Source organism: Vidua macroura, chromosome 16 (assembly GCF_024509145.1).
Source record: "Vidua macroura isolate BioBank_ID:100142 chromosome 16, ASM2450914v1, whole genome shotgun sequence".
Lineage (NCBI taxonomy): Eukaryota > Metazoa > Chordata > Aves > Passeriformes > Viduidae > Vidua > Vidua macroura.
The window spans coordinates 15,484,414-15,589,133 of NC_071586.1; the positions used below are offsets into that span (position 1 = coordinate 15,484,414).

Below are 104,720 nucleotides of genomic sequence, written 5' to 3' on the forward strand. Positions count from 1 at the left end.
TGAGGCAGCAGCAAAGCCTCCCCTGGGGCTGCACGTCCCTCTCGGGGTGCTGCTGGTCCAGCCAGGACACCCAGCAGGGTCTGTCCTGCTGCCCCCACCCTCCCCACAGGTGGCTGCAGCAGCAGCATAGCCCCCACTGCACTCACCATCCCTGCCAGAGGAGAACTCCCATACAAACCCAGGCTATTAATATCTCTGTCTTCCACCGTGCTAATGGTCTCTCAGGAAACAGACTACTTTTTTTTTTTTTCCTTTTTTTTTTTTCCTTTTTTTTTTTTTTTTTTTAGCTTTTAAAACCCACGAGTACGGGAGCACTGGCAACAGAGAGCTGGGCACGGTGGAGTGGAGCACAAGGAGCACCCAGGCCAGTGCTGGGGGGACACTGTCACCCTGACCTGGCAGGGACACGGAGCAGGGACCGGCCAGGACCCTCCAAGGACCAGCCCAGGGGTGTTCTGGTAGGAGCAGCCAGGGGTGGTGGGCAGTACTGGGGATACTGGGGATACTGGGAGTGGCTGTGATGGGGCCACCACTGAGAGCCCTGCATGGTGAGGGGCAGTGTGTCCAGGCTGCAGTGCTGGGTGGGAGGTGGACAGGGCCCTGCGGTGTCAGGGGAGGGATCCCTCAGAACCACGGAACTTGGAATGCTTTGGGTTGGGAGGGACCTTAAAGACCAGCCCTGCCGTGGACAGGGGCACCTTCCCCTGGAGCAGGTCCCCTCTCAGGCCCAGCTCCACTGCTCATTTCCCCCGCTCACGCCTCGTTTGGCTGTTTGAGTGCCTTGCCGGTGGTGCCAGCAGTGCCACGGGCTGGCCAGCACCAGCCAGGCTCTCTGCCGGGGGCTGGGACCACCGGGACAATCACCCGTGGATGATCTGGGGTTAACAAGTGGCTCCTGTGAAGGAGAAGCAAAGCAAGAGCTGAGATTATGTAAAGGGGGCTGGAGGCAGCTGCGGCACAGGCTGTGATTAATTCCTGGCACTGAGGAGCTTTGAAGATCCAGCGCGGTGCGAGCGTGAGGCAGCCCAGGGTCCCTGGGATGCATTCCTGCTGCTGCTGCAGGGCTGCTGCGAAGGGGAAGAGGGCAGGGAGGGGCTGAGCGCTCCAGGGACCCGCTGGGAGCTGACTCAGCACCGCGGTGGCCCTGCAGAGCCCGTCCTGCAGATCCCTTCTCCTTCCCAAAATCACGGAGGGGACACGGCTCGGAGCGGGTCAGCCCATGGCTGGGGCAGGAGTGCAGCAGTGAGGGGTGGTGGTGGGGACAGGACAGCACTTCCTTGAGGCCATGGACCCCCTCAGGACAATGCAAACTTCGTGTCAGAAAAACTTTTGTCCTCTCTGCCACCGGTAAAGCCAGAGATTGCTGATTTGGCACTGGGGCCGCAGCTTGGGCTGGCTCCATTTTGGATTCATGCAGTGCTCGAAGCAGGGGCCAAACCATGAACTTTTAGAGGAGTCAGGGAGTCCTGCCCGCTGGCCTGGCATCCCTGCTGGCAGCCCTGGGCTGGCACTGGGACCACTGGAATATCCTGGTGCAGAAAATCCCCGTTTGGCCGCAGCCCTGGCTGGCGGCTCCGGGCTCTCGCAGCCCCGTGGCTAATTGCCTGGCTGAGGTTTCTCCTCCTTGGACAAGCGGGTTCCCACATTGAGCTCACCCCACAAGCCATCCCAAAACAGGCTGGCAGGCGCCCAGCCCGGAGTGAGGGTCCCGGGGATGCCCCCGGGCGGTGCCGATGGGGGCGGCAGGAGCGGGGCAGGGATGTTCTGTGCCCTGCGGTGGCACGGAGCCCTTCCAGCTCTGACCGCTCCTTCCCTGCCCCTCGGCAGCGCCGTCGGCGATGCGAGCGATGGCAGACCAGGCTGCGGTGGCAGCAGAGGCCTCTCCAGCCCTGGCAGCGTGCCCGGGCTCACCTCGGCGTGGGGACATCGAGGCACCAACGCCCCACGGCGGCGGCAGCCGGGAGGACGGAGGCGGCCGGGATGGCTGCGGGCTCCTTCCCACGGCGGACGGGGACACGAAGCGTCCCGCCTCGCCCCAGCCCGGGGGGATGCTCCTGGCCGACCTCCCGCGGGGCCCCCAGCCCCGGCTGAGCCCGGCCAAGTCGCGCACGGCTCCGTCGTCGCCCAGCGTGTCCCCGTCGGAGAGCCGAGCCGCGCTGCTCCGGCTGCGCGACGCCAGGCTGGAGGACACGAGGAGGCGGCTGTCGGAGGCCGTGCAGGAGCCCCTGAGCCGCCTGAGCCGCCTGATGGCCGAGGAGAGCAGCCCCACGGGCCGGGCCAAGGAGCCGGGGGGCAGCCCCGGGGGCAGCCGCGGGGCCGGGGCCCGCCGGGTGCGGGACTGGACGCCCTGGGAGCCCACCCTGAACTGCCGCTACGAGATCTGCTCCTACGGGGACGTGATCCAGGTGGTGGAGGTGGCGCAGAGAGACACGGACCCCCCGCTCCCACCGGCCGAGGAGCCGCCGCCGGCGCGGTCCGGGGGCTCCGTGCCGGGCAGAGCGCTCGCCACCATCGCCCTGCTCGCCTACGGCTACCTGGTGCTGCCGCTGCCGCCCTACGCCGCCGGGCTCTGCGTGGGGCTGCTCTGCGGGCTGCTGCTGGGCTTCCTCGCCATCCTCCTCCTCGTACCCAGGGCTCCGCCGGCCGCTCGGGGACCGTGGGGCCGCCTGCGCCCCAGGCTGCTCCCGGGGGAGCCGCGGGGAACGCCCCACCTCCAGGTAGGAGAGGGGCGCTCCGGGATGAGGGGCTGGAGGTGCCCGTGGTGAGCGCCAGCAGCCGGTCCCCTGTTCCCCCTTCTCCAGGGCTGGATGAACGAGCTGCACGTGTACGACCCCGAGCTTTTCCACCCGTCGCTCACGCACTCGGTGCTCGCCGTGCTGGACGGGGCCACCCTCAAGCTGTCCTACCCCAAGAGCAACATCCCGCGCCGAGCCACCTTCGAGGAGGAGATCCTGGACGCCGTCTTCGTCGGCCACCGCTGCTACGACCTGACCGACGCCAAGGTGAGCCCGGAGATCCCCTCGGGGACCCCCCCCCCACGCCTGGCCCGGCCTCACCCCGCTCTCGGTGCCGCAGGTCTTCCTGTGCCCCCCCAGCCTGGCCCGAAAGCGGACGTGGAACAAGAAATATCCCATCTGCGTGCTCCTCGCCGAGCCGGCGGAGGGAGAGGGCAGCGAGGAGCACGACACGGAGCTGCAGGGGGAGGAGGGGACCAGGAAGGTGCCGGTGGCCGGGCAGGACATCCCGGGGGACGGCAGGGACAGGTGCCTGTACCTGTTTGGGCGGACGGGGCGGGAGAAGGAGGAGTGGTACCAGCACCTCGTGCAAGCCTCCCGTGGGACGGCCAGCAGCCACGGTGACACCAGGGCAGGTGAGGGGCAGCTAGCACGGCCTCTGCTCTGGGCCAGGACTGATCCAGGAGCACAATGCCTTGGTGGGCAGCAATGAGCACGGAGGGACACGGAGGAGCCTGAAGTGTAGCCAAGAGGGTTCAGCCGGTTGGCACAGGGTGGGTGGCATGTCACTGGCGTCATGGACAGGCATCATGTCACCCCTGATGGCATCCTGACCGAACAGACGGGATATTAGGAACAATTCTTTCACTGAGAGGGCTGTGAGGCCCAGGGCAGGGGTGGAGTGCCCATCCCTGGAGGGAGTTAAAGCCGTGTGGATGTGGCACTTGGGGACACGGGTTAGTGCTGGCCGGGGCAGTGGTTGGATTGATGACATTTTCCAAGCTAAATGAGTCTGTGATTCCACACCCCCAGGCACGGGATGGGCTCCGCAGAGCAGCGGCAGCAGCAGCGGGGGCAGCGCCGAGGACATCCCAGCCACGGATCCCTCCAGGGATGTGTCGGGAAGCACCGAGGAGATCTACCTGGACTACAGCACCTACATGGCCCGATTTGTGCCAGCACAGGGGGCAGCCAGCCCGGAGCGGAGCCCCTCTCACGGAGCTCTGGGCAGCCCCACGCCCACAAAGGTGAGTGGGACAAACCCAGCACTGGGAGCGGGACTGGAGGCTTCGCACGGAGCCACTTCCAGTCTGTGGATTGTTAGAGCAGCCAAGCCCTGGGGCAGGGGAGCCCAGCACAGCAGGTCCCACTGCTCACGGGGCCACCTCGCTGCAGGGGCTGGTGGCTGCTGTCCCCTCCCACGAGGACACGGCGAGCATGGCCTGGATGAACGCCCTGGTGGGACGCATCTTCTGGGACTTCCTCCGGGAGCAGTACTGGGCAGAGCAGGTGTCCAACAAGATCCAGAAGAAGCTGAGCAAGATCAAGGTGAGAGGCGGGAGCACCAGATCACTCGGGGGAGCCCTGTTCCCAAGGCCCCACGGTGAGTGGTGACTGTCCCCCATGGGGCCTTCCCTCCATCAGCTCCCGTATTTCATGAACGAGCTGACGCTGACAGAGCTGGACATGGGCACATCCATCCCCTCGGTGCTCAGTGCCTCCAACCCCACCATCAATGAGCGAGGTAAGAGCCCCACAGAGGCACAGGGACCCCAGTGCTGGGTCTAGGATGGCTTTACAGAGCTGCCAGCCCGGTCCCCAGAGCTGGGAGGGCTTGGCAGTGCACAAGCAGCTCTGACCCCTGTGGTGCTGACCTGCTCTCGCCCTGTCCCTCTCCCTGGCAGGGCTCTGGGTGGACATGGAGGTCACCTACAGCGGCTCCTTGCAGATGACGCTGGAGACGAAGATGAACCTCAGCAAGCTGGGGAAGGAGAGCTCTGCAGAGGAGAGCGGCCCTGCAGAGGCAGGCAGAGAGGGGTAAGGAATCTGTCCATGGGTGGGCTCATCCCGCTCCTCCTGGCCCAGTGAGGCGAGGCCGCTGTCCCCAGAGCAGCCCTGGGGACCGCAGCGATCTCCTGGGGCTCGCAGGGCCAGGCCACGGCTGATCCTGCTGGCAGACAGCGATGCGGAGTCGTCCAGCGCCGGCTCCTCCGACGAGGAAGATGTCACCACTGCAGAGCCCGTGGGAGCCCCCGGGGAGAGGCTGCTCGCCCCGCCTGGCACCGAGGGGTAAGGGGGTGCTGGGGGTCGGTGCCATGGGGGGCACCGGGAGGGGCTGGGGGTGCACGGTGCCACGTCAGCACAGGGGCATGGGCACGGTGTCCCCGGCAGGACATGCACAGCACATCATGGCAGCTTCCAAAGGGGACTCTGTCCCTGTAGGGTGCTGTGGCAGAGGGCTGGGGGACCCCAAAACCCAGCTGGGGCCCCTCTTGCTTTAGGCACGTCAGCGGGAACAGCACGAGCAGGAAGATCCTGCGCTTCGTGGATAAGATCGCCAAGTCCAAGTACTTCCAGAAGGCCACGGAGAACGAGTTCATCAAGAAGAAGATGGAGGAGGTGTCCAACACGCCGCTGCTGCTGACGGTGGAGGTGCAGGAGCTGGCAGGAACCCTGGCCGTGAACATCCCCCCGCCACCGACCGACCGCGTCTGGTACCAGCTCTCCTTCCCCCACAGGCACATCCTGCTGCCAGCGCCCCTTGCTCCCTGCAAGGAGCCAGCTCCAGGGCTTTGGGCTCATCTTGGCCACCAACAGCCCAAGGCTCTTCCCCAAAGGGGCTCACAGACCTCAGGCTCATTCCTCTGGGTCTGCACCCAGGCCCTCACAGATCTGGGGACCCTGAGCTGTCACCTCCTCCCTAGAACCCAGCAGTGGGTTTAGCCCAGCAGTGGGCTGTGCCACGTCTTTGGCAGGTGATGCTTTCTGCCTGTTTCCTTTCCCCTCACAGGTACAGCTTCCGAGTGCCCCCGCAGCTGGAGCTGAAGGTGCGCCCCAAGCTGGGCGAGAGGGAGGTGACATTCCTGCATGTCACCGAGTGGATCGAGAAGAAGCTGAAGCACGAGTTTCAGGTGCCTGGGCTGCTCTTCAGGGGCTCAGCAAACCCTGCTGAGGCTTGGGCGTTGCTGCCACCGGGGAGAGTCAGCCTCATTTCGGGCCAGTTGTTTCTGCAAAAAGCCAACACCTGGTCTGGTCTGGCCAGCTTGGAGCAGTGAAGACACAGAACCCAAATAATGAGCTCAAGGGCTGAGGAAAAGTGATTTCCTCACATCATTTGCAGCCCTGCCCCAAGCAGGGAGGGTTTGGGGTGTCAGGCAGACACCCCCCAGAAGGGCTGAATCCACCTGTCCAATCTGGACTGGGGATGTTTGGGAGATTTGTCTTCCCAAGGGTTTGTGTTCAGCCTTTCACCTCTGCTCAAAGATCAGAAATGTCCCCACAGATATTTAGGCCCCCCACAAAAGCCACCCATTTGGATAGTTTCAAAATGCTGGTCCCTCCCCTCTGCTGTGACCGCCCCTGCAAAGGTGGCCAGGGCAAAGAAAAACTGTCCCTGCGTGTCCCCACCCCGATATCCAGAGCTGGGACCCTCCTGGGGCTGCTGCTGTGGGGGTGGGAGCTCAGAACCTGCAGTTCACAGCCCCTGTCCCTGACCTGGGTGTGGCTCCTGCCAGGCCACCCCCAGGCAGTGTCCCCGTGGTGCTCAAAGCCACTGATTTGTTGTTCCGGATTCCTCTTTGTAGAAAATTTTGGTGATGCCAAACATGGACGACCTCATCATTCCCATCATGCGCTCTGGCCTGGATCCTTGGCCACCCACCTCGGCACTGCCCCGGGACCTGCCAGCCACGGGGGACAGGAGGCTCTGAAGCACAACCCCAGGGGCAGGGACACTGCCCAGAGCTCAGGGACCTCGCTGGGACACGGGGACAGCCGGGGCCTGGCCACTGACTGCATCCAGGGCTGTGCCTGGATTCATCCTCATCCTCTGCTTCTGCAGATGAGCCTCCTCAAATCCTGCAAGCACACGTTCAGGGCACAGCCAGGCTGCTGGAGACCCAGGAATTCCACGGGCACGCTCCAGGACTCCTGGTCAAGCAGGCAGCTCTGGACAGTGGAGGGCTGGGCTTCCCACTGTCTGGTTCCAAAGAGGGTGCAGGACACCTGGATCGTGGCACCGAAGGAGTTGGGATCATCGCTGATCCAAAATTCCAGCTCTGGGGCATCCCCCCCTCCCCACAGGCAGCTGGGCTGCAAGGAAAGCACGGGTGGGAAAGGATCCCAGGTGAATAAATCCATCGCTGCCCAGCCCTGCCTAGCAGCCCTCTTGCTGTGCACAAATTCCCCCCTCTGCCGAGGGTTCCGGCCAGGATCAGGGGGCTTTGAGCAGGGAGGAGCCCCCGGGTTGCACCTTCAGTGCTGGAGGTGTGTGGGAGAGGCACTGAGGGGACAGGCAGGGAGCCAGGGCAGAGGCAGGTCATGGGGAGCCCCAGTGTTCCCAGTGGGCACTGGTGCAGAAGTGCTGGAATGTGCTCTGCTCTCTGCTGGATGAGAGGGAGGGGGAGACTTCGTGGTGATTTGGGTGAGTGGGAAAAACTCACTGGGCAAAGGAAAGGGAGGATCCAGAGGGCAGAGCAGGCACTGTCCATGTGGGCCAGTCCCAAATGCCACTTTTCCCATCCCCACCTGCTGAGGAGCCTGAGAACAGGCAAGAGACCCTTCCAGAAGGAGAGAGGAGCAGGCATGGCTTGGAGCCCCTTTATTGCAAGTGCCCAGCCAGGCAGCCTTGGATCTCTGTCCTTAGGGCTCTTCCTGCACACCTGGCTTCTCCTTCACCAAATGTTTCTTCTGGGGGCCCTGGAAGAGAGCAGAGAGGAGAGTTTGGATTTAGGGACACACAGACCTGGCCTGCATGGCTGTGTCTGGGCTGTGGCGACCAGAAAGGCAGCTCGGGCCAGCAGCTGAAAAATGGGGTTATCCCACAGCAGATCAATCCTATGGGAGCAGGTGGCAGGAATTACTCATGTCCCTCAACTTCCAGACAAATGTGATGTTTTACCACAGAATCCAAGGGGGAAAATGGCAAAGGAAAGAGCTGCACCCAGGTCAAACCTCCTCCTGTCACCGAGCTCCTCGTCACAGCAGCTCAGGGCTGGCAGTGACACAACAGGCTCCTGACACTGAGCTGAAGGAAATCAGCTTAACCTCTAAAGAGCTCTGCAAAGGCAGAGCCTAACCAATCCCCCTGCCAGCACTAAGGAGGCTTAGGCAGCTTCACATGGCATTTCTGGCTGACAGGCCAGATCCAGACCCAGTTTACGTCTGCGTGGGACCCAGGCAGTTCTTTCTTTCCCTACTCCTTCTCCCTCTCCTGGTTTACTCAGTGCTTCCTCCGCTTCAGACTCAGACTTGCACCAGCCTGGTGAAGGCTGCAAAACTATTCAGGAAACTGCCGTGTTTAGATTATTTAATTATACTAATTGTTGCCCTAGATTTAAGAAAAATACACTGCTTGGCCTTCTTGAAATCTTCTGACAAAAGCACCACAAATTTGCATCTGAATTTGACCCAAACTTTCTTTCCTCTGAGAATATTAAAGCTATAAATCATTCCAAACAAATCAAAGCAGTGCACAATTCCAAGTGAAAGGCACCATATGGCCAAGACAGTGCCCGCCAAGTTAACTGCTTGTTTAAAACTTCCCGTGGTGAATGGGAACTGGTTGCCCATATGGTCTTTTATTTGCTGGTTGAGCTGTCTTGGATCCCTCACACAACCATCCTGTTCTTCCTTAGCACCATTTCTGCTGTGTGAACTGAACTCACGGCTGCCTTTAGGCAAGAGAGCCTCAAACATTCACTTGGCTGTTGTTGTATTGAGAAACAGGTCACAGAATTATGGAATCATAGAATCCTGGCATGGCCTGGGTCAGAGGGGACATAAAACTCATCCAGTTCCACCTCCCTGCCCATGGACACCTGGAAGATGCTTGGTTGGAGTCAGTCAGTTGCTGTGGCCCCCCGATGAGCTGGAGGCAGCCCGAGGAACTCACCATGAAAGCTCTCTTTTCCTGAGCTGTCTGGAAGCGGCCGTGGCCGAATTTGGAAGTGGTGTCAATGAATTTGAGCTCGATGGCTTCATGGGCCCGGCAGCTCGTGTGCACCAGGAGGGACTGGGAAAGAACAGCCACAACGTCAGGAGCATCGCCACAGAAAGTCAGGACAGCTGGTGTCATGGAGGCAGGGTTGGAATAGCCTCTAAAGAAATATCTCCTCAAAAATCTGTGTTCTCAGAGCAACACCCCGGTGCTCAGGTGGTGGAGAGCTTGCAGAGCTGCTCTTTGCTCAGCATTGCACAGAATCACAGAATCAACCAGGCTGGAAAAGATCTCTGAGATCACCAGGTCCAACCTATGACCTGACCTTGTCACCCAGACCATGGCACTGAGTGCCACATCCAGTCTGTCCTTAAACACCAGTGACCACCACCACGTCCCTGGGCAGCCATTCCAATGCCCAATCACCTTTCTGTGGCAATCCAAGGTTTCATTTCTGAAATGAACCGCAGCCCTCAGAGCTCTGAAGCTCTCCAGCTCCATCCACCTGCCGACACTGCACCAAGGACCTGCCCAGTGTCCCTGCCCAGCACTTGGAGGGTTCTCCACGTGGGGAATGTGTTCCTGAGGAGCTGCAGCCCATCCCAGCCTGCTGCCCTCACCTTGCGGAGGGTGAGCACGCGCTTCCTGGTGCCCACCACGCAGCCCTTCAGCATGAGGAAGTCGTTGTTGACCTCCCCGTAGTGAGGGAAACCACCCTGTGGGGAGAGCAGAGGGGTTGGTGGCCAGGAGAGCTGGCGGGGAGAGTCACAGCCCTGTCACCCCTCGGCCCTCACCAGAGGCGTGATGGTCTTCTCGGTGATGTCGTAGTGCGTCGAGGCGTTGTTCCTCACCACTTTGCCATCCTCCACGTGGATCCCGTGGCCAATGCGGTAAATCTGGGAACGCACAGGCAGCGGAGATGGAGACTCTCCTGCCCCTTGCTGAGGAGCTTCACAGGCTGGCAGAATCCCCCACACAATCGCGTGGTTTTCACCACGGCGTGCCCTCGAGCAGCGGAAAAGCACCAGGAAAGACAGGGAGATGTCCAGGGAAACATCCAGGAGGATGCGGGGAGCTGAGGGCACCGTGGGAAGGAGGATGGTGACAGGATGGGAGGCCTGAGGGAGCTCCCCTGGGCCATACCTTCTTGTTGATCTCGGTGCGGTGGTGGTAGCCCTTCTGGCCAGCCCGGGCGATGGAGTAGCCCACGCGGGCCGGGTGCCAGGCCCCAATGCAGGCCACCTTCCGCAGGCCCTTGTGTGTCTTCCTGGGCAGCTTCTTGGTGTGCCAGCGGCTGGTCACCCCTGGGAGCGTGGGAACAGCGGGCAGGGTCAGCAGGGAGGGGCTGGGGAAGGACAGTCCCACCACTCTCCTGAGGAACAATCCCATTGCTCTCCTGAGGGACAATCCCATTGCTCTCCTGAGGGACAGTCCCACCACTCTCCTGAGGGACAATCCCATTGCTCTCCTGAGGGACAATCCCATTGTTCTCCTGAGGGACAATCCCATGGCTCTCCTGAGGGACAATCCCATTGTTCTCCTGAGGGACAATCCCATGGTTCTCCTGAAGGACAATCCCATGGCTCTCCTGAAGGACAGTCCCACCACTCTCCTGTGTGACAGTCCCATCATTCTCCTTTAGGACAGTCCCATGGCTCTCCTGCAATTCTCAGAGGAGGCTCTGTTGGGAGGAGACCAGGAGCTGTTCTCACTTCCCAGGGCTCTGATCAGACCGGGAGGTGCTCCATGCACACACCCAGGGACGCCCACCCCCCTGCACGTGTGGGGTTTGGGAGACATTCACACCATCACAGGATGGTTTGGATTGGAAGGGACCATAAAGACCATCCAGTTCCAAGCCCTGCCATGGGCAGGATCACCTCCCATTAGAGCTGGTTGCTTTGTGTACTGACAGTGCCTTTGAGCCTCCTGGGAGGAGGCCTTCACTGGCCTTAATGTCAGGGAAAATCTTTCCACCAGAGGTTACTTTGTCAGCTCCTCTGTATCTACATCAGAGGTGCCCCTGTTGAATTTTTCCCTTGCTGGAATCCCTGAGATTAAGGAAACCGAGCCCTGCCACAACAGAAGTGGATGTCACGCTTAAGATCCCCAGGCTTTTTGCTACTCCCTCTTCAAAAAGTTAGGGGTTCTCAGCGTGGTGAACACTGTCCTACCCCCAAACCACCTGATGGGCAGAGCCAGGTGTGAGAAGGACAGCCCCAAACCCCCGTACCTTTCATGCCGTGCCCCTTGGTGACGCCGATGACATCGATCATCTCGTTCTGGCTGAAGACACTGTGCACAGAGATCTGCTTCTCCAGCCTCTCCCGGACCCAGTCGACCTTCTCAGCCACTGTCCCCCCATTCAGCTGGATCTCCATGATGTGGGCCTTCTTCTGCCTCAGTGGGAGCAGCCTCATCTGCAGCACACAGTGCCTTAGGGTGACACGTGGCCCCTCACCCCACACACAGGAGGGTGCAGCAGGGCTGGGTCACTCACAATTTGTGAGGGGCACAGGGGTGAGCAGAGCCACTGCTTCACCTCTCTGCCACTGTCACCCCCTTTCAAAGCAGCCCTGGGTCAGCAGCTCTTTGTTTCTGGGACTTTATGGAGCCAACTCCTTGTCCTTGAGCCCAGAGACCCTGCCTGGCCTTGAGCCAACTTAGCTCTCCCCCAGACTCCAAAGCAGCCCTTAAATCCAGGGATCAGCATTAAAATGGGCCCCATGTGTATCCAGCAATCAGCATCTGGCAAAACTGTGCCTGCCCATGGGGTTATTTTTGCCCAAAACATTTGACACCAGTTGCTAATTTGAGGTGATCATGAGGTCCCTTGCTGACACGGGACTCAGGACCTGCCCAGGCTCTGCCCTCCTCCTGCTCTCCTCCACGGGGTGTGTGTGGGCTCCCATTGGGATCTGGGGGCTCCCCGGTGTTCCCAAACCATGGCAGCCCTGGAGCAGGAGCTCTGGGAGGGGACTGGGAGGTCCAGGAGGCAGCTGGGAAGGTCAGCCAGCACCTCCCATCACCATCTGAGAGAGCCTCTGCTCTCTCAGCCTCTGTGACCCCACCTAAACACCCCCGATCCCATTTCCAGGCCCTTCAGAGCTGAGGAAGCCCCCGAGCCCCCTGCCCATGCCAGGGGGAGGCTCTGACCTGTGTGTGCATAATGACACGGATGACCTTGCAGTACTTCTTCATGGCTGCAAAATCCTTCTCCAGCTGCTTTTTCCCAGCCTCATCCTGCCATTTTTTGCAGTACTTGGTGAACGCCTTCTTCTTGCTCTTGTGCCTAAGGACAGAAGTGGTTTAACACCCATCAGAGCTGATAAAGGGCTTGTGACAGCGCAGAGAGGGGACAGGTCACCTTGACAGCCACCTCCTCGGAGGCACAAGGAACCTGTGGATACCTGAGCCTCACCTGACTGTCAGGACCTTGAGGTGGGAAGAGGGAGGTGGATAATGAGCCGTGAAAAGGGCTTGTTCAAGGGTAATTCAAACCTTTCTGCATGAGGAATGCAGTTGTCTCCCACTGACTGACTCAGCGCCGTCAAAACAGGCGCAAAATCAGAGGCAGGAGAAAGCAGGGATGGGAGGCTTGGGGTGGGTGGGTCTCCATGGAGCTATTACAGGAGATTCCTGCAGCCAGGAAACCACAAAGGCACTTCCCTGCTACCTGGGGGTACCCGAGCCTCACCTGACTGCCAGGGGCTTCGGGTGGGAAGAGGGATGAGCCGTGAAAAGGGCTGACAGGAGAAAACAGGGATCGGAGGCGTGTGGTGGGTGGGTGTCCATGGTGCTGTTACAGGAGACACAATTCCTACAGCGAGGAAATTCCTGTTCCCACTTCCCTCTCTGCTGAGGGGTGTTGATATTTATGAGGGGCCACATTCTGCATCGATTTTCCCCCTGGCAAATCTGGTTTCAGTCCAGCTCAAGGATTCCACTGAACTGGGGAGCCGAGGAGCCCGAGCTACAGGAAGGAAAAGGAGCCTGCCATACGATATTGTGGAGAGAGCTAACTTGGTTCGGCTATTAGAATAAATTTACATATGCAAACGCCGCTCCCCAGCATCGGGCTGTCTGCAGTGTCCCTGTGCATGACTAAATAGGCAGCAGTTTCACTCCACAGGAGCTGAGCTGTTTGGGCATCCCGGAGAGCCTGTGGAATTCCTGCCAGAGATCCCTCACAGGCAGCGCCCCAGGAAACCCCCACTCTGGGAATCCCAGGATCACTGAGGTTGGAAAAGCCCTCCCAGATCATCGAGTCCAACCTGTGACTGATCCCCACCTTGTCCCCCAGCCCAGGGCACTGAGTGCCACATCCAGGGGTGCCTTGGACACCTCCACTGCTGGCACCAGTGTTGGATGACCCTTTTCGGGAGCACGTACCAGTTCTTGTAGAAGCGCCGCCGGCACTCGTCGCTGATGTGCTCGGCAAAAACAGTCTTGAAATTCCTCAAGCCCTTGGGTGTCTCGATGTAGCCCACGACCCCCACCACCACCATCGGGGGGGTCTCGATGATGGTCACGGCCTCCACCTCCTCCCGCTTGGAGATCTCTGCAAGGCAGCACAGGGAAGTGGTGCCCGGCATCCTCTGGGATCATCCCCTGGAGGATTCCCGCTGTCACAGACAGTGCTGGGGGCACGTTTGGTCTCAGCCTTCCCACCTCCCAAACCACCACTCGGCATCCCAGTGTGCAGAGTTCCACGCTCAGCCCATGCTGAGCTGGCCTTTGACCGTCCATGATCTAACCCAGAAGCGTGGGCTCCAACCACCCCTTTCCATAAACAGCCCTTCCCAAGGAGCCTCTTCCCCCCCTTTCCCTCGTGGACAAGCCTTACTGAGGCCAGGCCGGTGCACCTCCCGCACAGTGTGGGTCATGCCAGCCTTGTAGCCCAGGAAAGCTGTCAGGTGGACTGGTTTGCTGGGGTCGTCCTTGGGCCAGGCCTTCACCTTCCCGCGGTGCCGGCGGCTCCGCTTGTGGGGCAGGAAGCCCAGGTGGCCGTGCCTGGGCGCCGAGAACTTGCGGTGGGACTGCGGAGGGGAGCCACAAAGGGAGGCTTCACTCCCAGCTCCCCAGAAGATGGGGAGAAGGGAAACACGACAAGAACACAACAAAAATACCCCCCCGCCTTTCAGATGGGAATGCCACAGAGATTCCGGAATCTTCCCCGAGTCCTAACAGGGCGGGATTTTGTTCAAACTTTTGTCACGTACATGGAAAAATGGCATAGAATGCTGGAATGGTTTGGGGTGGAAGGGACTTTAAAGCCCATCCAGTGCCACCCCTGCCATGGCAGGGACATCTTTTACCATCCCAGGGTGCTCCAAGCCCCATCCAGCCTGGCCTTGGGCACTGCCAGGGATCCAGAGGCAGCCACAGCTGCTCTGGGCTGTGCCAAGGCCTCACCCTCACAGGGAAAGGATTTCTTCCTAACACCCGTTCTAAATCTACTCTCTGTCAGCGTGAATTTACTAAATTTCTGGACAAATGATGCCACTTCAATAAAAAAACTTCACATGATCTCCCTCCTTCAGCTTCTTCTGAAGGACTTTGAAGGAGAAGTACATTCTTTACTAGGTCTGTCCTTCCGTGCTCTTAATTATAACAATTTATTTTGTATCCTGGCCTGCTTGGAATTCCTGGGCTTCGTGTCATCAAGGCAAATGGCACAAAACAAGCGCAGCCAAGGATCGGGAGAACAGGGGAAAGGATGCCCAAAGGAATGGGCAACAGGAGCATGCAGAGGTTCTGAAGGCACCTTGAAAGCCAGATGAGGAGAGATAAACACATAAACCTCAACCACAAGCAGCGAAGCGTTAGTCCTGCGCCCACTGCAGCTCCTTCCTAGCTCAGATCAGCCCCAGCGCCCGGCCTGCGCTTTCCACCAAGCTCCTTTTCCAGCCCGAGTGGAATTCAGGATTCTGACCCCGCTCCTGGCACCACCAGGGGCATAACCCAGCCCTGCTCGCCGACCCTCGCACACAAGCGGCTCCAGCAGAGCTCTACCGACCATGGGACGTCTTCAGCCCGGGGCAGCAGCAGAGAGAGGCCGTCAGGAAGTGCCTCCCCACATTAATACTTAAGACGGGTATGAAGACACAAATTTAGCCACTCGCTTCACCCGCTGCGATATTCATTTCATTCCTGGCAGGTTGGACACGACAGTTGTGGTGTGATAAAGGTCAGTCGCGGCTGGCTCAGTTTACGCTTCTCCCTCCTGAACAACTCTGGTGCGAATGGCAGGAATTAGGGGCACTTTCCCGAATTAGGGCAGTTTCCAAGAGGGGTAGCACGCACCCAGAGCTGTGAACACCTGCACCAGGTACCCCCAGAGCTGTGAACACCTGTCGTCCTGGTTATCAAGAGTTTTCTAAAGCCTTCTGAGTTTATGTTCTTGTAGAGAACTTTCTCACACAACTTTCTGTAAACAACCTGTTGTTTTGCATTCTTTCATAGAGGCGGAGAAATTTGATGTACAGGTAGTTTGTCCAGTGTCGTTGGAGAGGTGGCACGTTCACCCTCCAATCCACTGGCACCTTTTGAGAACTATAAAAGATTGGAGTCAGAAAAAATAAATGAGTCTCTTCATCGTGACCAAGGCTGTGGTGCATCGTTTTTGCTTGTGTCATTTGGTGACAAACACCTGCACCAGGTACCCCCAGCACGGGCTGAGAATCCCTCTGTCAGCCCAGGGTTGTGATCCTGACTGGAAAAGAGATTGAGACAATTCATCTCAGAATCACAGAGCAGTTTGGATTGGAAGTGTGAAAAACGCCAATCACTTGGTTTTTAAAATTTTTAAAGTTTAATAATAATAAAATGGTTATAAAAATAGTAATACTATTAGAGTAATAAAAATTTAGAGTTAGGACAATTAGAAGACAATAAAAAGCAAAGAGTTACGGACCTCCGGATGCTCTCGGGCACTTAAGCCCTGACAAGCATGCCTTGTGAACAAAGGAATAAATTTAAAAGCAATAGCCTGTTGCATATACAAAACACTTCATGATTATGCATATATTTTATTTAAAACAAGAAATTCATATGGTACTTGTCAAAAAGTTTCTGTTAATTCCCAGGCGCCTTTGAGTCTCAATCAGGCTTGAAGAAGTTCGTTTCTGTTGATAAGGAAAACCATAAATTACTCTTCTCTGGAAAATTTAGGGGTTTCTGTAATTGTTATCCTTGTGCGAAGAATTCCTTGATTATCTCATCTCTTTCTTGAGATAGTTAAAAAGTATCTTACATAGTATAGTTTCTATTTTAACACCGTGTTATAACCTAAAAATACATTCAACACACTACTTGAGAGAATTAATACAGCGTAACTTTCCAACATTTACACATATAATATTCACTGTAACTATTGCGTAAAGCCAATCATAAAATATGCATTTTTCACAGCAGGGACCCAAGGGCACCAGAACCACGGGCAGGAACCGATGCCAGGCAGAGCTTTATCCCCGTGCGGTCACCGAGCACAGATCCCCACAGAGGCTGCGGAGTCTCACTCACCGGGGATATCCCAAAGCCGTCCGCTCCCAGTCCTGCGCCATGTGCTGTGGGACGGCTCTGTGAGCTCTGTGAGCAGGGATGGGGACAGCCGGGACACGCTGTGGGCTTTTCCAACCCGCGCCGTCCCGGGATTCCGGGATCCCCTCACGGAGGAGGGAGCCGCGGACTACAACTCCCGGCGTGCCCCGGGGCCGCCGCCGTATTCCCGCGCCCGGCCCCCTCAGGGGGGGTCGCCGCCATATTGCCGCGCTCCCGCCCCCTCAGGGGTCGCCGCCATCTTTCCGCGCCGCCGCCGCCGCGATGCCGGAGGATCACGACTGGGAGGCGTACAAGGTGCCGCCGACCCGCACCCCCGTCTCCGAGAGGACCACGTCGGTGCCCAACCCCGTCGACTACTTCCAGACCGCCTTCAGCTATGTCTTCGACGCGCCCGTCACCTTCATCCGAGGTAGCGGCGGGACGAGACATCCTCTCCCTGGCCCCCGCCCCGTGGGAGTTGAGCAGCGACGCGGGGACGGGGACACCGGGATGGGCACACCGGGGCACGGGGCACAGGCGTGAGGACACGGGCACCCGGATAGGCAAAGGGCACCCGCAAGGACACAGGGACACCGGTCCTGACAGTAACAGCACGGGCAGAGGGACAGGACACTGGGACATGGCACGTTGACAAGAACACAGCATGGACGTAGGGACATGGGACACAGACAGATACACGGCGTGGACAGAGGGACAGACACAGGGACATGAGACACAACGTGTAGACGAGCATACATGGACAGGGGACACGCAGAACACAGCACGGACACAGGGACATGGGACAGACAAGAACACAGCTTGGGTAGTAGGACAGACACAGGGACATGGTTCACTGCACAAACACGGGACACAGACAACACAATATTGGTAGTGGGACCGGGACATGAGCTAGCACGGACACTGTGACAGATACAGGGACATCGGGACACAGAGCTCACACTGGGAGAGATGCAGGGACACAGTAACACAGCGGGGACAGGACATGGGACACAGCACAGCGGGGCAGACACACAGCTGGGCATGAGCTGGGCACTGTGGACCCGCTGCTGCTGCTGGGGAAGGTGGCACCAGGGCAGTGCCAGCTCCGGGGCTGTGCTGCCCTCGGAGCTGGGCCGGGCTGTGTGACCGGGCTGTCCCTGCAGACTGGATCGAGCGGTGGCAGAACAAGAACAAGTTCTACTACTACCACCAGAAGTTCCGCCGCGTGCCTGACCTGAGCCAGTGCCTGGAGGGTGACTACCTGTGCTACTACGAGGCCGAGGCTCAGTGGAGGAGGGACAGGTAGGGCTGCCCCTGGACTGTCCCCAGGCGAGGCCACAGCAGAGCACACAGCTCTGGGACCCGCAGCATCTTGGTGGATGCTGGGGTGCTGAGGCAGCACCTCCAGCCCACCCCATTAAACATCAGTGTCCTGCTGTCCCTGTCTGGGCATGGTGGCATTAGGGACCAGGGCGCTGAAAATCCCAGGGCTGACATTCCAGAGGGTGTCCTCACCCCTTGGTTCAGCTTTTCTGTCGTCTTGTGGCTGCTGTTGCACTGCTCACCATCTTTCCCGCAGGATGGTCGATCAGGAAATCGTGGAGATAGTCCGGGAAAGGGTGGCTGCGTGCAAGCAGAGGGAAGGGCCCAACCAGTTCCAGAACTGCGCCAAGGAGGTGGCGCTGCTGGCACAGGTCACCAAGGCCTACCAGGACAGATGTGAGTGTGGCAGCAGCACACAGGGCAAGGGCTCTAAACGCAGGGAAGGGGGCTCTGAAACACACAGGGCTCGTGGGAGGCACTGCTCAGGCCTCTCCTCTCCTTTTTCAGACGGTGACCTGGGTTACCATGGCAATGCACGGACGTGCCTGATGAAGCAGAAGCACAGGATGATGGAGGAGAGGAAAGCAGCACAAGAAAATCAGTAGAGCTGCAACAGTTCCTCCCTCCACGGTGCTGGTATCCCAGTGCATGTTGCTTCCTTGGCCTCCACAATAAACAGACATCTGTACAGTTGGGCTCTGTATTCATTCTTTGAAGAGCTCTGCAAGCCCTCAGCTCCAACACCTGGGGCTGCTGCCTCTGTTGGGGTTTGTTCTCTGGACCTTTTCCTCTCCTCCACGAGCCTCCAGAACATTCCGTGTGCTGCTCTGCCCTGGCTCTGAATTCCCTCAGTCCCAGTAAAGATGAAGTGCCCAAGGCCGCGCTGGACAGAGCTCGGAGCAGCGTTGTTTAGTGGAAAGTGTCCCATGGCAGGAGCATGGATGAGCTTCCAGGTCCTTTCCAACCCACCCCATTCCGTGGTTTGACCCAGCTGCCCCGAGCACCAACCCCCATCACACCAAGCACTGACTCCTGGTTCTCTGATACTTTATTCTCCTACAAAACCCGTTAGGTGGTGGCCACAGCGGCTGCCTGGGTCCTCTGCACCGACACTCTCGTGTGGGTCTTGGCCAGATGATCAGTGAACTCCTGCAAGAAACACCAACGGGGTTATTCCCCCAAACCCCTCTCACGGGTTCCTCAGCACCACTCCCACCCCTCGTGTGCACTGGGGCTGGGGTGGCTCAGCTCCATACCTACCAAACTTTGGGTACAGAAATCTAAATTTCAGGGGCAAGGTTTGAGCTGTGAGTTACCAAAATGCTCTTACCTGGTAAGGAGACTTGGTGAAGACAGTCTCTTTCCAGAGGTCAGGAGTCAGGTAGCTGTAGGTTTTGGAGATGGCATCGAAGGTGGCTTTAGCTGCAGAGAGATGTCACACACTGCCCGTCAACAGCTGCAGAACCAGCCCGCTGATCCAACCCACAGCTCCAATACACCCCCGTCACGAAAATGTGGAATTTTGAAAGGACCAGGGAGACAGCGAGGGTCTCTCTGACGAACCCACAAAGCTCAGGTTGCTCTCTCTCTCCAGTTACGACGATTACACTACGGCACACAAGTGCAATCGCGCAGATTGGGAGATCCAGGAGTGTCCAGGGTGCAAACCCCACGTCTGTGTCATTAAGTGTGACACGACCTGCAGCAGGACTGACTGCACTGTCAGCAGAACTCACGGCTTCTCCTTCACCACCACCAAACGGCGGCGCTGTGCCCCATGAGCGGCAGAAGTGGCCCCAGGCCCCGTGCCAGCCCCAGAGCTCACCGAAGTTGCCGAGGGTGGCCGTGCAGCCCCGCGCCGACGTGTAGCAGTCATCGATGCCAGCCATCATCAGCAGCTTCTTGGGGACGGGGGCGGACACGATGCCGGTGCCGCGGGGGGCCGGGATCAGGCGCACCAGCACGGAGCCGCAGCGCCCGGTGACCTGCGGGGACACGAGGGGTCAGCCCCAGAGCACCGCCCCAAAGAGCCCCAGGGCCACGCCAGGGGGACGCTCACCTTGCAGGGCACCGTGTGCGGCTTCCCGATCTTGTTGCCCCAGTAGCCGCGTCGCACGGGCACGATGGACAGCTTGGCCAGGATGATGGCCCCGCGGATGGCCGTGGCCACCTCCTTGGAGCACTTCACCCCCAGCCCCACGTGGCCGTTGTAGTCCCCGATGGCTACAAACGCCTGCAGGCAGAAGAGGAGTTTTCAGTGCTCCACGCAGGGCTAACGCCGTGGTGTGTGCTCAGCTGGGTCTCACAGCTCACCCCCAAACCTTACACACGGCTCTCAAAACCCGTTCTTCCCCTCAGAGTTCGTCCTTCAGCCAGAACCAGCCAAGCACTGGGATTCAATTCCCTGCTGCAGCCTCGCTCTGGTCAGAACTCCCCACAACAGCATTCCCTGCTTATAACCAACAGTTCTCCCTGGAAACCCAACACTGCTGTGCAAGAACAACTGAATTTTGCTGTGTCAGAAAAGTCTTCTTAAAAAGAAGTTTGAAAGTCTTGCAGCCCAGCTTTTGGGCCAGTGCTGGTTTAAAGAACATCTGCACACATTCACTGACATTTTAAGGTTAATACATTTAACAAACTACTAATAGTCCTCACAGCAAAATACTTATTTACTAGATGTGACAGTAGAAGAGATTTGGAGTCATTAAAATGCCACTAAAAATGCAGAAAGGGAAGCTGTGAACAGGAGGATCCAGAAAAACAGGATTACCTTGAACCTGGTGCGCTGCCCAGCACGGGTCTGTTTCTGCACAGGCATAATCTTCAGCACCTCATCCTTCAGTGAGGAGCCCAGGAAGAAATCGATGATCTCCGACTCCTGCAAGAGTCAGGCACTGAGCACACGGAAATCACAGAATCTGGGATGGTTTGGGCTGACAGGGTCCTCAAAGGCCAGCTAATCCAACCCCCTCCCAAGGGCAGGGACATCTTCCACTGTCCCAGGCTGCTCCAAGCCCCAGCCAGCCTGGCCTGGGACACTGCCAGGGACCCAGGGGCAGCCACAGCTTCTGTAGGAATCTGTGCCAGGGCCTCACCAGCTTTACAGGGAACAATTCCTTCCCAATATCCCATCTGATCCTACCCCAAATCCCTCTCCAGCTCTCCTGGAGCCCCTTTAGGCTCTGAGGTGTCCCCGGAGCCTTCCCTTCCCCAGGTGAACAACCCCTGATCTCCCTGCTGGCTCTTGGAGCATCACCCTGACCCTTCGCTTCCACGTCCACAGCACCTCACCTTGATGGGAAGCGAGAAGAGATAGATCTCCTCAAGAGACTTGATCTTCATATCCTTGACCAGGCGACCGAGTTTGGTGACAGGAATCCACTGGCAGAGAAATCCACGGGCAAGAGTCACCAGGCGCCAGCACCAGTGACCCGGCTCTGCTGGCCCACCCTCGGGGCTGGCAGCACCCCCGTCCCGCATCCCCGCTCACCTCCTTATCCTCGGCTTTACCTCCGCGGGCCCCGCGGCCTCTCCCGCGGCCTCTCCCGCGGCCGCGCCCGCGGCCCCGCAGCCCGGTCCCGAATCCACCGCGGAAGCCCCCGCGGGCCGCTCCCGCTCCTCCCGCAGCACCGGCGTCGTCCGCCATTTGCTGGAACAAAGCGGGACGTCAGGCGGGCCGCGGCGGGCGCGGATGGCGCCGGATGCGCCGCGCCGGGCCGGGCCGGGCCGCCATACTTACGTGATCCCTCAGCGTAGAAGGCCGCGCCGTGGCACCGCGCGCTATTTATACCGCGCGGGGCATCTCGCGAGAGCAGCGCCAGCCCCGCAAGCTGAATGAGGAATACACCGCGGGCGGGAATGGACGGTTCGTGCTGAATTATACAGAGCGCGGGGCGGGCGCGGCTCCCGCGCTAAAAGGGGCGCGCAGGGCCGGAGCGCGCAGAGCGCGGCGGGGCGGCGGCAGGTGAGGAGCTGCGGGTGCGCGGCAGGGAGGGCACTGCCGCATCGCCCTCCTTCCCTGCGCCCTCCGCCTCTGGACAACGCTGCTGGGAAATGGTTATGGTGCTGCCCGAGCCGGAGCCCGGCCGGCTGGGCTGCAGGGAGCGTCCCGGCAAGGCGCTCCCGGGGGGCCGCGGTAGCGCCCGGCGCGGTCTGAAAATCATTCGGGGTCTGCCGTGGCCCCGGGTGAGATAACGGCGCCCAGAGCATCGGGAACATTAAGCTTATTGCCCGCTGTGTGTGGGCAATGAAACCCATGTTCCCACAAGCGCCGTGCCCCCGTGCGGGCCCCGCGGGGCTCTCGGGGCCGGCTCTCAGCTTTGTTCCCTGCTCCAGGTGCCGTTCGGGGCTGCGCTGCCGCTCCCACGGCGATCCCTTCCCCGGAGGAGCGGTGAAGAGCACGGGGCTGCCGTGATGGACGGCGACGCGGGAGTTGCGGCTGGCAGCGATTCGTTTTTATATTTTAATGTGCAATAAAAGACGGAATGCTTAAAAGATGGAGCGTCTCTTTTTCTTTTCTAATTATCCAAAGTTCTATTTCACGCTTCCTCGGGGCGGTTTTGCTGGAGAGCGCTCCGGATGGAGGAGGAGATGCAGCGCAGGAGCCGCTCGGGGCCGGGCTGCCGCCGCTTTCCCGGAGGAACGGGAGCTTTGATGCCGTTCCCGGAGCCGCGCCTTGCCCGCGCCCCTCGCTCACGTCACTGGAGGGGCCGGAAGTGCTCCCTCACTTCCCGGAAGTGCCGGCCGGAAGCACGTGGGCCGCGGCCATGGCGGACTCGGAGCCGGCCGCCGCCGCCGTCCCCGTGCGCTTCAAGAGCAAGTGAGGCACCGGCGGGACCGGGCTGGGGCTGCGGGGTCGAGCGAGGGGCCGGGCCGGGCCGGGCCGCCGCCGCTCCGCTTTAACGGGGCCTTGCCGCGCGTCTCTTTCCCTTCCAGCTACGCCGCGACGCGGAAGATCGAGCCGTTCTACAAAGGAGGGCGAATCCAGGTAATCCCGGCTCTGGAGGGACACCGGGGAATGTCGCGCCTCCTGGCTCTAACGTCCCCGATCCCTTTTCTGCAGATCAGCCGCGATGGGAAGTTCATGTTCTGCCCCTGTGGGAGCAAAGTCAACGTCATCGATGTGGAAACGGGAGCGCTCCTGCACAGCCTCCAGCAGGTGACCGGGATCGGCCGCTCCTGAGCGGTTTGCGAGGCTCCCGGAGAGTTTTCTCAGTGTGGATACAAAGCTCGCAGGAGTGAGGAGTGCAGGGAGGCTGGGAACGGACCCCGGCGCGGGTTTTGGGCAGTCCCAGAGCTGTGCTCGGTGTCAGCAGAGCCGCGTGGAGAAGGGAGCTCGGAGATCTCTCCAGGGATGGATTAACCGTGGCATTCCCATTCTGTTTTCCCAGGATGAGGAAGAGGATGTCACAGCATTCGTGCTGAGCCCTGATGACGAGGTGGGTTTGTGCTGGGGGCCGTGAGCAGCCTGGGACAGGCTGAGCCAGGAATGGGGGGAATTTTGGGGAGTCCGTGCAGGGCCAGGGCTTGGACTCGACGATCCTTGTGCATCCCTTCCAGCTGGGGATAGTCCATGGTTCTGTTCCACACCCTGTGGGCTTCCTGAGGTCCCCGGGAGCCTTCTCAGGGGGTCACGCTCGGGGCTGTGGGTCACACTCAGAGCCGTGGGTCACACTCAGAGCCGTGGGTCACACAGATCCGTGGGTCACAGAGCCGTGGGTCACACAGAGCCGTGGGTCACTCAGAGCCGTGGGTCACACAGAGCCGTGGGTCACACTCAGAGCCGTGGGTCACACAGATCCGTGGGTCACTCAGATCCATGGGTCACAGAGCCGTGGGTCACACCCAGAGCCGTGGGTCACACTCAGAGCCGTGGGTCACACTCAGAGCCGTGGGTCACACAGATCCGTGGGTCACTCAGATCCATGGGTCACAGATCCGTGGGTCACTCTCAGATCCGTGGGTCACTCTCAGATCCGTGGGTCACTCACAGAGCCGTGGGTCACACAGATCCGTGGGTCACACTCAGATCCGTGGGTCACACTCAGATCCGTGGGTCACAGATCCCTGGGTCACAGATGCGTGGGTCACTCAGACCCGTGGGTCACTCAGATCCATGGGTCACTCAGATCCGTGGGTCACAGAGCCGTGGGTCACGCCCGGCGCTGCCCAGAGCCTGGGCTGCCCCCGGCGCTCCCCGTGCCGTGTGGGAGCAGCAGGAAGCCCAGGCCCGGCCCTGGCTGAGGCTGTCCCTGCCCCGCTGTCCCCAGGTGCTGGTGACGGGGAGCCGGGCGCTGCTGCTGCGCCGCTGGCGCTGGAGGGAGCCCAGATGTGAGCGCACCTGGCGAGCCGTGCACACCGCGCCCGTGGCCACCACGGCCTTCGACCCCACGGCCACGCTGCTGGCCACAGGTAGGAGCCAGCTTTGGCACAGAGGGGGTTTCCTGCTCCCGGAGCACCTCCCAGGGCAGGGCCAGCAGAGGTTCAGAGCCCGGAGCCGTGTCCTGTCTGGGATCTGCTGGAGTTGCCACGGCTCTCTCCTCCAGAGCTCGGGTGTCCTTCTCTTCCCAGGTGGCTGTGACAGCACCATTAAAATCTGGGATATGACCAAGCACTACTGCACACACAACCTGAAAGGATCCTCTGGAGTGGTACAGTAAGGAGCAGTCCTGTTTGTCAGGCCCTGGCTGTGCTGGGATACTGGGATTGAGGTGCAATCCTTGAGTTAATGCAACACAAAGGTCCATTCCAAGCAGGGTCTGGGCTCTTCCTGCTTTCTGAGAGCAGGGTTACGGCTGATTCTGCCCAGAGAGGAAACAGTTTGGTCAGGAATTTTCATGGAATCACAGAACTGTTGGGCAGGGGACACCTCCAACTAGCCCAGGATGCTCTGAGCCCACCCAAGCTGTCCTGCTGTGGGATGTGCATCATTGCAAGGCTGGGTGGTTCATTCCTGCTGTGGGATGTGCATCATTGAAAGGTCGGGTGGTTCATTCCTGCTGTGGGATGTGCATCACTGAAAGGCTGGGTGGTTCATTCCTGCCCTGTCCCTCTGCTCCTGCCCAGCCTGGTGGAGTTCCACCCCGACATCTCCCGCCTGCAGCTCTTCTCCTCCTCCATCGATTACAAGATCCGCATCTGGGACCTGAGCTCCAGCAAGTGTGTGGCAGTGCTGGAGGGACACTTCAGTGCTGTCACCTCGCTGGCCTTTGCAGATGGGAACAGCCTCCTCAGGTACCTCCTGGCAGGGCTTGGGCCTCCATCCCTTCACCTCCTGCAGCACCCGGGGGTCCTGGAGGGTCTGGGCAGGTTCTGCTGTGAGGGGAAGGGGTGGTGCAAGTGCTCAGTGGGTGTCAGCACCTGTGCATTGGAACCATGGAATGGTTTGGGTTGGAAGGGACCTCAAAGCCCATCCAGTGCCACCCCTGCCGTGGGCAGGGACACCTTCCACTGTGCCAGGGTGCTCCAAGCCCCATCCAACCTGCCTGTGTTCCTGGCAGTGGCCTGTGCTGGCACAGGGAATGCTGCTGCCCTCTCTCCCATGGTCTTTCCAGAAGAGGTTTTGAGCTCCCACAGTACTAAATTTGCACCCAGACCCAAGCTGAACAGGTTTAGCACTAAAACCGAGCTTTTCATCTGCAGCTCTGGCCGTGACAAGATCTGCATGGTCTGGGACCTGGAGACCAGGCAGAGCAAACGAACCATCCCTGTCTACGAGGTGAAACTGCTTTTTGTTTCTTCCTTTGAGGCCCTCTGTAGTTTCTAGGCCATGGTCTCCCTCTTTAGGGTCTGTAGGTTGTGAAATCAGGTTTCTCCCCTTCCCAGGGGTTTTCAGCCCTGGGTCTGTGCCTCTCTGACTCTTGCAGACCGTGGAAGCCGCTGTGTTGTTGCCTGAAGACGGAGATTTCTCTCAGCTGGGTGTGAAGAAACAAGGGCTGCACTTTGTCACAGCTGGCAGCAAAGGTGAGTGTCACTTTTGGAGCCTGAAGGGTGGCACTTCAGTCACTTCACTGCTGTTATTCCCGGGCTGTGTGTTCTCCATGTGGCAGGAGCCTTGGCGGGAGAGCAGAGCCTGCTCCTGAGTTCCTTGGGCAGGAGTGGATGAGCAGGATGGAGCAGGCACAGATCCATGTCGTACTCAGACACATTTATCCCTATTTTCAAACTCGATGAGTTTGATTTGCACCAAAGAAGCAAAACCTTGAGGCTTTTCCAGCCACTGCATCCTGCCCAGTCTTGCCTTGGAGCCGTGTGGCTTTTCCCGCCGTGGTTTGGATGACGTTCCCTGGACATCCACTGTGAAAAGCAGTGGCTGTGCCACGGTTCCTCCTGTTTTCCCAGGCATCCTGAGGGTGTGGGACGTGGCCACAGCTGCCTGTGTGCACACCCAGCCCGTGCCCTTCGCGCTGCGGGAGGAGCCGAGCGAGCGCAGCCTCTCCCAGTGCCAGTTTGTGCCCGCCAGGAACGAGATCCTCACCGTGTCCATGGAGCACAACATCGTCTTCTATGATGCTCAAAGCCTCCAGCTCAGGAAGCAGGTGACAGCCCTCAGCCTCCCTGTCCCTTTGTCCGTGCTCCAGGAGCAGCTCTGCTCCTGGAAGAAGCACCAAGGGCGCCCTTGGCTCCAGCCTGTCCTGGAATTGCTCCTTGGGGCCAGAGAATCCCACTGGTTTGGGGGAAAATGCTGCCCAGAGACCCACAAAGGAAGGAGAAAGCAGAACAGACTTAGGCAGAAATGTCTCCTGTGTGTAGAAATTACACCCAGTATGAGATGAAAACCAGTCCCTCCCACCTTCTCCTTCAGCTGCCTTTTCCCTCTTGGGCTGTTTCCCTTGCAGCTCACAGGATACAACGAGGAGGTGCTGGATGTGAAGTTCCTGGGCCCTGGTGACTCTCACATCGTTGTGGCCACCAACAGCCCCCAGCTGAAAGTGTTTGAGCTGGCAACGTCCCACTGCCAGATCCTGTACGGCCACACAGGTGGGTGACAGCGCTGGCCTGGGGGCACCTGGGCAGCTCTTCCTTTATCCAGCTTCTCCTGGAACTCTGCTGGAGAGGAGTCCCTGAGTTCTGGTGGAGCAGGTTTGGGAGTTGTGTGGAGAGAGGATGTGTCCCATTGTCCCTGTCCCTGTCCCTGAGATCAGTTCAAACTGGAGCTGAAGGTGTGTGACACGCTCAGTCCTTAGGGACCAGTTGTGTCCCAGACCTGTCCCCTGGCTCATTAACTGGGCTCATTAAGCACTGGGCTCATTAACTCCTTGCTGTTGTCCCATCTCAGCATTGCTCTGCACCCACCAGCTTTTATTTCTCCTGTTTAGAAACAATCCTGGCTTTGGATGTCTTCAGGAAAGGCCTGATGTTTGTCACCTGTGCCAAGGTGTGTCACTGTTCTCCACTTAATGAAACTCTTCATTCCTAGTGATCCTTGTGGGCAAAATTATGTTATTTTTGGAACTCCAGAAAGGGCTTTTTGTTCATACAATCCCTGTCTGCTGCGTGCCCCAAATAGGTTCTCCCACTATCCCTTTTTAACATTGTCCCTGGGGAAATGGGTTGTATTTTATTGGCCTGAAGGAGGTACTTCCTTCTCCAAATATCCTGGCCTGGTGTTAGAGTTCAGGAAAGTTGTTTGTGGCACGATCGAAGTGCTGAAAGCTCTCAGGTCAGAGGCTTGTTCTGCCACCCGAAATTAGAATCCTACAATCCTGGAATGGTTTGGGCTGGGAGATTTGTTCAGTTTTACCCTTTGCCATGGGCTAAGACACCTTCCACTAGACCAGGACCTGGCTTTGGGCACTTCCAGGGATGGGGAGTGCCACTGTGTGGGAACTGAACTCTGTGAGATTGAGGAGGGAAAAGGTGCCAAGAGCCCTGACAGACCCACAACCAAAGCTCTGATACAACCTGGAGAGTTGTATTTATTTCTGGAGAAATAAACCTCCATGCAGGAGCCCCGGAGTGGGGGCTGATCTTGCCACCTGCCGAGACAGAGATGAAGGTTCGGGCTGGAGCAGCAGAGACCAGTGGGGCTCAGGGATGTGCTGAAAGCACAGGGAGCTGCTGCCTCCCCAGGCAACTGAGGCATTTGTGTCCTTCCCCCAGGACAGAAGCATGCGGGTGTGGCGCATGGGCAGGGCTGGCAGGGTCACCTGTGTGGCCCAGGGCCTGGGCCATGCCCACGGCGTGGGCGCTGTCGCCTGCTCCAGGTAACACAGACTGGGGGAGGGAGGGAGGGAGGGAAGGGAATGTCCTGGTGGGTGCTGTCCCCCTCCCAGCTGTGCTGCTTCTCATCCCTGCTCCCAGCTTCTCGTGGTGCCCGAGTGTGAAGGGATCATGGGATGGTTTGGGTTGGAAGGGGGTCTTAAATGTCCTCCAGTGCCGCCCCCTGCCACGGGCAGGGACCTTCCACTGTCCAGCCTGGCCTTGGATACTCCCAGGGATGGGGGAGTCCCTCTGAAATGAGAGGGCTTGGAAAGCCATGAAGCCACTCTTCCTCACCCCAGCAGCGGCCGAGTGTGGAGATCCCAGTCAGGGAGGAGAAACCACGGAATTGTTTCCCTGCCCTTGATGGTTTCATTCCTCTCAGGCTGAGGGAAAGCTTTGTAGTGACCAGCAGCCAGGACTGCACCATCAAGATCTGGAACATCCCGGAATCCCTCACTTCCAAAGCAAAAGCAGCCTTGATCTCCAGTCCAGAGCCCCTCCATGCCAGGGTGACTGAGAGGGGCCATGACAAGGTACAGCTCCACCTGAGCTTTCAGTGCTCCAGCCTCCCTCCTGCACTGCAGCCTCCGTTTGTTCCGAGGCCTGACCCTCTCCCTCCTCCTCTTGTGGCTTCCCCAGGACATCAACAGCGTGGCAGTGTCCCCCAATGACAAACTGCTGGCCACGGGCTCGCAGGACCGGCTGGCCAAGCTCTGGTCCTGCTCCGACTGCTCCCTCCTGGGGGTTTTCTCTGGGCACAAACGTGGCATCTGGTGTGTGCAGTTCTCCCCTGTGGATCAGGTCCTGGCCACCTCCTCGGCTGATGGGACCCTGAAGCTTTGGGGACTTCGGGACTTCAGCTGCCTGAAGGTGATGAGAACTTTGCCTCTTGCTCTGGGTGAAACCTTGAGGTTCCTTAAGGATCCTTCCAAAACTTGGAGCTTATTTCTTTGGGCTTCATGAGTAAATGGGACCCTTTGGGGTCTCTCCAAAGGCCTGGCACTGCTGAGCTTCCTTTCTGTTTTGCAGACCTTTGAAGGCCACGATGCCTCAGTGCTGAAGATCATCTTTGTGAGCAGAGGGGCTCAGCTGCTCAGCAGGTTTGTGCCTGCCCAGGGCTCTGGGGAGGTTCCAGAGTTAAGGGAATATCTCAGCTCGTCATCAGCACCAAAAGGAAAGACTCTTGTGTCCAAAGAATCTTTGGGAAGAGTTATAGGAAGATGCCATGCTTAGGCCAGGCTTTCTGTAGAGGTTGTTTTAATCTTCCTCCTCTCCAGGTGTCCCATGTGGCTGCTGTGGCATTGCTGGGTTGGGACAAACTCAGTAGACAAAGCTAAGGGTGCATCTTGCCCTCCACGTTTTTGGTTATTTCTGCTCCTGTTTGGAAGGAATTGGGATGGGACAAATCCATCTGATACTTGAGGTGGGACAGAGCAAGAATGGATCTGTGCAGTGATTCTTTCTGTTGTGTTTCTCTTCCAAAAGTGGATCTGACGGTCTCTTGAAACTGTGGACAATTAAAACAAACGAGTGCGTGAAAACATTAGATGGCCATGAAGATAAAATCTGGGGCCTTCACTCCAACAGGAAAGATGACATGGTCGTGACAGCCTCCAGTGACTCCTGCATCACCCTGTGGCAGGTACAGCACGGGGGCTGCTTCCTCCCTGGGTTAATAATTGGGGTAATTGGAGAGCTCAGGCTCTCAGTGGCTTGTTTCTCGTGTGTTCTCCTTGTCTGCAGTTTGAAATTAGGCCAACAAGGCTGATCTTGGGCTTTGGGGGTATTTTTTGGACATCCTGTATGTCCCCAGAGCAGCAGATGGGCCCCAGCACTGAAGCTTTGGAGGGAAGTTGGAAATTGCTGGATTTATCATTTAAATTACTTGACCCCGGGATTTTGCTGCAGAAACTGGTCTCCACATTGCTCGATGGCTAAATCAAAACCCTTCTGTATTAAAGCAGGATTTGATCAAGTTTCGTCCTGTTTTTTTTAATAGGATGTGACTGAAATTGAGGAGGAAGAAGCACAGGCTAAACAGGAGGAGCAGATTATGAAGTGAGTTGATCTTGTGCCATAAAGAGCTGTGAAAGGCAAACTGTGCAGTGGAACTGTCCACACCTGGAGCCCTCCAGCTCCACCTGATCCCAATATTGGAGTGAGGGAATTGAGGCATTTGTTGACGAGCACCACAAACTTCTTAACTGTTATTGCCAAATCTGCTGCTTTTTGTGTAGTTTTGTTTTTTTTCCAGCACCCAAAGATTGGTCTTACTGCCACCCCTGATTTGTTTTCCAGAGAGCAAGAGCTTTCTAACCTTCTCCATGAGAAGAGGTACCTCAAAGCTCTGGGCCTGGCCATCTCCCTGGACCGGCCGCACACGGTGCTGACCGTGGTCAAGGGTGAGTCCAGAGCGTGCTCTGAAGGCATTTCCTGCCCTCTCTCCTTTCCTGGACACCTCTTCCAGCTAGTTCAAGGCTACAAAGTCCAATAATTCGTCTGAAAGCCTCAGTTTCCCCTGAGTGGCATCACCCAGGGTGTCCCTGCTGTCGTTTGTCTCTCCAGCCATCCTCAGGGAGCCTGAGGGCAGGAGGCACCTGGAAGAGAACATTGTTCGGCTCCGCAAGGATCAGAAAGGTTTGTGGCACGATCGAAGTGCTGAAAGCTCTCAGGTCAGAGGCTTGTTCTGCCACCCGAAATTAGAATCCTACAATCCTGGAATGGTTTGGGCTGGGAGATTTGTTCAGTTTTACCCTCTGCCATGGGCTGAGACACCTTCCACTAGACCAGGACCTGGCTTTGGGCACTTCCAGGGATGGGGAGTGCCGCTGTGTGGGAACTGAACTCTGTGAGAGCCCAGGGATGTTTTGCTCTGCTCTGTGCCAGCCTGGCCAGGCTTCCTTCCCCCACAGAGGCCGTGCTGGCATTCCTGGTGACGTGGAACACCAACTCCCGGCACTGCCACGAGGCCCAGGCCGTCGTGGAGACGCTCCTGAAGCACGAGGCACCCGACACCCTCCTGCAGTTCTCGGGGATTAAATCTGCTGTGGAGTCTCTGCTGCCCTACACGGGTGAGCCCTGTGGGGACAGGCGCGGGCTGGAGGTGCTGACCCGGATCAGGGATCGTGGAATGGTTTGGGGTGGAAGGGGCAGGTCAGTTAATCCACCCCTGCCATGGCAGGGACACCTTCCACCATCCCAGGCTGCTGTGTCCAGCCTGGCTTTGGGCACTGCCAGGGATCAGCCACAGCTGCTCTGGGCACCCTGTGCCAGGGCCTGCCCACCCTCACAGGGAACAATTCCTAATTCCCAATATCCCATCCAGCCCTGCCCTCTGGCAGTGGGAGCCATTCCCTGTGTCCTGTCCCTCAATCCCTTATCCAAAGTCCCTCTCCAGCTCTCCTGGAGCCCCTTTAGGCCCTGGAGCTCTCCCTGGAGTGTTCCCTTCTCCAGGCTGGGCATTCCCAGCTCTCCCAGCCCGGCTCCACAGTGGAGGGCCGGGTTCTGCTGCCTCCCCCGTGACCCGGAGCCCTCCTGTCCTTGCAGAGCGCCACTTCCAGAGGCTGAGCCGCCTGCTCCAGGCTTCCACCTTCATCGAGTTCATGTGGCAGAACATGAGGCTGGCAGATGTGGCCCAGCAGGACCAGGGGACTCTGTGACCCCCTGCCCCCCCCCAACCAATTTCTCTTTCCCACCAGGATGGCAGCTGGATTTTTAGTTCCTCTGTTTTATAATAAACATTTTAATTTCTAAACCAAGTCCAGCATCCAATCTCCTCAGGGTTGGATGGAAGGAAAAGGTCATTTCTTTGGCCAAGCTGGGGGTTGTGTTTTCACACCCTGAATGTTCACACTCACAAACAGCTGTTAGTTTGGGATTTAAAAAAGGCAGAATCCCAACAAGCAAGTTGGGATTTAAAGGATTCATGGAGCTGGGCTCTTGCTTGGGCAAAGCAGCCTGGACCAAGGCGGGGGGTCTCACCTGTGCCCACCCAAAATTTAGCACCTGAGAGGAAGAGAAGCACAATTTAAATTCCCCAAAGAGCAAACTTTTAAAGCATAAAACACAAGCAGGCTTCAGAGATATTTACATGTATTTTATTTCATAGACACAAATGTATAAAATTCAAACAACACAAATACATCACAAGTTCATTATAAAAATATTAACAGATACCTGGGAGAGTAAGTACAATTAAAGCCATCAATGTAGAGAAAAGTCTTAAATTTCCTATAAATCTTTTTCTAACTCATTTCTAGCAAATGAGTTTAGGATTAGAATTGTTGTGAGTTTCAGTAACTACCCAGTCCCCTGGAAAGAGGAATGTTTTGTCCATAAAAGTGACCTCTGTTCCCATCCCCAGGTGGAACACAAGCTGTGACTGCCCTGGTTGTGTTCCTATGCCTGCACAGATGTGGCTGGAGGGAACAGGGATGAGGTTCCTCCCCAGCAGGTTTTTTATTCTCACAACCATTCAGCAGATCCAGCCCATCCCTGTATTTCATGGCCTCTCCACTAACCTATAAAAAAACCCAATCCCACATCGAAAGTCAAAAATATCTATAAAATCGGGGGTTCAGTAACTGCCATCACGCATCCCATCCCTCCCCAGTTCAGTGACTAGCTCAGGGTGCCAGGGGTCACTGAGGCACTCTGGTGCCACTCCTTTGCCCTCCACGGGGGCTGTGCCAGCTGATCCTGGTGTCCCAAGCCCTGACACTCCAGAGGTGATGGAGGTGTGTGTGTGTCCCTCAGGAAGGGACAGTCCCAAACCTGACTCTCTGTAGGTGTTGGATGTGTGTGTCCCTTGGGAAGGGACAGTCCCAAACCTGACTCTCCACAGATGATGGATGTGTGTGTCCCTCAGGAAGGGACAGTCCCAAACCTGACTCTCTGTAGGTGTTGGATGTGTGTGTCCCTCAGGAAGGGACAGTCCCAAACCTGATGCTCCAGAGGTGTTGGATGTGTGTGTGTCCCTTGGGAAGGGACAGTCCCAAACCTGACACTCCGGAGGTGATGGAGGTGTGTGTGTCCCTCAGGAAGGGACAGTCACAAACCTGACTCTCTGTAGGTGATGGATGTGTGTGTGTCCCTCGGGAAGGGACAATCCCAAACCTGACTCTCTGTAGGTGATGGATGTGTTGTGTGTCCCTCGGGAAGGGACAATCCCAAACCTGACTCTCTGTAGGTGATGGATGTGTTGTGTGTCCCTCGGGAAGGGACAATCCCAAACCTGACTCTCCACAGATGATGGGTGTGTGTGTGTCCCTCAGGAAGGGACAGTCCCAAACCTGACTCTCTGTAGGTGATGGATGTGTGTGTGTCCCTCGGGAAGGGACAATCCCAAACCTGACGCTCCGGAGCCGCTGCCCACGGCTCCCAGGGGACTGCAGCGAGCGGGGTGTCAGGGCTGTCCCCGTGTCCCCTCCTCCCCAGGGCCACTGCTGCCGGCCGGGGAGCGGCTGGGGACCGGGAGGCCGGGCCGGGGAGCCGAGCGCTGCAGGGCGCGCTTGGTGACGGTGCTGCACCGCTGCAGGATCTCCTGCGCTGAGGGCCGGGCTGGCACCCTGGGGACACCCGCGGCCAGCTCCGGCTCAGCGAGGGGCAGCTCGGCCGCGGAGCTCTCCACGAAGCCGGAGTCGTTCCTGTCGCTCGCACTGAGCTGCGGGGATTTGCTGCCGTGCCCGCGGCTCGGGCCAGGAGAGCTCCGGGCCGGCTCCACCTCGGGCAGGGACCGCGACAAGTCGGCTTTCCAGGCCAGCCGGGCGTCCCCGGCGCTGCTGCTGCTGCCCGAGCTCAGCGAGGAGCTGTCCAAATCCAAATCCAAATCCAAATGCAAATCCAAATCCAGCTGCGGGGTGGAGCTGGCCCGGGGCAGAGAGCGGGATCTGCCGTGCTGCTGCCGGGCCGGGCCCCGCGGCTGCGGGGAGCAGAGGCTCGGGCTGCAGGCCCTGAGCCCGCAGCTCAGCATGGTCTGGAGCTTGTGGTGAGGGTTCTGGTAGGGCCGGAGGCACAGCGAGGGCATGTAGCCGGTGCAGCCGTTGTACCTGAGGGCAGGGATGGAAGGAGCACTGAGAAAAACCTTCCAGCACCTCGGGCCAAGGTGGGGGGGAGCACCTGGGGAGCAGGTGTGTGCTGTACACCGGGTGTGGGGACAGGGAAAGCGTCCCCAGGCAAGGACAGCCAGCTCTGGGGGCTGCTGGGCATCCCACACGGGGAGGAACAGCAAGCAGCTCCCTCGGGGAGCCAGGGCTTTGGGAAAGCCTCCTCACCGGATCAGCCACCAGCCGTCGTGGGATGTCCTGAGCACCTCCACGACCACCCCCTGGTTCAGCGAGAGCTCGTCTGCCTTCTGAGCCTCGTAGGCCTGCACCACAAAGTACAGGCTGCCTGCAGAGAGAGGGAGAGGTTGGATTTGCCTTGTGGAGAAAATCCTCTGATCCCAGTGAGACACCAGCCCAGCTGCAGGGCAGCTGTCCCTGAGAGTGACTGGTTTGCTCAGGGACCCCAGTCTGACCCATTGAAGTTGGATATAAAGAAGTTTTTTTTTTCACAAAAAGGGTGTGGAGGCCCTGGAAGAAGTTGCCCAGAGAAGCTGTGGCTGCCCCTGGATGCCTGGAAGTGTCCAAGGCCAGGTTGGATGGGGCTTGGAGCAACCTGGGACAGTGGAAGGTGTTGGGGTTGGAACCTCAGATGGGCTTTAAGCTCTCTTCCAACCCAAACCACTCCATGATTCCATGACCCACAGGTCCAGGCAGGGACTCCAGGCAGTTGGGTAAAGCAGTGGGGGTTTGCAGAACTCATTCTTTGAAGGAGAAACAGACTTACCCTCCTCGTTTGAGCTGAAGGCATTCTGGATGTCCTCACAGGCATCGAGCTCTTCCAGGTACGAGGCTGGGAACCAGGCTATCTGCTTGTCTGCATTTTCCACCAGCCACCAGCCTACAAAGAGGAAAAATACTCAGATTTTAACAGCCTGCAAGTCAAGACATGACAATAATCCCTAGGTAGAGGACACAAGAGACAGGAGGGACACTCATTGTCCCCCCAGGTAAGCACACAAGTGCAAACACCTGAACCCCTGACACTACCTCAGCATTTGCCTAGCTATGAGTCCATCTGCCCATCTACCCCAACACTGAATCCTCTCAAACCTACCAGTCATGTCCTTGATGAGCACTTCCACAATCTCCTTCTGAGCCACTGTGAAGGGTTTGTTCTTTGTGTCTTTGGTTTCGAAGGCCTCGATGCAGCGGTAGCTCTGCGACGCCTGAGGGAGGGTGATGGACAGGGGCTGGGGGCTCTTCTCCCTTCTGAATACTGATGGCATGATCACAACACTGGGAAGTAAAGGTGCACGTCAAAAACTCAGGTGAGAGGTTGAGTTTAGTATTAATTTTGGTAAAAATCATTTCTGCAGTAGGCTGAGAAAAGCTTCAGGCATCAGAAACAAAATTAAAAGCACCCAGCTGAACTGCCCTGGAGTGGAACTGGTCTTTCCATTCTATCCATATCCCATAATATTTCTGTTTCATGAACAAACAAAAAAATGCAACTCATATTTCATACCTGTTTTCAGGGAAGGAGGGATCGAGGTCTTGAGTCTGTGCCTTGAAAAACTGATTGACCTCTTCACCCCGGGAGATTTTCACATCAGTCTTCAGCAGCTCCTGGGAATACGTTTCCAGCAGTTTCAGGATCTCCAGGCACCTGTTCAGCTTCCCACCCTTCCTCTGCTGCATAGTTATTCCTTCAAAATGACAAGAGCATGATTGGGTTAGGGCAGCAATGGATCTGAACCCCTGGGAGCAGCATCTTTTCCCTGAACACCGGGTGCCCTCACCCACCACCCTTCCTGCCCAAGCCCAGACTGTACAAAGTCACTGTCCCTGCCTCCTTGTCATTTTTAACAGTTCCTGATAGGATTTTTTAACATCCAAAATTTCTCTTCTTTTTTTTTTTTTTTTTTTTTTTTACATGTAAAGTTTCAAGAAGCTCTAGGTCAATATTTGAAGTGTAGCATTAATTTGCCAAGTGCAGCTATGTATTAAAAAAGCCTCTCTGGGTCATTTTAAGTCTGTACTAGACCCAAAAAAGCTGATGTGACCCAGTGATGCCATGGCAGGAGCAGGAGTGAGCCCCTGATCTGTTCCAGAGGAAGGTCAGGCTCAGAAACTTCAGTCTCTGCCATAGTTATGGCTGTCCCTGATCACTCTCGTGTTTGTTGGTCCCTCAGAGATTTGTCCTTACCTTTAAACCTGGGTAAACTCCTCAGTGACCCACTCTCCGTGGGGAATTTTCTCTTCAGCTCTTTCTAAAAGCAAGGAGAAGGAGAGAACAGTGATTCCTGACAGCTGACACACAGCCAGGCTCCTTCCCCTCCCCAGGACAGGAACCTTGAAATTTCAGGAATTGAAAATCACTTACATGGAATTTCTTAAAGTCTTCAAACGTCCTGTAGATGAGAATGTTGTTCTGATCTGACCAGGACACAAACATCATGTAGTTCTGGGAAAAGAAAAGGGAAAATAAAAGCAGTTTAATCACAATGTTCAGTTTTGGAAGCTTCCAGGCAATCAGTGTTTGCTGTGGTTTGGTTGAGGCTTTTAATGTCACATTAAAAAATTAAATAAAACAATAAACCTACAAAAATATTTCCTTAATTTCATAGTCCCAAATGGGTAATCATTGCTGAAACCAGGAAAATGTTATGGTGCTGTGACAAAAAGAGAGCAAAACACAAGATATTAAGCTCATTAAAAAACAACCCCCCTTGTCCTAGACCTCCAATCCCAATACTATAGGGAATAAGCAAACTTATCCCTGGAAGAGTAACTCAAAAACCTCTAGTCTCCCAGTTTGTAAATTATATTTAAGGAGGAAAGCAAAGCCAAAAAAAAAAAAAAATAATAAAAATTAAAGTACCTTCTGTTTTCTGCACTGCATGAAGCCCACAGCCTTCACATCCATGGGATACCTGCTGCAGCTCATCTTCCCCACGGCGGCTGCTCCTCTGTCGTAAGGAGCCAGAGGGATGTGTGAGGGAGGGATGAGAGCTGGAGGGAGCAGAGATGCTGCTCCAGCCCCGACTGCCGAGGTTAAATACCCTGGAGCAGGAGGCAGAGCAGAGGTGTTCCCGAGCTTCCTCCTCCGCCCAGCCCCCGTGCAGAAATTCCGCGATTTGCCAAACTGCCGCGTGCCTTTTACCTTTCCCCCCGCTTTTAACATGCAAATGCTGCCGGGTGCAGGCGGGACATAGTTCAGGGAGCCGGGGAGAAAGAACACACCAGTGCCGGGAAGGACGGGAAGGGAGCCGGGGCTGTTTACCAGCGCTGGGTTAGAGCGAGTCACAGGGGCAGCAGCACCTGCCCCGAAATATTTCCGGGACACCGGTGAGGTTTTTATGGCTGTATTACACGGACCTGCAACTCGGGCTGAGCTCACTCCAGCCCCAAAGCCTGATTTAGAACAGTCTGGGTTGTAAAACACAGATCAGGCACCATAAAACGTGAGTAATATTTGTTGCAAATATTTGGGGTTTTTCCCTGCTTTGTCCCACCTGCCGAGTTACTTTAAATAGATTTCTGACAGTTTTATCAACATCTCCATTGAGGTGCCGATGTAATGAACAGACACATCCCCAGGATGTAACTAAAAGACTGAAAGCTCCTCGGGTGAAAATAGGTGATGGAAATTCAGCTCTGAGGGCTCTGCCCTGCGTCCAGCCAGGTGTCCACACCCTCCCAGGGCATCCTAAGGATCAGTTCCACTGCCCAGAGGCACAGCAGGAGAGATAATTCCAGCCTTGGCCAGCCTGTCCTCTCCCTGAACCTCAGGGCTGATGGACACCGTGTGATCAAAGCGCCTCTTCCTAGATAAAGCCTCAATTGAACCATTATCACTATAATTATCTTTATCATTATCATTATTGGAACCCAAACTGAGAGGCTCAGCCGTGCCTCCCTGTCATTTCCCAGCTACACCTGGTGTTTCAAACCTTCAGCAATGGCTGCAGATGATTTTTCATCTACAAAAAAAAAAAAACCACCCCAGAACTGGAACAGGGAGCCAAAGCAGATTCCTTCTGGAAAACACAGTCAGGAGGGTCTTGGTTTGTGATCCATGAGCACGGGAGGCTGCTCCTACACAGCAGGGCAGCACTTTCTGGAGACAAAAAAAGCAGGTTTATTGCAGTTGGATTTATGGCTGCTGGATATCTGTCCTGCATTAAAAAGGGAAAGTTATCCAAAAAGCACTTTGGTTCGGTGTGGATTTTGGAGAGAAAATCTCTCCAACAGCATCTCCAAGGCATTTCCTGGCTCAGGAAGCTGCACAGGAGCTGCCCTGTGGAAAAGGGATGTGGAGCAGCTCCCTGCCCTCCACAGCCCTGGAATCAGACCCTCCATCCCTCTGTTACAAAGCCTCCAGCCAAACCATGTGCTGGCAAATCTCCCCAGATCAAACAGTGAGGATTTTATGGAGTGAGAGGAAATCACTTCATCCAGCAGATTTATTAAGAAAGTCCCAGTCTCTGAGGTGCCAAAACCCTGTGCTGACTCCCTGTCCTCAAACCTGCACTCCTTGGCTTCTCCTTGGCAGCCAAGCCAGGGCCAAGCTCACCCTCACGTGGCTCTGTTAAGTGGCTTTTGGAAATACCTGGGACCAAGACTCCCAATGAAGCACCTTGGCTTGGTTTCCTGTCTCAGAGCAGACACAAACCGCAATGCATTTCCAAGAACATAAAGGTTTAAACATATTTCTCCTGACTGGGAAAAGCCAAAGACAAGGAAAGCCTTGGAGGAGCTGCAGGATGAGGAGGCAGCTGGGGAGGCTCAGAGAGCACCTTGATCTGCAGATGCCATAAAAACCAGAAGAGTAGGAAACAGCCTTGGTTTTGCAGTGTTTCATCATTCTCAGGGAATTCAAGCAGAAAGGGGGGTGTGGAAAACATCGAATGGAATGTTACAACAGGAAGGTGAAGCTACACAGGGGTTTACAAGTCACCCGAGGCAGAAGGACCAGCCCTGCAGTTTGGAGAACTGATCTTCTGAAAAAGATTGGACTGACTGGGAGATTGCTGGTGATTGCGGTGTTGCAATCGAAGCAAATATGAGCAAAACTGCTCAAAACTCAATAACTGGTTATTGAGAAAATGTTTTGCGGAAGTGAAGGGCTCTGTGACACAGAAGTGAGTGCAGGGAGGGAGGGGAAAAGCCTGCCACTCCTCTGAGACACCAACACCTCTGGAGTCACCTGGAGGGCTCAGTTCCAGCTCTGCAGCTGTCACAGCAGTATCGGAGCCCTGGCGGTGTCAGGTGTGATGTCACGAAACTGCTCCAGGATGACCTCAGGAGCCACATCACATCTGCAGTGACACCGCCTACGAAACCAGGTGGCCCTTGGATGGGCACAGTGCTCCTCAAAGCTCTCCACAGCTCTGGCCATGCCAGGGCCATTCCTGCTGGCAAGGATGGGTAACCCACCAGCAGAGGCCATTAATAAGAGGGATTATTAACTCCACTGCTCTGCTGGATGCATTTGGACTCGCTTGAAAAAAAAGAAGACAAACTTTTTTTTTTTTCTGGCATTATCAAGTTTACTTTTTGTCTTCTACAGTTTCCATGTCATCCTGCCATAAATCAGTGCCTCCTCATGGGTAATAATTAATGGCAGGGGAGGAGGGGTCTGCCCAGAAAAAGTGAGACTCAGCAAGAATTATTGGATGCTGCTGTTTCATCAGCGATATTTATTTACACAGCTCTGAGGGCAGCAGTTAATTTTCCTTTAGTTGTTTTACAAGGTACCAAAGAGATCATAAATTAACAGGCAATATGTAGGAGGGCACTGCCCAGCTTTGCCAAGATACAGGAAACATGGATTTTTCCATAATGACTCCCATAATTCTGCAGCCTGCTCCAAGAGAGCCCCCTGCAGCCCACCAAGGTGGAGCTCTGCTACTCAAGGAGCATCACTCCAGCCACAACCTGCTCCTCTGGGGACAGCAACACGTTTGTGTCACGGCAGGTGGCTCAGGAGTGTCACAGGGAGCCACAGCAGACTGCCTGGCCCAGAGTGCCCACGGCTGGGAAGACGAAGGAGGTCACCCAGAGGCTGCAGGAAGGCCCCACAGTCACCAGGGCTGTCCCACTGAGTATTTCCATCCCAAGATCAGCTTGCCTTCCATGACAAATAAACACTGATGCTCTGCTTTTCTTTCCATGTCAGTGTGGATCAGGAGTAACTTCAGTAGAAGCAGAATCTGAGTGCACAGGTGCTTGGGGGCAGCCAAAGGCAGCTCCTCTCCAGCTCCTCCTGAGCCATTTTCCAGGTCCAACAAGAAACAGCCTTGTCCCAAATGCTTGGAGAGGAGCAGCTGTGTTCCGAACATCTTTCCTACACACAGAAGGTGTGTCTGGGCTGCTGAGTGACCTGTGCCCCTCATGGCTGATGTGTGGGACTCTGCATCAGGGATTTCTCCTTCTATGGCCAGCACAGGAGCGGCAAAGAGAGGAAAAGTCCTCAAACCACCCTCAGGACACTGCAGCTGCGAGGGAGAGCTACAGAAAGGAGCTGTGGGCACAGCCAAGGGGGGCCTGGAACAAAGCTGGTGGAAAAGCTTCATCTTTCCCTTGCTCACCTTCAGGATCAAAACCTGCCCTTTACTGTTCTTGAAGGTCACCTGTGATGACACATGACCTATCAGCACCTTTAATGAAAAGCCCAGATGCTAAAAGCCGATTTTAAAAGTACAAAGAGGTTTTAGACTTTTAATAAATAGAGAAACAGACCTTTATTTAAAAAGCATAATGAAAACCCAGACACTGGAGTTGACAAAAGTCTCCTTCACCTCATGAACAAAGGAAGCAGTTGAACTTTCACACAGGCTGGGATGAGAGATTTTGCAGTAACTAATCCAGAAGAAAGTATTTCATTTCATCCTAATTCCAGCAGCTGCTGCAGGCACTAAAGCATTTCTCTGTGGCAGACCCTATTCAGGAACCCTTTGAGCCCAGGGAGCAGCTCAGCCCTTTCCCACTCCGTCATGGGAGCTTCTCAAGGTGCACATCCCTCTTCAGTGCAGGGGACCACTCATTCCTCACAGGCAGCTTTATTTCAGGATCCAAAATCAGAGCATCGCATCCAACTCCCTCAAACCTCCCTCCCAAGGCGTCATTTTCTTTGCAAAGCTCTTGGGATGGCCCCATCCAGCCCAGGGAGAGCTCGGCCCATCTCAGGAGCTTTGTTTGCTACCTGGGGCACGCACAGCGGACTGGCTCCTGTTTACCAAGCACTTGTTGAAATGATTTCATAGTTCTTTTATAAAAGTGACATGTTTTCTTAAGGTTATGCAAAATACAAAAGTGTGATTCAAGAAGGAATTTTCCAGAAAGGGTAAGAATGTAACTTAAGCTGCTTCAAGAAGAGGAGGTTCTCTGAATTGTTTTCTCATGAAAAAAGCAGTGTTTGATGAGTGCATGGCACGAGGCCAGCGCTGTGTGGACATGCTGGGACTCAGGAACGTGATGTGAAGGGAGAAGAAAAGCAGGGTGGAATTTCCAAGGGGGTTTGAGGCTCTGCAGTGCTCAGCCTGCCCTACACATTCCGAAATCTGGTGGGAGAAAATCCCAGCAACACCAGTACAGCCAACAGCAAGTGCAGCAAGCACCAGCAAACATGGAGAAATACTGTTTTCACTTGGGGAAAATCTGTTCTTACATCATGCTAAATATAGTAAATTGATCAGAGACAAGACCGTTGTGTTCCTTCCAGATTAGTCAGAGCTGCTCATCCCACTCTTTCCCTTTCCTCATTCCCCACGGCCATCGAGGAGCAGAGTATGCAAAGCCTTATCTCTCCTGGGAATTCCACCAGCACCAGGAGCTCTGGCTAAAAGTTCACCTGTATTTCAGAGCAAAGACAGCAACTTGTGTTCCTTGGCCCCTTCAGAAACCAGGCAAAACCAGATCCAATCTTCACTCAAAAGCCTGGTGGGAGAAGAGCAATGTGGAAGGAATTGTTTTTTCATCTATGTTTAATTCTTAATGAGTCCAAGCATAGCAACTGTTACCTGAGGAAAACCTCTTCCACTGAAGGAGACTTCCTGTTGAATTCCTTTGACCTCCTTCTGCAAAAAAGGAATCATCCCAAATCAGGGGCCACTCTCCTTTTACAAAGCCAAGAGAAGAGTAGCTGCTCACTGAAGACTTTGTTTTTGAGGAGCACAAGCGAACCCCCAATTTTGCTGTGTTTATCCTCAGAATGGATGAACTGATTCCAGGGATGCTCAGAGTGGGTCTGGGAAGGAGGAGATAGATTGGAGCACGGCACAAACAGGACCACCTAAACCAACCTGCAGAAATAATTTGGTTTTCTCCCTGCCCCTGCCATCACCACTGCTCATGGATTCTCATTTTAATCAGCTAGAGGATCCACATATAAAAATGGCACCAACTTTAAAAGAACAAACTCAGTGTCGGGTATAGATGCCCAGATTTGAGCAAGGCAGTGCCTTGTGCTGTCTTACACTTCAGACTGTTCTGAACACATTTCAACAGTTCTGGATGGATCTGAACTGAGACATCTCACCCATTCCCTGGCAGGGGGGCTGCAGGCTCCTTCGTGATAGCTGGGAGATAAATTCATACTTTTGGGAAATTTTGCAGGTGATAAAGTTCTTATACGCAGGCAGAGAGGATCAATATGATTCATTTACCTAGAAATAAACGTCTTTTTTTTTGTTGTTTCTATTTCCTAGTTGGCTGTAATTTCCCAAACAAGTCTATGACTAATTCCTGGTGCTGACATATCACTGGTCAGATTTAGGCTCACATTCTTACATGTAAATACAAGACAGCTTCCTGCTGTAGTGCCCTGCAGAGGGAAACAGTTACATTCAGCTGGAACTATCTACAAAACCATCACAAAAACACTTGGTAAGGATCCTGACAGGCACAGGGTACATTTTTCCTCCCCAGAAAATCAAAGAATCATGGAATGGTTTGGGCTGGAAAGACCTTAAAGTCCATCCACTGCCACCCCCTGTCATGGGCAGGCACGCCTTGCACTATCCCAGGGTGCTCCAAGCCCTTTCCAACCTCATCTTGGGCACTTCCAGGGATGGGGCAACCAGGATCTCTCTGGACAACCTATTCCAGTTGCCTATTTGAAACTTCACATCAATTACTGGATAAAACTGAAACTTCAAATAAATTACTGGATATTCAGTGGTGTTTAGATTCCCAAATGAAGAAGGCTCCAAGAATATTATTCCTTGTCCTAGTCCATAATGACCAACCTGCAGGAACCTGGCGTCACACTGCTGGGAAAGAGTTGTGTGAATCCTTGGGATCATCCCTCCTCGGGATCATTTCCCCTTGTGTCTCCTCTCCTCGGTGCCACCCCTCCTTGCGGTCACCTGCTTTGCTCAGGGGCTGTATTTAGGCCAGGACCTTTGTCTTGCCCAAGCCCACTTGAGGATCCCTGTGCCATGGATTTTGCAGGGCTCAGCGGGGCGGGGAGGGTGTCCAGCCCCATTTCTTCTTCCTTCCCCAAGCCCCACTGTCAGCTGCCTGTTCCTAGCTCTCGTGTAGCAGGTGCAAAGGTAAGAGAAGAAGATCAAACAGCTCTGAGAAAAGGCAAACACAGCCTTTGATTCTCTCCAGCATGGGCTTTACTGCTGCTTCCTGGTGACTGCTGTCATCACCCGAGCTGCCCCATTCCAGGCATGGCTCTGAGGAAGAGGGACATACTCAGTGACATCTGTGACTTCAGTGGGCCCAGTCTCACAGACATGGGGAGCTGAAAAGCAGGTGCTTTGCTGGCAGCATCTGTGCCCAGGAGCCCTGGCCAGGGACACCTTCCACCCTCCCAGGCTGCTCCAAGCTGGCCTTGGACACGGCCAGGGATCCAGGGGCAGCCACAGCTGCTCTGGGCACCTGTGCCAGGGCCTGCCCACCCTCACGGGGAAGGATTCCTCCCCAAAATCTAATTTGTGTGAGGAGTTTGTTTGGTAACAGGCTCTAGCACACTCCAGCTCCTCAATCAGCGCTGGGAGCAGAGGGTTGGGTGGGCTAGGGCTGTCCAAGGGGGAATGCTCCCTCATCCTTCCTCGGCTCTGCACCACATTCCTTCCTTTGGATGGAACTAATTTGCTCTGCACTTGGATTCATTTAGAGACAGCCAAGTGAATTTCCTCGCTCTGACTCGAATTGGAGCATTTCTCCATTTTTTAAACTTTTAAATCCAAGCTGATGCTGGACCTGAAGGCAAGTGGAGAAAACTGGGAGGACCATTTCCTAAAGAGCCAGCTCTGCTCCTAGAGCTGAGCAGGAAAGGGGCGAGGGGAGCAACATGGAGCACAAATCTCTGTAACCAGCAGCTTCCTTCAACGCTTTTATTTATCAATAAAAATGCTGATATTTTAATTGAATCCATAAATTAAATCACAATCAAGGAAGCAAAGTCTGCTAACGGCCAGACCAGGAGATTGCTGTCACTTGGAAACATCTCTGCACCTGTTTAATTGCTTCTAGACCAAACAATAAAGCTCTAGAGGAAATTCCCTCAGTATCTCATTCTCTTTTTTCCTGACTTTACAAAAATTAATGAGGTCATGAGCATCTGTTAAAACATTTATTGCTGGGCAAGGAAAACAGACATAAAAATGTTGCTCTCCCTACTTGATCTTTCCTTTGCGTGTGAAATTTATCTTTACAGTTGTCTACAACTTTAGACAAGTTTAGACAAGTTTAGGAACTTCCAGCAGTTCCTACCAGTTACTCATGTGTCTTCTCCCTCCCTCACAAAAATCAGCAAAGAAATATTCCCAAGAAATTGCAAATAAATAAAAATAAAGGAGCACTGGTAAATAGAGACCCCAAGATGGAGATCCAGACTATCAGCCCAGTGCTCCACAGAGCAGGAACAGTTCAGCCATTTGCACATGAAATACACCATGAGTTTAAGTATTTTTGAGGGCAAGTCTTTGAGGTATTTCTCTAAAATGATGCTTTTTCCAATACACATTTTACACCACACTGTGTTAAATAAATCACATATATATATTTATATATATTTATATATAAGGTGACTTTTTGGTCCAGCTCCATCCTGGGCATACATTTGTTTGCATTAAACAAAATAATCATATTTTTCACTTGACCTACAGGTGGTGGACAGGAGAAAAGTTGAGGTGGATACAAAATTCACATTGCTTACGGTAGGACATTTGTGGCTCTCAAACCTTTAAGAGCATGACAGAATCAAGCCAAAAAGAAGGATGAGAGCAAGTCTCTGCTGCTCTCCAAGTTTTCACCCTCTGACCTCTATTAAGAATTTTGTAAGGCCACAGCTAATTAACATTTCCAAGGGGTGAAAGAGCAAGCTCCTAAGTCTGATGCCAGGCTGGACAGTTGCCCAGGTCACCACGTTCATGTGCTCACAAGCCTGTGGCTCTCTGGAAATAAAAGAAAAAATGTGAAATGTCCACTCAAAACCAAGGTCCAGGGGCCAGGTCTGGCTCTCCATCACCCCGAGGAGACCAGCCACTCCCAGGCAGTGCCTGCTGTGGTGAAACACGTGCCAAAACTCTCAGAAAGAGGAAAATCCTCCCTCAGTATGGATTTACAAGCATGTGACAGATGTTAAAAACATGAAAACTTCATATGGGTGTGTTCCTATAAAGGAGCGTGAGTTATCCACGTGTTTGTCCATAAAATTGCCCTGTTGATTGTATGACTCTGCTGGAGATAACGCTGAGGTGCCCGTCATGCTGGCATGAAGGGGAGCTGCTGCATGCCACAGGATCTGCCACACACAGTATCTACACATCCCAGAATCCCAGAATAGTTGAGTTTGGAAGAGATCAACCAGTCCAGCCCCCTGCCCCGAGCAGGTGACACAGGAACGTGTCCGGGTGGGTTTGGGATGTCTCCTGAGGGAGACTCCACACCCTCCCTGGGCAGCTGTTCCAGGGCTCTGCCACCCTCACTGCAAAGAGGTTCCTCCTCATGTCAGCATGGAACTTGTTGTGTTTTAGTTCCTGGGCACTGCTCCTCATCCTGTCACTGAACAGAGTGTGGCACCATCCTCTGACACCCCTGGGAGGGATTTGTATGGATTGATGGGATCCCCTCTCAGCCTTCCCTTCTCCACACTGACCAGGCCCAGCACCCGCAGTCTCTCCTCATCACAGAGATGCTCCACACCCCATAGGAACACATATTTATACGCATTTTTCTGCTCATTTGGGAGGGCCATATGAGAGGAACTGGTCTTTGACACCCACTGAAGGGACATGGCAGAGTCCCCTCACAACCTCGGGGGCATCATGGCAGAGTCCCCTCACACCCTCGGGGGGAACGTGGCAGAGCCCCCTCACACCCTGAGGGGGGACATGGCAGAGCCCCCTCACACCCTCAGGAAGGACATGGCAGAGACCCCTCACACCCTGAGGGGGATCATGGCAGAGTCCCCTCACACCTTGAGGGGGATCATGGCAGAGACCCCTCACACAGAGGGGAAGCAGAGGGAGAAGCACAGGCGGGAGTGTGGTGCTCTCCTCGCACACGATGTTTAAACACAGAGTTTGCTGCCGTTTTTTAGTAACAATACACCAGAAGTGGCACTCGGGTATGTGCCGGGTCCCAGCCCCGTCACGGCGCCCGGGCGGGAATGGCGCCGCCCCGGCCCGTCCTGCACCGCGGCGCCCAGCATGGCGGCGCCCAGCGAGGGCCGTGCGGGTCGGGGTGCCGCGTCCTTCCCGGGCACCGACAGCGGCTCCTTCCCCTTCGCCGTCCCGCACGGCGCGGCGGGAGAGCCATCCAAGAAGCCATGCCGAGCCTGCACGGATTTCAAGAGCTGGCTCCGCGAGCAGAGGAAGCAGGCGGCCCCGGGCAGCGCGGTGAGGCGCGGCGGGAGCCCTCCCTGGAACCCTGGCGAGTCCCTGCAGAGCTCCCTCAGTCCTCCATCCTGCCCCCTCAAGTGGGATGAGGCTGCGTGTTCCCTTCAGGGTGTGAAGGAGCCGGGGACAGGGTTCCCTTCGGCGGGAATGGGAAGGGGATCCCCATCTTCTCCCTGGGGGTGAGGGGGCTCTGCCATTGCTCCCACAGAGGGTGAGAGGAGGACTCTGCCGTGTCCCCTGAGGGTGTGAAAGAGTCTTTGCTTTGTGCCCACAGAGGGTGTGAGGAGGGCTCTGCCATGTCCCCTGAGGGTGTGAAAGAGTCTTTGCTTTGTGCCCACAGAGGGTGTGAGGAGGGCTCTGCCATGTCCCCTGAGGGTGTGAAAGAGTCTTTGCTTTGTGCCCACAGAGGGTGTGAGGAGGGCTCTGCCATGTCCCCTGAGGGTGTGAAAGGGTCTTTGCCTTGTGCCCACAGAGGGTGTGAGGAGGGCTCTGCCATGTCCCCTGAGGGTGTGAAAGGGTCTTTGCTTTGTGCCCACAGAGGGTGTGAGGGGAACTTTGCCATGTTCCGATTGAAGGTTTGAGGACGCTCTGCAGTGTCTCCTCAGAAGGTGTGAGGAGGGCTCTGCCATGTCCTCAGAAAGGATGTGAAGGACCTGTTTGCCCCCATCTCACCTTCCCACCCAGCGCAAAAGGGCTGTTTCCCCACCCACCCCAGTGTCCCCTCACACCCCTTTGTCCCTCTCCAGGACGTGGCCGTGGCGGAGGAGAAGGAGCCCCCTCCGGACTGTCCCCTGGACAGCGAGCAGCTGGGCCGCAGCACCTGGGCCTTCCTGCACACCATGGCTGCCTACTACCCTGACCGGCCCTCCAGGGCACAGCAGGAGGAGATGAGGGACTTCATCAACCTCTTCTCCAAGTTCTACCCCTGCGAGCACTGCGCGGAGGACCTGAGGGAGAGGTGAGTGGCCTCAGAGGGTTTTTTCAGGATCTGGGAGAAAGTGAGTTTCCTCAGTGGGTTTTTTGAGGCTCTGAAGGACAGGTGAGTGGCCTCAGCGGGTTTTCTGAGGATCTGAGGGAAAGGGTGAGTTTCCTCAGTGGGTTTTTTTGAAGATCTGAGGGAAAGGTGAGGTTCCTCAGTAGGTTTTTTGAAGATCTGAGAGAAAGGTGAGTGGCCTCAGCGGGTTTTCTGAGGATCTGAGGGAAAGGTGAGTGGCCTCAGCAGGTTTTTTGAGGCTCTGAAGGACAGGTGAGTGGCCTCAGCGGGTTTTCTGAGGGTCTGAGGGAAAGGTGAGTTTCCTCAGTGGGTTTTTTTGAAGATCTGAGGGAAAGGTGAGTAGCCTCAGCAGGTCTTTGTGCTGGTGAGGCTTGCCAGGAGTGCTGGGCTGCAGCAGCTAGTTTGCATATCAGCAGCTCTTCCTGCACTTGGGGTTTGTAGCTACCTGAACTGGTTTCTTCCATTATTGCATCAATCACAGATGCACTTACTCAAAAAACAAACACCTGTCCTCATGCTCTTGGGTTCTGTGCTACCTCAAGCCCTCCCTGAGGCAATTCTTGAGTTTTCTGGTTCAAAATGAGCTTGTGAACAGTTGTGGAATTAGACTGGGACAATCTGGTTTTCAGGAGACAAGTATTCTTCTACCCTCTAAAATGCCATGTATTGGCAATCTGAGTAGTGGAGGCAAGGACTGAAATGGGCTGAGGTGTTTGATTTGGTAGAAGATGGCAGGGGCTTGGGATGAGATGATCTTTAAAGTCCATTCCAACCCAAACCATTCTGGGATTCTGTGATAAGGTTTTCTGCTGCTCTCAGACCTTTCAAATAATTTGTTTCCCATTCCCTCTTTGCAGATTACGGACAAACCAACCCGACACGAGCACCAGGAGTAACTTCTCCCAGTGGCTGTGTCTGCTCCACAACGAAGTGAACAGGAAGCTGGGCAAGTTGGAATTCGACTGCTCCCGCGTGGATGAGCGCTGGAGGGATGGCTGGAAGGATGGGAGCTGTGATTAACCCGCAGGGATTGCTCTGGGAATCCAGCAGAGCAGTGCAGTCCATGTGGAGTTGCTGCAGGGACAGTGGGAGTCAATAACTCTGTTTGTGTGGGACTGATTCAGAGCTGAACCAATGCCAAAAGGAGAATTGAAAATCCCACTGATATTTGGATGAGTAATGGTACCTGAAGGGGTTGAGGCTGCCAGAAACCTCTGAGATTGGGTCACTGACAAACTCATTTAATTATGACATTTCCTGATTTTGGGGACATTTGCTTATTTTTGTGGCTAGAATTCATTTTCCCTGAGCACAGTGGTGTCCTCTGCAGGCATTGCCTGATGTTTTAGAAAATGCATCTGATTCATTTTCACTTTCTGTTCTGATAGAGAAAACTCATGCTGGGTTTTGTGCCAAGTCTGTACCCCTGGATTTCTCTTTCCAGGATCTCCAACATTTGTTACTCTTGCATCCAATTCCTTTGATAAAAGTCCTGAGGGCAGGTACATTTAATTCAAACACTAAAATATGGAGCCCAGATTTCTCAATTTGGTTTTGTGTTTCAACTTACCATGTCAGAGAACAAAACAGAGTCAAAATCATTTCAAGTTCTTCACGTAGGTCGTGATCTCATCCCTTCCTGCTCTCCTGGCAGGGAGAGGTTTGCACAAACCCTGACAACAACAGGTTTTTTTTTTCCCTTCCCTGCTTCCTGCTGAGGTTTTCTTACCTATTTTATTGAGCTTCCTTATGTCATGCCCTACAGCACACCTGTGAATTTACCCTTGGGGATTTTTGGCAAGTTTTGACTGGGAAGGTTAATGGTGCTGCTGTAATTAGAACAATGGCACCTCTTATCTGAGCCTTTGGTCCTCCCACCACTGTGTGGGGCTCCTTAGTGGTTAGAGAACCAGCAACACCTTTGGAAACACATTTTGGTATTTTGTGGCACAGCCAAGTCCTTTCAAGTCGGGTCTGTTAAATGAATGTGAGACTTTTATGGACTAACGATTTCTGAACTTTTTATGTCGTAACATTTCTAAACACAAACCCAAATGAACCATTAACGAGGTACTGCATGAAGAGTGTGATTGAAGGTGTCATTCAAGCTATTAAAAGTGCTCAGAAAATTTCCCTATCAGCATGTTGAGGTTCTTAGAACAAATAAATGGGTTTTGTCTTTTGGTAATAAACTCAGCCCCCAGAACAAAGATCCACTGGGATCCACTAGAGGGGAAAGGACCAACAAAAGGGCTGCAGCCCTCCCTTTTTGCAGGTAGGGCCCTGCTGACTCAGTTCTGCCAGGACACTTTTAGCAGCTGGGGGTGTGGGCAGGCGTCTCCCTCTGGGTTTGGTTGTGCTAAAGCAGGAATTTTGTGTTCTTCCATTCCAATCTGCCCTCCACTGTTCTCTGTGACAATTTCCTCGCCCACGGAGCAGATGATGAGATTTCTCCCTCATTTGTTTCAGTGTAAACGAGCAGGTTGGTGAAACATCTGTCCCATCCTTTGTCACCTCCATCTCCCAGGGGACCAGGCTGGGGGGTTGCACTGCCCCGTGCCAGTCCTGGGATGTGCTGGCCAGGGTCAGGGACCAGGGGGACATGGGAGCCTCCCAGCACAGCTGTGCACTCCCTGCGTGCAGAGGGGGAAGTGAGGGTGTGTCCAACACTTCCTGGTCACTTTGTGTGCTTCAGCGAGGTGGTGGTGCCGTGCAGGAGGAAAAGCCTGTCCTGTCCTGGCAGGGGTGGGGAAGAGCCTTCAAGCTGAGTCTGTGTCTTTAGCAAATCCTGCCTGAAAATGAGGCCACCAACTGTGGCCAGGACGCTTTTAATTTCTATCTTCACCATGTGGCCATTTGATAAAATGCTTGCACTTTGTTCTCTCCTGTTTTTGGCTTGGCAGAAGAGCTCAGTAGAGCTGAGTAGTTCTCAGGCATATCCTCACCTCTGTGGACTTGACCACGTGAGGACTGGGGGGATTTGTTCTGCTGCTCATTTGTACCACAGGTTTTAGTCTTGGGTAAGGAGTTTCCATTGGAGGTCCTCGTACTCGTGTACAGAAAATTGTGAATTCTCTACTAACTGCACTTGATTAAATCTAGTTTTAAAAATCTCTGTATTCAAATTATATTTCCTGTTGATGTAAAAATAATAAAGCAACTGAGTTCACTGCTGATTCAATCCTACTGGGATCTTAGGGATGGGATCTTAGGGAAAGGGGTCATGCTCTGCTGGTGGGTCTAACCTCTGCATGCCAAGATACTACTGTTATATATACACAAAACAAGACATATATATTTAAATATAATTATATATGTGTATATTATAGTTTGGTGGCTCAGGTAAATTGTGTGATTCTGTGTGGATTGATCAGACAAGGTGGGGCTGCTCCTGGTCCTTTCCTCTTGTGCTGTTGGATTGATGCACTTCTCTGTTGGCCCTACAGCAATGCAGGAATTTTTCCAGCAGGTCCTGTCACATCGGAGTTTGCTTTTATATGGAGAACGGTGGGAATTTTTATGGGATCACAGTGATTTTCTTGACTTGCTGACAGCGTGAGGGGCAGCATTAGAGTTGGGAGTAGCTCAGCTTTTGCTGGTTTGGAGCAGGGTGGCATCTCTGAAGGGCAGGGTTTGCAGTCCCATTTCCTGGAATGAGGAAGCTGCTTCCTCTCCACATGAGGAGCCCTTGTGAGGAAGAGCAGAATCAGGAGCTGCCCAAGGAGCTTGTGGGACCTTGCTCGAGAGCTGCTGCTGTGTGACAGGAACCTGACCAACCTTGCAGCTTCCCAAATTCCTCACTGGTTCCATGAGCTGGTTTGCATCCAAACCGTACTTCACTTTTTTTTCCTTCTTTTTAAAAAAAATTTATTCCCTCCCCAAAAGCAAAGAACAGAAAGCCCTGGGGGAATCATCTGTTCCATGGATGGCAGGCAGACTTGCAGATGCTGGCAGAAGCAGCACTGTGCCTTTGACATTTTTCCAGGGATTAGCTGTTCTTTGTAGTGTGTTGGGTTTTTGCAGGCTCCAGTTTACAGTAGGATTCCCAAGAGTTGCTTTGTTTTCTCGTGTCTTCTGCTTCAGTCTGTTCCAGGCAGTGTGGGAGATTCTTCCTGTTGGAGTTTTACAGGCTTGGAGAGGGAAGGGTTTGGATTTTTTTGTTTTGTTTTTCTTTCCTCTCCTTCTAAGCACTGATTTTGTTGAGGTTTTATTCCATTCCTGGAATGCCTGCTGAGGGTTTTTGTCTGAAGGATGGGGAGGGGCTGTCCAGCTGTCCTGACTTATTTGAAGTCAGGATTAAGCACAGCCAACAAGGCGATGTGAAGTCAGCTCTTGATTTTGTAGGGTAATAGGGAAAGTAATAAAACATGAAAAGCAAACCACAGGTAATGGCACAGAGACAAATCAGTTAAATTGTAATCCAGGAGGGTGAGGGTCAGCCTTGGGACCAGCTGGGGCACTGCTCTGGATCAGTCCCACAGGGAAGTGTTGGTGAACACCAAATCCTGGTTCCAGGCTGGCCAACCCTCAGTTCAGGTGTTAATCACAGTGCAGGGAGCTGAGGGACGATGGTGGTTGCCATCTTCTGCAAAACTGTGAACAAAGGTTGTTTGCTGAGGATAAATGGGGTTTTATGCTCTTCTCTATGCTGATGCATGTAAAAAAAAAAAAAAAAAAACCAACCCAGATGGAGCTGATTTTTCTGTCATTTCTGAATATTTTTACTGCTGTTAAGACTTCCACAAGTAGAATCACAGAATATCCTCAGTGAGAAGGCACCCACAGGGTCCATCCAGCTCCTGAGTCTGACGAGCCACACCAGCCTTTGCCAAGCTGTGAAACTGCTGTGTTCCCCTTGGCATGGGACAGTCCTGGTGAGGGGTGGCTGATCCAGCCCGGAGAGTTCTGCTGGCATTTCTCTGGGCTCAGCACCTGGCATGGGCTGGCACCCCGACGGGGTACCTGGCACTGGGACCTGCCCTTGCTTCCTATGGAAAGGTGCCCTCTGCTTCCACGTGCTGTGCTAGTGCAGGCTGATGCTTTTCCTCCCGAGCACTCCAAACCCAGAAGCCCCGTCCTGGTCCCAGTTTTCCTTCCCATCCAGCACATCCTGTGATTCTCCTTGGCTTCTGTTCGTGGCTGCTTCCCACGGGATGCTACCGGGAAAATTCCCTTCGCATCTGACCAAGCCAACAGTAGAGGGCAACAGAGGATGTATTGCCATGTATCTCCTTGCACTTCCTTGACTTTTCCACCTCTTACCCATCTCTGGAACAAGACTGCTCCAGATACCAAATGTTTTACCTCATCCTAGTCCCTTTCCTGTGACTTTGGGAGGAGATTTTGGTGCCTTCAGTCACTTTTCAAACGAGTGTGCAAGCCTCTTGTGTGATTACCGAAACGAGGGATGTGTTATTCCTCTGCCTGCAGCTAAAATCTGCACTTGGAAGTGGAATAAAACACTGCATGCTGTTTGCAGCACATTTCCTACCTGATCTTCAGCTCATAGCTGGTGATACATGGAGATGGTCTGGCTTTTTTTTGGCCATTAACAGATTAGAAAGGGTGAATTTACCTCACTGGATAATTTTGTAACAGTGACAGGGCTCCTGCACAGAGCAGAGGTGGGTACAGGGAACAACACACAACAGTCAGAACAGCCAGAGAAGAGATCAAACTTCCTTGGATTCCTTGGCATTGTTGTCACCTGTTTTGCTCTGCATGGGAAAAGGTGGCAAAAAATCCCACAGAGTTTCATGGCAGCTTTATTTTGGGCTAGCAGATCTGTGAGAAGGGAATCAGCTGAGTTAGTTTCATGTCTGTCCCACCAGGCACTTCATGCAGCCCCTAAAACCTTCCATGTTTCCCAGAACACCAAGCTTTAGCGTTCTTCCAAGCTCAAGTCCCACTGCTGGATGGAGACTTGCCCTGTGAATTCTGAGTATGGTCAGGCAAAGCTGGGCTTTCCCTGCTTTTTCCATCCAGGTGTGCATAAAAAAGGAAAAAGTGGATTCTGTGACTGTGCCTCATGTTCTGCTGCTTAGATGGGGTTAAAGATATACAAGGTATAAAATACAATGCCCTCATGGCCAGAGCACGTGGCTGGAGGCTCTAGAGATCAAAGTTCAGTTCTTTTTTAGTCATAAGCTTCTCGCTACACACGCAGTAAGTCACTTCATCTTCTGCAGCCACACTTTCACTTGTGCATAAGGGAGGTAAAATAGCTGTTAGGGCAGTCTTTGCCTGTATTTCCTGTTTAGATGAAAATCTCTTTCAGGGAGACTGTTTTAATGGGCTTGTGCTGCACAAGCCTGGGCCTGAGAGTGTTCACACTTATAAAAATCCCTCATCTCCATCCATCCCACAAATCTCTTTTCCATCAGGTTGCATCCTGCTCGTGAATCTGAGGACCTGCTGGGGTTGCGTTCCATTAACAAACAAAGCTTTTCTTATTTTCAGTGTATTTTGGCAGCAAAGCTTGATGTAGCTGTGGATGCTCTTCATGTCCACTATGGCCTGAGCTGCGCCATGTCCTTGTACCTGTCAGCTCTGCTCACCTGTGCCACAGCTGCAGGTGACAGGCACCAACACTGTTGGCTGGCACGTCCCCAGCACACTGGGACCTGCCGGTGTGTTCCTAAGGAGGCCAGTTTGGGGAACAGCAAAGACCTTGTTCCTCTTTTTCAAGCTCCTCTCAAGGTGGGGAGCAGTGGCTGAATCAGATTAGATTCTGGTTTGCCAAAAGGCCCGAAATTTTCATGCTGTGTGATATTTGGAGGAGCAGATGCTGAGTTCCCTCCTGAGCCGTTGAGGGCACGGCTGCACCGCTGAGTTGTTTCAAAACCCTTTGGGGTTTGGTTCAGTTTGGGTTTTACGCAAGCCCTGAGATACCAACTCCCCTGTTCAAAACCAGTGCTGCCTCAACTCACTGAGCTCTGTTATCCCAGCCTTCCCTCACTGATTTCAGTTTGCAAAGGTTTCCACAGTTTTTTCTGGCACACCTATCCTGGGTTTATCCGTGCACAGTAAGTGCTGAATCCCACCTGAGAAACGTTTCACAAGCAGATGAGTAACCAGCTAATACATGATCTTCCAGATATTTTTGGATCTCTTAGGGTAGAAAGCATGAAGAGCTTTCCAGTGACAGTAAGGTACTGCTCTTTCTCTCTGCCCCTATGGACTTCTAAGCTCTTCTCAATATTCCCATCAACTCTCATTTTCATTTTCTCATTTGATGGCCGAAAGCAGCATCAGCCAAGCTCTAATGAAGGGCAAGCAAAGCATTTCAGAGCAACAACTAAACGTCTCTCAAAGTGCTGCTTCAAGCCTGCTGCCCGGGGAATGTGAAGGACAAGCTGTTTTCCCACCCACGCCCGTGTCAGGGCCGGCTCAGACCGCGGGGAGCTGCTGAAGCCGGTGGCTGCAATCCATGTCTGGAGCCTGCCCAGATCCCTCAGGTGGGCTCTGCAGCCAGGCTGTGTCCTGCACGCTGGCATTGCTTCGCTCCAAACACACACCGGTGGAGCTGCTCCCAGAACAAGGCGGTTTCACCTTGCTTTTCCCACATTGTCCAGCTCTGGGGCCCCACACAGAAGAAAAACGTGGATCTGTTGAGGTCACTTCTCCCAGCGCTGGAGCCCCTCTGCTCTGGAGCCAGGCTGGGAGAGCGGGGGGCGTCCAGCCTGGAGAAGAGAAGGTTCCAAGGAGACCTTGGAGCCCCTCCTAGTACCTGAAGGGTCAGCCCTTGGCTGAGTGGGTCGGGCTGACTGGAACAGGTTTTGAAGAAGGAGAAAGCCCCACATCTTATCTCCTCCAGGTTGTCATGTCCATGTACTTAGCCCTGAGAAAACCTGATGGGTTTTTTTGTCATAGAGACAAAGATAAGAAGTTGGCATGACCAGAAGAAGCAAAAAGCAAATGCGGGTTTTCCACTACCTTTAATTAAACTCATGTAAAATAAAAACATGGGCAGCTCTTGGGCAGCTGTCTGCGTGCTGCTCTGCTTGTTTCCTGTCCTTGTTCCCTGTCCCTGAAATCCAGTGGGAATGGTAAATAGGGACAAAACTTGTTCAAACCTAACAAATGCTCTGAGAAGTGCCATTTCCAAACACTGCTGTTCTCCATTTGATGGGGAAATGTGGAAGGTGTAATATCCTTCCCCATTATTGGCTGGCTCTGTGTATCTGTTGATTTGCAGCAATAGGAAGCGAGACAGAAAGACAGTTTGTATGTGGGCTGGAGATACCTCCTGTGCTCTATCTGAGCAGGAGCAGGGGGAGAAAACTGGCACCCCATGATGTGGGCAATGATTGTATAAACACTGCACACCGCAGAAGCTGGGGGGATGAACCCCAAAGAAAGGACAAGTTTAGGAGCAGAGATTTCAGTGCACCACAGTCATGCCTTGAAGGCTATAAACCCCATACCTGTCTGGAAATGGTCATGGTTTGTTCTAGGGCAACATCTCAAAGACTCAGGCTCAAAGATTCATTGTCCTGCTCCCTTGTGCTTTGCATTGTCCAAAAATTCTAGCTGGGACAGATGAGCTGGGCAAGACACGTTAGAAAGAGGGAGAAAGAAGTTGTTTTCCCAAAATCATCGGAAAACCAGGAGCAGAGCCCAGAGATTCCCTGTGCAGCATTCCAGGAACACGCTGCCTCCCTGGCACTGGCACCCTGGAGGAGCAGGGCAGCCCGTGCCATCACCTGGAACTCTGGGCTGATGGGTTTGGGATGGGTTGTGCCCAAAGCCTGATTTGGATTTTTGAGGAAATCCAAATTTGGGTTTGGGATGGTTTGTGCCCAAAGCCTGATTTGGATTTTTGAGGAAATCCAAATTTGGGTTTGGGATGGTTTGTGCCCAAAGCCTGATTTGGATTTTTGAGGATGCTGAAACAACTGCTTCTAAACTGCTGAAGCTGATTGAAAATCCCACCTCGGGTAATCCCTTCCAGTTAATTTGTTCTTTGTTCCTGACCTGCAATTCAGGGCTGAGCTGGCAGTGATGCTCTTGGCACTGGGGTCCCATCCCTGGCCAGCTCCACGAGCCAGCAGAAAGCAGGAGGGACCAACCTGCCATTCTTTTCATAGACATTTTGGTTTTGCCTAGAAAAATGTGCTGGTTCCTGAGCTGGTGGGATTGAGGAATGAAGGGCTGAATTCTGCTTTTCCTGCTGGGAATCAGAAATAGACCTGGAGAGATGATGACTCACCTGTAATTGAGAAAAGCTGCGTGGCATCATTATGAGCTTCAACAGTTAAATCCCGATTCCAAGCTGCCAGAAAGAACAGACTGACAGAGCTGCAAAAGGCCAAAAGGAGCTGGAGACAGGATCCAGCACCCGGGAATCCTTGGCTCTGTGGGTGCATCGTGTGTGTGAGGGGTGTGACACACCTGCCCCACAGGCAGCCCGTGTGCTGTGGCAGTGACACGGTCCCTGCGAGGGGAATGGGGCTGCCGTGGGGCAGGGCAGCTGTGCCGGGGTCGGGAGAAGCCCCCAGCCCCACAGCCCCGTGCCGGCAGGGCGGGCGTGCTCCTCCTCCCCTGCGCCTTTCCCTGCAGCTCCCGTCCGGAGCAGGGATGATGTCAGGGTTGTCATGGCATCGGTATCTATGGAACCGGGATCAGCATCGCCGTGCTCAAAACCAGCTCGGGACAGGTCCTGGAGCCGCGGGGGGAACTCCCTCCGCAGTCATCAAGGGTTTCCCCTCTAAGCTTCTTCCTTTTCCTCCTTCCTGCTGTCCATGGGGAGGGAGCAGGGATGGGGCTTGGCCTCCTCCCTCCCGTGGCAGCTCTGGGTGCCTCCTGCCGTGCGTGAGGAAAGCAGGAGCTCAGCCCCATCCATTTCCACTTCCCTTTTCTTGCACCAGCTGTGAATGTGTAACAGCAAAGAGCAGCTGCCAAACCTTGCCCTCTGCTCTCGGCCACTGGCCCCGGTGAGTGGCCAGCAGAACCCCGGCTCGTGCCAGGTCTGAGAGCCCTCCTGGCTGCAGGGCCTCTGAGGGTCCCCAAGGCGGGACAGCCACCCTTTCTGGGGGGCTGGGCACAGAAGGGGTGTTTATTTTAGGGTCAGTGCCCGCAGCAGAGGTGAACCGAGCAGCGTGGTGACCTCCCTGTGCTCCGGGCCATGGCCCAGCTGCTCACAGGGAGCCTTTGCCATTGCCTGGTGACACTGCCACGGGCTGGTGACCCTTGCAAGGACACCCCACCCCTGCCCACGGCACGCTATCCCCAGAAGCAGCACTGTGACCACAGGACGGTAATTCTTGGAACAGCTCAGTGACCCTGGCAGTGGCAAGGTGTCCTGGCTGTTGTGTGGTGTCCCCAGCCGTGGCACAGTGACCATGGCCACGGCATGGTGGCACTGGCTGTCCACAGTGATCACAGCTCTGCTGTGGTGCCCATGCCCACAGATCAGTGACAGTGGCTGTCACCGTGTCACAGTGTCCATGCCCACAGCTCGGTGACAGTGGCTGTCACATTCTCACAGTGCCTGTGCCCACATCTTGGGGACAGCGCCTGTCACCGTGTCACAGTGCCCAGAGCCCCATCCTGGTGACACTGCCTGTCCCACTGTCACAGTGCCCATGCCCAGATCCTGGTGACAGTGCCTGTCCCACTGTCACAGTGTCCATGTCCACATCCTGGTGACAGCGCCTGTCCCACTGTGACACTCTCCATGCCCACAGATCAGTGACAGTGCCTGTCATAGTGTCACAGTGCCCAGAGCCCCATCCCGGCGACAGTGGCTGTCACAGTGTCACAGTGCCCATGCCCACAGCTCAGTGACAGTGCCTGTCCCGCTGTCACAGTGTCCATGTCCACAGCTCGGTGACAGTGCCTGTCCCACTGTCACACTGTCCATGCCCACAGCTCGGTGACAGTGCCTGTCCCACTGTCACACTGTCCATGCCCACAGCTCGGTGACAGTGCCTATCACAGTGTCACAGTGTCCATGCCCACAGCTCGGTGACAGTGCCTGTCACAGTGTCACAGTGTCCATGCCCACAGCTCGGTGACAGTGCCCGTCCCACTGTCACAGTGCCCGGAGCCCCATCCCGGTGTCGGGGGCGCAGCTCGGGCTCGCAGCGCCGGGAGCGCGCCCCGCGCCGGCCGCGCGCACCTGCCCGTGCCCCACCACCCCCTATTCCCCCCCCACCCCCCCCACCCGCCGGGTGGTTCCTCCCGCCGCCCGCACGCGGCGCTGCGGACGAGCCCACGAGGGAGGGGCGCGGGGGGGGGGGGGGGCGGGCGCGCGGCCGGCGCGGGGCGCGCGCGGCGGGGCTCGGCTGGGCGCGGAGCGGGCGCGGGGGAAGATGGAAGGAGCGTCCTTCGGAGCGGGCCGGGCCGGGGGGGCCATCGACCCCGTGGATTTCCTCAAGCAGCCGCAGACCCTCCTCCGGGTGACCACCTGGGTAAGGCGGAACGGCCGCGGGGGCGCGGGGCTGGGCAGCGGCGGTGCGGGGACAGCGCCCGGCGCGGCGGGCAGTGCCCGGGCGATGGGCAGTGCCCGGGCGATGGGCATGTCGAGGCGACGGGCATGTCGAGGCGATGGGCAGTGTCGAGGCGATGGGCAGCTCAAGTGCATCGTGCCCGCAGCAGGTGCATCGTTCCCGGTGTCGGTGCGCTGCCGGTGCCGGTGCCGGTGCTCGGTGCGCTGCCGGTGCGGCGGGCGCTGCCCAGCCCCGCGGGCAGTGCCGGCTCCCGGGGGAGCTGGCAGGGAGTTTCCTCGGGAAATAGGGCCGGGAGCGGCGGCGGGATGCGCCGCTGCCCCTCTCGTGAGCGGCGCTGGAGGACGGGGCTCGGAGCAGGAGGCAGAGGACATTTTCCTGCCTTCCACGCTCCGTGCATGCGTGTGTGTGACAGAAATCCGGGAGCCAGCCCTGCCCAGCTCCCCCGTGCTGCTGAGAGGATGTCATGTTTGTCGGACGTTTCCCATCTGTGAATTCCCGCCGTGGAGCAGGAGGTGGAATGGGCTCTGCAGGGCTCAGGGAAGGCTTTGGTGGTCCGTGCCCAGGGCGCTGTGCCAGGGTGCCCCTGGGGCCGTGGTGCCCCGATGCCCAGGGCTAAGGACAGTCCCTAATTTGCCTCCCCCAGCCTGGCTTTCTGCTGAGATCTGCAGGTGTGCAGGGCCTTGGGAGGTCAGGAATGCCAGGTCCTTCCCAAAAACCCCGCTGTGGGAAGATCTGCCCGGCTCTCACCTGCCTCCAGTGCTTGGCTGGGGGCTGTGGATGAGCCTGGGGCTCGTCCTCGCCCGTGCCACACCTGTGCTGGCTCTGTGACACTGTGGCAGCGCTCAGTGAGGCAGGGAGCTCACAAAGCTGTGCTGAGGAGGTGCAGCCCCAGCTGGCACAGCTGCTGGCTCCATGGGGGCTCTCCAGCCTGGGGTGCCCTGGGAGAGGCCCCGAGCAGCACAACGGGCAGCACATGAGCAATTCCAGCTGCAGTCACATGCTCAGAGTTAAACCACACGCTGCAGTGTGTGGCTGACGGGAGCTGGTGTCCTTCCCAGGGCTTGGAGAAGGCCCACGACTCCATTGCTGGGGAAAAACGGGGCCAGGGATGGATCTGGGGCATCCAGCCTGGTGTGGAAGGGGCATTTTGGGAAGGGTTGAGGCACAGGCAGCAGTTGTTTCCTAGAAGAAAACTTGGTCTGGATCCTCCTCCTTGGGTGGCAATGGCAAACTGCTGGCAGTGGTGTAGGGTTTGGGTACAGTTAAATAAATCTGCCCCAGTGCTGGTGAGTTCAGCCCCTCCTAAAATAAATGTGTCACCTTGCATGCAGAGGGCTCCCCACCCTTGTTGGATGGAGGGGATTGGACACTGCTGAGCCAGAGTTTGGAATGTAGGTACAAAATAAAAAGCCCAGCCTTAGGAAATATTCCTGTATATATTCACTGGTTTATTCAGTGGTGAAGCCCCTCCCTTCCTGGCTCTGTGTTCCCAGGGAATCAGTGACAAACGAGTGCTTACAACTACAGAAATGCATCAGCTTAACTTCAGACAAGTGCAGGGCCACCAGTGTGGACAAACTGGGCTGAGCATGCTGCTATCCAATAAATGTTTGTAACATTCAGAGTTGGCCAAAGCCCACTGAGCAAAAAGGGAGTTTTTTGCTCTTTTCAGTGGGCTGGGGGCTGGGCTGGGAGCCCTTTGGAGCCCTTTTCCCAGGTCTCACACTCCCTGGTAGATCTGTCAGGGTTCATCCCTGCTCCAGCCTGGGGGTTCAGAGCCCCACTTTGGTTGTCTCAGCCCAGTTCCCCGTGTCTTAAACCAGTTCAGCATTTGTGGCTCCTGTCCAGTGCGAGCTGGGGCTGCAGTCACATCATTCCCTTCCTGCTGCTGTGCCTCGTGCCTGGCTTCCAGGCCAAACCTGTGCCAGCATGGAGAGATTGGGTGGGGGAGGCAGCCAAAGGCTTTGCTGGGGTCTCTGCTGCCTTCCTGGCTGCTGTCCTGGGTGAGTGGCAGTGCTGTGGCACGTGGTGACATCCGTGCTGGTGGCCGGGCAGGAGCTCGAGCCGATGCCCACCGTGCCACTCCCTGACCGCCAAAGCCAACAGAGCCTCGCCAGGCTTCCCTGCCGGCTGTCCCAGGGGGGATGAGCTGCCTGTGCCAGCACAAAACAGCCCTGGGTGGTTGTTGAGCTAGCCCTGGGCCGAGGTCAGGCTTTGGGGTGGGCTTTTGCACGTGGTTTTCCTTCCTGTGCCTCGGTGGCGCAGCTTTGTACCGGGGTTAACCGGAGCAGGCGGATCCCACGGCACAGACAGGAGCCTTGCTCTGTGTCTGATGTCAGCTGCTCTTGGGCAAAGCAAGAGCTGCCAGGATGGGCTGCTGTGGGTGGGGGTGATGGAGAAATCCCACAGGGATTTGGGGTGCCTGAGGTGGGTGACTCGTGCTGATCTGGCTGGTGGCCGCTGCTGGGGCTTCCCAGCACCAAAGGAAGGTCCAGTTCCCTTTTGGGACTCCAGTGCCTGCCTGGGGGACCTTGTGCTGGCAGGCAGGCCTGTGAGGGACTGGCAGGTGAACGGTGACCCACACAGAAACCCCCAAATGTCAGCGGTGCCCAAAGGGGATTCCTGGTTCTGCCTCCCCCTGAGAGAGTAATTCGGAGTATCTGAGGGGGAAAAACACCACTCCTGGCTTGAGCTGTAAAATCAAAAGCTGGAAAGAACCATTTAACAGTTCCTCATTCATCTCTTCCCTCTCTGTCTGATGCAGTTTGTCAGATGAAGATGTGATCTCTCTTGTGGTTTCCTTTTGAGACATTTTTTGCACAGCCAGACAGAGTCGATATTCATGACGAGTGCCTGCACAATCATGAGCTCCTTTCTCTGTGACTGCCCGTGCCAGCCAGACTTTTCAAGTGGCCACTCAGCTTCACAGGGCAATTGTTCATTTAACATACCCTTAGGTTTGGCTTTTTAAAGCAGTTTTGGAGAATATTCTGGTAAACCTTTTCAGCAATTCCTGTGATTTCATGCAGAGCAGCAGCAGAAGTGCAGTGCCGGGTCGCATCAGTGCACCCTCATCCATCCCATCCCATCCCATCCCATCCCATCCCATCTCATCTCATCCCATCCCATCCCATCCCATCCCATCCCATCCCATCCCATCTCATCTCATCCCATCCCATCTCATCTCATCCCATCCCATCCCATCTCTCTGCCTCCGAGCTCAGCAGCAGTGCAGGGAATTGGCTCTGGATGGCTCCTCAGGGGTTTCACTGGCTCCCGAGCACTCAGGGCTCTTAGGGAAGAGCTCCAAGGCTGCTCTGGCTCTCCAGGAGCCCCCAGCAATGCTCAGAGTCATTAGTGTGATCTGAGCTGCCTCAGACTTTGCTCCTGACCACTTTTCAGAAGGGTCATCAGATTTCTGCCTTAATTTTCTCTTTCTGCAGGCTATGCATTAAAGGCAGAACTTAAATTTATCATTTTGGTAATGGAATTATCGGGGAGCTTTGCTGCATCTGAGCTTAAAATGGTTCTGAATTGTCATGCTCCTGTCATCTCTGGTTTCAAGCACTGCTGGTGTGCCATGTGCTCAGATTGCAGGACGAGATTAGGAGCCTTGAATGAACGCTGTGTCTCAGCCAGCATCTCTTACCACATCAGAAAAAGTAATTCAGGAAAAAATCAGTCAGTGGACATCCTCCCAAGCTGATTAGCCTGGTGGCCGTGGCCCTAAACCTATTACAGCCAGCATCATCCCACCTCTCTCTGTGCCAGAAACCACAGCAGGCCTTCCCTTCGTGCTCGTCTCCGCGCTCCCCTGGGAGATCTGGCAGAGCTTTGGGCTTCACAGCCTCCAAGAAATGGTGCAGATCAGTGCTGGAAACTTCCCTGTGGCTGGCAGCTGTAAAGATAAACTGGGGAGGGAGCTGGGGGGCTGATTGTCCCCCCGTGCCAAGGGTCCCCGAGCGGGGGATCTGCGCCAGACCCGTGCACAGCACAGGGCTTAGAGGGGCTTAGGGGAGCGCTCGGTGCTAAGCAGGATTTGGCCTGTGCTAATGTGACCTGGATTGTTTTTCCCTTCTCGTTTGGTGGTCCCTCCTTTGTCGCTGGGCTCCAGGAGGGCAGGGAGCTGAGCAGGGAGGGAGTGAGGGATCACCAGAGCTTGGCCTGGCTCTCTGCACCCGTGGCTTGTGCCCAGCACTGCTGGTCAGGAGCCACGGCAGAGGAAACGAGCTCTGGGCTGGTTTTCCTCGTGCCTTGCATCTCCTCCATGCTGACATTAATGTGTGTGTAATCCAAGCCGGGTTCTGCAGGCTCCTACAACCCCACACCTTCTGCTGGTGTTTTTTATAGGTCCCAAATGCAAGTGCAGCTCCTCGGCAGTGCAAACATCTCACCTTAAAATGGCTGACAGCTCGCACCGAAGCGCTCAGCTCCTGCTCTCCTCTCTTATTTGCTTCTTGTTTTCCTTGCCTGGCTCTGCTCAGGCTGCGAGGTCTCCTGGAGCACGTTTTAGGGGATGGGCTGCAGAAAGCTGAAGGCAGCGGGGAGGAAAAATGTGTGTGTGTGCTGGGGTCCAGGCTGCTGGAGCTTCAGCAGGGAAGGGGGATCTGCAGAGCACAACTCCAGAAGAAAGGCAGGCAGCCTGGCCAGCCAGCATCCTCCAGATGGCAAAAATGTGGTGGAGGGAGGGCAGGCACAGCTCCAGCTTTATCCACACCTGCAAGGTGTCTCCGCCTGGGCACATCAGGGTGATGCTCCCTGCGAGGGCCTGGCGGGTCCAGCAGAACTACAGAATCCTGGAATGGTTTGGGTTGGAAGGAGCCTTAAAACCCATCCTGTGCCACCCCCTGCCATGGGCAGGTGCCAGAATCACCCCCAGATTGGGGTGACCCCGGGTGGTGATAAAGTCTCTCCTCCAACCCGTGCCTTCAAAGAAACACTCAGTAGTCTTCAGTCATCTGGTCTCAAGGCAGTTTATTTCATGTTATCTCAAGACACACAGACTCCCTGACATTCTCCCTGACTCCTTCTCCCTCTGTGTCTCTCTCAATCTCCCTCACCCAAGGGGCTGGTGCCATCTTTTATATCACACATTACCTATTAAATGTTTATAGTTTTTCCCCAGTGCCTATTACCTATATTGAACAGTGACTTTCTACTCTAAACCAATCTGTGAGTGCCAACATCACCAAGAACATGGGGGTTAGGAAGGAGAAAGAAGGAGGACAGGGCAGGCCCAAATCCCTCCATCTTAGAACTTTTGACCCCCATGTACAAAACTCAGACCCCTCTGTACAAGGCCTAAAACCCCCCTGTACAGCACTCAAAAATCCTTCCTTTCACTTTGTGGCTACTTCTATTATAATATCTAAACTTTTGTGATTTCTTGTTCTTCCTGCAAAGTTGGTAAATTGTTCCATGGGTCAAATTCAAAACCACAGGGGTTTCCAGCTGCCTGCCAGGGTCTCAGAGGCTTCTGCCCTGGACCCGGAACATCCAAGAGTGTCTGAGGGACACCTTGGGTTCCAACAGGCAGGGACACCTTCCACTGTCCCAGGGCGCTCCAAGCCCTGTCCAGCCTGGCCTGGGACCCTCCCAGGGATGGAGCAGCCACAGCTTCTCTGAACACCTTGCACCAGGACCTCGCCACCCTCTGAGCAGAGAGACTGCCCCACTGTCCTGTCCCACTGTCCTGTCCCATTGTCCTGCCCCACTGTCCTGTCCCACTGTCCTGTCCCATTATCCTGCCCCATTATCCTGCCCCACTGTCCTGTCCCATTATCCTGTCCCACTGTCCTGTCCCACTGTCCTGCCCCACTGTCCTGCCCCACTGTCCTGCCCCACTGTCCTGTCCCATTATCCTGCCCCATTATCCTGCCCCACTGTCCTGCCCCACTGTCCTGCCCCACTGTCCTGTCCCATTATCCTGCCCCACTGTCCTGCCCCACTGTCCTGTCCCATTATCCTGTCCCACTGTCCTGTCCCACTGTCCTGTGTCACAGAAATGCTGCCTGGCCTGGAGAGTTGTCTCTTCTTGCTTGGAAGCAAACTTTAAACTGGGGGAACTGGGCTGCTGGCTTTCACCAACAAGAGAGGCCCCAGTTCCTCCCTGCTGTGGTGCAAGCCCAGCTCCCTTTGCCCGAGCAGCCCCTCCACGTCCCCGTGGCTCTGAGGGCTCCTGGCCTGTGTTGTGCTCCCTGCAGGGTGGGACTGAGGCTCCTTTGTGTGCTGAGGTGCAGCTCTGGATGGGAAGGATGGGAGAGGAGAGCTTTCCTCTTCCCATTGCCCTGCAGCCACAGGCAGGGCAGCACTCATGGAGCTGGGGCTCCCAGCACTCAGGAACCCCCACACCAGGAGCCCCAGAGCTGCCAGCACATCCCCGTGGCAGCTTTGGCAGGATGCAAGGATGGAAAATGCAATTTCCCACCGGGCTGGCTGGGGAGAATCCAGTTTTCTTACTGTGCCTCGCACCAGTTCAGCCAGGAAAAGCAGAATTTGTTGCTGGTGGCGCTGGGTTGTTCAGCTGGAAAATGGAGTGTCCTGTGAAGGCTCCTGTGCAAATCCTCTGAGATGCTGCTCAGGCTCACCAAACCTCTCTAGCAGTGCAAAATCTGACCTTGTATTTTCTCTTCCAAGTCTCTGATGAGCTGGCTGGGGCTTTGAGCCACTGTGGGTTGTGAAGGTGATTGGGAAAATGCACTTGTTCTGTGGGAACTTCAAAAAACACGGGGGGTTTATTTCCCTGCCCACATTTATTTCATCTACCCACGTTTTCCTAAAATAAAACCATTTTTACATCTATACTTAGAAAGACAACACCAAATTTATTCTCATTAGAATGTTTCACCAGCACCAGTGGGCTTTTTAAGAAAAACCATAACATCACAATCCTGGGGTGAGGGAGGGGTAACCCATGGAAAGGCACGTTTTGACAGGAATATTCCAGGCAGTGCTGATGTTTTGAGCTCAGCTGTTAAATGTGTGCACTTGGAATTCGTTGCTCCTCTGGCCTCCCAAGGAAAAGCTGCGTGTCCTGTGTTTTGTGCACTGAAATGTGCTTGTGGGGCCCTCATGGTTTGAGCCACTTGGGTTGTCTGGCAGCAGGAAGGATGCTCTGCTTTCCAAAATTCTTTGGAATTGGAAGTTAAGTGATAAAACTTTTTTTTTTTTTTTTTTAAATCGACATTGACAGCCCCAGGTGTGCAAAGCTGGTGGAAGCACCACACACCTGTGCTGTGACATCCTTAATTGTATTTAATTTATGGGAGCTCTCCCTCCCCACCTGTCCCTATTGGACACAAAATGGGTGCACAGAAGCTTGGGAAGTTCAAAAGAGAAAAAGAGCAAATTTTATTCAAACATCTGGTGTTTATAGAATTCCAAAGGTGACTGTGGATTGGAGGGTGGAATTATCACTTCTTTAACCACACTGGTCCAAAGATCAATCAGTCATTTCTCTACACCCACAGGGAAATATGAAAACTATTCTATTTATACATGAAATTGTGTGGGAACTCTGACTCTCAACTATGTAAACGTTATCAGAACACTAAAGAAGTTTTATGAGAACTTTAAAACTTTCAAAAGAACTAGAAAAGAAAAGTTACCACTTTTAAAAACCAGGGCAACACCCACCAAAGCTCTGGGCTCCCAGCAGCTTGGGGAAGGTTGTTCATCCCTGAGGACTGAGTGGAACTCCTCGGAGAAGCTGAGTTCAAGTTTGCTGGCCTGCCAGAGAAGTAATTGCGTGGAATCAGAGGTCCTCAATTATTCATGTTTTCCAGAATCACATTACTTCTTCCCCAGGCCTGTTTCATAAATGCTGCTGCTATTTCTGATGGTAAATAACAATTTTGCATTATTTATGAGCAGATTTTTACAACTGCTGATGTTACAGCTGCTGCCAAAGCCCCGGGAAAACGATTAGTGCTGCTTGTTGTTGTTTCTTCCTTACACACAGCCCCTCCTGTCGTGAGCTGAGCGTGGGCATGGTGAGGATGAGGATGGTGAGGATGAGGATGGTGGGGATGATGATGGTGGTGATGATGGGGATAATGGTGGTGGGGTTAGGGATGGTGATGGTGATGAGGATGGTGATCGATGGTGGTGATGATGATGAGGATGGTGATGAGGATGGTGATTGGTGGTGGTGATGATGATGAGGATGGTGATGAGGATGGTGATTGATGGTGGTGATGATGATGAGGATGGTGATGAGGATGGTGATTGGTGGTGGTGATGATGATGATGCTGTGCTGCTGCTGCTGATAATGATGATGATGATGGTGATGAGGATACTGATAGGGATGATGGTGATGATGACAGCAATGGTGATGATTATGATGATGATGGTGGTGATGGCAATGATGATGATGATGATGATGATGATATGATGGTGATGATGGTGATGATGATGATATGATGATGATGATGATGATATGATGATGATGATGATGATGATGGTGATGATGATGATGATATGATGATGATGATGATGATGATGTGATGATGATAATAATGATGATGATGATGATGATGATATGATGGTGATGATGGTGATGATGATGATATGATGATGATGATGATGATGATGGTGATGATGATGATGATGATGATATGATGATGATGATGGTGATGATGGTGATGATGATGATGATGATGATGATGATGGTGATGATGATGATGATATGATGGTCATGATGGTCATGATGGTGATGATGATGATGATGATGATGATGATGATGATATGATGGTGATGATGATGATGATGATGATGATGATGATATGATGGTGATGATGATGATGATATGATGATGATGATATGATGGTGATGATGCTCCCCAAGCACAGCACCAGCGAGGAACAGGGTGCAGGTGCCGCAGGGTGACTTGGGTGGCCCCTGAGCTCATGGCTGGTGCTCAGGGCTGACCTGAGCCAGGGATGGATGTGGGACAGGGCCCCAGGCCGTGGGTGAGCTCCCAGAGGAGGAGGAGGAGAAGGTCTGTCCCAGTGTTGTGTTAAAGAGTGGCTGGACCTTGGGGGTGTTTGCCCACCGTGGGTTCTGCTCCATTTCCCCTGCTCTGTGTCCCTGGGAGCTGCAGGAGGTGACACAGGTGACTGTGAGCCACCAGCTGGGCTTCATCCAGTGCTACCTCCGTGTCACCTGTCCCTGCCTCGTCGTGCAGGTGCAGGGGGACCAATCGTGCCCTGTTCCTGTCCCCAGCTGTTCCTGGGAGAGCTGGAGGAGCCTCTTATCCCTGCTCTGCATGCCTGGTGTCCAGCTGTGTCCCAGGAGCCAGCAGGGAGCCAGCAGGGAGCCAGCAGGGAGCCAGCAGGGAGCCAGCAGGGCTGCTGGTGCTGGCACGGGGGAGATCAGAGCTTCCCAGTGGGAGGGAGATGTGCCTGCACTGCCTGCTCCCCTCCCTGCTCACGGCCCCTTCCCAGGGATCCAGAGCAGGATCCAGAGCCCAGAGTGGGGTCCAGAGCAGAATCCAGAGCAGAATCCAGAATGGGATCCAGAGCAGAATCCAGAATGGGATCCAGAGCAGAATACAGAGCAGGATCCAGAATGGGATCCAGAGCAGAATATAGAGCAGGATCCAGAATGGGATTCAGAGCAGGATCCAGAGCCCAGAGTGGGGTCCAGAGCAGAATCCAGAGTGGGGTCCTGAGTTGGATCCAGAGCAGGATCTAGAGCCCAGAGCAGGATCCAGAGCAGGATCCAGAGCAGATTGTGCTGGTCCTGCTGCCTCCCCCCTGCCTTTGGGAGATAAGGGAATTCCTTGGGTGTGCAGCAGGGGAATGGTGTCACCTGAGGCTGCCATCGGCTCCTTCCCCACCTGCAGGGGTGTGACAGGGGTGTGACAGGGGTGTGACAGGGGTGTGACAGGAGTGTGACACCCGCGGTGCCAGCCCCAGCTGCCCCTGCCCTTCTGTCCCTCTTGGGCCCAGCCAGGTCACTGGTAGTGCATTCAGGAGCTGCACCTTTCAGCCCCTGCTACGCCAGCTGAAAAATCACCCTGCTGCTCCCAGGGCAGCCTGTGCCCCTGTGCCACCTCCCCACACATGTCCCCTGTCCCCTCCAGCAGCCATCCAGCCCTTCCCTGCCTCAGCTGCTCAGCTCTCCCCTGTCCCTGGGGACACCAGGGGCTTTGTGGGCCCAGCCTGACAGCAGCGAGCAGCACAGCACAAAGTCTCTGCAGGCACCTGCCCCATCTGGGTGTTTTTTCCCCCCTCAGCGTGTCTGGAGAAGCAGGTTCTTACACTGCTCTGCCCAGCAGGGCGCTGGAAGGCAGGAGGAGGTTCCACCTCCCAGAGGAGGAACACCCAGGTGCAGTTTGGAGCCACCAAGGAGAGGAGAGCCGGGATGTGTCTGACAAATGCCACGTTGCCATGGAGGCGAGGACGGGATTGAATCCGGTGGCGCTGCTGTTGGGAAACGGAGCTAAAAATGCCAACAGCAGCAACCTGTGCTCTCCCCTTGCTCCTGCAGATCTTCTCCATCGTGGTGTTCGGCTCCATCGTCAACGAGTGCTACGTGAACAAGGACAGCCAGCACCCCGAGCTGCTCTGCATCTTCAACGAGAATGAGAGTGCCTGCAGCTACGGCATCGCCGTGGGCGTCATCGCCTTCTTCGGCTGCATCTTCTTCTTCGTGGTGGACCTGTACTTCCAGCAGATCAGCAGCGTCAAGGACCGCAAACGGGCCGTGCTGCTGGACCTGGGCTTCTCAGGTACCCTGCCCGGCCCTGCCCTGCCCTGCCCTGCCCTGCCCTGCCATGGCCGGCCCTGCCCTGCCCTGTCCTGTCCTGCCCTGCCCTGCCCTGCCCTGCCCTGCCCTGTCCTGCCCTGCCCGACCCTGTCCTACCCTGCCCTGCCCTGCCCTGCCCTGCTCTGCTCTGCCCGGCCCTGCCCTGCCCTGCCGGCCCTGCCCTGCCATGCCCTGCCCTGCCCTGCCCTGCCCTGCCCTGCCCTGCCCTGCCCTGCCCTGCCATGCCCGGCCCTGCCCTGCCCTGCCCTGCCCTGTCCTGCCCTGCCATGCCCGGCCCTGCCCTGCTCTGCCCTGCCCTGCTCTGCCCAGGTCTGCCCTGCTGTGCCCTGCCCCTCCTCTCTCGAGTCTTGCCCGCTCCTCCCGTGGCCTGACACGGCTCATGTGCCTTGGCTGGGGACAGCACGGGTGGCAGGGGAGCTGTCCCGTGCAGCCGTGGGCTCAGTGAGCACTGAGGAAGGTGGCTGTGTCCTCACTCTGCAGCTGGAGGCAGGTTTGGTCAGGCCACCCACAGGGGTGAGGCTTGGTGGTCACACCTCAGAGCCCACACGGGGGTTTTACCTGCCCACACCTCCTGCTCTGGCTCTCCAAAAGGTGGTTTCAGCAGCTTTGTGCACGGCTTTGGGGCACAGCAGGAGCAGCTCTGTGCAGCTGGGGCTGGGGTGCCCTGGGACCTGCTGTGCCCTCGAGCTGAGGCTCATCCCTGCAGACAGGAGCAGGCAGGGTGCTCCGGGCTGGGAGGGAGCCTGCTCTGCTCTGCCCTGCCCTGGCAGCTGCCTGGCTCCCTCTGCAGCTGCTGCTCTGCTCTCCCAGGCTCTGTTGGCAGTCTGAGGTGATTTATCCAGCGCAAGGTCGCTGATGGCTCTCTGTCCCAAATGAAGACATCCATCATCACCTCCCTGCGTTGCCTGTTGTTCAGGCTGTCCTCTCCTCGCTGCAAAGCTCATTTCCATGCTGCTGGAGCATCCAGCCCTTGTTTGATAAAATTTACAGCCCCTTCGTGGGGCTCGGTGCCTGAAATCCTTGGATTCCAGCGGAAGGGGGGACATCACATCCATCTTGTGGCTGCTGGGATCCTGCCTCCATCCTGACAGCCCCTGCTCCCTGCCAGCCACGGGGGAGCTGGCCCTGCTCTCACACTCTGCCCACTTTCTCCTTTGTCCCTGTGATGGATCCGCTGAGAGGAGAAATGAGAGAATCATCGGATCCTGGACTGGTTTTTTGGAAGGGACATTAAAGCCCATTCAGTTCCACCTTCCACTAGACCAGGATGCTCCAAACCCAGTTAAACTCTTCCAGGGTCCCAGGGGCAGCCACAGCTTCTCTGGGCACCCTGTGCCAGGGCCCGTTCCACCCTCACAGGGAAGAACTTCCTAAAATGCATCTGGGAGGTAACTGGGCGGCAGCTCTGGGGCACAGGTGGGGCTTCAGGGCTACGCTGGAAGCAGCATGGACAACCTTCTCTTCCAGCTGCTCTTCCAGCTGTTCCCACAGCCAGGCGTTCGCTGGAGCCCAGGCTGTGATTAGGGTGGTAACACATCTTCCCCGCTGTTTGCACTCTGCTGCCTGCAGACCCTTAAACGATCATTATCTCCCGGCTCCCGCGGTGCTTCCCGGCGCTCTCCTCTTCCCGGAGTGCTGGAGGGAGTGGAGCCGCTGATCCAGCTGGAGCTGGGGCTGGCACATGCAGCCTCACCGGTCCCTGCCAGCTCAGCCCTCTCGGAGGGATTTAAAATTCGTGTCACCCCTCCGAACACGAACCTGGAGGAGCTGGCCACGCCTGACCCCATCTCCTGCACTGGCAGCGGCACCTGCCTTGCCCGTGGCACTGGGGGGAACCCTCCTGCTGCCCAGAGCTGCTCTGGAGGGGAAAGGCTTCTCCCTGCCCCGCAGAACCTCCTGGAAGGCAGCAGAGGGGAGCCCAGCCGCTCCGGGCTGCAGGTGCTGACGGTTCCAGGATGGGGAAGGTCGGTGCTGCAGAGGGATTTGGCAGCTGCAGTACCCAGCGCAGCCGTGCTGGCTCCGGGCTGTGCATGATGTCATCTTAACTCCTGGCAGCCCGAGAGTGCCACCAGGGCTGGGGTGGCACTGGGGACACAGTGGCAGCGGGGGATCAGTGGCAGCGTCCTGCCGGGGAGGACGAGCTGCGCTGGGTCCAGTGTTACACACGGGAACAACTTCCCCTCCACAAACCAGTGCCAGCCCCGTGCCCCTTGTGCCAGCCCCGTGTCCTTTGTGCCAGCCCCGTGTCCCTTGTGCCAGCCCCGTGCCCCTTGTGCCAGCCCCGTGTCCCTTGTGCCAGTCCCATGTCCCCAACCTTGTCCCTGAGCATAACCAGTGCCAGTCTCATGTCCCTCGTGCCAGCCCTGTGTCCCCAACCTTGTCCCTGAGCCTAACCAGTACCAGCCCCGTGTCCCTTGTGCCAGCCCTGTGCCCCTTGTGCCAGCCCCGTGCCCCTCGTGCCAGCCCCGTGTCCCCAACCTAACCAGTGCCAGCCCCGTGTCCCTTGTGCCAGTCCCATATCCCCAACCTTGTCCCTGACCTAACCAGTGCCAGCCCCGTGTCCCTTGTGCCAGCCCCGTGTCCCTTGTGCCAGCCCCGTGCCCCTCGTGCCAGCCCTGTGTCCCCAACCTTGTCCCTGAGCCACCCTGCTGCTCCCACAGTGTGAATTAACCTTTGGGAGCTGCTTTTGTTTCACCTCGGGGTTTTTAACTTCCAAACTACCCCCAGGGTGATTCTGAACAATGGCTGAGGTCCAAATGTAGGTGTGGGAGCTGGTTCCCATTCCAGGGAACAGCTGCTGGGAAAGGCCCCTTGTAACAGCAGGGGAACAGAAAACACCCCTGAGTTCAAGGGGTGAGGTCAAATGTAGTGCTGGCAACAAGTCACTGTCCTGAAGGGAAGTGAAAATGCTTATGCAGAGATTTGGGTGGGTTTGGTGGCAGGACTGGCTGTATTTGGTGAGGTGTCTGTCATTTGGAAAATGAAAGCTGTGAAGGAAGGATTCCTTCCATGGCCAGGCCTGGTGGTTGGGAATTCCCAGGCCCAGCCGTGCAGGAGGAGACAAGGAATGTGTCTTAAGCTGCACTTAGGAGCAAATTCTGAATTAAAGGCCTTGAGCCCTGCACCTCCAGCACTCGGTGTGGATGCTCCCAGGCACAGCATATTTTATATTTTATAGCATATTTAGGGAAAACTGGCAAGATAAATGGGAATAAATGGGAACAAAGGGAGGTTCTGCTCACCCTGCAGTCAGACAGGGACTGGCAGCCTGGCTGCTCATCCTGATGTGCTGATGATCCTTGGGAGCTGCTGGGCAGCTCAGCATTCCCAACATCCACATGTGCATTGACACCCAGAATCTGAGACGTCAGGAATGATGGAGACCCTGAAAACAGCACCATGGGAGGGTCCAGATGGTGCAGCTCCTCTTCCCAGAGCTGGAAAACACTCCTGCTGCTGGCCCTGTGTGCTCCTGGCTTTTCCTTGGCTGTGCCCTGAGCTCCTTGGCACTGGGCAGTGCTGGTGGCTGGGGATGGAATTAGGGCAGCTGCAGCCGTATCTTGCTCAGCCAGCTTTGCTTCCAGGCAGGAATAATCAAATAATCACCAGAGTGTCTCTGCTCAGCTCCACAGGCCCAGGGGGATTCTCTGCAGGGATGAGCAGAGCTCTCACGTGTCATGGAATCACGGGATTACAGAGTGGTTTGGGTCGGAAGGGGCATTAAAATCCACCTCATTCCACCCCTGCCACAGGCAGGGACACCTCCCACTGCCTCAGGCTGCTCCCAGCCCTGTCCAACCTGGCCTTGGACCCTGCCAGGGATCCAGGGGCAGCCACACACTCACAAGGAAGAATTCCTTCTCAATCTAAATCCACCCTCCTTCAGCTTAAGGCCATTTCCCCTTGTCCTGTTATTCAATGCCCTTGTGAAAAGTCCCTCTCCAGCACGTCCAGGGAGGGTGTGCTGTCCCTGGGGCTCACTGAGATCAGGTTGAGGCGTAGCTGAACTGAACTTTGGGCAGGCAGCACACTGAGATGACCCCAGAGGCTCCTTCCATCTCTGCTCTCGTGTTCAAAGAGCTCCTTTTGGGCCACGGCTCCCGAAATTCCTGTTCCTATTGGAAGGCTGGGTGGTTTGTGCAGCAGCAAAGGAGAGGTGCTGGGCAGGGGCAGCACTGACCAGCTCTGTTCCTGTGGGAATTTTGAATTAATTCGAGACCTCTGAGTTGCTTTAGATGATGATTAGATTTATTTTTCTTATCTTCTACATAGGCAGGAAGGGTGAGTTCGGCTCACATCTTCACTGCATGGCTCAGAGGATCACAAGAGATCTTTTAAGGATTTTTTAACCAACAAAACACTGCCAACAAGGAGATTTATGCTTTTGACCCAATCCTTACACATTTCATCTTATGGACCCATGCTACAGTGTGAGCTTTCTTAGCCAATCATGTTATGACACACAAACTTACAGTACTACACTGTAAAACTCTAAACTTTCCTCCACTTAGCTGAACGTGTCTCTGCTTTAAACCACAAATCCACATTCTCACTTCCAGCACCTCCGTTCGGGAGCCTTTCCCGAGGTCTCAGATCAAATCCTGGGTTTGATTCCAACCTTTGGCTTATAGTCCCAGAGTTGTGAGAGCCGCCTGCGTTTCAGGTTCCGACGTGTTCCCCTGCAGGTTTCCTGGCCTTCCTGTGGTTTGTAGCCTTCTGCTTCCTGGCAAACCAGTGGCAGAGGACGACGCTGACCAGGGGCTTCTCGCAGGGCGCCGACGCCGCGCGGGCGGCCATCACCTTCTCCTTCTTCTCCATCATCATCTGGGTGAGGGCTCTGCGGGGGCTGAGGGGGGGCACAGCAGAACTGGAACCTGCCCCGAGCTCCTGGGGGAGGCTGGGCTTTGCACAAGTGAATCCAGGGGCCGTGCTGGGGAACCTGCGGGCTCTCCACACCTGGAACTGGTGGTTTCTCACCAGGGGAGCTCCAGCTCAGTCTCCTCTGCCCGGGGGATTCCAGGTTTCCTGTGGGAAAACGCCAATCACTTGGGGTTTTTTTTGTTTTTTTGTTTTTTTTTTTTTAGTCTTAAAAGTTTATTAGTAATAAAATAGTTATAAAAACAGTAATAAAATTAGAGTAATAAAAATTTGGACAGTGAGGATTAGGACACTGTGAGACAATAAAAAGCAAAGAATTTCAGACATCCAGATGTTTTTGGGCACTGAGCTACCAAAAACATGCCTTGGGAACAAAGGAATAACCCTTAAAAGCAACAGCCTGTTGCATATTCATAGATCTCATACATGATGCATAAATTCCTTGCAAATTAAGAATTTTTCTGGTTTTTGTCAACTTCTTCCCCTTAATCCTGGTGGTTCCATAAAGACGGAGAGAAGGTGGAAGAATGTTTGTTTTTTCTGATGAGGAGGCTGTAACTCTTCAGGTTTTCTGTGGCTGTTATCTCTGTGCAAAGAGTTTCTTGATTATCTCATCCCTTTTCTTGAGCTAGTAAAAAAATATCTTACATCGCATTGTTTCTATTTTAACATTATGTTATAACCTAGAACTATATTTAACACACTACTTAAAAAGGATTAATACAGTATTACAAAATAACCCTCCATAATACATATAGTATTCAATGTAATATTTGCAAAGAGCCAATCATAAAATACGCATTTTTCACACTCCCCTTTCTCCCGAGGCTGGGAGGTTTTGTTCCTGTTGAAAACGTCTCGCCAGCCACAAGCTGCCCTGATTTCAGGACCTCGTTGGAGGCAGAGAGCCCCCCAGGAGCAGATCTCTGCACTGAGCAGCTTCATGGGGTGGCCTGGGGGGACTTTGGGAGCTCTCAGGCTCGTCAGCTCCCTCCTGGGACACGCCAGGCTGGCCCCTCTGCTGCCCACCTGCAGAAGGGGCTTGGAAACCCACCTTGCTCCCATTTTCAGCTCCAGCTGGGCACAGGGACTCCAGCCAGGGCTGTGTGAAACCCTGGGGCTCACCTGCACCCCAGCCGGGGGGCTCCTGCCCCAGAGCTGTGTGTGCAGAGGCAGGGCCGGGTTCACTCCAGCCCTCCTCCGGCTTCCCCTGGGCACTGAGCCCCGGGATGTGCCCTAATTCCATCTTGCCTTGAGAGAAGCGGGGCAAAAGGCAGCGCCAGGCTTTTCCCCGGTTTAACTGCTCCCTGCTTTGTGATGGTCCCAAGGAATCTCTTTTAATCCCAGCTCTGCCCCATCCTGGGCAAGGGCGGTGGGTGGGATGTTCCCCATCCCATCAGCATCTGTCCCCAGCCCCGGGCGGGCCGTGGGGACGCTGCTGTCACCCTGTCCCGTCCCACAGGATGGCCAGGATGGTTGGGAAGCCATTCCTGGCCTCTACAGGCATTTTTTAGCCTCCTCAGAGCGTCATTTACCAATTAATGGAATTGTTAATGAAGCCTCCTGGAAGGAGAGCGAGCGCGGGCCCCTCCCGGCTTTGCCGCCCACATTTCCCACCCTTTGCAGCCTCAATTCCAGCAACCTGGAAGAGGCTGAAGGAGTCTCGGCAGAACTGACCTATTTTCCTGGGCTGGCTCTCGGCAGCTCTCCCTCCCCACAGCAGATGCTTTTATTTGGGCCAGCAGTGCCAGATGTGCATGGCCAGAGCCCCCCACCCCAGGCAGAGCTCTGGGGGTCACCCTGCCCCTCAGAAATGGTTCCTGGAGGGTTGGGGTGGGCTTTGGGGCTGGATTAGCTCTGGGGTACAGCGCAGTGGGGCACCAGTCTGTGGGGTGCTGCCGTGGGCTCCGTGCTTTGCAGAGAGATGGGGGATGTGGGGTGCTGGGGGGATGTGGGCTCCAGAGGGCTGCAGGGTCCCGGGGGGACTTGGGGTCCTGGTGGGATTGGGGGTCCTGGGGGTTTGGGGGACCCTGAGGTGGACATGGGGTCCTGGTGGGATTGGGGGTCCTGGGGGTTTGGGGGACCCTGAGGTGGACATGGGGTTCTGGTGGGATTGGAGGTCCTGGGGGTTTGGGGAACCCTGAGGTGGACATGGGGTTCTGGTGGGATTGGAGGTCCTGGGGGTTTGGGGGACCCTGAGGTGGACATGGGGTTCTGGTGAGATTGGAGGTCCTGGGGGTTTGAGGGACCCTGTGGGGACATGGGGTCCTGGGCGAATGTGTGATGCTGGTGAGACTCAGGATGCTGGGGGGGGACGCGGGGTCCTGGGGGGGCTGGGGATTCCTGGGGGGGTTCCGGGGGTGCTGTGGGGTGGCAGCCCTGCCCCGTGTGACGCTGTCCCTCGCTGCCCGCAGGTGGTGCTGGCTCTGCGGGCGCTGCAGCGGTACCGCCTGGGCACGGACATGTCCCTGTTCGCCACCGAGCAGTTCGGCACCGACCCCAGCGCCTCCTACCCCGGCTACCCCGGCGGCAGCGGCGTGGAGAGCACGGAGACCTACCAGAGCCCCCCCTTCACCGAGACCTTAGAGCCCAACCCCAAAGGTTACCAAGTGCCAGCGTACTGAGGGGCTGCGGCGGTGCCACCCCCGCCCGCTCCCAAATGTCTCCAAGCCCCATTTCCTTGCCGTGGCGAGTCAGTGCCGGGTCCCTTTATTAGCTCGTTGTGCAGTGAATTCTGTACAGTGGTATTGGTTCTTGTCTTACCTGTCCCAGGGTTTCTAAAAGCAGTGTTCCCTCTAAGCCAGGAGGAAGGAAGGTTGGTACCACATCACCTACACGCGGGGAAGAGGAGGAAATGCCCCCTCCGAGCCCTGCTGGGAAAGCCCAGGACGCCTTTTCCTCTTAGAAAGCAGCAGCTGAGGAATTTTTATCTCGTTCTTCCAGAGCTAACACAGAATCCATCGAGGGTGGGTGGGCAGTGGGCAGAGCTGGCCCTGGCTGCTCCCGCTGTGGAGCTTCCAGTCCACGTTCCAGGAAAGTGCCAAATTCACAGGGAAATCAGGGGTGTCTGTGTTGTTTTCCTTTGTATATATTTGCTGTGCAAAACAAATATCCGAGCGGGTGTTTCCAAACTTGGTGTAGAGGAAGAGAGGGGGCACAGCAGGCCGGGGCTGGGATCAGTACCCAGAGTGCTTCTACACTTCAACAGCTTCTGGCTGAGGGTTTAAAAAGTTACTGTTTGGAAGAGGAAACCAGCGGGAGCTGGTTGCTAACTGGGGATAGCCTGTGATCGGTGGGAATGTGGCGCTTTGTGGTTCCGTTTCCTCGTGGGGGACTGGGAAATTTGTAAATTCCTAAGGAATTTTTGGTTGGCAGCGCTGACACGTCCTCACCCCGGAGAGGTGAGGAGCAAGGTGAGGGGCTCAGACTCGACATCCGAGGCCATTAGGAGCAATACTGGACTTGTATTTTTGTTCTGGGAGCAGCCACCATCTGTCAGCTGCAGCAGAACCCCGGGTGGGGACACGTGTGTCACCCTGCAGCCTCCAGAAATGAGGGATTCAGGCAGGGAGCTGGAAAGGCTTCACGGGCCATTGGAGTCCATCCCGCGTGGGCTCACGCCCCTGTTTGGAAATGGTGTGGGAAGAGTCAGTGAAAAGCACCCAGGAAGGAGGCTCAGGTTGGGGGTTTGGCTGCAAAGAACAAGGAAAAAGAGGGAATGTGTAAAATCCAGCAGGTCCCTGTCAGCCAGCTGCCAGCTTTCCCTGCCCGTGCTGCAGCTGGTCCAGGCTGAGCAGAGGAGCTGAAACTTGAATTCCCAGCCCCGTGGGTGGCAGCTCCATCCCTGGAGGCTCCCGGCACTCCGGGCTCCTGCCGGCAAAGCCACCACTGCCTTGCGACCCCGTGAGCAGCAATAGCCACCCCCTGTCCCCTCCCTGTCACAGGTCCTGGTCACAGCCATCGCCACAGCTCATTCCTGCTGCTGAGCCGCAGATCAGCGCGCTAATTAATGAGCGGCAGATAAATGCACTAATTAAGCAGCCAATCACCCCGAGAGGTCGCTGCCGGTGGCGAAGCGCGTTCCTTGCCTTGGCTCCAGGTCCTGGCTGTGCCCAGCCCCTCGCAGGTGCCTGACCACGGACACCCCAGCCCAGTGCAGTATCAGCCTCAAGGAATTCCGAGATCTCTGTGGTTTTGTGGAGTCAGTTTTGCTGGGAAAGAAAAAAAAAAAAAAAAAAAACCCGAGGCTTTTAATACAGGGTACGGTAGAACTGTAGCAATATTTTCCTTAGAGGGAACACTGAAACTTTAGCAGCACAAACAGTACTTGTGTTAATATTTTAGCAAAATTATAATCAATTTAAATGTTTAAATTGATTGTACGTGAGATAATGTTCGTTGGGTACAGTGTATTTTTTCTAACTATAATATAACCGTTCCAGAGTTTCCGTGTAACCGTAAAGAGCTAAAGCTGTGTCTGCCTGCGGGACACGTCCTGCCCCGTGTGCCCCCCGTGCTGAATATTACACGCTCTGAATGTCCCCCCCGAGGCCTGCATTGCCTTTCTTTGCCCCCACACGCACATCCCACCACGCTCTGACCTCTGGAGCAGCAGCAGGGACACGGGGACGAGGCCAGCACAATTCCTGGTGCTTCCCGAGGGTTGCTTCAGCTTCCCAGGGCTGCCTTTTCCTTGCAGGAGGCTGCTGTGCTGGGCAGGGAGCAGGAGGAAGGGCTGTTCCTGGCAGCACAGGGGATGCTCCTGGATTAAACCAGAGCTGGGAATAACTAACCTGTCCAGCCTCATCACCCAACAGGCACCTGGAGGGAGCTGAGCCCTGATCCTCTGCACCCAAAGTGCCGGTGCCAGGCAGTGCAGGGCTGGCACCCCTGCTGGGGTGGCACTGGGACGGGCAGCTGGGACAGGCAGGAGCCACAGCTGGAGCGTTTTTCCAGGGAATAGCACTGGGCTGGTGTCCCATGTGGCCGTGCCAAGGCCACGTCACCAGGCAGGATGGGACAACCCCAAACTCCCTGGCCGTGGTGAAAGCCTCCACCCACCTCAGCCTGCCTCAAACAGCCCCGTCTGGGGCTTTGTTGGTGGAGCCCTGGGTGACACCCGTGCCTGGAATCCTGCCCCGAAGCCTTTGGGAGCCCCCCCGGTGTCCCCACAGTGCCGGGTGTCACCGGTGCCCTGCGGTGGCTGTGGCAGCCCCTCGGTGTGCCCCTCAGGCAGAGCAGGGTGTGCAGGTGGGGCTGGCACCAAACACACCCCGGGGGGGCCCTGGCTGGAGAACCAGAGCCACGGCTGCAGTAACTTAGGGGTGCTGGGGGTTCAGGGATTTGGAACATCACTTTTCCTCTTTTTTCCTCTTTTTCTCCCAGCTGTGTTTACAGCAGCACTCACCCCCTTGTAACCACCCAGGCCACATCCTAAGAGGATGCCAGGGCTGTCCCAAAATTGTCCCAAAAGCATGCCAGGATTGTCCTGAGCGTGCCAGGGCTCTGCCACCCTCACAAGCTGTTTGTAGCCCTCTGTTCTCCCCAGAGGTCAGCAGCACCTCGAGCTCACAGAGGGCTCAGCTGTGCTCAGCCCAGCCCAAAAGCTTCTGCACAGTGTTAGCACTAAATTTGGGTGTAAAGAGCAGAATTACAGCATTCTGCCTTTCCTGGGGCTGCATTCTGCCCCAGCCATCCTCCTGCTCCAGGAGGCTCTGTCCCACCACCACTGCTCCTCAGCGCCGAGGTAACCACATCATGCACTGTGCAATTCAAGCACATTTAAAGATTTGGAATTTTTGCCAACATTTCAAGCTGTTCCCAGCAAAGGTGGAAGCTTTGTGATGTTCGATAGAAAATATTCTCCCCCCTGCATTACCTGCTCTGTGTCAGGGGCTGGAAAGCAAACCCCTCCCTTTACAGGACAGCACTTGGGATCTCACTGCTCTTGTGGCTGGACGCTGGGATGAGATTCCCATCAGTTCATGCCACAACAACGAGTGACACCCGCAGCATTCCTGTGCCCCTGCCCATCAGTCCCTGCCAGGGCTGTTCTGTACCTTCCCTCCCAGTGCCAGCCCCCACGGCGCAGGGCTGGCTCCTGCCTCTGTTCCTTAGGAAATCCCATCATTATCCCTTGCAGTGGGTATTTCTCTCAATAAAAACTGCTGTGTGTTTCACAGACCCCTCCCAGCCCGTGCTGTCCCCAAGCAGGTGGCTCTGGTTCCCTCTGGTTCCCTCTGGTCCCGTTCTCAGTTGCATTTTGCCCCTGCGTGTGTCACAAACCCCTCTCCCCCTCAGTGAGGCTCAGGCCCAGCCCTCACTGCCTCAACTTGAAGCCCCAGTTCAGCTGCCTGGATTTTGTTGCAATACACATTCAAACCTCAGCTCCTTTCAGAGTTTTAATCTCCAACAGCTCCCACCTGAGGGTTGGGAAGTTCAGTTTCTTTGCCAATACCTCTGTCCAAGCAGACGCTTCCAGGAGTTGCAGTTGTCACTAACCTCTGTGCAGTGTAGTATAAAGTGGACTGTGTATGGAAATAAGTTAAAAATGTTTACAATTTTGTATATATTATATATATAAAAATATCTTTTGAGAGAACAATCTGTGATTCTGTATTTTCGGTGTCTGTGTAACCAACTGCAACTTATTTTCAATAAAGAGCTAAAAATGAATAGAAAAAAAGAGAAAGATTTGGTAATAACTTTATTGAATCAGGTGAGCATAAGGAACAAGGAAACTGCAACATCAGGCCCCAGAGATGCAGCAGCTCGAGGGAACTCCCAGCAGCACCCCCAGGGAACTCAGAGCTGCTGATGGAGAAATAACTGAAACCCAAGGGAAGACACAAGATGCTCCTGCAGGGAAGACATTTCACTCCCTGAACTTTACAAACCAAAGGATGGGGAGAGTTGCTGACTGGAAGTGGTGGCAGCACCCAGCCCCCCTCAGGGGCCAGGATCAGCTCCAGGATCCTGAGCAAGGCAGGAACAGGGACTGCCAGGGGCTCCTGCACCCAACTCACCCTCCCCAGCCCCTTCTGGGCCAAATCCAACGTGCACAGCTGGTCAGAGCAGTCTTAAATATTCAAGAAAAGAAACCCAAAGCACTTTGCAGCCTGAGAGCAAGCAAAAATAACACATGTAAGGCAAGGAAGAGTGGCTGTAGGCAGGAGTAGCTCTTGGGTAATACTCTGAGCTTGATTTCATAGAAATGATGATGCTAGAAAAGCTGTGTTTCATCACTACAAATTACATAAATTAAAGTCAGCTTTATTCCTACACGTTAGAAATAACTAAACCTGGAGATGGGAGAGAATCAGACACTGAACTACAGCCAGGGGGGACTCCTGGCACTCCATCACCTCAGAGCTGCTGCTGGAGGAGTCACTTCAGAGGAGGAAGAGATCCCCCTCTTCCTCTGAGGTGGAATTTGGGGGTGCCAAGGAACAGGAGCAAACGGAGGTGCAGGTGTCAGACTACTGTAAACAGATAAATGCACTTAAAGGCACTGCAGAAAACATGGTCAGTAATCAGCAGCATTTAATAATGTCCCAGGATGCTGTTGGGAGCTCCCACCAGTAATACATCCAAGAAATTAGAAACATGGCAGTCATTAAATAAAATTCCCGTGTGCTTTACAGAGAGTAAAGCCTTAATGCTGTTACTGTACATGCAGGGCTACAAAATCAGTTTCTTGAAAGAACTTTACAGAAAAATGTCAGAGGCAACTTCAAATCTTGCACAGATCAGCCCAATTCTTCAAGCAGCAGAATGGACTCTGTTTGCAGAAAGGGAAACTCTGCAGCCCAGTGTTTGCAGCTCTCCTGGTCACACACCCCAGTGAGCAGCACTCTCTTGCACCTTTTACCCCTGACTAGTGTGATCTTCACTGAAATAGCACAAAAAAAAATCAGAATGTTATAAGGGAAGCCACTTCCATTCATTTCAGTGATCCATAAACTTCCCCCACCCCAAAACCAGAAAGAAACCCCCAAACCAGAAGCTTATTCCCCTATTGTGTCCCCTGTCATTCTGCAGATCCAGAAGGATTCCCAGCTATTGTGTGTTCCAGGAGGAAGGAGCCCTGCCTGCCCCCCCTGCAGCTCAGCCTAACCCTAGCCCAGTTTGGGAGCTCAGACAGCGGGTGGGGACGAGCTCTGGCACATTCCCCTGATCCCTTTGCCCAGGAGGGCTTCCCAAGTCACCTGCTCCTCACTGCCTCAAGGGCACCAGCCCCCAGCTACTGCCAAACCTCGTTCCAAAGTGCACATCCACAGCCAGAGCCTGGGTGGTGGCCCTGGGGAGAGCTAACTGATGATCCTGCTGATTGCCTGCAGTGAGGGGAACTCCTCATCCTCGATATGCAAAGCTTTGTGGGTCACCACGTCCTGCTGGGTCAGCACCTGCCTGCACGTGGGGCAGATGTAGCAGTCGAGGTCGGCGGGGGAGTCCGTCTGCCAAACATTCTTTTTGTTCTTTTTGGGTTTGTTGGAGCTTTGTTTCTCCTTGATCCGGAAGTCGTTGTGAGCAGAGAGCAGTTCCTGCTGCTTGGCTGTGTCTGGCAGCAACACCAACAACTCCTTGAAAATCTTCTTGAAGTTTTCCCCCAGCAGCTCCCGGCAGCTTTTGTAATACTGAGCTGCAGAGATCAGCCCCTGCAGGGGACAGGGAAAGGGCAAGAATCAGAGGAAAATTAATATTTATCTATTAAAAATCCCACTAGAATTCAGGCATCCCAGAAAGGGAGGCTTTGGGAACCCACTCACCTGCCTGAACTGCCCAGAATGAGTTTTAAATTTATTGAACTTGGACTCGTCGCTCTGAAGAAATTCTTTAATGGATTGTATGAGCTGGATGTTCCTCTGCTGGAAGTTCTCAGGTATCAAGTATGATCCGTGACAGGATTTTGGCCTGTGTTGGAAAAGACCAGAAGTGACCCTGACACTGGTTTGTGTCACACAAAGATGTCCTGGGACATAAATCACAAGGCTGCTCTGGTTTACAGCTGCACGTCCTTCCTCCACCCAGCTACACAAAAGCAGCACACAGTTGTCTTGTCAGGATAATAAAATATGGGATTTCCATATCAGATTCCAGCTTTACACAAACAGAATGTTTAAAATCCAAGTCTAACGTGGTCCTGACGAGCTGCTCTGTGAGCTGGGTGCACTCAAAAGACCTGAGCAAAGACCTCACTGTGAATAAACCAACAGGTAATGCAGGTTCTCTATGAAACTGACACAAAGTTTTCCCAAAAACTCCTCTTTCTGTCCCAGAAGGAACCAGAGAGCAGCTCCTGGAAATATCAGAGCAGTGAAGGTCACCAAGGAGAACAAGCCTCAGCACCTTGCTGCTGGGACTCTCACAGGGATGTTGGAGCTGAAGATTCCCAAATAAATCTAGGCTAGACAAGGTCTGAGCAGCCAAAAATTGCACAGGTTTGCAGTTCCTCAGACTGGGCTGTTTTATGAAATTCTCCTGAATCCAACCCACAGCAGCCTGGGACTTCCCAAGGGGAACCTTCCCCCAGCTGGCCCTACTCAGAGTCACTCCCTGGGTGCTGTTTGAAGCCCCTGTGACACGAGGGAGGTGTGAGGTGTCCCACAGCCCCTGGCAGGTCCTTGACTCACTCTTTCAGAGCCGTAGTGACGGGTTCAGAGATGGTGGAGGATGGGATGACAGCGAAGCCCGGCGGGGGTTTGCTGACAGGCACCGACAGGCCCGGAGGCGGAGGAGGATTCTTCAACAGCACCACAGAGTTAAAGCCTGAGGGAAGCAGGGAAAGGGCAGGAATTAGACCCCTCACAGACCCCTGGATAAAACCCACACCAGTGCCCGACACACTCTGCAGAAGCACCAAGAAGAGTTTGCAGTGCAGACATCACTATATTAGAGAAAACCTAAAAAAAAATCTTCAAGAAGTACTTGAGAGTGGCTGATGTTCCTCTACAGAGAAAGTGCTTTAATTATTCATTTACTTTCTCAATGGAAAATAATTTTGAAAGCCCACTCCAAGTCACAATGAAAAACACTTTTGCATTATTAAAGTGAACACAAACCACGGGAGGAGGCAGCAGGCCCAGCCTGGCCTCTCCCAGCAGGAGCTGCACAAACAGCGGTGCCGGCGCCTCCCGATGCGATCCCACTGCCATGAAAACCACTCCAGGCCACGTTTGTTCCTGTCTCCCTGCTTTCACAAGGTCATGGCTAAAAGCATGGCAGGAAACCTCTGCCAGCACGGGAGGAAGTGAAGTGACAAGTGCCAGCAGGGACAGGACACAGCCAGATTCCCTGTGCCTGCAGTGGCTTCCAAGGCAGATCTCGGAGCACAACACACGGGTTTGTCAGCCCTGGGGACAGGGAAAAACCAGCTCTACATCCATGAGCCACTCCCAGCGAGCAAACACCTCCAGCTGTGGGGCAGAGGTGATTCCCAGAGGACATTCCAGCCCCCCTGTGACACCCAGGCAGCCTCTATCTCCAGAGCCCAACCTGGCACTTGGTGGCAGAACCACAAGAGAGCCAGGAGGAGTTTACACAACACATCCACGTGTTCTCTGGGCTCTCCCCAAGCAAAGCTGGCCATGCTCAGCAGTGCTTCCCCATCCCTGGAAGTGTCCAAGGCCAGGCTGGAGCAACCTGGTCAAGTGGAAAGTGCCCTTGCCCACGGCAGGGAGTGGAATGAGATGATCTTTAAGATCCCTCCCACCCAAACCATTCCGTGACTCTGAGATTCATTCCCTGCTTACCTGGTGGCGGGGGCATCCTGGCTGATCCTGAGCTCCCAAGAGCTGGGAAGTCTTCCTGAGGTAAAGGGCATTTGTTAGTCACTGGGGGCTTTTTAAGGCCGGGGGGCTCTTTGGGTGCAGCACAGCCAGCTGATGGCTTCTCCGAGTGCCCGTTGACGACAGCGGTGGCTCTGTCGGGGCCGTGAGCAGCAGGGAACACCTTGCAGGGCTGCTCTGCCTCCAGGGCCTTCTCTGTGGCTGGCCTGGGCAAGGGCATCTCCTGGGGCGGCCGTGGGGAGGATGGGCTCTGCTTCTCAACCCCCATCTTCTTTTTCTTGCCCACTTTCGTAAAAGTTTGTGAGGTAGAAGCTGCCAGCAAGGACGAGACGTCGAACATGGTCGGGGTGCTGCGGATCTCCTGGGTGGTCAGGCCACCACTGCCGTCCTCGTCGTCCGACTCACAGAGTTTATTGCTCTTCTTACTGCCTTTGGAGGTGTTCAAGGATGGTTTTTTGGCTGGCTGGTTGACACAGGGGCTGCTCATGGCTTTGACCACGTTTTTACTGGAACCATTGTTCCATGCAGATGTGATGTGAGTTACTGTCCTATTGGTGGGCTTCACTTTGGACACCAGGGCTGGGAAATCCTCCTCCTGGAAGGCTGCTTTCCTGGCAGTGGCTGTGTACATCAGAGACATCCCTGATGAGATGGTGGGAGCTGCAGAGGAGGACAAGCTTGGGAAATCTTCTTCTTTAAGCTTAACCAGTGCTGGCTGGGCAGAGCTGTGGGGAAGGGAGAGGGTTGGAGTTACTGAGGCAGCAGAGCCCCAAGGGACAGCACAAACCCACAACTCTCCACACTTCTCCTCAGACTGTCACATCCTTGTGGGTTCCTTCCAGTGAGGATATTCCCTGATTCTATTCCATGATTCTAAGATCAAGCCAGGAGCTGAAGCAATGCCTGATGCTGCTCATGCTGGTGAGCAGTACAGAAACAGCTCCAGGCAGGAGGGGACGGGGCAGGGGAAACCTTGGAGGGATCAAATGATCTGGAGAATTATTCTGCCCAGAAATGCAGAACACATTGATCAGCTTCTAAAGGTGCTTTGATCCTGCTGCAGCCCGGCAGACTCACCCTTGGAGAGGTCCTGCTGCAGAGCCGATTGCTGGAAAGTCCTCCTGGCTGAGCACTCCGTTAGCAGCTGCTTCTTTTGGAACAGGGACAGAAAGAGCAAAGACATTGCTTTCAACCCAAACCCATTCATTCCAGAGCAGGGGCTATCAATGGCCATGACAGCAGCACTACCAAGGCCTATTTTCAGCAGCTGATGATGCCATTAACTGACATTCCAGAAGAACAAATTAAATCCATGCATCACTATTTCCTTCAATTAACTGTGTTGCCCATTATGTCATGGCATTCAGGAAATTCATGATACTTTAAATGAGTAAAACATGGGTAAGGCAGAACTTTCTGAGGGAACCTTCCAGGCACTGAGATGCCCTGCAGCACCTGTCCAACACTCACCTGTGACATCGTTTGAAGACTTTGGCACACGCTTGGAGCCGAGCACGTCGGGATCCCTCAAATCCTCCTTTCTCCCCCTGCTGCTGCTGCCTTCCTCTTTGTCCTCCACCCTCTTCTTCTCTTCCTGCCGTTTGGCTGCCACAGATGCCCTGACTGCTGCTGCAACATCCCGGTCTTCTTCTTCCCTGCAGGACAGGGCAGACTCCCTTGGTCACACAGCAAGGATCACGGAGCAGCTGCCTCGCTGCAGTCTCACCTCTGCGGTGCCAGCTGCGGTGACATCCCTGATCTCGTGCTGCCACCTGCTGAGAAGCCCAAACCAGTCCCACCACTCCAATCCACCCCAGCCAGGCAACATTTCCCCCCTGGATTTCCAAGTTCCATGTGTGGGAATAACAATCCAGGCCAGAAGGAACCGGGGTGAACTGGGAGATGCAGGGGGCACCTGTCTCTCCCGTTCATTTCCAAATGTATGGAATCATCATTCTTGGAGGCCACAGGAACTCTTTTGAGACATGGCTGGGCATGAACTCTCAACACATGCACGATCCACATGCGACACCAACAGAGGAGTGTTTTGGGATGGACTTTTTCCCCCCTGTGCAATCACCAGTAATGAACCAGCTGCCCGTCCAGCGAGAAAAAGAAGAAAATAAGATGTGCAGGATGTAAAAAGCACTCAGGTCTGGTGTGGATGAAGAGACATAGAAATGCAAAGTTTCATTTCAATACTTAACCCTCTTCCTTTTCCAAAGCACTCAGTCTGGCCACACAGAGATCTGTTAGTTCAATGAAAAGCAGGGTCCTTAGAACAGGAATTTCATGACTACCCAGACCAAAAACTCCATTAAACCTGCACAGACTTGTCACCTACTTCAGAAAATCCTATTTAGAGAAGTTTGCATAAAAACAGCTGCTGGAATTAATTCAGGGTTCTGAGTTTATTTAATCCAAAAGTTGGGGGTTACATTGTTTGCTTCCTGACCTGAAACTTCACACAAAACAATTCCATGATGACCCAGCACGTAGCCAGGACATAGGCTTGGACTGGAAGCTGTCAGCTAAGGATTCACCATGGAGGCTTCCAAATTTTGTATCACTTCCTTCCTCCTAATCCACCAAAATATTGTGAATTGGCAGGTAAAAGCCATAACTAAATGGGAGTAAAACTCCACACAAGGTTGTGCTACTCACCTCTTGTACCTCCAGCTGCCTCTCCTGTTCTGCTGGTTCCCTCGGCTGCTCAGCCTGCTCGCCCTCCCTTGCCTGTTGAACCTGTCAACCTCCTCGTAGTCATCTCCACCTACAACACCTAAAACAGGGGGGAGGGATGATCACTCTCAGTTATTTCTCTAGTGTGGGCATCACACTGTGCCTGAAAAATGCAAAAATACACCGGTACAAATAAATTATCTTCATTTCTTTCTGATGACCAAGTCAGCAGTTCTCCTAAAATTACCTGTCCTCATTAAACTCACACCCAGGGAAAAAATCCTACAACAATTCAGGCAGGAAGGGATGTCTGGATATCACCTGCTCCAGCCCTTTACTCAAAGCAAGGCCAGCTCTAAAACTACATCTGAGGGCTTTGTCTGGGCAAGTTCTGGTTATCCTCAACCTCTACAACCTCTCGGGTTGGAGAGGCCTTCTCAACCTCTACAAGCTCTTGGGTTGGAGAGGCCTTCTCAACCTCTACAAGCTCTTGGGTTGGAGAGGCCTTCTCAACCTCTACAAGCTCTTGGGCTGGAGAGGCCTTCTCAACCTCTACAAGCTCTTGGGCTGGAGAGGCCTTCTCAAACTACAAGCTCTTCGTTTGGAGAGGCCTTCTCAACCTCTACAAGCTCTTGGGTTGGAGAGGTCTTCTCAAACTCTACAAGCTCTTGAGTTGGAGAGGCCTTCTCAAACTCTACAAGCTCTTGGGTTGGAGAGGCCATCTCAGCCTCTGGAAGCTCTTGGTTTGGAGAGGCCTTCTCAACCTCTACAAGCTCTTGGGTTGGAGAGGCCTTCTCAACCTCTACAAGCTGTTCCAGGGCTTGTCTACCTTCTTTGGGAAGAATTTCTTCGTGGCTATGAAATATTCACCAGGCATTCTTGAAAACTCTTAAAGAATAAGAGCCATAGAATGGTCTGGATGGTTGGAGGCACCTTAAAGAACACCTCGCTCCTAAGCAAGGACACCTTCCACCAGCCAGACCAGGCTGCTCCAAGCCCTGTGCAAGCGTGGGCGCTTTCAGGGACGGGGCAGCCGCAGCTGTGCCTGCCCGCCCTGGCGGGGTGCCCCTCCGTGCCCGCGGGGTAGCGGCCGTGCCCAGCTGACCGTCGGTCCTGCGCGGGTGCCGGGGGGCGTAGGTGAACTGCAGGTCGATGTGGCGGTTCTGGCGCGCCTCGGCGCGGCTCTTGCTGTGGCAGGCGCTCTTGTGGGCCTTGTAGTCGATCTCGGTGCGGAAGGCGTGCGTGAACTGCTCCGAGCTGCAGCGGCCCTCCTCGCACAGGAAGTGCTTCTCCCTGAAGTGCTCCCGCAGGTATTCGTAGTCACTGGGAAGGGAAAACACACAGCTGACCCTTGCTGATGGTAAAAGGGTTTTAAAATCATGGGGGTTTGGGGAGTTAGGAAAGTTAGGCTTAGTAAGCCCTGGGAAAATATAGGCCTTGGACTTGCTAGAACTGCACCTGTGTAGCTAGTATATGATAAATGATAGAATTATTAGATGCGATGATTGTTTAGTAATTAAATATAATTACTGTTTAATCATAAGAATAATAATGAGAAACTGTGGTCAGGGGCTTGAGAAAGATCACGAGAAACCCACGCTTGAATAAGATCAATGTATACAATTGAACAACATAAGTTTAATAATTAATATGTAAGTTATATAACGATAGAATTTAAAATACTTTCAGCTCGAAAGCCATGTCGGAGTCAGATTTGGGTCTGTACCCCTGATTCCCAGAGCTCTTCAATAAAAGCACCTGAATAGAATCATAGTCCGTGATTGTGGGTTCCTGAACACTAACATTCCCACTCTCTGACACAGCCACTCCTACAAGGGTGATGCCTTAAATTTGAGCTTTCATGGTTTCCAGATTTGGGACTGCATTGGTTTATAACTCTGAACTCCATTTGAAGGGTCAGCAAGTTCTCCTCACAGCCCAGGCACACAGAACAATCCTTTTCCAGCCCCAGAACCAAGGACACGGCTGCAGCTCCAGCCCCAAGAAGTGCAAACAGCAGGGAATGGAGGAGAGCAGCCTGGGAGGGTGGGACTGCAGCACCTGAGCTGGAATTGGACACTGAACCCCAGTGTGCAAATGGAACAAAACTTAGAAAAGTGTGAAAACTCCTGAGCCAGGGTCCATCTTGGGTGGAGCCTTGGCCAGGCCCTTGTACTGCCCAAGGTGCATCCTTTGAAGGCCTTTTCATAAATCCCTGCTTTATTCTTGAACTCTGCCCAGCCTCTGCTCCAGGCAGCCTCTCCAGGCATCAAGGGGAGGTGAGGACAAGCCCTGGTGGTTCATTTGTCCTTTACCAGGGATGTTTTCTAGCTGACATCACTTCTGTACAGCCAACACAGACCTGGATGCACTATCCACATGTCAAACCAAACTCACTGGCTGAACAGAGCCGACCCCTCCCAAAGGGCTCTTCTGATGGCACACAGCTACTCTTACAGGCTTCAGTGGTGGCTGGTTCAGATCAAGGAATCACAGATTTAAGGTAGGGAAAGACCTTTAAGACCATCAACCTGCACCACCACCATGTTCACCACTCGTGTCACGTCCCCAGGTGCCACATCCACATGGTTTTAAACATTTCCAGGGATAGTGACTCCACTATTTCCCTGGCTAACCTCTTCCAGTGCCTGACAACTCTTTCCATGAAGGAATTTTTCCCAATATCCAATCTAAACCTCCCCTGATGCAACTTAAGAACACTTCCTCTCCTCCTGTTCCCCATTGGAGGTAACACACCAGACAGCTGCCATCAGGCTGCAAAATTAACTTTTAATAAAGAAAATTTTAAAGCATGAACTAGACTCAAAGTGAGTATTTTGCCTATTTATTTAAGGAATTGCACCTAACCTGCTGCCACTCCTCCACTCTGCTTTCAAACACTACTTACCCCCTAAATTCAAAGCACACCCAAAATTTAAAATCTAAGCCAGAAAAAGGAAATTTAAGCTGGGAAAAGGACTCCTATCAATAACGTGCTTGCCTGTAGTACTCCTGAGCCCCCTCGGAGTCACAGAAGTGGCAGAAGTAGTGATCCCTGCGCAGGTGTTTGAGCAGCTCGTCGTTGTCCAGGTAGCGCTCGTCGCAGAACTTGCAGAGGGGGTGGCCCCGGTGGGAGGTGTCGTCGGGGTCCCCGTGGATCCGGTGCCGGGCCAGGTCCTTCCTGGAATACCATTTCCTCTCGTAGGTGAAGATCTGGAGGGCAGGTATTGTGTTAATACATTGGTATTTATAGCTTTGAAATGTTTCCGACGGACACAGAACCAAACAGAACAAGCCAGGCCGTGCCCAACTTCTCCATCTGGAAGATTTGCTTCAAGAAGATACAGTTTGACCACCAACAGCTAAAATTTTTGGTGGATAGGAAGCAAAATTCAAATGATGGATTCAAATTAAATCTAACTTGCATTTCTCTGAACACTGGAAACAAACTTAATTCACATTTTTTCCCTTTGGAATCTTTTTATGCTGTAACGAGTTTAAATTATAACCTCTGGAGCAGAAAAGGCCTAACTATGTATTTATCAACAAACAGTATTTTGTTTCCTCAAATTTAGAAACCCCAAGGGAACTGCTTCACTTTTCTCTCACAGTAACCACCCCAAATAGCTGCACACAGAGGAGCCACTTCAGTGAACAACTTGTGCATCACAAGCCAACCCTCTGTCCCCACTACCTCGTGAGCTGTTTTGGTAGGAAGGGTCCTGGAGATGCCAAAAATATCAACCCAGCCTTGAGAACAGAATATCCTTTATTTTTGGCCTTGACAAGGACTGGGAAATGGCTCTGGGAAAAGGTTTGTTTGGCTTTGCCAAGGCTGATGGACTGAAGCTTCCACAGGTTTAAGAGTTTCTTTTCAGTGGGAATGAGTAACATGGGACTTTTTTCTTTGAAATAAAAATCTCTACAGTATTCTGAAATTAAAAAGCAACAGTTTTAATATTGTTTGTGAGAGAAAATGGCAAACAAGTTCCCTCAGTGCTGGCTACATACCCTGAGCATGAAGCACCTCACCAGAAACCAAAGGAGGTCCTGCCCTCCTTTCCCACTTCCCTTCAATCAGCTCCAGGAATTCCAAGACCACAGGAAAGACTCAGCTCAGTTCCCCAACTTATTAGGGTTCATTTAGGTCAACTGCTCATTCCTGGATCCCATCCCTTTTGGCAGCAAACTCCAGTTCACCTGGCACAAACCAACTGTGGCACCACCACCGCGGGGTTTAATTTAAAACCTGGAGAACCTCCAGGCCCTCTTCAGTAATCAGTTCATGGAAGGAGAAAGGCTTAAAATAAAGCAACTGGCCTCACTGCAGGAAGAGGGAACTGTTCTGCCTTCCCATCTTCCCAGGAACTCCTGGAGGTCATGGAGGGATCTCCCCTCCTTCCCACACATCCAAGCAGAAGCCCAGCTCACCTTTAGGTGTTTAACACAGAGTTTGCAGCAGAAGAGCTCGTGCTGCTTCCTCATGTGCTGTTCCAGATCTGCAAAGGTGTTGAAGGGCTTTGCATCCGGGCACAAGGGGCATTCGTGCTGCAGCAGCTTCCTGAGGGACGAGAGAGATTCCCAAAAATGATCCAATGACCCAGCACCCCGACACCTTTAGCAAAACACAAATGTTCCATCCCTGGCAGAAGGCTCCAGCTTTAAGGCTGCCCCTGCAATCTGCAGTGAGGGTTGTGACCTGCTTATTGCAAGAACTCTGCTGGATGGCAGGAACAGGATGGAACCAAACTACACCGAGGTTCCAGCTGCTGGAGAAGAGCTGAGCAGCCACGGAGTAGGAGCCACACTGTCACTGCAAAACTGAGTAAACTGAAACCGAACAGAACTGAGTAAACTGAAACTGAACAGAACTGAGTAAACTGAAACTGAACAGAACTGAGTAAACTGAAACAACCCCTTCCCCTACTGAAGATTCCTGCAGCATTCATATCCAATTCCATTACACTTCCCACTGTCAGAAACTGAGGATTACAGTGGGGAGAGATAAATTAAGGATTTGTATTAAGAAAGGAGGGAAAAACGCCACCCCAAAAGCCCACCACACAATGATTCCCAGGAAGAGCTGAGCATTGGTCCCACTGGGAGACTCCCACTCACTTATTCCCATAAATATCAAGCCATGCAAAACTGTAAATGCACCAACGTTACATTCTCAGCCCAAATCAGGGTGAATATAATGCCCAACTCGCCAAGGAAAAGGTTCCACTGCCTGCATGGCTTCATCTTTTCCACTCTTCTTTCCATTATCTCAAATCCTCCCAATTAAGGTTATTATAAAAAATACTTGTAGAACACGATACTAATGCCACGTTTTTATTCTGCACTGGTTTTTTCACTTCACCTTTTTTCCCTCCCATTTGGAATTAAGATCTTTGTGTGAAGGCAATGTTACTCTTCATGCAATACTTGGCACACCTTGGTTTGGTTAGTCCTTACTCAGCACAGCAGTAATTACAATTGTAACAGTAATTAAGTCTTTTATCAATTTCCACAGCAGCCATGCAAGGAATGGGAAGGCTTTCAGCACGTTTGCTGCTGTTAAAGACGCCAAAAATGACATTTATTGAGAGAGCAAAGCGTGTGCGTTGTGTTGACGAATCCAAGGCCGCAGCCCCGAGGAGCTGCTGAGCGCTCAGTGCCCTGCTCCAGGCTGTCACCTGGCCAAAAACACCTGCACGGCAGGTGACTCACGTCCCAGCACCCCGCCCTCCCGCAGCAGCACTTCCTGCCACGTGCTCGGGGGGGACATTCCAGGGAGGAGCCAGCGCTCACCTGTACAGCGCGTACACCTCAGCGTCCATGAAATAAATGTCGTATTTCTTCTCATGCTGCAGCTGCTGCAGGGCTATGGAGGAGAAGGACGGCAGCTTCCGCCCGAACACCACCTGTGGGAACAGCATTGGGATGGGGATTCCAGGCAGGCTCCTCGGCACCACCTCTGGGAGCTGCCCACGCCCGCAGCGCTGTGCCAGCCTCAGCTGTCACCTCCCCCGGGCACTGTCCCCTGCTGTCAGCAGGGCCACAGGACACCTTATCAAGCCGCCAGGGAGACGTGGATCGGCCCAGCCTGGCCTCTGGAGTTTGAACGAGATTAGGAAACGCTTCTGGTCTGTTTTGCTCCCACAGCTGTTCCCAGAGTAAATATCCTCAAGCAGCACGAGCCCTTCCACAGCCAATGCCTGGCAGGAGCCCTGCCCTCAGCTCCTCCCCATCTCCTGGGGGATCACACCTGGAGTCTCCAAGCGACAAGAGACTCAGTGCCTAAGGGTGGCAGAGAAACCACTGATTCTTCTTCCCTTAACTCCCAGGAAAGCGAGGAGCTAAACACACAGCACCTCCCGAATTAGCTGTAGCACACAGCCCTCCCAGGGCATTTCCTTGCTCCCAGCTGCCCCGGCTGGGCTCGGAGCACTGCAGCTCCCACCTCCAGCACGCATTCCCAGCCTGGGAATTGCTGCGGTAACAGCTGGAGTTACCAGCCCCAGCCCAGAAAGGCTGAGACATAAATACACTAGGGATTTTCAGTTCTTACAGCAAAAGCTACATTAGAAATCTAGAAGGAGATTCCCAGAGAAGCTGTGGCTGCCCCTGGATGCCTGGTACCAGGTTGGACAGGGCTTGGAGCAGCCTGGGACAGTGAAGGTGTCCCTGCCATGGCAGGGGTGGCACTGGGTGGGCTTTAAGGTCCTTTCCACCCCAAACCATTCCAGGATTTTACAATTCTATGATCCCCCTAGGAGCTGATGCCTCCTGGAGCAGGGAGCAAAGGCTCCATTCTCTGCTGCCAGAGCGAGCCCTGCTGACTTCACACCATAAACATTCGCTCCAAACTCCATTTTCTTCACATTTGGTTTCCCACTCGCCCAGGCGGCGGCGGCGGCGGCACCCCCGGGAGCGGGGCAGAGGGCGGATAACCCGGGCCGTCCGTCCCCGCCGGTTCCACCCCAGCCCCTTCCCCGTCCGGCCCTGCCCGGGAGCTGCCCCGCCCGGCCCGAGGCCCCCCCAGCCCCGGGCCCGGCCTCACCTGCCGCAGCTCCTCCCGGCACACGGCGCAGTAGCGGACGCCGCAGAGCGCCCGCATCCGCACGGAGCAGCGGTAGCAGATGGGGTGCTCGCAGCGGCCCAGGGCCACCACGTCCAGCTCCCCGCAGCACAGCACGCACGGCCCCTCCGCCGGGCCCGGGCCCGGCCCCGCGCCGGCCATGGCGGCCATGGCGGCCTCGGCCCCGCGCCGCCCCGCCCGCACCACTGAGCGCGGGCTAGAGCGCCGCCCCACCATAGAGACGCGCGGTCACAAAGCGTTCACCGGCCATAGAGCTCCGCCCAGAGCGCCGCCGCGCTGCCGGAACTGATTTCCCCCCGCGGCGACAGCACCGCCCCACTGATGTCACCGCGCGGTCCTCCACGGCCGGCCATAGAGACGCAGCGCGGTGACCATAGAGATGCGCGGGGCGGAGCGCCGCCGGCGGGGCCGCTCTGGCTCCCTCTCGGTGGTGGCTGTGAGGCGGAGGAGGACCCCGGGGGCTGTTCGGCGGTCCCGGGCACATTTGGGGTCCCCAGGTCCTTCCTGGCTGTGGGGACACGAGGGACCTCAGACTCTGCACCTCAGTTTGTGGGGACATGGAGACCCCAGACTGCACCTCAGTGTGTGGGGACATGAGGGACCCCAGACTCTGCACCTCAGTCTGTGGGGACCCCAGACTCTGCACCTCAGTCTGTGGGGACATGAGGGACCCCAGACTCTGCACCTCAGTCTGTGGGGACATGGAGACCCCAGACTGCACCTCAGTTTGTGGGGACATGGAGACCCCAGACTCTGCACCTCAGTGTGTGGGGACATGAGGGACCCCACACTCTGCACCTCAGTGTGTGGGGACATGAGGGACCCCACACTCTGCACCTCAATCTGTGGGGACACGAGGGACCCCAGACTGCACCTCAGTGTGTGGGGACATGAGGGACCCCAGACTGCACCTCAGTCTGTGGGGACATGAGGGACCCCAGGGCCGCTCCTGCTCCCTGTGGATGTGGGCACACGGGGGATCTCAGCCCATTGCCGTGCCCGCTGCTGGTTGATGTGGGATTTTCCCAATACAAAACCACCCCTGGGGTGCCAACAGACCCTCCACGGATTCATCAGATCGCCAGCTCCGCCGCTTGATTTAATTTTAAATTTTATAACCCAGCTGTGCGTTTCCCCAGGTAACCCGGGGGTGACTTTGGAAACAAAAGCGTTAAAAACGTACTTGAAACATTGCAGTCACTGGGATTTTGTATTCACTAGAGCAGGAACACAAATAAGCTCAGCTAAACGTGAATAAATCTTTATTTGCTGCAGGTGGTGAGTCCCACACAGGTTCCTGTGAAAAACACAATCACTTGTTTTTAAAATCTTAAAAGTTTATTAGTAATAGAATAGTTATAAAAAATAGTAATAAAATTAGAGTAATAAAAATTTGGACAGTGAGGATTAGGATACTATGAGACAATAAAAAGCAAAGAATTACGGATGTTTTTGGGCACTGAGCTGCCAAAAACACGCCTTGGGAACAAAGGAATAAGCCTTAAAAGCAACAGCCTGTTGCATATTCATATATCTCATACATGACGCATAAATTCCTTGCAAATTAAGAATTTTTCTGGTTTTTGTCAACTTCTTCCCCTTAATCTTGGTGGTTCCATAAAGACGGAGAGAAGGTGGAAGAATGTTTGTTTTTTCTGATGAGGAGGCTGTAACTCTTCAGGTTTTCTGTGGCTGTTATCTCTGTGCAAAGAGTTTCTTGATTATCTCATCCCTTTTCTTGAGCTAGTAAAAAATATCTTACATCGCATTGTTTCTATTTTATGTTATGACCTAGAACTATATTTAACACACTAATTAAGAGACTAAAAACAGCCTAACTTCCTAACATCACGCATATAATAATCGTTTTAATATTTGCGAAGAGCCAATCATAAAATAGGCATTTTTCACAGCCCTGGCCGGAGGCAGCCCAGGTGAGCTGCCCAGGTGTCACACCTGTGGAAGAGGCTTCGGGAAGGTGTGGCCGGCCCTGCCCTCACAGCTCAGCCCCGAATTCAATCCCCTCCGCTCCCGAGGCACAGGTGGGAATTGCTGCTGCTTGGACAGGAGAGGGTGCTCCAGGAGCAGGGAAAAAAATGCTTTAACAGCAGCCATGTTCCTCTGGAAGTGGGGAAAAAGGGGAAAAAAAAAAACCCAAAACAACAACAAAAAACCCAAATAAAAACAAACAAACAAATAAGCAAAAAACCAACCAAACAAAACAAACAAACAAACAAACAAACAAAAAAACCGAACCAAAAAGGACAAAAGCTTCTTTGGCGACAGCACAGAAGAACACACAGGAAGTTTTTTTTTTTTTCAAAGTTTGCTCTCTCCCACCTCTTTTTCCTCACGGATCCCTGCTGAGTGACCAGCGTAGGATCACTGAGTCATAAAACCTTGGAATGGTTCGGGTTGGGAAGAACCTCAGAGCCCACCCAGTGCCACCCCTGCCATGGGCAGGGACACTTCCCACTGTCCCTGGGTGTTTTAAGCCCTGTCCAGCCTGGCCCTGGACCCTCCCAGGAACCCAGGGGCAGCCACAGCTTCTCTGGGAATTCCATCCCAGCCCCTCCTCACCCTCACAGGGAGGAATTCCTTCCCAGTATCCCATCCATCCCTGCCCTCTGGCAGTGGGAAGCCATTCCCCCTTGACCTGTCACTCCAGTTCATGATGAAATTCCTACTGAATTCCTAGGGTCTTCCTGGAAGATCTGATTAGCACCTTTATGGTTCCTTTCTCTTCCCTGAATTCGTTGTCATTTGAGTCAAAAGTTGCTCTTCTTTGAGCCATAAACAATCCTTTCAGGACAAAGCAACTCATCAAACAGATCATTAAAACATCCCATGATGTTCACCAGCCTCGGCTAACGACATCTGTGCCATCAAATAAATTAAGTAATAGCTTTGTTAAGTGTTTGGGAGCAGATAATGAAGGATTTGAACGATTTGGATCATTGGGTACAACAGGTAATATTTACTTTCTCCTGGAGAGCCCCATTTATCCCTCTTGAGCGTGGAGTGGGATAACACACGTCTTGCTAATCAACCCTGAAGTGTGTTTGGGTGGGGCTGCGTGCAGTAATTAGGAATGACTGGTGATGCTGGCTGTAATTACTCCAGGAAATGTTCCCCGAATTAATGACACTGTTGAAAATGTTTTTGTGCCCCAACTGCATCACCCAATTTTGGAGAGCAATTAGCATGAAATGAGCTGGAGGCTGCTGGCAGTGATGTGCTGCCCTGAGTGGCACTTGGCTGGGGAGTGACACGGTGGCTCGGGATCATAAACACACCTGAGGAGCTGGGATGGCAAGGGACATTACTCACCGCCAGGACAATGGCACACGAGCTGGGGTGTTTCAGAGTTCAGCTCTGGTTGGTGACATCACTTCCCACCACCAAGGACCTCATCCAAAGCCCTGGTCCTGCACAGTGTGGTTTCCCCCAGGAGCGTGTGGTGTTCCTGGTCCTGCTGTTCACCAGGCAGGCAGCAGCTCCTCAGCTGGGGCATTTTCTGCTTTTGGGATGATATTTGTTATAATCAGTGTCTGGGGGGGGGAAACCACTGAAGATTCCATGTCCCTTCACAGTGCAGGTGAACTTCCCCCAGCACTGACAGCTCCTGCCAGGTCAGATCCCATCCTCAGTTCTCTCATCCAGGGAGTTCATTTGGAACAAAACCCACGTAAGGATATCATCGAATGGCCTGGGCTGGAAGGAACCTTAAAGTTCATCTGTGCTCCTTCCAGCACAGGCTGGAGGCCAGACTCATCCCTGACCTCTACATCCACCCTGGCATGATCCATCCCAGCCCAGATCCCAGCTTTTGGCACGCTGCCATTGCCAAAGTCGGGTGTCCTTAACTGCTGCCACTGGCTCTTCCTCCACAGCACTGCAGAGAGCAGCTTGGAGCAGCCCTTCCATGGCACCACGGCCTCAGGCAGCACCAGGGAACCTTCAGGCTGGATACTGGGGAAATTCCTTCATGGAGAGGGCTGTCCAGCCCAGGGCAGTGTTGGAGTCCCCATCCCTGAATGTGGCACTTGGGGACACGAGTTTGTGGTGGCCTTGGCAGTGCTGGGAGCATGGCTGGACTCAGTGGTGTTGGAGCTCTGTTCCAACCTCAGTGATTCTGTGATTCCATGATTCCATATCCTGCTAATGCTGCTACCATGACTTTTCCAGCAGTTGGACACATCTTTCCACAGCTGTAAAATGCCAAAAAAAACCCTCTCTGTTCCATTTTGACATCATCACACAAGACATTCCCACTCTCCTGTCATTTCCACCATCATCAAGCAGCACAAAGAATTGCTAAAAAGTCAACGTTGAAACCTTCAAACTTCACCAAATCCTGTTTCCAGCTCCTCACCCTTCTGGAGAACCATCCTGCTGGTGCCTGTGAGTCATGTGTTGAGATTAATTTATTTTGTGGTGCAGAGAGGTTTTTATAAGCCTGTTTGAAGGGATTGAATCATTCTTTGCTGATGATTTAAAGATGCTGGTTTATTTCTCTGGTGATTGCAAATGAAAGCCGGATCTTAGCACTGAGTGTGACCCCAAAACATAAAGAAATAAAATTTTATAAAATTAACTGGGTTCTAAATTTCTTAGTTGGTGCTTGGTTCTGTGTGTTGGAAGGCAAGGAATGTTTCCTTCCCAAGAAAAAGGGTTAATATTGACACTTGAGGTAGTTGATTTCCATGTTTACTCACTAAATATCCCATAATAACTGCAGGAAAAGACCCTTCTCCAGTCATTTCATCAGCAAAAAATACACTTTGGAATAATTGATCAGTCTGGAGATGAGCACAACAAACTCATTCCACTCAGCAGAGCCACAGATCCAATATTTATAGTTCAGCACTGAGATCCTGTCCAAGTGTAGAACTAAAGGTTAAGCCTTGGATTAATTTCCCATTCCCAGCTTGGTGCCGATGCAGCTCATTTGCAGCCAAGGCTCTCAGTGCAGAACGGGGAAATTTGTCTTCATTTGATAAAGTTTCTGCTAAAAGTGATGATTTTCTCAGTGTTTTGTTTTAAGGAAAATAAGTCTCAGCCAGCCCCTGAGCAGTGGCTCCTCACAGGTACCTCATTGCATGGAATCCTGGAATGGTTTGGGGTGGAAGGAACTTTAAAGCTCATCCAGTCCAACCCAGCACCTTCCACTGTCCCAGGATGCTCCAAGCCCCATCCAACCTGGCCTTGGACATTGGCAGGGGCAGCCACAGCTTCTCTGGGCACCCTCCCCACCCTCTGAGTCAAGAATTCCTTCCCAGTATCCCATCAAACCCAGCCCTCTGCCAGCAGGAATCCATTCCCTTGTCCTGGCTCTCCAGGCCCTTGTCCAAAGTTGCACCAGGGGAGGTTCAGGTTGGATATTAGGGAAAATTTCTTCATGGAAAAGGTTGTCACGCCCTGGCACAGGCTGCCCAGGGCAGGGGTGGAGTCACCATCCCTGGACGTGCTCAGTACATGTGTGGATGTGGCACGTGGGGACACGGGTTAGGGGTGAACGAGGAGGGGGTGGGCTGATGGTTGCACACGGGGATCTTAGAGGACTTTTCCAACCTTAACCTGTGCAGATTTGCCTGAAGGCAGGTTTATTCCCATCTACACCCCTTCAAACCCTCCAACCATCTCACACGTGTGTGCTGGAGAGCCTCAGCTAATTACATTTCAGGAAAACAGGAGAGCTCTTGGGAGTTGTGTGGGCTTTGGTTAAGAGATCTCAGGACTGTCAAACGAAAGATTCATCTCTCAACTCTTTCTCCTCGCAGCAAACTCTGCAGAGCAGAGCCAAATTTACTCTGCACTTCACACATCTGGGTATTAACTCGCTGGTGGGGTTGGGAATTACTTCCAGGAGAAAGCCTGACTCATGGACTGGAGGGGGCTGAGGATCTGCTCACAATTTCAGATAGCAGCCCATGGCATCTTTTCTCCCTGCTTCTCAGAGTTTTTGTCTTTGCTGCTTTCCTGAGGCACCGCTGTCATCCCACATCGTGGGGAATTTCTCATCATGGTTCCTTGGTGGTGTTATGTCACACCCAAACCACTCTGTGATGCTGCTGCTGCAGCCCTTGATGTGTTTGAAGACTTTTGATCTTCTGCCAAGCGCAGGAGAGGCAAAAAACGGGGCAGGGTGAGCAATGGTGTCTCACAGTCCATCCTCTCACCCCAGAAGCCCCACCAGAGCTGGGTTCTCCAGCTGATGAGCCACCTCAGGAGTGAAGGGTCACTCCAGCAGCTTGTAGGATGATGGACAACTTCATTAAGCTGGAGGTGAGGACCCCTCGGTGGGTTTGGTGAGTCTGGACCTCAGTTTGGTTTTGGTCTCCCACCAGTGATTCAATGATTCCCTCTCTGCACCTGGGTTTGAAGCAGAAATAATTCCACTGACTCACCTGGGGCTTAGCTATTGTCTGTAAAGGGCTTTGAAATGCTAAAGGATCAATGCCTTGAGAGTGTGGGTGATTGTGGTGTGAGCTCAGCACAGAATCCAAGTGAGGAAACAAATTCCCTTGGCTTGGAGCAGCAGTTCTGTGAAGCTCTGCACAAGTATCACAAGTCTGTGGGATTTTTTCCTTACCTTTGTGTTAATGGATCCATTGTTTCGTGTAAAGGTTTCTCCTGCTCTTGTTCTATCCTGTGTGACATTTACAGTACTCTTTGTTCCATTAGCAAAGTAATTTGAGATAGTTTATTATCCTATGGAGACTTCACTGCCTTCTGTTTAACTTCCACGTGACTGGACCCTGAAGACAAAACCTCTTAAAATAGTGTGTGAGGCTAAAAATAGTGGGGAATGAGTTGCTTCTTAGGAGTCAAATAATTAACTTAGTGCACTTTAGCAAGATCTGCAACATTAGGAAACACCCCTTGTTGTTTCCTCTTTCTCTTCAGAGCCACCAAAGACTGCAGCAGCTTTCTCAGGAGTCAAGGTGTGTTTTACCTCACAGCTTGAAACCGTAATTTGTTTGTAGCAACTACAGCTCCTTTATTTCAGAGGAACACACAAATAGCGTTTAATCAGGTTCTGAATCACCGGGGGCAGGAATTGCTCCGTGATCCGAGTTTGTTACACAAGGACACACTTGAGATGCAAGAAAATGGCAAAGGTTGCTATTGCTGGGGCTTTCTGGTGTGCTGCCAACACAGCACCTGAGGGACCGAGGCTGTTTGGGTCCCCCGGGCTGAGTGCCTCATCCCAGCCCCACACAAACACTGTTCTGAATTCCCAGGAGCTCAGCAGTGGGATGGGTGTTGGAAAACATCAGGATTTACTGAGCCACACGTGTGAGAATATCTTTTTCTTGCCATCAAGACTTTGCTCACTCCCAGGTTGAAGTCATGCAGGAGGCAGCAGGGATGTGAATCTGGGAAAGGAGGGGAAGTGCAGGAATTTGGTGTCTGGGCAGAGATGGAGCAGTGGGGAGTCAGAGCAGTGACCTGGGCAGCAGGGTGTTCACACAATGTGACAAAAAATGTCACAGTTTTGAGTGGGACCTGCAGTCCCAGCTCGCTCAGCTGCTGAGCTTCCAACCTTGTCTGAAAGTCACCTCCTCACAGCAGCGCCAGCTGTGCTCCGCCTTGGGAAGTGCCTGGCACTGCCTGGTATGGCATGGGCAACAGAACTCACCCCTTCTCCAACCTCCAACTTCAGTTTTGTGCCTCCAGCTGATTTCGCAGCGGTGCAGCTGCTTTTGGCTGATCTGTGTCCGTCTCTCCAAGGCCAACCTGCACAGGAAGGCAGAGCCAGGCAGTGGCCAGGTGAAGGCCCTTGGAGCAGCAGGCTCCAAGTTACTTGGGCCAAACTTCTGTTCCTTGGGTGGTCTTTGGCAATGTGCTGAATGTTTTGTGTGCCTCAGTTTCCCAGCCTGAAGAACAGAATGATCCCAATTAGCAGAGTTGGTTGAGTTTGCAGAGTGCAGGAGGGCAGGCTCTGTTCCTCTTCATCCCAAGTGATGTCACCTCCATCCTCTCATACTCCCACAGGGACATTCTGGAGAGCCCAAATGGCCAAAAAATGTTATGAATAGAGCAGGCATTAATGCCCAAGAGTGCAGAGGCCCCATGGCAGGGCTGGCCCCTCCAATTGCTTTGTTTTCCTGCTCGGCTGAGTTGCTAACCTTCCAATAAACACCAGAGTCATTATCATAAAAATGTGGAAAATGCTGTCATTAAACCCCACCGGTTTCGCTTTCAAGTGCCTCTTTCTGGGACATCAAATTCATTTAGCTCATTCTCCAAAGCCACAAATCCTGAGTGGCTGCAGTAATGTGTGTGGTGGGAGGTGAGAGCACAGCAGGAATGAAATCGGGTGGAGAGGCTCTTCGGAGAGCTCGGCTGGGTTTATTGCAGGGGCGAAGATGTGGTGCCTCCAGTTGCTCACCCCTCTCTCCCCTCAGCCGAGGGGTCCCTCAGGATGCTTTCCAGAAACCCCAGCTCATGCTCTGGAGCTGTGGTGGAGATGGTGGGTGCAGTGCAGAAATTGGAGGTACCCTCTGGAGAGCCTGAGCATCCAGCAGGATGGGAGTTGCAGCAGAGCCTTCCTCTTACAAAAAGAGTGATTTTGTTCCAAAATAAAAGAAGAAAACCTTAAATCCTTTCAGCAGCAGAGCCATGTGGTAAATCCCTATGGTTAGGTTCCTCAGAGAAGCTGTGGCTGCCCCATCCCTGGAAGTGTTCAAGGTCAGGTTGGACAGGGCTTGGAGCAACCCAGGATGGTGGAAGGTATCCCTGCCCACAGCAGGGGGTGGGACTGGATGGCCTTTAAGGTCACTTCCAGCTCAAACCATTCCAGGATTCTGTGATTCAATGATGATCCCATTCCCCTTCCCCTCAGCAAATGTGGAATGACATCATTAAGGGTTCATCTGAGCACTGGGATGAACCCCAGCACTGGGAGCTGTGTCAGTGGGAAATGTGATGCTGGAGCCAAAATCGGAGGGTTTCAATAAAAACATAAAAATGGGGTTTCCAAAAGGGCTTGGGGTCAGCTGGACCCTGCCCGGGGTCGATAAACACCTGCAGCTATGGGAATGACCTGAGAGGCTGAAATCTCATATTCCTGTGAGCCTGTACAAGACTTCCATAGGAACCAGGACTTGTTCAAAAGTTTTTTATCTCCCAAAAATATGCAGGATTTTGCTCCTCTGGGGGAGTTCCTGGCACAAGCCCACCCCGGAGCAGCACGGTGCCATG

General features: G+C 54.2%; 9 protein-coding genes, 2 long non-coding RNA genes and 2 other non-coding genes across 19 annotated transcripts; 7 read left to right on the forward strand and 6 right to left on the reverse strand.

The window, feature by feature from the left end:
- The first annotated feature begins 366 nt into the window (after nucleotides 1-366).
- On the forward strand, nucleotides 367-7,116 carry LOC128815128 (testis-expressed protein 2-like). The gene is made up of 12 exons (XM_053991539.1): nucleotides 367-458; nucleotides 1,828-2,717; nucleotides 2,802-3,002; nucleotides 3,076-3,370; nucleotides 3,768-3,982; nucleotides 4,131-4,283; nucleotides 4,380-4,479; nucleotides 4,640-4,772; nucleotides 4,884-5,024; nucleotides 5,237-5,449; nucleotides 5,746-5,866; nucleotides 6,539-7,116. The coding sequence occupies exons 2-12, from the start codon at nucleotides 1,839-1,841 to the stop codon at nucleotides 6,662-6,664; spliced, it is 2,577 nt and encodes an 858-aa protein (XP_053847514.1). The 5' UTR covers nucleotides 367-458; nucleotides 1,828-1,838; the 3' UTR covers nucleotides 6,665-7,116.
- Nucleotides 7,117-7,539: 423 nt separating this feature from the next.
- On the reverse strand, nucleotides 7,540-16,545 carry RPL3L (ribosomal protein L3 like). The gene is made up of 10 exons (XM_053991543.1): nucleotides 16,417-16,545; nucleotides 13,739-13,931; nucleotides 13,285-13,453; nucleotides 12,049-12,184; nucleotides 11,126-11,312; nucleotides 10,036-10,196; nucleotides 9,687-9,788; nucleotides 9,513-9,608; nucleotides 8,848-8,967; nucleotides 7,540-7,652 (listed from the first exon to the last, which is right to left on the reverse strand). The coding sequence occupies exons 2-10, from the start codon at nucleotides 13,776-13,778 to the stop codon at nucleotides 7,596-7,598; spliced, it is 1,068 nt and encodes a 355-aa protein (XP_053847518.1). The 5' UTR covers nucleotides 13,779-13,931; nucleotides 16,417-16,545; the 3' UTR covers nucleotides 7,540-7,595.
- Nucleotides 16,546-16,644: 99 nt separating this feature from the next.
- On the forward strand, nucleotides 16,645-18,447 carry NDUFB10 (NADH:ubiquinone oxidoreductase subunit B10). The gene is made up of 4 exons (XM_053991544.1): nucleotides 16,645-16,864; nucleotides 17,598-17,736; nucleotides 18,014-18,153; nucleotides 18,265-18,447. Exons 1-4 carry the CDS (start codon nucleotides 16,717-16,719, stop codon nucleotides 18,360-18,362), a joined length of 525 nt encoding a protein of 174 aa, XP_053847519.1. The 5' UTR covers nucleotides 16,645-16,716; the 3' UTR covers nucleotides 18,363-18,447.
- Nucleotides 18,448-18,787: 340 nt separating this feature from the next.
- RPS2 (ribosomal protein S2) lies at nucleotides 18,788-21,431 on the reverse strand. Its single transcript, XM_053991542.1, has 7 exons — nucleotides 21,248-21,431; nucleotides 21,049-21,138; nucleotides 20,528-20,635; nucleotides 19,817-19,990; nucleotides 19,583-19,742; nucleotides 19,088-19,179; nucleotides 18,788-18,906 (listed from the first exon to the last, which is right to left on the reverse strand). Exons 1-7 carry the CDS (start codon nucleotides 21,401-21,403, stop codon nucleotides 18,826-18,828), a joined length of 861 nt encoding a protein of 286 aa, XP_053847517.1. The 5' UTR covers nucleotides 21,404-21,431; the 3' UTR covers nucleotides 18,788-18,825.
- On the reverse strand, nucleotides 19,268-19,403 carry LOC128815655 (small nucleolar RNA SNORA64/SNORA10 family). The gene has a single exon (XR_008439692.1). It is a non-coding gene; the product is annotated as a small nucleolar RNA SNORA64/SNORA10 family (small nucleolar RNA).
- A 296-nt stretch (nucleotides 21,432-21,727) lies between the features above and the next one.
- Nucleotides 21,728-22,253, forward strand: LOC128815136 (uncharacterized). The gene is made up of 2 exons (XR_008439560.1): nucleotides 21,728-21,942; nucleotides 22,093-22,253. It is a non-coding gene; the product is annotated as an uncharacterized LOC128815136 (long non-coding RNA).
- On the forward strand, nucleotides 21,905-22,026 carry LOC128815657 (small nucleolar RNA ACA64). The gene has a single exon (XR_008439694.1). It is a non-coding gene; the product is annotated as a small nucleolar RNA ACA64 (small nucleolar RNA).
- Nucleotides 22,254-22,502: 249 nt separating the features above from the next.
- TBL3 (transducin beta like 3) lies at nucleotides 22,503-31,718 on the forward strand. The gene is made up of 22 exons (XM_053991540.1): nucleotides 22,503-22,576; nucleotides 22,693-22,744; nucleotides 22,820-22,915; nucleotides 23,148-23,195; nucleotides 24,027-24,168; nucleotides 24,328-24,412; nucleotides 24,823-24,990; nucleotides 25,399-25,474; nucleotides 25,623-25,719; nucleotides 26,098-26,294; nucleotides 26,595-26,736; nucleotides 27,075-27,133; nucleotides 27,859-27,962; nucleotides 28,343-28,493; nucleotides 28,600-28,830; nucleotides 28,990-29,060; nucleotides 29,446-29,602; nucleotides 29,960-30,018; nucleotides 30,259-30,362; nucleotides 30,526-30,597; nucleotides 30,873-31,031; nucleotides 31,507-31,718. Exons 1-22 carry the CDS (start codon nucleotides 22,524-22,526, stop codon nucleotides 31,617-31,619), a joined length of 2,436 nt encoding a protein of 811 aa, XP_053847515.1. The 5' UTR covers nucleotides 22,503-22,523; the 3' UTR covers nucleotides 31,620-31,718.
- Nucleotides 31,719-32,035: 317 nt separating this feature from the next.
- On the reverse strand, nucleotides 32,036-32,843 carry LOC128815497 (uncharacterized). Its single transcript, XR_008439657.1, has 2 exons — nucleotides 32,790-32,843; nucleotides 32,036-32,733 (listed from the first exon to the last, which is right to left on the reverse strand). It is a non-coding gene; the product is annotated as an uncharacterized LOC128815497 (long non-coding RNA).
- Nucleotides 32,844-33,152: 309 nt separating this feature from the next.
- NOXO1 (NADPH oxidase organizer 1) lies at nucleotides 33,153-45,648 on the reverse strand. Of its 6 annotated transcripts, none has more exons than XM_053992268.1 (11): nucleotides 43,256-45,648; nucleotides 42,674-42,831; nucleotides 36,886-36,973; nucleotides 36,388-36,468; nucleotides 36,211-36,274; nucleotides 35,530-35,710; nucleotides 35,119-35,300; nucleotides 34,789-34,902; nucleotides 34,233-34,350; nucleotides 33,315-34,007; nucleotides 33,153-33,257 (listed from the first exon to the last, which is right to left on the reverse strand). In XM_053992268.1, exons 3-10 carry the CDS (start codon nucleotides 36,949-36,951, stop codon nucleotides 33,365-33,367), a joined length of 1,449 nt encoding a protein of 482 aa, XP_053848243.1. In that variant the 5' UTR covers nucleotides 36,952-36,973; nucleotides 42,674-42,831; nucleotides 43,256-45,648; the 3' UTR covers nucleotides 33,153-33,257; nucleotides 33,315-33,364. The 6 variants fall into 6 exon arrangements, with proteins under 6 accessions (XP_053848243.1, XP_053848241.1, XP_053848242.1 ...); XM_053992266.1 differs by having other exon boundaries at nucleotides 36,886-37,016; XM_053992267.1 differs by lacking the exon at nucleotides 43,256-45,648 and having other exon boundaries at nucleotides 36,886-37,016; nucleotides 42,674-43,044.
- Nucleotides 45,649-45,707: 59 nt separating this feature from the next.
- On the forward strand, nucleotides 45,708-51,024 carry GFER (growth factor, augmenter of liver regeneration). The gene is given in 4 exon segments (XM_053992269.1): nucleotides 45,708-46,668; nucleotides 46,670-46,861; nucleotides 47,608-47,819; nucleotides 48,713-51,024. Coding segments are annotated over 4 exon segments (603 nt in total). The 5' UTR covers nucleotides 45,708-46,632; the 3' UTR covers nucleotides 48,876-51,024.
- Nucleotides 51,025-59,165: 8,141 nt separating this feature from the next.
- SYNGR3 (synaptogyrin 3) lies at nucleotides 59,166-81,561 on the forward strand. The gene is made up of 4 exons (XM_053991766.1): nucleotides 59,166-59,269; nucleotides 69,801-70,041; nucleotides 74,765-74,907; nucleotides 77,372-81,561. The coding sequence occupies exons 1-4, from the start codon at nucleotides 59,171-59,173 to the stop codon at nucleotides 77,579-77,581; spliced, it is 693 nt and encodes a 230-aa protein (XP_053847741.1). The 5' UTR covers nucleotides 59,166-59,170; the 3' UTR covers nucleotides 77,582-81,561.
- Nucleotides 81,562-81,645: 84 nt separating this feature from the next.
- Nucleotides 81,646-95,747, reverse strand: ZNF598 (zinc finger protein 598, E3 ubiquitin ligase). 2 transcript variants are annotated; one of them, XM_053991765.1, is made up of 12 exons: nucleotides 95,472-95,747; nucleotides 94,220-94,332; nucleotides 92,858-92,987; nucleotides 91,428-91,639; nucleotides 89,532-89,749; nucleotides 88,409-88,526; nucleotides 87,215-87,399; nucleotides 86,822-86,891; nucleotides 85,709-86,469; nucleotides 84,590-84,725; nucleotides 83,726-83,870; nucleotides 81,646-83,614 (listed from the first exon to the last, which is right to left on the reverse strand). In XM_053991765.1, the coding sequence occupies exons 1-12, from the start codon at nucleotides 95,724-95,726 to the stop codon at nucleotides 83,267-83,269; spliced, it is 2,691 nt and encodes an 896-aa protein (XP_053847740.1). In that variant the 5' UTR covers nucleotides 95,727-95,747; the 3' UTR covers nucleotides 81,646-83,266. The 2 variants fall into 2 exon arrangements, with proteins under 2 accessions (XP_053847740.1, XP_053847739.1); XM_053991764.1 differs by having other exon boundaries at nucleotides 86,822-86,894.
- Between the last annotated feature and the right edge of the window lie 8,973 nt (nucleotides 95,748-104,720).

What these genes read in the sequence shown, in the direction of transcription:
- TBL3 (XM_053991540.1), top strand. Translation starts at nt 22,524, where the DNA reads ATGGCGGACTCGGAGCCGGCCGCCGCCGCCGTCCCCGTGCGCTTCAAG. An exon ending in TCCTGCACAGCCTCCAGCAG is followed by an intron (nt 22,916 to 23,147) that starts GTGACCGGGATC and finishes CTGTTTTCCCAG; the next exon opens with GATGAGGAAGAGGATGTCAC. An exon ending in GAACCATCCCTGTCTACGAG is followed by an intron (nt 25,475 to 25,622) that starts GTGAAACTGCTT and finishes TGACTCTTGCAG; the next exon opens with ACCGTGGAAGCCGCTGTGTT.
- RPL3L (XM_053991543.1), bottom strand. Translation starts at nt 13,778, where the DNA reads ATGACCCACACTGTGCGGGAGGTGCACCGGCCTGGCCTCA. An exon ending in GGTGCACCGGCCTGGCCTCA is followed by an intron (nt 13,454 to 13,738) that starts GTAAGGCTTGTC and finishes GCTGCCTTGCAG; the next exon opens with AGATCTCCAAGCGGGAGGAG. An exon ending in GCGTGCTCACCCTCCGCAAG is followed by an intron (nt 8,968 to 9,512) that starts GTGAGGGCAGCA and finishes GTTCTTTCCCAG; the next exon opens with TCCCTCCTGGTGCACACGAG.
- LOC128815128 (XM_053991539.1), top strand. Translation starts at nt 1,839, where the DNA reads ATGCGAGCGATGGCAGACCAGGCTGCGGTGGCAGCAGAGGCCTCTCCA. An exon ending in GCAGCCCCACGCCCACAAAG is followed by an intron (nt 3,983 to 4,130) that starts GTGAGTGGGACA and finishes ACCTCGCTGCAG; the next exon opens with GGGCTGGTGGCTGCTGTCCC. An exon ending in GCAGAGGCAGGCAGAGAGGG is followed by an intron (nt 4,773 to 4,883) that starts GTAAGGAATCTG and finishes TGGGGCTCGCAG; the next exon opens with GGCCAGGCCACGGCTGATCC.
- RPS2 (XM_053991542.1), bottom strand. Translation starts at nt 21,403, where the DNA reads ATGGCGGACGACGCCGGTGCTGCGGGAGGAGCGGGAGCGGCCCGCGGG. An exon ending in GTAAAGCCGAGGATAAGGAG is followed by an intron (nt 21,139 to 21,247) that starts GTGAGCGGGGAT and finishes TTTCTCTGCCAG; the next exon opens with TGGATTCCTGTCACCAAACT. An exon ending in GGCAGCGCACCAGGTTCAAG is followed by an intron (nt 19,991 to 20,527) that starts GTAATCCTGTTT and finishes TTCTGCCTGCAG; the next exon opens with GCGTTTGTAGCCATCGGGGA.
- NDUFB10 (XM_053991544.1), top strand. Translation starts at nt 16,717, where the DNA reads ATGCCGGAGGATCACGACTGGGAGGCGTACAAGGTGCCGCCGACCCGC. An exon ending in GCCCGTCACCTTCATCCGAG is followed by an intron (nt 16,865 to 17,597) that starts GTAGCGGCGGGA and finishes CTGTCCCTGCAG; the next exon opens with ACTGGATCGAGCGGTGGCAG. An exon ending in GCTCAGTGGAGGAGGGACAG is followed by an intron (nt 17,737 to 18,013) that starts GTAGGGCTGCCC and finishes TCTTTCCCGCAG; the next exon opens with GATGGTCGATCAGGAAATCG.
- SYNGR3 (XM_053991766.1), top strand. Translation starts at nt 59,171, where the DNA reads ATGGAAGGAGCGTCCTTCGGAGCGGGCCGGGCCGGGGGGGCCATCGAC. An exon ending in TCCTCCGGGTGACCACCTGG is followed by an intron (nt 59,270 to 69,800) that starts GTAAGGCGGAAC and finishes TTGCTCCTGCAG; the next exon opens with ATCTTCTCCATCGTGGTGTT. An exon ending in TCTTCTCCATCATCATCTGG is followed by an intron (nt 74,908 to 77,371) that starts GTGAGGGCTCTG and finishes CGCTGCCCGCAG; the next exon opens with GTGGTGCTGGCTCTGCGGGC.
- ZNF598 (XM_053991764.1), bottom strand. Translation starts at nt 95,726, where the DNA reads ATGGTGGGGCGGCGCTCTAGCCCGCGCTCAGTGGTGCGGGCGGGGCGG. An exon ending in GGCAGCTGGAGGTACAAGAG is followed by an intron (nt 87,400 to 88,408) that starts GTGAGTAGCACA and finishes CCTGTCCTGCAG; the next exon opens with GGAAGAAGAAGACCGGGATG. An exon ending in ATTCTGGGCAGTTCAGGCAG is followed by an intron (nt 83,615 to 83,725) that starts GTGAGTGGGTTC and finishes TGTCCCCTGCAG; the next exon opens with GGGCTGATCTCTGCAGCTCA.
- NOXO1 (XM_053992265.1), bottom strand. Translation starts at nt 37,188, where the DNA reads ATGTTAAAAGCGGGGGGAAAGGTAAAAGGCACGCGGCAGTTTGGCAAA. An exon ending in GAGTTTACCCAGGTTTAAAG is followed by an intron (nt 35,711 to 36,210) that starts GTAAGGACAAAT and finishes GTCATTTTGAAG; the next exon opens with GAATAACTATGCAGCAGAGG. An exon ending in CCCTCCTTCCCTGAAAACAG is followed by an intron (nt 35,301 to 35,529) that starts GTATGAAATATG and finishes TTTACTTCCCAG; the next exon opens with TGTTGTGATCATGCCATCAG.